We start from the raw sequence: 115217 nt of genomic DNA on the forward strand, positions 1-115217 counted from the left end.
GATGCTGTGGTGTGTGTGTGTCAGAGAAGCAGGCGGTGGAAGGCTGAATTGTTACCACAGCTCCACATGGATGAGGATTAATTCATTAGATTATTACACAATTACTTCTCAACACACACACGCCCACACACACACACAGGTCTGTTAGCTGGAAGATGCTGCATTAACTCATAACAAGCCACTGTCTCCCTAGATGACCGTGGTGAGTCAGCCATGCAGGAGATGCAGAGGGCGAGAGAGAGAGGGGGATGAAGAGAGGCTAGAGGAGAAGAGGGACAGGAACGGATTCCACAGCTGCCGCTGGTCGCGAGGAGCACCTGGTATGAGAGGGGATAGAGTGTTTCCTAGAGAGGAGGAAGGGGAGGAGGGATGGAGAGGAGGCTGTCGTGCAGTGACAGGCTCTGATGGCTCCTCGCTCCCTGGGAGAGTCAGAGACAGAAACACAGCGGCTGAGGAGGGACAGGAGGTATTTGGAAAGTGAAGTGGGATCAGAGGAGGAGGGTGTGTTTTGGTTCGGGACGAAAGGAACGGGAGTAACATGGCCGCTCAGTCTGATGGAGGGGGATGGGGAGGAACGGGGGAGGGTGTGGGGGAGGGGGTGTTTGATGGAGACACAGAGGGAGACTGTCAGCCTCTGGAATCTGCAGCCATTCACATCTGTCTCTGTTGCCAATCTGCTGTCTGCTATTGGGGCTGTCGCTCCAACTGCCTGGGAAACCTGCTGGGGGAGGACACTACTGGGTAAGTGTGTGTGTGTAGTATGATAATTGTCTCTGCTATTCTCATTTTTACCCTTTTACCATTATTATTATGATCATTCCTATTATAGAGGAATTGGAGGGACCGGAGTTGGCAGGGGTAACGATTTAAGGGAGACTCGCTGCCCGCCAGAGGAGGGCCTGTGGCTGGACTGCCTCTGGCTGATCCTGGCTCTTCTCGTCTTCTTTTGGGATGTGGGAACAGACCTACTTCTCGCTGCGGACTACTACACCAGACAGGACTATCTGTGGTTTGGTCTGACGCTTTTTCTTGTACTGGTGCCGTCGATGGTAGTTCAGATCCTGAGCTTCCGCTGGTTCATCCAGGACTACAGCGGAGAGTGTCTGACAACCTGGCTGGGGACAGTGGACTGCAGCAAGGGAGGAGAGAGAGAAAAGCTGACTAGGCGAGGTCCAGCCGAACAAAGATGGATTTATCCCGGGACAGACCGGGTCAGAGTGGCCTCAGTGTGGCTGTGGCAGATCACCATACACATTCTACAGCTGGGACAGGTCTGGAGGTAAGGACAGAGCATGTCACCCTGTTCTCTCCTCCTCTACTGTCCATACAATAGACCACATGTTCACCTCGCCTCACGCACACTTTATGTGAGTTTGCCTGCATGCATCTGTGTTTGCAGTTTACCTCCCTTAGATAATATTTTTTATTATTATTTTTTATTTTTTTTACCTTTATTTAATAACCAGGTAAGCTAGTTGAGCACAAGTTCTCATTTACAACTGCGACCTTGCCAAGATAAAGCAAAGCAGTGCGACAGAAACAACAACACAGAGTTACACATGGAATAAACAAGCGTACAGTCTATAACACAATAGAAAAAAAAGAAAGTCTATAATCAGTGTGTGCAAATGGCATGAGGTAAGGCAATAAATAGGCCTTAGTAGCAAAGTAATTACAATTTAGCAGATTAACACTAGAGTGATAGATGAGCAGATGATGACGAGCAGATGATGGTGTGTAAGTAGTGAAACTGGTGTGCAAAAGAGCAGCAAAGTAAATAAAAACAATATGGGGATGAGGTAGGTAGATTGGGTGGGCTATTTACAGATGCAGCGATCAGTTAGCTGCTCAGATAGCTGATGTTTAAAGTTAGTGAGGGAAATGTAAGTCTCCAGCTTCAGCGATTTATGCAATTCATTCCAGTCACTGGCAGCTGAGAACTGGAAGGAAAGGCGGCCAAAGGAAGTGTTGGCTTTGGGGATAACCCGTGAGATGTACCTGCTGGAGCGCGTGCTACGGGTGGGTGTTGTTATCGTGACCAGTGAGCTGAGATAAGGCAGACCTTACCTACCATAGACTTATAGATGACCTGGAGTCAGTGGGTCTGGCGAGGAATATGTAGCAAGGGCTAGCCGACTGCAGTGGTGGGTGGTAAAAGGCGCTTTGGTAACAAAACAGATGGCACTGTGATGGCATCCAATTTGCTGAGTAGAGTATTGGAAGCTATTTTGTAGATGACATCGACGAAAGTCGAGGATCGGTAGGATAGTCAGTTTTACTAGGGTAAGTTTGGCGGCGTGAATGAAGGAGGCTTTGTTGCGAAATAGATAGCCGATTCTAGATTTGATTTTGGATTGGAGATGTTTGATATGAGTCTGGAAGGAGAGTTTACAGTCTAGCCAGACACCTAAGTATTTGTAGTTGTCCACGTATTCTAGGTCAGAACCGTCCCGAGTAGTGATGCTAGTCAGGCGGGCAGGTGCGGGCAGCGAATGGTTGAAAAGCATGCATTTGGTTTTGCTAGCGTTTAAGAGCAGCTGAAGGCCACAGAAGGAGTGAAGTGTGGCATTGAATCTCGTTTGGAGGTTAGTTAACACAGTGTCCAAAGAAGGGCCAGATGTATACAGAATGGTGTCGTCTTCGTGACACTCTTGTTTGGGTCTAGCATTCCAATTTGTAGGGATCTCGGACGAAATGAAAGAGAGGTTGAACAGGCTGGTAATAGGGGTTGCAACAATGGCGGCAGAAAGAGAGGGTCCAGATTGTCTAGCCCAGCTGATTTGTACGGGTCCAGGTTTTGCAGCTCTTTCAGAACATCTGCGATCTGGATTTGGGTGAAGGAGAAGCTGGGGAGGCTCGGGCAAGTAGCTGTGAGGGGTGCAGAGCTGTTGGCCGGGGTTGGGGTAGCCAGGAGGAAAGCATTGCCAGCCGTAGAGAAATGCTTATTGAAATTTTAGATTATCATGGATTTATCGGTGGTAACCGTGTCGCCTAGCCTCAGTGTAGTGGGCTGCTGGGAGGAGGTGCTCTTGTACTCCATGGACTTTACAGTGTCTCAAGAATTTGGGGAGTTAGAGCTACAGGATGCAAATTTCTGTTTGAAAATGCTAGCCTTTGCTTTCCTGACTGACTGTGTGAATTGGTTCCTGACTTCCCTGAACAGTTGTATATTTCGCGGGGACTATTCGATGCTATTGCAGTCTGCCACAGGATGTTTTTGTGCTGGTCAAGGGCAGTCAGGTCTGGAGTGAACCAAGGTCTATATCTGTTCTTAGTTCTACATTTTTTGAAAGGGGCATGTTTTTTTAAGATGGTGAGACGTGAATAGCTTTGCTTTTGTGTGAGTGAAAGTCTAAGATCGAAATAGGGGGTGTTTATGTTTGTCCTATTTCAATGCATGTCAAAGTGGGTAACCTGTAAGTGTGAGGTACGAAATGGAAATTGGTTTTTGCATATCCCAAGTCCCCCTGAGACACCCTTGGAGAGTGAGGTCACGGCCAGGGATCAGCCATTATTGATGGCGACCTTGGAGCAATTGGGGGTTAAGTGCTTTGTTCAAGGACAACGGCAGATTTTTCACCTATTCGTCTCAGGGATTTGAACCAGCGACCTTTTTAGTAACTGGCCCAACACTCTTTACCAGTAGGCTACGTGCCACCCACGCACGACACACGCACACACGCACGCACGCACACACGCACGCACACACGCACACACACACGCACACACACACACACACACACACACACACACACACACACACACACACACACACACACACACACACACACACACACACACACACACACACACACACACACACACACACACACACACACACACACACACACACACACACACACACAGCTCTAAAAACAGGCAACACTGAATTACAGTCAGTAGCATTAGCAAGGTTACTCGAACAATCCAAATGGCCATATAAGCAACAAAGGGCACATGTGCAGAACATGGGCAGAAGCTGCATTGACCTGAATAAAGCTTATTTCCCCACTATTTGGTAAAACAGTTTTAAACTATTTGGGCTCAAACGATTTTTATCTTCTCTTGCGTTTGCGCTACACTGACTGAACACCAATAGTCAAAGCCCCCCCAACCACACACACACACACTCTCTCGCTCCCGCTCTCTTTCAGATTAATCTTTAATGGCCTAGGTGCCTGAGGGAGATGTTGAGTGGGTTTAAGAGCGGGTGTGCATGCGTGTGTGTGTGATGGGGGCTGGGAGGCAGCTCAGTGATTTGTAAATGAGAGTTGTCTGAGGAGCGTTTGGACCGTCCACGTTTGTCTAGTAATGCACAGAGCATTCAAATACATGGTGGGGTGGGGGCTCTGACTGACTGGATGACACCTGTATGACTGTTTGACACACACACCGGGCTGTGTGGTTTCTTGCATGTTTTTATAAAGGCTCGCAGTGAAAATAACAACCCTGCTCCTCCCCAGTGATGTGTGTCTGTATGTGTGCCCATGTGTAACACTTCCCCTAATTGTGTGGCCTGTCCCAAAGAGTGGTGTATGTGTGTGGAATGGTTCAGTCTGATTGAGATAGATCACTGTGAGATGGAGCGACGGAGTAGTAGGAAGAAAACACACATAACAGTAATGAAGGGGGAGGGGACTGAGGGAGAGAGCGAGAGAGTGAAAGGATGGATAACAACAAACTTTTTATGCAAATTAAACACAAATCAATAAGTTCTCTCTCTCTTCTTCCTCTGTTGTGATGTGGCATTTTTCAGGTTTCTCTGGTGAAATGTGTGTCTGCATGTGTGTGTTTCTAAGTGGCCAGTGAATTATTGATGTCATATGAAATTTGCTGATATGATGCAGCCCAGATGGTTGTATGAGCATGACTACGCACATGCATACACACAAACACACACACCCACAGCCTGGGGCACTTCGTAATTGATATTATTAATTCAAACAGGTTCTATCTCTCTCTCTCTCTCTGGGCCATGATGGCGGTATTACAGGGCCCATGATGATTGACGTCTCACCTCCAACTTCTGACCCCCAGGTATATCCGTACGTTGTACCTGGGTATCCAGTCCCACCGTATGAAGGAGCTTAAGGAGGCCCAGAGGAGGTTCTACTGGGCCATGATGTTTGAGTATGCAGACGTCAACATGCTGCGGCTACTGGAGACCTTCCTGGAGTCAGCTCCTCAACTAGTACTACAACTCTGTATTATGATACAGCAGAACCGGGCTGAGACTCTACAGTGTACGTATACACACACAGTTCACACACAGTACACATTACACACACACTCACTCTTCAACTAGCATTACCAAGATGAGAATCAATCCCTCTCTCTCTAGGTATATCTAGTCTAGGCTCTCTTCTGTCTCTATCCTGGGTGTTGGCTTCGTACCACAAGCTCCTGCGTGACTCCAGGGACGACCAGCGCAGTCTGAGTTACCGCGGTGCCCTTCTCCACCTTCTCTGGCGCCTCTTCACCATCTCCTCCCGCGTTCTCTCTCTCGCCCTCTTCGCCTCCCTCTTCCACCTGTACTTTGGCATCTTTGTGGTACTCCACTGGTGTGGCATGGCACTGTGGGTGGTGCATGGAGGAACAGACTTCTGTATGTCTCGCTGGGAGGAGGTGCTATTTAACATGGTGGTAGGGATCGTCTACATCTTCTGTTGGTTCAACGTCAAGGAGGGACACACCAGGGGACGCATGGTTGCTTACTACTCTGTGGTACTGGCTGAGAATACACTTCTCACTGGACTGTGGTATGTAGACAGACAGACACACCTATGTGTTTTATCATCTAATGGGTGTATCTATCTTAATCAGTGCAGAGACAAATGTGTGTGCGTGCATATCATAATAGTTGCATGTGTGTGTGTTACAGGTATGTGTATCGTGACCATGCAGACACAGACAACTACGCGGTGCCAGCGCTGTGTGGTGTCTACCTGTCCTTTGCGGGTGGAGTACTGGTGATGCTTCTATACTACGGCCTTCTCCACCCCTCACACACACACCCCACCCCGGCCTCAACCTGCTGTGACGAGCTGCTGTGGGGTAACCCCCTGCCCCCCTCCGCCACGCCAACCCCAGCCCATCTGGCCACCCCTTCCCACAGTGATGACGTCATAGCAGACAGCTGTCTGCCGGTGTTCCAGGTGCGTTCAGAGCCCCCCACCTCACACCATTTCGAGGGTCCTCTGATAAAGATTGACATGCCTAGGAAACGTTACCCGGCCTGGGACGCTCACTACGTGGACAGACGTCTGCGAAGAACCATCAACCTACTGCAGTACCTGACACCTACAGCCGCAGGCATTCGATACAGGGACAGATCTCTGCTCTATGAACTACTGCAGTACGAGTCTTCTCTCTGACACACATATACATATACATACAGTTGAAGTCGGAAGTTTACATATACTTAGGTTGGAGTCATTAAAACTCCTTTTTCAACCACACCACAAATTTCTTGTTAAACTATAGTTTTGGCAAGTCGGTTAGGACATCTACTTTCTGCATGACACAAGTCATTTTTCAAACAATTGTTTACAGACAGATTATTTCACTTATAATTCACTGTATCACAATTCCAGTGTGTCAGAAGTTTACATATACTAAGTTGACTGTGCCTTTAAACACCTTAGAAAATTCCAGAAAATTATGTTATGGCTTCATAAGATTCTGATAGGCTAATTGACATCATTTGAGTCAATTGGAGGTGTACCTGTGGATTTATTTCAAGGCCTACCTTCAAAATCAGTGCCTCTTTACTTGACATCATGGGAAAATCAAAAGAAATCAGCCAAGACCTCAGAAAAAAAATTGTAGACCTCCACAAGTCTGGTTCATCCTTGGGAGCAATTTCCAAACGCCTGAAGGTACCACGTTCATCTGTACAAACAATAGTACGCAAGTATAAGCACCATGGGACCACGCGCCGTCATACCGCTCAGGAAGGAGACGTGTTCTGTCTCCTAGAGATGAATGTACTTTGGTGCAAAAAGTGCAAATCAATCCCAGAACAACAGCAAATGACCTTCTGAAGATTCTGGAGGAAACAGGTGCAAAAGTATCTATATCCACAGTAAAACAAATCCTATATTAACATAACCTGAAAGGCCACTCAGCAAGGAAGAAGCCACGGCTCCAAAACCACCATAAAAAAGCCAGACTATGGTTTGCAACTGCACATGGGGACAAGGATCATACTTTTTGGAGAAATTTCCTCTGGTCTGATGAAACAAAAATAGAACTGTTTGGCCATAATGACCATCGTTATGTTTGGAGGAAAAAGGGGGAGGCTTGCAAGCCGAAGAACACCATCCCAACCGTGAAGCACGGGGGTGGCAGCATCATGTTTTTGGGGTGCTTTGATGAAGGAGGGACTGGTGCACTTCACAAAATAGAGGAGGAAATAATGTGGATATATTGAAGCAACATCTCAAGACAACAGTCAGGAAGTTAAAGCTTGGTCGCAAATGGATCTTCCAAATGGACAATGCCCCCAAGCATACTTCCAAAGTTGTGGCAAAATGGCTTAAGGACAACAAAGTCAAGGTATTGGAGTGACTCAGTTACACCAGCTCTGTCAGGAGGAAGGTGTCAACATTCACTCAACATATTGTGGGAAGCTTGTGGAAGGCTACCCAAAACTTTTGACCCAAGTTAAACAATTTAAAGGCAATGTTACCACATACTAATTGAGCGTATGTAAACTTCTGACCCATTGGGAATGTGATGAAAGAAATAAGAGCTGAAATAAATAATTCTCTCTACTATTATTCTGACATTTCACATTCTTAAAATAAAGTGGTGATCCTAACTGAACTAAAACAGGGAATTTTTACTAGGATTAAATGTTAGGAATTGTGAAAACTGAGTTTAAATGTATTTGGCTAAGGTGTTTGTAAACATTCCCGACTTCAACTCTATATACATGTGCGCACATGTAGCCGATTTGAAATGGCTAGCTAGTCAGTGGTGCGTGCTTGTAGCGTTCGGTGACATCACCTGCTCTGAGACCTAAACGGAACAGAAATATAAATGCAACATACAACAATTTCTAAGATCTTACTGAGTTACAGTACATATAAGGGAATCAGTCAACTGAAATAAATTAATTAGGCCCTAATCTATAGATTTTACATGACTGAGAATAAAGATCTGCATCTGTTGTTCACAGATACCTTTTTAAAAAAGCTAGAGGCATGGATCAGAAAACCAGTCCATATTTGGTGTGCCTACCATTTGCCTCATGCAGCGCGACACATCTCCTTCACATAAAGTTGAACGGGCTGTTGATTGTGGCCTGTGGAATGTTGTCCCACTCCTCTTCAATGGCTGTGCGATGTTGCTGGATATTGGCGGGAAATGGAACACGCAGTCGTAGACGTCGATGCAGAGCATCCCAAACATGCTTAATGGGTGACATTATCAGCTTCCAGGAATTGTGTACAGTTCCTTGTGACATTGGGCTGTGCATTATCTTACTGAAACATGAGGTGATGGATTAATGGCACGACAATGGGCCTCAGGATTTCTTTAAGATATCTCTGAGCATTCAAATTACCATCGATAAAATGCAATTGTGTTCATTGTCCATAGCTTATGCCTGCCCATACCATAACCACACCGCCACCATGGGGCACTCTGTTCATTGAAATCAGCAAACCGCTCACCCTCATGGCGCCATACTGTCTGCCATCTGCCCAGTACAGTTGAAATCAGGATTCACGCTTGAAGAGCACACTTCTCCAGCATGCCAGCGGTCATCGAAGGTGAGCATTTGCCCACTGAAGTCTGTTACAATGCCGAACTGCAGTCATGTCAAGACCCTGGTGAGGACAACGAGCACGCAGATGAGCTTCCCTGAGAGGGTTTCTGACATTCTGTGCAGAAATTCTTCGGTTGTGCAAACCCACAGTTTCATCAGCTGTCCGGGTGGCTGGTCTCAGACAATCCCGTAGGTGAAGAAGCCGGATGTGGAGGTCCTAGGCTGGCGTGGTTACACATGGTCTGTGTTGTGTGACAAAACTGCACATTTTAGAGTGGCCTTTTATTGTTCCCAGCACAAGGTGCACCTGTGTAATTATCATGCTATTTAATCAGCTTCTTGATATGCCACACCTGCCAGGTGGATGGATTATCTAACACAACGTGCCATTAGCTAACACAACATGTGATTGGAACACAGGAGTGATGGTTGCTGATAATGGGCCTCTGTACACCTATGTAGATATTCCATAAAAAATCTGCCATTTCCAGCAACAAAAGTAATTTACAACATTTAGAATGTATTTCAGATCAATTTGACGTTATTTTAATGGACAAAACAATTGCTTTTCTTTCAAAAACAAGGACATTTCTAAGTGACCCCAAAACTTTTGAACAGTAGTGTATATATAAATAGCTGATTGAAAGCGGTCTTCTAGCTGTGAGTTTATATTCCTAAAATTCCTTAAATTTAGTTGCCTCCCCTTTTGCCCTCCAAACCGCCTCAATTTGTCAGGACTTGGACTCTACAAGGTGTCAAAATGTTCCACAGGGATGCCGGCCCATGTTGACTCCAATGCTTCCCACAGTTGTGTCAAGTTGGCTGGTTGTCCTTTGGGTGGTGGATCATCCTTGATACACACATGAAACTGTTGGTTGTGAAAAACACAGCAGTGTTGCAGTTCTTGACACACTCAAACTGGTGTGCCTGGCACCTACTACCATACCCCGTTTAAAGGCACTTAAATATGTTGTCTTGCCCATTCACCCTATGAATGGCACACATACACAATCCATGTCTCAATTGACTCAAGGTTTAAAAATCCTTCTTTGACCTTTCTCCTCCTCTTCATCTACACTGATTTAAGTGGATTTAACCAGTGACATCAATAAGGGATCATAGCTTTCACCTGGTCAGTATATGTCATGGAAAGATTTTCTGTACTCAGTGTATATTTCAATATACAGAGATGTGTGTGTACTATGTGTGTTGTGACTGAGCTGTGAGTTCAGCAGTCTGTTATGTTTGCTTGTTTGTCTGCTCAGAAGGGTACAACATTACAGAACTTTAAGATAGAAATGTATTGTGTAGAACAGATATGATTGTCTGTCATGTAGTTACGGGATATGTCGTGCTCTTTCTGATAACCTCATATCTGAGGTTGTCATGGTAACAGAGACCTTTACCTAAATTCACCTGACAATCCCTCCACCAATCAACACTAAGCCTTCCACTGATCAACTTCATATGGTGCAAATAGAGAATATACATTATGTTAATATGTATGTGAAATTCATTTGTTAACTTAATTTTGGTGCAAATGTGTATGAATATGTATTAACTTATTGGTGGACAAATATATATGAATTTCATATGGTGCAAATATATATTAACTTAATTTATTAAAGCAATAATACACTTGAGGGTATGCTTTTTGAGTCACAAGTGAACTCAGCATTCTACATTTGACTTCTAACCTCTCTCTGTTTCTGTTCTGGGTCTAAGGTAACAGAAGGGTCTCATTTTGTGCCCAAATACTGAGACGCAATCAGTTCAGAGATGAGGCTGTATTGATGCAGGTTCACATCAAAATCTAGTTTATACAGTACCAGTCAAAACTTTGGACACATCTACTCATTCCAGGGTTGTTCTTTATTTTTACTATTTTCTACATTATAGAATGATAGTGAAGATATCAACATTATTAAATAATACATATGGAATCATGTAGCAAACCAAAACTGTTAAACAAATAAAAAATATATTTTATATTTGACATTTTTCAAAGTAGCCACCCTTTGTCTTGATGACAGATTTGCATACTCTTGATATTCGCTCAACCAGCTTCATGAGTTAGTCACCTGGAATGCATTTCAATTAACAGGTGTGCCTTGTTAAAATTTATTTTGTGAACTTTCTTTCCAACGACAGTCCATCAGTCAATCCGGAACATTTCAAGAACTTTTAAAATTTCTTCAGGTGCAGTCGCAAAAACCATCAAAATGAATGAAACTAGCTCTCATGAGGACCGCCACAGGAAAGGAAGACCCAGAATTACCTCTGTTGCAGAGGATAATGCCACGGATCCACCCCCTACTGCTGCTCATTCTGTTACCAGTTCCGGAGGTCAAGGTCACCGGCCTTCTAGGCTGCACTGAACTGTGTCATTACGCACACCTGGTTCCAATTCCTCACTGATTGTATTTGTATAAATTGCCCTTTGTTTGCACATTGGGCTGTTGATTATTGTTCCCATGTCCATTGGTCGTGTGAGTACCTATGCGTTGTCTCAGCTTGTGCTGCATGTTTTGTGTATTGTGTATTTCGGGTCTCCCGTATCCCGTATCGTCCTACGAGGTTTACCCTCGCTCTTTTGTTTGGGTACATCCCAGTGTTTACTATACGTGTTTGTTTTGGGTTTATTAAAAACCCAGATGATGTATTCCTTCCCTGCATGTCTCCAAATCCTTTATAACAGCGTGACAGAATAATCGACCCAACATATGGAGACAGCAGGGAAGGCCGAGCTTGCGACCATTGTAGGGACAGTACAGCACCACGAGGACTGTCTCTCCAGACTTGGGGTCGCCATGGACAGTGTGCTGGCAACCGTCCTGCTCTTGGCGCCGATCCGCAGAATACCCCTGTCCCTCCCGGAGCGCTTTGACGGTGTGCCAGCAAGATGCAAGGGGTTCCTTCTACAATACAACCTGTACCTCGCTCTCTACCCCGAGGATGTTTCCGGAAGAGACAGGGTTGCCACCGTCTTCTCGGCACTGACCGGGCGGACTCTGGACTGTGCCGCGGTCTGGGAGTCCTACGAGCGCTTCACCCTTCTCTTCCGCTCTGTGTTTGATCATCCTGTGGAGGGCCGAGTGGGAGGTGAGCGTCTACTCCGACTACGCCAGGGAGCTAGGACCGCCTCGGAGTTCGCCCTGGAGTTCCGGACCATCGCGGCTTCCACCGGATGGAATGAGTTGGCTCTGGTACCGTTTTCCGCAGCGGACTGTGGGAGGAGGTACAGCTGGAGTTAGCCTGCCGTGATGACAACCTGTCACTCGACCAGCTCATCAGCATGGTGATCCGGTTGGACAACCTCCTGTAGTCCCGAAGTAAACCTGCGAGGAATCCGGAACCCATGGCTACACCTGCTCCGTGGTGGGCTCGGCACGTGGTGGGCTCAGCTCGGCAGAGCATAGGAGAAGGAGGAATCTGGGCTTCTGCTTCTATTGTGAGGAAAGGGGTCATTTCTCCCCGAGCTGCTCTTTATTCACTAGGAGGCAAGGAGCTGACAAGCCAAGGACTTCTCCTGCGCTAACCCAGGTAGGAGGCAAGGTCTCCTCTCCTTGTCTGTCAAATCAACCAGTGTGTTTTCCTGTTAAATTCCCTGAGTACTCTCGCCCTTCACTCCCGTTAGCTCTGATTGATTCCGGAACTGCCGGGATTTTTTAAGATAGCGCACTAGCCACAGCATTACGCATCCCTTTGGTTCCCCTACAGTCACCCATTCCGGTTCGATCCCTGGATAATCGTCCAATAAGGACAGGGCTCATACATCACATTACTGTTCCTGTTTCTTTGCTGACCCAGGACACTCATTCAGAACAGATCACCTTCTTGATTATAGACGGGTTGAGTTTGCATCCAGTTATTTCCTGGTCCGATAGGAGACTGCTGGTTTGGTCGCAGGAGTGTCAGGGGAGGTGTCTTGTGGTGTCTGTCAACACCGCTACGGTGGAAAGTCCGGACTGTGTTCCTCAAGTGGATTTACCGGAGGAGTACCAGGATCTGCACCACGTTTTTTCTAAGACCCAGGCTACACGCCTGTCTCCCCATCACCCCTGGGATGGTGCCATTGACCTGTTGTCTGATGCAGCTCTCCCAAGAGGACATCCCCTCTCCTATGCGAAGTCCAAGGCCATGGAGACCTACTGTGTGTATATATATATATATATATATATATATATATATATATATATATATATATATATATATATATATATATATATATATTATATGACAAAAATATAAACGCAACATGCAACAAAAGATTTTACTGAATTACAGTTCATATAAGGAAATCAGTCAATTGAAATAAATGAAGTCGGCCCTAATCTATGGATTTCACATGACTGTGCAGGGGCGCAGCCATCGGTTGGCCTGGGAGGGCATAGTCCCACCCACTTGGGAACAAGGCCCACCCACTGGGGAGCCAGGCCCAGCCAATCAGAATGAGTTTTTCCCCACAAAAGGGTTTTAGTACAGACAGAAATACTCTTCCATTTAATCAGCTTTCCGTGTGGCTGGTCTCAGACGACCCCGCTGGTGAAGAAACTAGATGTGAAAGGTCCTGGGCTGGCGTGGTTACTCGTGGTCTGCGGTTGTGAGGCCGCTTGAACGTACTGCCAAATTCTCTAAAACGGCGTTGGAGGCAGCTTATGATAGAGAAATTAACATTCAATTCTCTGGCAACAGCTCTGGTGGACATTCCTGCAGTCAACTTGCCAATTGCACGCTCCCTCAAAACTTGAGACATCTGTAACGTTGTGTGACACAAATGCATATTTTAGTGGCCTTTTATTGTCCCCAGCACTCATGAAACATGGGACCAACATTTTACATGTTGCATTTATATTTTTGTTCAGTATTTATATTTAAAAAAATTAAAGTCAGTCAGTGAGTCATTGTAACTGGTGGTCAGGACATTAGTCTGTCAGGCTGCCCTGGAGCCAGCTCTTATAAGCACAGAGCAGGTTAAAGGTACACTCTGCTATATGACATCATCATACAGGTCAACTTCCTGCTTACAGAAATCAACCGTAAAATGTATTTCTGCAAAGACTGCCCCTATCACTCTGTCTAATGGGGACATGTCTCAAGGGAAGGTACACATTGAGAAGCAACAAGAGTGACAGATTTGGAAATCACACCTCTGTGTATGATGACGTCATATTGATGAGTCTACCTTTTACCAAACTTAACATTGTTGTATTGTACAGGGGTGACATAAAATGTATGACATGAAAAGTCATAATTTCATTTGAACTCACTGGACCCACTAGAAACGTTTTATATTTTAATCTAAAAGTATTTGTTTTGCTTGTAAATATCTTTAAGGTACTCTCGTTGCCCCTATCTCTTTTGGTTCTAACTACATACTGCTGATGTGTTTTTCCGTCATTTAGAATATCCAAACTGAATGAGAATGATGAACACAACGTTTAGTAGGACTGTGATGTTGTTGTCCTGGGTCTGCTGTATGTGGGTTTGTTCAGGAGGGTTCAAAGTTTAGCTAGCTAACTTATTGATATTGCTTGGTGGCATACCCCTCTGATGCTAATGTTGGGAGATTGTCACACTAAACTTGATGTTGTTGTGGGATGGGTTATTGCTGTTACATTACCTCCTGAAAAGACTATTAACCTGTGACAATTCTGACATACTATGATATACTAGTAGTTCCTATCTATAGTGATATTGGTAATAAGACATAAGAAAAACCATATTTTAAAACATAGTTCAATCTGAACAATACACAAATGTTACATGAGTCCATATCTACTAACATTTTGTATCTTTCATTTTAATACATTATGTTGTGAGTGAATTGAAGATTTTCCAAAATGTGTGTGGTTCTTTTAATTTGTTGGTTTCCTGGGGCCTCATTTATCTAAAGGTGCGTGTGCACAAAAAAAGACTCAACCTTGCGTGCGCCAGTTTTTCCGCAAATGTTGGCATTTATCCATTTTGAACTTGATAGGAAAATGTACATATCTCCACGCAAATCTTAGAAATGGCATATGCACAACTTCTAGTGGTTGATCAACTGTATTGAAAGCAAATATTGTTATTTTTGGGGAAATGTAGGAGTTTGACGCACAGGAATTATAATAATGGTAGGCTAATAAAATCATTAAAACGTAGGCCTAATGAAAACCAGACGCCTTTGCCGTTGGTAAGAACATCTCATAGGGCATGTTGCCTAATATATTTATTTTACTTTTATTATATAGACCTAAATCATAATCATATTGCAGAGCATTTTTCTATTTTTCTGACATAACTGGTTTATTACCTCTACACAACAGATATTAGGCCACCAGTTATCCATTGCTCATTCAATAGCAAACAAAACCATGCCGAAAGGAAAAAGACCAGTAGCCTATGACAGTAACAGCAGATGGAAACCCATTTAACTTGTATTTTTTATTAGGTGCATGGGAACTATTTGTATGTGCTCTACTTCATCACGCATATCCTTTAATCAGCAATAAGTCAGTTTGATGAAAACACATCTCTGGTGGGAAAATGTACATATTGTTTTATGCAGATTTTACAATATTTGCATGGAAACCTAGCTACACACACACCTGTCAATTATATTAATCAATTGTAATGATTAAGCATACAGTTGAAGTCAGAAGTTTACAAACACCTTAGCCAAATACATTTAAACTCCGTTTTTCACAATTCCTGACATTTAATCCGAGATAAAATTCCCCGTCTTAGGTCAGTTAGGATCACCACTTGATTTTAACAAATGTGAAATGCCAGAATAATAGTAGCGAGAATGATTTATTTCAGCTTTTATTTCTTTCATCACATTCCCAGTGGGTCAGAAGTTTACATACGCTCAATTAGTATTTGGTAGCATTGCCTTTAAATTGTTTATCTTCGTCATGATTTTCCTTCCTCGTGTTGCCATCTATTTTGTGAAGTGCACCAGTCCCTCCTGCAGCAAAGCACCCCCACAACATGATGCTGTCACCCCCGTGCTTCACGGTTGGGATGGTGTTCTTTGGCTTGCAAGCACCCCCTTTTTCCTCCAAACATAACAATGGTCATTATGGCCAAACAGTTCTATTTTTGTTTCATCAGACCAGAGGACATTTCTCCAAAAAGTATGATCTTTGTCCCCATGTGCGGTTGCAAACCATAGTCTGGCTTTTTTATGGCGGTTTTGGAGCAGTGGCTTCTTCCTTGTGGAGTGGCCTTTCAGGTTATGTTGATATAGGACTCGTTCTACTGTGGATATATACTTTTGTACCCATTTCCTCCAGCATCTTCACAAGGTCCTTCGCTGTTGCTCTGGGATTGATTTGCACTTTTCGCACCAAAGTACGTTAATCTCTAGGAGACAGAACGCTTCTCTTCCTAAGCAGTATGCCGGCTGCGTGGTCCCATGGTATTTATGCTTGCGTACTATTGTTTGTACAGATGAACGTGGTACCTTCAGGCGTTTGGAAATTGCTCCCAAGGATGAACCAGACTTGTGGAGGTCTACAATTTTTTCTTTCTGAGGTATTGGCTGATTTCTTTTGATTTTCCCATGATGTCAAGCAAAGAGGCACTGAGTTTGAAGGTAGGCCTTGAAATACATCCACAGGTACACCTCCCATTGACTCAAATGATGTCAATTAGCCTATCAGAAGCTTCTAAAGCCATCACTTCATTTTCTGGAATTTTCCAAGCTGCACAGTCTACATACACTAAGTTAACTTCTGACCCACTGGAATTGTGATACAGTGAATTAAGTGAAATAATCTCTGTTAACAATTGTTGGAAAAATTACTTGTCATGCACAAAGTAGATGGCAAGTCCTAACCGACTTGCCAAAACTATAGTTTGTTAACAAGAAATTTGTGGAGTGGTTGAAAAACAGGTTGGAGTCATTAAAACGCATGTGTATGTAAACTTCCGACTTCAGCTGTAGGTAGGGGGAAGCGATAGCGGGTGGGGGTGGAGTCCAAGCATTTTGAAAAATAATGATACAATGTGTACACTTTATACTTTTATTTGTCCTTCAATGACAATATGAGCAGAAACACAGAGGACCAATTCAGTAGCCACCTGGAGGTGGGACTTCAACTGGTTCGCATAGTAATAACACAGTAACAGCACAGTAATCATAGTACCCACAGTAACAGCAGATCTTCGACTTCTCTACACAACTACAATCATTTAATAATGGAAGATCTGAGCTTTCTGGAAACAAACCACACAAAATAAACACGTGCATAAAAAGATTTTAAAGAATAATAAAGACATTGGGACACCCTTTCTCAGCCGACACACACACACTGTAGCTTGAAGAGAATCAAACAAACACAAAACAGTAAAGTTCTTCAATGACTTATTTTTAGATAAAGGACCTGGGGCTTCATTTATAACCGCTGCGTAAATGTATAACAAAATCTGCGTGCGCTATTTCTGAAAACGAATACGAAAAAAATATTGAGATTTATAAACTTGGCGCACACCATACATACACATATGTCCAGTTATAAATCCGAACCATCCTAAAACTGTGCGTGTGTGAACGAGCATTATAACGGCACCAGTCACCATTTATGGTGACAATAACACCTTTTATTTGCTGTATAATTTGGAACTAATGGAATTAGGCCACGACAGTTTCTAAAAAATAAATAAAAAGGGTAATGGCTAATTTGATCACATTTCTGTAGAGGTGTGGGCAGAACGTTTTGATATTTTGCAGTGACTTTTTCTAAATAAACATGCTTGCTGCCTAAAGGGAGTGCTATACACTGTGCGTTCTGCAAGATTGATTGTTTATTTGAAACCATTTAGAAGTAAATGCTACAGCAAAAACTAATTGTTCAATATTTTGTTTTCAATAGACTGCATTATCTCCTGCCTTGGTAAGTATAGGCTCTGATTAATTATGCTATGATGCTGCAATACTGTAGCCTACTGTCAAAAATGTTACATAAGCTACCGGCCTATTTACAGTGTTGGCAGAATGTTTTAATAATTTGCAGTAACGTATGTTGTATTTGGCAAAGGACTGACAGTGTATGGAAAAAAGGCTAATTGTTGTGGACCTGTCAGCATAACGTTTGAATTCAACATGTTTTGCATAGACTTTTCCCTCAACCGAAATATGCTGGACTGCCAGCCAATTCTGAAACGTTGTCTAGGCTACAAAAAAATTATAATACAGTAATTTAGGCTACTGCAATCATTAATAAAATAGTAAGGAAATAGATTCCTAGGTCTAATTATTTTACATTCCAAAAATAAAACAGATTTAGGCTTTTCTCACTGACAGCAAATGGCTCCTGGCAGCCTACTTTCAGTACATGCCTGCTTGCAATAGAAAACTTTAACCACTAGATATTGAGCATATGCATGGTCTAAAGTTTGTGGGGAGTTAAGCACATTCTCAAGTCAAGTTCAGTTTATATAAATGCCAACTTTTTCATGAAAACTGGAGCATGCATGTTTTGGGGTATTCTTTGTACTTATGCAACGTTTTTAAATGCGGCCCCTGAACATGAATCTAACAGCATAACAGGTCTCCTTAACACTACAGGAGGCCATATAGTGCCAGTGCTATAGCTTAGCTCAGAAAACACACATTACTAAATAAAATCAAATTAAGTGACTAACAGAAACATAGCTTCAGTCCGGTTTTTGACTCCACTCCCTGGCTCAGTAGTATACAGAATATCTCATAAAACCCTTAATAAAACCTATATAACAACTTTACAGCATGACTGCTGTTCGATATACTACTGCAATATAGCGGTACTCTTAGGAACTATATCCTTCAATATTCAGATTTACCTCCCTTTACTAGAATCTCTTAAACATAATGATGAATAATTCTTTATGATTGTCTGCAAATCTTTCCAAATTAACTGAGATTTTTTTTTTTTTTTACATATATAATATGTTATCATTATAGGTGGCTTCTATGTATATAGACATATTCAAGTAACCCCAGTTTGTTTCTACCAACTGACTGTTCTCTTTGGTGTCTTATTTTTTATTTTTAACTATTTGTGGTTTAATATTTGTTTATTTATAGTTCATGCATTTATTTGAAAATGGCATGAGTATGGTACCACAGAGAAAGAGGAGTGTGTGAATCTGAAATCTGACAACTGCTCTGTTTAGTCTCATAACAGAGTATGGCTGTGTCTGAAATTAGACACTCTTCCCTATTTAGTGCAAAACATTTGACCAGAGTACCGATTGGTTGTTGGGAGCATGGTGGTGATGACCTGGTTGGATGTGATATGACGTTCTGATCTGTGATTGGTCAGTCTAGTCGAGCTGGGAGTTGATTACTCTAGTCCAGCAAAGGGTCATCATCATCATCGTCCTGTATAGAGAGGCGTTGGAAGGGACGAGAGGATGATTGATGCCGTGGCCTCCACAACTTGAAGAGTCCTGACAGAGAGAGAGATCAACTCAAAGTTTATTAGTCACATATAAGAGGATACAGAGGTGTAAACGGTATAGTGAAATGCTTACTTGCAAGCTCTCCTCAACAGTGCAGTACAAAATATCAATAATAAAAAGTCAAATATTAAAGTCAATGACAAAATATAAAAGTAGTATATAGAAAAAGAGAGCGAGAAAGGAAATTTAAAGGAGCACCCTTCTCTCTCTCTTGACCATTACAAAAACTACATAGTTCACTTAAAACATGATGATACTGCAACGTATATATTACAAGCAATACCGCAGACTAACCAGTGAGTGTGGTGAGAACCAGCAGTACCCCCACCACCAGTCCCACCACCAGGGGGATGTCGACACAGTCCTCCCCAGCCAGGAAGCAGCGTGCCTGGGACAGGGATCCGTTGTTTGGTGCTGGTGGAACCCCAAGCAGCTGACACATTATTGGGTAGACATCAACACTCTGTAACAGCGGGAGACGGTAACCAGGAAGGAAGCCTGGGCCCACTGCCACCAGGAAGGGGTGCATGCTGGGTAGAGTGTTGTCATAGCCGTGGTCTCCCACTAGAGTGTACACACAGAGACAGACGGTTATATATATATATATATATGCATGCATGCGTGTGTTTGGGTCATGTGTGAAAGCCTTACGACGTGGTAGCCCTCCCCTCTGTACGATAGTCCATCCCTCGTCAGCGACTAATATGATTGGTTGAATCCTGTCATTGTTCCTGTAGTGCAGCCTATCAGGAATGTCCTTCTTCAGGTACGCAGTCATGTGGGTATGGCAACCACTCAGTAGGGAAAACACAGCCTTGGGGTCTGACACACACACACACACACATTAACCAACCTCTCCTTTAACCAGTTACAAACTTTTCACTCATAGCAATTGTGTGCGTTTGTGTGTATACACCTCTGTTGGGTATGATAGCAGCGATAGGAGTTAGGTCTACTACTGAGTAGTTGTCAGGGTGCAGACAGTCATCCAGCCTGATGATGCGATCAGTGGAACACTGGGCCATTCCATGGTCACTGGTGATGATGACATTGACATGCCCCCACAACCCTGCACGCATCAGCTCTGACATCAGCAGACCCACATTGTCATCTACCTGTTAACACACAGTTCAAAATCAGTAGAACTGAGCACAATATAATGCAATGTAATATTGTGTGACACACGTACAGTACCTCTTTAAGAGCCTGTCCTATGTGGGTGGTGTTGTCTGGTCCATACATGTGACCTGTCCTGTCTGGCTCCTCCCAATACAGAGCTGCAAACGATACTGGCCCCTCCCCTTTACCCTGGCCCTGGAGAGAGGAATGGAGAACAAATGAAGATGTCTTACTCAGGCCGTTTACCATTGGGAAAAAAATGGTCACACTTCCCGTCTGCTTAAGGGGTTGCTCTCCCATAGACACCAATGCAATAGCAGTTGGGACTGGTCTTCTTAGTTCATTGACTGTATATGAACCATAAAAGATTAGGGAGTGGGATGTCTCACTTCCATCTCTGAAAGCACTACTCAGTGAAAACAATAACTGGGATTATGGGTCAGAAGTTACATACCCCAGTCAGCCAGTCAGTGACATTGGCCAGGCGTTGACTAAAGGTCACGGAGGGGTTGTAGGGCATGAAGTGAGTCGCTGTTCTGTTCCTGATCGGCAAGTCTGACCCCGGCCACATGGCCACACCCGTCTTGTACCCACAATCCAGTGCAGTGACCCAGAGGGGTTCAGCTTCATTCCACCAGAAAGGGTCGGTGTCGTTGAAGATAGTGAAGTGCTTATGAGTCAAGTCGTCATACATATTGCTAGCTATGACGCCATGAGACTCTGCATACAGACCTGTCACCTGGAGGGCATAGAGGGAAGAGGTTAGCATTTAGGGGTCATACAAACTGCTATCGAATTCCCATACTACTTATTTAGTAGGCTTTTTGGGTATTCAACTTCTGAATTGTTTGTAGTACACCATCCCCTCGATAACTCACAAGGGGTTATAGGTCTGGGGTGAAAGGTTATATATTACCAGGCTGTAGTGGTTAGGGAAGGTCTTGGTGATGAAGACATTAGTAAGTTGTTCCACCAGGACTCCCTGCGAATACAGCAGCTTTAGGTTGGGTAGAGTGAACCGTTGAAGGTAGTCAGCTCTGAAACCATCAAACGACACGAGCAGCACCGGAATGGGGGCCGCAACACCTGCGTCACATCTTTTTCCACTTCTTGTCTGCCCCACTGAAGCAGCCAATGAAGCGAACGTAAAGAGGAAGTACAGCAGGACTAACATCCTGAGAGAGAAATAGACCAAATTAGTGTGTGGAGTAGACACTTTAAAGCATAGGAGGTTGGTGGCACCTTAATTGGGGAGAACAGGCTCGTGTTAATGACTGGAGCGGATTATGTGGAATGGTATCAAACACATGGTTTCCAGGTGTTTGATGCCATTCCATTTGTGCCGTTCTGCACCATTATTATGACCCTCCTGTGCCTCCTGTGGGGGGGTGCATCTGCTTCAATCAAAAGTCTACGCAAACTTACCGAAAGACCAAATTTGGTTTGTGGCGTAGACACCAATAAAACCTTGTTATACATGTATTCCAAGCTTAAACTTTCTGTAAAAAGCTCCCTCTCTCTCTGAGGGAGACGCTTCCCATTCCAAATGTAATTTTCTAGTTTGTGTTTCCATTAGATGAAGTTAACCATCTTTCTGAGGAGAACAGAGAGGGCTCTGATCTTTTACACTTCTGTGAAATTTGACTAATATACTGAATTAACGCTGATGTGATCTGGCACAGGCTCACCCGACACACACAGGGCTCACAAGACACACACCTGTGTTGATTGTCAAACAAGTCCCAGTGAACCTCACCACCTATATGCAAAGTGTGCAGACTAGTGTTTAACATGGACATCATATGACAACCTTGGGACCAAGATAATGGACCTAGCTAGCTAGATAATCAGGAAGTCTTGTGCTGTCCCGGTATGACATGACACACTATAGTTTGCAAGCTAACTAGGTTTATTGACACCACCCCGTTCACATCACATATCCCTGACAAGACAGTTGATTAGCTCTCTTGCTGTGTAACGTTAGTTATCTAAGAGTTGACGACTTGTACTCCAAGCTAAAAGTAAGCTAGCTAACTAGCTACCTCTGCCAGGTAGCCGACATTGAATATTTACTAACGCTGTTACCCAGCCGGCTCAACGATTGCGCAAGATCGTCATACGAACCTTGTTTGTCAACAATTCTACGTACCTGACAGCTTTCTCATTAGATTGTCGTTCTATGGAGGTGCTCAGTCTACGTTCCTCCAAAAGCAAAGTTTTGGTTTTATATATACCCGCTTTCACTTCCTTAGCTAGCTGTTGTCATTTCAATTTCACAATGGGCGCATTCGATTATGCTGAACCGCGGGGCAACGGAAATATGCCCGCCATGTCATTGGGTGAAAGCGGGGAGGGGGGCACGCCCCTCTCAAAATCGAACAGTGATCTGCGCCGCTCCGTCATTTTGTCAACAAGGTAGCATGGTGCATCGTGCAGAAACATACATCTATTTTCCATAAAATAAGTGTTTGACATTTCTAACTACCTTTCATTGCGAAGGCAGATAAATCGTTTTTATCAAAAGCAATCCCTTTTGCATGGGAAAACACAGAAGCCTACTAATTACTACTACGTGCTTAATTACCTCACTCACTTAATTACCTCGTTTTGAGCCGACTTGTCCATGGGCTTTGAACCGGGAACCTGCCCGGGAGGCAGCCCAGTTCCAAATCGAATGCATCAACTTTCAGCCGATGCAAAACACGCCTACACGGGCGACTAATCATACCCCACAATGACAATAATCGTAAAATGTACTCAAATAGAGGCGTTCCGTTGACAAGCACCTCAGTCAACCAATCGTCATTTAGAAAATGTTGACAGCAGTTTCACACCCACAACAGATGCTTCCTGATTGGTCCAGTGGACAGAGGGCTGATCTACAAGTCTCTTCTCCTCTCTTCCTCTCCCCCGGAGAATGTCATTTGCATAAATCCTAAAATTCTCTCTCCTTCTTTTGAGATGGAGGCAAAGAAAGAAGGCGCGAGGAGAATTACAATTGAGTTTTCCCCACTGTCTCTTCTCTCACGTCTTCTCTCTTCCTTTCCTCCCCTTACAAAAATGTACCATGGTGATACTATGGTACTTTCATTCACACCATGCTGCTACTATGGTACTTTCACTTATACCATGGTATAGAGCTGAATCATGGAAATGTACCATGGTCTTAGCTTTGATGTATGAAGAATGATAAATGGTACCAGAAATTATCATCTTTATTAATTGTGCGTTACCATAGTATAATGGCAGTATAATGCAAGAAATAAATAACCCACCCCCAAGGTCAAAAGAGGTAGGTTGGTCTAATCTTGATTAATTTATATACCAGTATGGGCAAGTTTCGGATAAAGTCAGAGGCAGGCTACTATTGTTGGACCTAGTTTGTTTGTAACATCACAGAAAAAGGGAAATAGTTGCTGTGAAAAAGGGATAATGCTTTCTGTATGAATAGTACCGTTTTTCGCTCATGTTTGGGTTCCCTGTGTTGCCAACCTGCAATGTGGGAGAATGTAAAATATATGCAGTGGGGATTTTAGCATGTAAATCTTGGTGGGGCAGACTTAACAACAAAAATGATGCATGTCAGCAAAGTCTCTACACAACACAACACTGAACGTCACTTTTGTTTTAAGCCGACTTCGCCATGGGCTTTGATCAGGGCACCTGGCTTCATTTATAACCGCTGCGTAAATGTATAACAAAATCTGCGTGCGCTATTTCTGAAAACGAATACGAAAAAAATATTGAGATTTATAAACTTGGCGCACACCATACATACACATATGTCCAGTTATAAATCCGAACCATCCTAAAACTGTGCGTGTGTGAACGAGCATTATAACGGCACCAGTCACCATTTATGGTGACAATAACACCTTTTATTTGCTGTATAATTTGGAACTAATGGAATTAGGCCACGACAGTTTCTAAAAAATAAATAAATAAAAAGGGTAATGGCTAATTTGATCACATTTCTGTAGAGGTGTGGGCAGAACGTTTTGATATTTTGCAGTGACTTTTTCTAAATAAACATGCTTGCTGCCTAAAGGGAGTGCTATACACTGTGCGTTCTGCAAGATTGATTGTTTATTTGAAACCATTTAGAAGTAAATGCTACAGCAAAAACTAATTGTTCAATATTTTGTTTTCAATAGACTGCATTATCTCCTGCCTTGGTAAGTATAGGCTCTGATTAATTATGCTATGATGCTGCAATACTGTAGCCTACTGTCAAAAATGTTACATAAGCTACCGGCCTATTTACAGTGTTGGCAGAATGTTTTAATAATTTGCAGTAACGTATGTTGTATTTGGCAAAGGACTGACAGTGTATGGAAAAAAGGCTAATTGTTGTGGACCTGTCAGCATAACGTTTGAATTCAACATGTTTTGCATAGACTTTTCCCTCAACCGAAATATGCTGGACTGCCAGCCAATTCTGAAACGTTGTCTAGGCTACAAAAAAATTATAATACAGTAATTTAGGCTACTGCAATCATTAATAAAATAATAAGGAAATAGATTCCTAGGTCTAATTATTTTACATTCCAAAAATAAAACATAGATTTAGGCTTTTCTCACTGACAGCAAATGGCTCCTGGCAGCCTACTTTCAGTACATGCCTGCTTGCAATAGAAAACTTTAACCACTAGATATTGAGTAATTTATTATGGTGAGCCACATGGGCTACTAACAGCTTACTCCACAACATACAGGTAGTATTACTTCCTTAAGTACAGTATACATATCTCCCTGGCATATTACATCATGCAACAGCATACAATACATTTTTGGACCGTTGTGCTGTGCTCACTTGCACAGGAAGGTGGCGCGGCAGTCCTTCTTGAGGGCAAATTTTGTCATCAAAATCTGGCATTCTCTAGATTTATGTTGCTTTCAAGACAACTGTGAACTATGAAAAAAAACAAGGTTGAATCATGACATCGGTGATCTACAGGTCAGAGCCCTAGAAAGAGGCTCAAGTTCCCGACTTAGAATTCCGAGTTGGATGACCGTTCAAAACGTATTTTCCCAGTCGGAGCTCTTTTTTTGTTGTTGTTCCCAGTTGTCTTGAACTCACTGAAGTCCGAGATTTCCCGGTTCTGAGTTTCCAGTTGTTTTGAAGGCGGCAGAAGTCATGCTGGATTGACTGAGTATTGAACCTTTTCTGGCCTTTAAAAAAAAATCTTAACAGGTGGGGCTCTGCCCTGAATGATTGGTCGCCACTGGAGATATGGTAGCCTAATCTTTTGCATTTTGTAATAATGTACAGTATTTATAGTCAAGTGGGTTTTGTGCTTGTTTCAGCCCGCAGAGGAAGCCGCTCGCTCTAGTGGTTTCTTCACGCTCTATCAATTCAATTTCATTCAAAAGGTGTTATTGGCATAGGAAACATATGTTTACAATGCCAAAGCAAGTAAAATAGATCATAAACAAAAGTAAAATAAACAATAAAAAACGAACAGTATGATATTATGGGGTAACTAGTCCCCCCTTGTCTAATTGATGACACAAAAAAGCAACATTTGGAGAAAAAAAAAAATTGTTCACAAAAATAACATTTTTTAAACAAAAAAACAAAAAGCGCTTTTATTGATAAATATGATCTAGCAGAGGTAAATGGCAAATACTAAACATGTATGCTGTCTATATTGCTTGTAATTGATATAAGTCAACATCTAAGTATTAAGTATTTTTACATAAATTGTTATGGCTGTTTTTTTTAAACCCAATAATGTTGTGGTTCCATCAGTCCCGCAAACATTGGGTAAATAACAAAACACCACACAAGGGTTAAACATGACACAAAGTTCCAAAGGAATAGATACATTTCAAATGTCATATTATGGCTATATAAAGGCTTGTAACGATGTGCAAATAGTTAAACTACAAAAGGGAAAATAAATCAACATAAATATGGGTTGATTTACAAGGCTCTCGTCAGTGAGTCAGTTGAATGAGAGAGCCAAGCCAACTGAAAGCTAAAGCACCAGATAAACAAAATATTTTAAATGTTATCATCATCACGCTGAGCGAGTTATGAAGCACAGGCTATAAAACACCAAGTTAAGCAGAGTATAATTAAATAATTGTTGTTATTTTTTGATGATGTTTTGATTGTTTGATTATTTTATAAAAGTCAGTTAGCATAGAAGCTAACATTGGCTAAAGTTAGCTCCAGTCAACCTAGGCTGTCATCATGTCTATAGTACCAACAGAGTGTAAACAAAGGGAAACAATGTAACTTGCTGTTTTTAAGGATATGTTGAGAATGACATGATGAAACTGTATCTATGCGAAAAAAGATGATAATTAATACCTTTATACAAATTATTTAGTATGTTGGCTATTGTATAAGAGTAGCCAAGTCAGTTGAATGAGAGCCAACTAAAAACTGTATTGAAGAGAGAAGCACCAGATAAACTAACTATTTTAAATCTTCAAGGTTTCAGATTTTCTTCATTCTTCTCACCATACCCTATCCAGGTCCCAAGGTTCAAAACGTTTTGGGGATCGGTATCGTAGGCTAATGCGATTAGCATGAGGTTGTAAGTAACAAGAACATTTCCCAGGACATAGACATATCTGATATTGGCAGAAAGCTTAACTTCTTGTTAATCTAACTGCACTGTCCAATTTACAGTAGCTATTACAGTGAAAGAATACCATGCTATTGTTTGAGGAGAGTGCACAATTCTGAACATGAAAAGTGATTAATAAACAAATTAGGCACATTTGGGCAGTCTTGATACACCATTTTGAACAGAAATACAATGGTTCATTGGATCAGTCTAAAATTTAGCACATACACTGCTGCCATCTAGTGGCCAAAATCTAAAATGCAACTGGCCTGGAATAATACAATATGGCCTTTCTCTTGCATTTCGAAGATGATGGTACAAAAAATACAAAGGAATGGTTGTTTTTTTCTTTTTATTATCTTTTACCAGATCTATTGTTATATTCTCCTAAATTCCTTTCACATTTCCACAAACTTTAAAGTATTTCCTTTAAAATGACACCAATAGTATGCATATCCTTGATTCAGGGCCTGAGCTACAGGCAGTTAGATTTGGATATGTTATTATAGGGGAAAAGGGGCGGATCCATTAAGAGTATACAGTCGTGGCCAAAAGTTTTGAGAATGACACAAATATTAATTTCCACAAAGTTTGCTTCAGTGCTTCAGTGTCTTTAGATATTTTTGTCAGATGTTACTATGGATAACTGAAGTATAATTACAAGCATTTCATAAGTGCCAAAGGCTTTTATTGACAATTACATGAAGTTGATGCAAAGAGTCAATATTTGCAGTGTTGACCCTTCGTTTTCAAGACCTCTGCAATCCGCCCTGGCATGCTGTCAATTAACTTCTAGGCCACATCCTGACTGATGGCAGCCCATTCTTGCATAATCAATGCTTGGAGTTTGTCAGAATCTGTGGGTTTTTGTTTGTCCACCTGCCTCTTGAGGATTGACCACAAGTTCTCAATGGGATTAAGGTCTGGGGAGTTTCCTGGCCATGGACCCAAAATATCGATGTTTTGTTTCCCGAGCCACTTAGTTATCACGTTTGCCTTTTGGCAAGGTGCTCCATCATGCTGGAAAAGGCATTGTTCGTCATCAAACTGTTCCTGGATGGTTGGGAGAAGTTGCTCTCGGAGGATGTGTTGGTACCATTCTTTATTCATGGCTGTGTTCTTAGGCCAAATTGTGAGTGAGCCCACTCCCTTGGCTGAGAAGCAACCCCACACATGAATGGTCTCAGGATGCTTTACTGTTGGCATGACACTGGACTGATGGTAGCGCTCACCTTGTCTTCTCCGGACAAGCTTTTTTCCGGATGCCCCAAACAGTCGGAAGGGGATTCATCCGAGAAAATGACTTTACCCCAGTCCTCAGCAGTCCAATCCCTGTACCTTTTGCAGAATATCAGTCTGTCCCTGATGTTTTTCCTGGAAAGAAGTGGCTTCTTTGCTGCCCTTCTTGACACCAGGCCATCCTCCAAAAGTCTTCGGCTCACTGTGCGTGCAGATGCACTCACCTGCCTGCTGCCATTCCTGAGCAAGCTCTGTACTGGTGGTGCCCTGATCCTGCAGCTGAAGCAACTTTAGGAGATGGTCCTGACGCTTGCTGGACTTTCTTGGGCACCCTGAAGCCTTCTTCACAACAATTGAACCGTTCTCCTTGAAGCTCTTGATGATCCAATATATGGTTGATTTAGGTGCCTATATATGGTTGATATCATTGCCTGCGAATCCCTTCTTGTGCAAAGCAATTGCCTGTGTTTCCTTGCAGGTAACCATGGTTGACAGAGGAAGAACAATGATTCCAAGCATCACACTCATTTTGAAGCTTCCAGTCTGTTATTTGAACTCAATCAGCATGACAGAGTGATCTCCAGCTTTGACCTCGTCAAAACTCACACCAGTGTTAACGAGAGAATCACTGACATGTCAACTGGTCCTTTTGTGGCAGGGCTGAAATGCAGTGGAAATGTTTTTTGGAGATTCAGTTCATTTGCATGGCAAAGAGGGACTTTGCAATTAATTGCAATTCATCTGATCACTTTTCATAACATTGTGGAGTATATGCAAATTGTCATCTTACAAATTGAGGCAGCAGACTTTGTGAAAATGTATATTTGTGTTGTTCTCCAAACTTTTGGCCACGACTATACACTACACTACTATACTATGTGTGATGTGGTTTTTCACTATGAGCTAAAGGGGTTTAAGAGAGTACTAGGCCTAAGCTTTTCCATTGCAGAGCAAGTAGTCAATGTTGCATTATGTAAGTACCATGAATTACGTTTTTGGTCACTTTACCAAAAAAAAACAGTGGGACGCAGACCATCATAATACATTGTAAACAACTACCATGCTTTCATGTTCCACTACATGCTGCTAGTACAAAACCATGGTATTTTTTTCATTGTACTACCATGGTTAATTTTTGTAACATGTACAGCCAGTACTATGACAAAAATAAGTTTATACCATGGTATTTCCTGCCATGGTAGTGACCAAAAAACCATGATAGTACCATTGTATTTTTTTCATGATACTACCATGGTAAAAAAAATGTAAGGGTCCTCTCTCCTCTCGCCTTCACTCCTTAGGTGAACTCTTTCTCCTGGTTCAAAGTTCCCAAATAATCACAGAAATGACTGTTGTTGGGGACAGCTCTCATGTGCACACAGGGCCCCTAGGTCATTTACAATCTCATCAACCTTCCTTCCTCTTTTCCTCCCTCTCCCACTTTCTCCCTCCCTTCCTTCCTCTCCAACCTCCCGGCCCTCTCTCCACCTTGTCAGAAGCGCCTGTTGCATCGTGGCGAGAACATTAACATGGAGGAGCAGAGTAAGAACATTTATGAGATCCCCTGGACAGAGACTCAGATAGCCCAACGGAGGTTACCTACTAGAACCAGAACCAGTAGTATGAGATGCCTAGTGATGTGGTGAATGATTCTGTTTCCTAAAACTTTACTCTATCCCCAGGCAACGGAACCGGTCTAACGGTGAAGTACGAGATCAGGAAGCCTGAGAAAGGCACCTATGGTTCCTCTGCCCAGACGGGAGAGCAAGAGCAGCTCCTCCAGCTCATCAGAAGATGAGGAGAACCCTTTGAATAACCCTTTTTGGTTGCAAGTAGAACCCTTCTGGCTCCAGGTTGACACCTTTTGGGTTCCATGTAGAACTATTTCTATAGTGTGTGGAACCCAAAGTGTTCTTCCTGGAACCAAAGACTTCTACCTGAAACCAAAAATGGTTCTCCTATGAGGACATCTGAAGAACCCTTGTGGAACCCTTTTTTCTAAGAGTGCAGTGACTCAACTGACGGACATGGTAGCATGATCGTGTTACTGCTGTGTGTCTATGGTATTTACTGTATTTGAGCATACTGTATGGGTGCTTGGGGGGGGTATGACAGGTATGGTCCTCCTGGTTTCTCTCAATGTTTCTTCCTTTCAGAAAGTTTTATTGTTTAATTGATTGGGCAAGTGTGAGTGTATAGTTGAGGGCTTGACAAAGCGGAGTAGCAGATTGGTTGATGTTTTATAATCCTCCTACGATCTGATGGAGCTCTAACGTCCACTTCACACTTATCTAGAGTGGATTTAACACAACAACACATCTCATTAAATAAAAACACGGTCACTGGTATAACACACACATTCACACCAACTGTTCCCGACTTATCAAGGTGCATTTGAGTTTAATGTGAGTCCCAAATGACACCCTCTTCCCTTTGTAGGGCACCACTTTTGACCAGAGCCACATAGGGTTATACTCGGGGCAAAAGGCTCTGGCCAAAAGCAGTGCAATATAGGGATAGTGTCATTTCAGATCTAATTATTTTGATAAGGGAACATGATCCATCCTGTCCTCATTTTCACTACACTACAATCCCAAAGCACCTCTCCTTTCCACCCTCTACCGCTTTCCTCCCTCTATCCCTCCTCTCCCCCCTTCTTCCTGACACCTCAACCCCCCCGTCCCTATGGCTATTTTTGACTGACACACTCATTTTGCAGAGCACACGCACACAGAGTCACAGTCAGGACAGAAGCTGACACACACACACACACAGCACAACCAGGAGTTGCTGGGTACAAGATACGTGACTGGGGACAGACCAAAGACTGAGAACACACACAAACTATTACACACATACACAGTTCTGTACAGGAGAACGTAACGTTATGACTATAACTACTGTTCCCTGAAGGAGGTAAATGAGGTACAACATACTATGGGGAGTCACACTCTCGCAACTTCGGTTAAATGATCTACAACCACGCATGACAAGGCCAATGAAATCCGCACCTCGCTGGAAGCCCCGCCTTTCACATGTGATAAGTGTGAGGCTCAGATTCATTCGTTCAATTTAATATCGCTCTTCACTGCCCAGGAACAGGCAGTGCGGGGCAAAACAGGTGTTTTCCCTCATTCAGTCAACTTCGGTACAACATACTATGAGGAATGTGGTAGTTAGCTGGTATATGAGGTAGTTCTAGGGGTAGTTAGTTTAGTACAGAAGAGTAATATGTGGTAGTTAGCTGGTATTTGAGGTAGTTCTAGGGGTAGTTAGTTTAGTACAGTAGGGTCATTATAATATCATAGTAGTGTGTCCAGTGAGGTGTGTAATTAAATTGTTCTTCAGTATTGAAGGTGTGTAATGAAATTGTTCTATATTATTCAAGGTGTGTCTGGTGTCCCCTTACAAGATCCTCTTTCAGCTCCACACAGATACACTAGCACAGTCAAGAGTGGGAATAAGATTGTGTGCCTGTTGACGCTGATGTTCCTCAGGTATCCTAAAATGGCAACTAAGAACAGGGAGACCTCTTTGCCAAGTTCTCCCCTTACATCAAACACACCAGGGCAGAGAACAACGCAGGTACAGATACACACACCCTGCTGATCTAGGTGGGTTGCTTGGGTTTGTGTGTGTGTATTCACGGTGTGGCTCTCTAGGTCTGTCTACATTAACTTTGATTGCTCTGTGGTACATGGCCACCTGGGGAGAACTGTTGAACATGGTTATGGTCAGAGTAAAGTGTTTACCTACAGAGAAAAATATGTTAGACACACAAACTAACCCTATATACACAGAGTGAGAGAGAGAGACTGCATTACCAAAAGTATGGGGACTGCTGCTCGAAGAATATCTCATTCCAAAATCATGGGCATTAATATGGAGTTGGTCCCCTCTTTGCTGCTATACACTCTTCTGGGAAGGCTTTCCACTAGATGCTGGAACATTGCTGCGGGGACTTGCTTCCATTCAGCAACAAGAGCATTAGTGAGGTCGGGCACTGATGTTGGCCGATTAGGCCTGGCTCACAGTCAGTGTTCCAATTCATCCCAAAGGTGTTCTATGGGGTTGAGGTCAGGGCTCTGTGCAGGCCAGTCAAGTTCTTCCACACCGATCTTGACAAACCTATCTGTATGGACATACTGTATGGACATACAGATAGGGATGAATTGGAACACTGACTGTGAGCCAGGCCTAATCGGCCAACATCAGTGCCCGACCTCACTAATGCTCTTGTTGCTGAATGGAAGCAAGTCCCCGCAGCAATGTGCATAGGAACATTGTCATGCTGAAACAGGAAAGGGCCTTCCCAAAAACTGTTACCATAAAGTTGGAAGCACAGAATCATTTAGAATGTCATTGTTTGCTTTAGCACTACGATTTCTCTGCACTGGACCTAGTCCGAACCATGAAAAACAGCCCAAGACCATTATTCCTCCTCCATCAAACTTTACAGTTGGCACTATGCATTGGGCCAAGAAGTGTTCTCCTGGCATCCGCCAAACCCATATTCGTCCGTCGGACTACCAGATGATGAATCACTCCAGAGAACGCATTCCCACTACTCCAGAGTCCAATGGTGGCGAACTTTACACCACTCCACCCAAGGCGCGGCATTAGGCATGGTAATCTTAGGCTTGTGTGCAGGTGCTCGGCCATGGAAACCCATTTCATGAAACTCCAAAGTTATTGTGCTGTAGTTGCTTCCAGAGCTAGTTTGGAACTTGGTAGTGAGTGTTGCAACCGAGGACAGATGATTTTTAGGCGCTTCAACACTCAGCAGTTCCATTCTGTGGGCTTGTGTGGCTTACCACTTCACAACTGAGCCGTTGTTGCTCCTAGACGTTTCCACTTCACAATAACAGCACTTACAGTTGACCAAGGTTGCTCTAGCAGGGCAGAAATTTGGCAACCTGACTTGATGACGGTGCCAAGTTGAATGTCACCGAGCTCTTCAGTAAGGCCATTCTACTGCCTATGTATGTCTATGGAGATGGCTGTGTGCTCAATTTTATACACCGGTCAGCAACGGGTGGTTGAAATAGCCAAATCCACTAATTTGAAGGGGTGTCCACATACTTTTGTATATATAGTATATGAGTCTCTCACTAAGTGATTGTACAATGTACACACATATATTATGATTTCAGTTTGTGTGTGATATGGGGGTGATACACATGTTTATTTCAACATTATAAAGAAACCCTTTAACAATTCGTAACTGTGTCACGTTGATCTGAGCCTTGCTGTTGGAAAACCACATTAGTGTCTGACTTTCATGTACCAATTCCGACTTCACTCCTTGAATTTCGCCTACAGTTGTTTTCTTTAGCCATACCACTCAGTGCTGATTTTGGCAATGTCATCTCGCGGAATCTACCTTTAATTATAAAGTCACATTCTCCCTCCAGATTCAGAACCTTCTGATTTAAACATTTTCTAAATTTAAACCAGGAAAAAAAAAGCTAGAAAATTCCATTAAATGCAGCAGTGGTTTGTAAAGAAAACCAACGAGGGACAAAGTCTATTAAATCGTGGTAGGATTGCATTACTCTAACCATTACTCTAACACCTTCGACTAGCCAACTTTACTCTTTGCCCCTCAATCTGACTGGGTCCTGGGAGAAAGTGGCAGTTGGCTAGTTAGAGAACGAGAGCAAAAATGATTAGAAAACTCTGTGTGCGCGTGTGTTGTACATTCCCTTTCGCTGTCTGCAGCCACAAGATTGAATACTGGAACGACTGTCCCACAGGATTCACTCATGCAAACACTGAGGGGGGTTTTCTGTGTGCATCAAGAATGGTCCACCACCCAAAGGACATCCAGCCAGCTTGAGAACTGTAAGGAAGCACTGGCGTGAACATTGCAGTCCATCCCCTGAAGAATTGAGGGCAAAATGGGGTGCAACTCAATATTAGAAGTGTTCCTAATGTTTTGTACACTCTGTGTAGATCATTATTCAGATATACATTTGTCTCTTTAATTAAGCTATTTGATTAGACTGACTCCTTAGTTATTTAACACTGTCAATATGGTACCTTCAACACTTCTGTGATTGTATCAAAATGGATTATCATCCAATAGCCCCTTGACAGAGGAATGCAGATTGCTAAGAACAAGTGTCTCTAGGTATCTCATGGGTGCTGAAGTGCAACTGGGCACGAAGGTCACATCTCGTGACCTAGGGCCTAGTTTCTTTAGCACAGACAGGTACAATTACTGAGCTCTTTCAAAGCAGGAATGTAGTTATTGGAACAGTTCCTGGCGCATGTTTTCAACACTTTACAGCTAACAGTCACGGATAAGAGTGAACACGGTCAGTCAGGAATTTTAAGGTTAACATCAATCTGTCACAATGGGATAAACACCAAAAGAGAAATCAAAGTTCTATTGATCTATTTTATTCCAATGACATGAACCACTGATCACTAGTCAGAGGACAAACGGACACTAGGTAACTACTTAGCATGCTCACAGCACTGGGCCATGACATCAAAACATAGAGGCGGAGTTACAATAGGTCATTCACTTGCATGTCTTTTTAACCTTGGAAAATAAAAAGCAAATCAGCACAATATTTTTTTTTCTCACAGATTTGCTGAGGGAGACGAGGGTGGCTATGATCCTGTGCTTTAGCAGACACCTCCAGCAGTGTGTGTGCATTTACTCAATGTGTTTTCGTAGTATGTGTTGGCCTTATGTGTTTGCTGTGTCTAGTAAGCACGTATGGTGTATGCATGTTAAAATTTGGCAGACAGCAGAGCGTCTTTCTCCAGCAGCAGGTCTCCATATCTCTGTTGCAGCTCCTTCTCTCTCTCCTGCTGTCTCTCCACATCCTCCCGTAGAGCCTAGACAGAATGAGAAAATTAAGTCCATTAAGCAACTTCACATGCCTCCAGTTTGTGTCAGCTGCTGTGTGTGTGTAAGTAACCTGATGTTTGTGTGATATGGCCGGGTGTGTGCGTGAATGTATGTACCTCTTGTCTGCGGGGTATAGCTGTGTCTTCTTGTTTCTTCAGCTCAGTGAAGGTGTGGAGCTCTGTAGCTGCCTGCTCAACCTGCTCCCACAGTTCACCATGCTGCTTCAGTAGGCCTACAGCACGGGACTGGTACCCTCCTAGTAACACCTACACACACACACACACACAAAATATAACTGCTCCCACAGATCACCATTATGCTTCAGTAGGTCTAGAGCACACACATGGTGCTGTTTAGAAACACCTTTAGACACATACAGAAAGAGTATAGGTGTATATATTCACCTTGAGACGGCGCTCCAGACGAGCAGCACGACGGGCCTCACATGTCATATGGCCTCGGTTTATCTAGGAATATACAGATTCACACATCATAGACACACACACTTCATAATATAAGCCACCTATGAATCAGCGGCTTCTAGTGTATAAAGAACATGAGTGTGTGCATGGTCTCACCTCCAGTTTCTTCTCCAGGGAGTCTATTCTGTCCTTCTTGGAGGCCAGGTTGGCCCTGGTGTAGCGGCTCTGGGCGGAGAGGTACAGCACCTGGCCGTAACACTCCTCCCACACCTGGCTGTAGGCCTCCATGGACAGGTCCCCGTGACCCATACCTGCCCTCACCACCTCCATCTCCTGGCTCAGCATCTCACTGGCCTGGGGTGAGGGGAGAAGACACCTTTGATCATTTATGCATTTCAAGCAAATTTTCACATTGCGTGGATAGGGCTGTGGTGGTCATGACATTTTGTCAACCGGTTATTGTCATGCAAATAGACAGTTTCACGGTAATTGACCATTAAATCAATAAACATGTTAGGCATCTCAAGGCCTCCATGCATACAAACCACTGATGCACGCCTTTGGAATATCTACATTTAAAAAAAGTTAATTTAATATACACCATCACAATAAATCCATTATTTATTAGGCACGTCTAAAGCAACATAAGAACATGTATTTCAGAAGAACCGAATATAAGTTGGCCTACTGTTTGTTATCTGGTTATGCCATAGACAGTAGGCTTGTTCATTTAGCAGGCAAGATATACTTATAAGTCTCGTGCCATTATTTTATTTTAAGAATAATATAATTTAACTTTGAATTTAGTAAAATAGAAAGGATATTTTATCCCATTCCGGAGTGAGTGCGCCTCAGACTTCACACCCTGTTCTCTCATCAAGTGATCACATTTTCACCCATCAGGCTATTCTCTAACAATAAATGTCAAATTTGTTTCGATTTAGAAGGGCCCATTATCAAATGGGTAGGAGCAAGGGCAGGGGAAAATACATGGCATCTGTATGCACTCGAATTGCCCGGCTATTTCGGTTTTATAACTGAGGAGCTGAGAAATAAATATACAGTGAGCTCCACAAGTATTGGGACAGTGACACATTTTTTGTTGTTTGGCTCTGTACACCAGCACTTTGGTTTTGAAATTATACAATGACTGAGGTTAACGTGCAAACGGTCAGCTTTAATTGGAGTGTATTTTCATCCATACCGGGTGAACCATTTAGAAATTACAGCATTTTTGTACGTAGCCCCTCCATTTTAGGGGACCAAAAGTATTGGGACAAATTAACGTCTATTAAAGTAGCAAATAGTTATTATTTGGTCCCATATTCATAGCAATGACTAGATCACGGTCGGTAAGACATTAACAGCTTACAGACGGTAGGCAATTATGGTCACAGCTATGGAAACTGTGAACACTAAAGAGGCCTTTCTACTGTCTCTGAAAAACACCAAAAGAAAGATGCCCAGGTTCACGCAGATGAGCAGGGACCGTGCCTTAGGCATGCTGCAAGGAGACATGAGGACTGCAGATGTAGCCAGGGCAATAAATTGCCATGTCCGTACTGTAAGACACCTAAGACAGCGCTACACGAAGACAGGACGGACAGCTGATCATCCTTGCAGTGGCACGTGTAACAAAACACTTGCACGGGATCGGTACAATCAAACATCACACCTGCGGGACAGGTACAGAATGGCCACAACAACTGCCTGAGTTACACAGGAACGCACAATCCCTCCATCAGTGCTCAGACTGTCCGCAATAGGCTGAGAGAGGCTGGACTGAGGGCTTGTAGGCCTGTCGTAAGGCAGGTCCTCACCAGACATCACCAGCAACAACGTCGCATATGGGCACAAACCCACCGTAGCTGGACCAGACAGGACTGGCAAAAAGTGCTCTTCACTGACGAATCGCGGTTGTCTCACCAGTGGTGATGGTCGGATTCGCGTTTATAGTCGCAGGCAATCTCAACACTGTGTGTTACAGGGAAGACATCCTCCTCCCTCATGTGGTACCCTTCCTGCAGGCTCATCCTGACATGACCCTCCAGCATGACAATGCCACCAGCCATACTGCTCATTCTGTGCGTGATTTCCTGCAAAGACAGGAATGTCAGTGTTCTGCCATGGCCAGCGAGGAGCCCAGATCTCAAGCCCATTGAGCACGTCTGGGTCCTGTTGGATCGGAGGGTGAGGGCTAGGGCCATTCCCCCCAGAAATGTCAGAGAACTTGCAGGTGCCTTGGTGGAAGAGTTGGGTAACATCTTACAGCAAGAACTGGCAAATCTTGTGTGCAAAGCTGTCAAGGCAAAGGGTGGCTACTTTGAAGGATCTCAAATATATTTTGATTTGTTAAAAACTTTTGGTTACTACATGATTTCATGTGTGTTATTTCATAGTTTTGATGTCGCCACTATTATTTGCTGCTGCTTGACAAAAAAACTAATCGACCAGTTGACTAATTGGGGTGAACCCTACTACTACTACTAAACACATACATTGTGTTGTAGATTAGTGATGTGAAATGTAATCAAATGTTTTTAAATTGTATATAAACTGCCTTAATTTTTCTGGACCCCAGGAAGAGTCAGTGCTGATTTGGCAGCTGATAATGGGGATCCATAATAAATACATATCTAATCAGGATAGTGTTATTTTGAATGTTTAAAAAATATATATTTTTTTTGTATAAAATATTTTTGTATTTTAATCCCACTTTGTAACAATATTCCGGAAAAAGTCAAGGTGCGAATATTTTCTGAAGGCACTGTATAGCTAAAAACCTAATATGTTCTACTTTCAATTTCTTAAATGCTTTGAATTAATCATCACATTAGAAAGCACTGTCCATTTTGTTGTTTGGCTTTGAAACACCTACAACTTTTCTTCAAATTGATCATCTGAATTGGTTTAGAATTCTTTTTGTTTTTGTTTTTCATGTGAAGCACATTCCATGTCTGAAATGTGATGCATAAATAATGCTTGATTTGATACAGTGAGGTAAAAAATGTAGCCTAATGGTGAGTTTTAAAAGCATGATTCTCTTATGATATATGTTTGTGATTTTCAATTGCATTTGCATTGATGTCAGAGTGGTTAGTGGGACAATAGAGCCCTGTGTTTGAGGCCATTAGAACCTGATGATCATTAGCGAGTTGGGTACTACTAATGTCCGGAGTGTAAAGACAAGACAACCGTGACTCAATGGTCACTTGGAATTTGACTGTGGTCACCACAATAGCCCTTTGCATGGACAATGATGTCATTGTACTCTATCTAGACAGTGTCCACCTTTCTTATTTTAGGATTGAGGCATACTAGAATAGATGAAAACACAGCTGATGGAGACTAGGGGAGTGGAAACATTGCCATAATCGTAATCATATCCATAAATTGAAAGTTGATAGTCGGATCGGATATTACTCGTGATCGAAAAAAAATGGGAGTGTTTTAATATGACTAAGTACAGGGCATTAATTTCCCCCCCCACATTGTTAATTTAACAGCCTTATTAAAAAATGTATTAAATAGTCCCCCCACCTCAAACCACACACACAATATCCTATAATGACAAAGCAAAAATAGCTGGAGAAATTGTAGCTAATTTATTACAAATAAAAAACTGAAATATTACATTTATTTATTTACTACGTAAGTAAATAATTATTTACCCAAGTATTCAGACCCTTTACTCAGTACTTTGTTGAAGCACCTTTGGCAGCGATTACAGCCTGGAGTTTTCTTGGGTATGATGCTACAAGCTTGGCACGCCTGTATTTGGCGAGTTTCTACCATTCTTCTCTGCAGATCCTCTCAAGCTCTGTCAGGTTGGATGGGGAGCATCGCTGCGCAGCTATTTTCAGGTCTCTCCAGAGATGTTCGATCGGGTTCAAGTCCAGGCTCTGGCTGGGTCACTCAAGGACATTGAGACTTGGTTTCAGACAAGAGAATCTTGTTTCTCATGGTCTGACAGTCCTTAAGGTGCATTTTGCAAACTCCAAGAGCTGTCAGAGTGACCATCAGGTTCTTGGTCACCTCCCTGACCAAGGCCCTTCTCCCCTGATTGGGCCGGGCAGTCAGCTCTATGAAGAGTCTAGGTGGTTCAAAACTTCTTCCATTTAAGAATGGAGGCCACTGTGTTCTTGGGGACCTTTAATGATGCAGACATTTTTTTGTACCCTAACCCACATCTGTGCTTCGACACAATCCTGTCTCGGAGCTCTACGGACAATTCCTTCGACCTCATGGCTTGGTTTTAGCTCTGACATGCACTGTCAACTGTAGATGTGGTGTGTGCCTTTCCAAGTCATGTCCAAGCAATTGAATTTACCACAGGTGGGCTCCAATCAAGGATGATCAATGGAAACAGGATGCACCTGAGCTCAATTTCAAGTCTCATAAAAAAAGGGTCTGAATAATTGTGTAAATAAATGTATTTTTTTTTGTTTATACATTTGCAAACATTTCTAAAAACCTGTTTTTGCTTTGTCATTATGGGGTATTGTGTGAGGGACCTTTTTTATTTAATCAATTTTAGAATAAGGCTGTAATGAAGGGGGTGGAGTCTGAATACTTGCCGAATGCACTGTAGATGTTGGCAAAACACCTCTACATATTCTCATTGCAAAAAAGATGCAGATTAGGAGAAGCATGTGTGTCCTAAACTTGCAGTGGGCAGCCAAGTACACATTGGTTTAATCTTTTTTTTTTGACCGCTGTGGCGGCAGCGTAGCCTAGTGGTTAGAGCGTTGGACTAGGAACCGGAAGGTTGCGAGTTCAAATCCCGAGCTGACAAGGTACAAATCTGTTGTTCTGCCCCTGAACAGGCAGTTAACCCACTGTTCCCAGGCCGTCATTGAAAATAAGAATGTGTTCTTAACTGACTTGCCTGGTTAAATAAAGGTTTATAAAAAAATAAAAAAATTAAAAAAAAACTTCTCTTTACAGACAACCAGTTGACTACATAGAACCTCGCACATGACTGACTGACATGAGAAAGATGCGTGCTGGCACCGAAAATTACCCCCCAATAACGGATAATTACAAAAATACTCAGATAATAATAGTTTTCAGAAAATTGCCTATATCTGTTATGATACTTGTTTTGCAAGACTACTCAACACACCCCTAATGAAGACCATTGCGATTAAGTAAAAACCGGTTGGGCAACACTGGCTAATAGGTGTGTGTGTGTCTTTGTTTTACCTGTGCCAAATCCTCATTGCTGATTGGCTGGTAGGGGTGTCTGTCCAGGTGGGCGATGTGTTCTGCGTTGTTGGAGGTGGAAGAAGGCCCTCGTTGTTTGCTGCGCTGTGGTTGGATAAACAAAGAATGTCAGTTCTGCGCCAAATGCACGTGTGAGCACGTGTACACATACCTGTTGGTTGGCTGGTGGGTGGTGTAGACAGTCAAAGTGCAGCATGGTGATCATCTCCTTCTTGATCATCTCCTCAGCATGCTGCAGCTCTGACAGAGGATCTGTTCCCATTGGACGCAGGATGGACTCATTCACCTACACAATTTTGCATTAGTATTGTCGCTAATGTCAGGGCCGGGAAGGGGAGAAAGTGATGCACTGGAACTCGGTGTGTGTGAGATAGTGTGTCACTGTGTGTGTACATACCTCTGATGGCCTGGGTAAAGTCCTCTGTACAGCAGTGTGTCTCAGCTTCAGCTCTTTCTCCCTCTCTGCGTCCCGAACAGCCTGCAACACACACACACAGACATAGGTAGGATAGTCTACAGTAGAGCTTTATTAGAAGTATGCATGCGTTACAGTATACCTGTCTGCGTAGCTCTATTTCCGAGGCATCCTCTATGTATCCGGTCTCTGTCTCCATTTCCTCCAGTTGAGTCTCTGCATTTTCTGGTAGAACAATCTCAAAGTCATTCTTCGGGACTGGCAGCGACATCAGACCCAGCTTCAGCTGCTCCCTCGACTCTCGTTGCTACACACACACACTAAACAGTTACAAACACATAAAAAAACTCATACAAAACAGTAGCCAACTCAAAAGTAGTTTTTGTTACCAGATGTTTAGCGTAGGCAGGATCTGCTAGTTGTTCCTCAGTATTGATGTTGAGTTTGTCTCGTAGAGGGGTGCGTCCCGGGGTTACTCCAGGGGTAACAGTACCGGGTCCTTTAGGGGTTAAACCTCCCTGGGGGGTCATACTGCCCTCTGACCCCGGACCGGGGGTCCTACAACAAAAACAGTGTGTGTCAATAGCCTGTCAGGGTGTGTGTGTGTGTGTGTGTGTGTGTGATGGCTCGCGTGTGTACCTGAAAGGTGTGGTCAGTACAGTATTAGGTGTCTGTACTGCCTGTCTTTGGGGTGTGACTCCTGAGAAGTCACTCTGGTGAAGAGGAGTGTTCAGACCTCCTTTCAGAGGAGTGTCTACGTTAGTCAGAGCCATAAGGTTCTGGGCCTCCTAGAGAGAGAAATATATACATACAGGTAAACTGGTAAAATAAAGGAAACACTTGAATAAATGAGGGATACAAACTATTGAAAGCAGGTCATTCCACACAATTGTGGTTCCTCAGTTAATCAAGAAATTAACATTCCCCCATGCTTCGAGTCATGTATAAAAATGAACAGCTGGCCATTATTTTGGCTACAATGGCTAGAAGAGATCTGAGTGAGAGAGGGACTCAAAGGAGCATAGGGAGTTTAAAGGGTGTGTGTCTCAGTCACCAGATCTCAACTCAATTGAACACTTATGGGAGATTCTGAAGTGGCGCCTGAGACAGCATTTTCCACCACCATCAACAAAACACCAAATTATGGAATTTCTCGTGGAAGAATGTTGCCGCATCCCTCCAATGCGGCTATTCCCAAGCTGGGGTACGCGTACCCCCAGGGGTGCATGCAAATCAAATTAAACCATCTAGTGTTCAGCGAAATAACAACAAAGTCAAATACAGGTAGCCTAGTCAAATAATGAACATGCAATCACATTAACCATTACTCTCTTGCAGGAATTCCACTAATGGTCGGTATGTAGCCAAACGTAGCTGCTGCTCATTCCGTTTGCTCGAAAACAATGCCAATTTGAAAAATAAGCCACAGCAGTTTGAGCGAGAATTAAGATGACTTTTGAGTAGTAAAGACATGTATAAAAGCAACAGGTACCATTAATAAAAAAGGGGCTAGCGTATTTTATGGTGAGCTACCGAGTGGCTAGGACAGGCAAGCCCCATACTACTGTGGAGGGCTTCATTCTTCCTGCTACCGCAGATATGGCTGGGACAATGCTGGGGAAAAAGGCCAAAAAAAACTATACAGACAATGCCTTCATCAAACACTGTTTCACAACGCATCAGTGACATGGCAGGAGATGTTTTGAAACAATTACTGCTTCGCATACAAGCCAGTGAATTTTATGTGTTACAGCTGGATGAGTCAACAGATGTGGCAGGCCTGGCACAGCTCCTGGTATATGTCTGTTACGTTTATGGGGGGTCAATTAAGGAAGACATCTTCTGCAAACCAGAATAACAGGAGAGGATAAGTACTGGACAGCTTTGTGACATCAAATGGACGTGGTATCTGTACTGATGGCGCAAAAGCCATGACAGGGAGAGGGGTAACGCGTGTGCAAGTAATTGCCACTTGGGTACACTGCAGCATCCACGAGAGGCTCTTGCAGCCAAGGGAATGCCTGACAGCTTGAAAGACATTTTGGACAATAACAAAGTTAACCATTTTCACTGTAAAGCAAGGCCCCTGAACTCTCGTGTATTTTCTGCATTATGCAATGATATGGGCAGCGACCATGTACCGCTTTTACAACATACAGAAGTTCGCTGGTTTTCAAGGGGAAAAGTACTGACACGTTTTTTTTTAAATTGAGACACGAGCATAAAGTTCTTTATTGACCATCATTTTCACTTGTCTGACCGCTTTCATGATGATGAGTTTCTCACACGACTGGCCTATCTGGGTGATGCTTTTTCTCGCCTGAATTATCTGAATCTAGGATTACAGGGATCTCCGCAACTATATTCAATGTGCAGGACAGAATTGAGGCTAAGATTAAGAAGTTGGAGCTCTTCTCTGTCTGCATTAACAAGAACAACACAAAGGCCTTTCATCACGATATGATTTTTTGTGTGCAAACGAACAAGTTTACAGACAATGTCAAACGTGATACAGCGAAGCACTCGAGTCATCTGGGTGCACAATTACGCAGGTTCTTTCCTGAAATGGATGACACCAACTGGATTCATTATCCCCTTCATGCCCTGCCTCCAGGCCACTTACCGATATCTGAACAAGAGAGCCTCATCGAAATTGCAACAAGCGGTTCTGTGAAAACGTAATTTAAATCCAGATTTCTGGATAGGGTTGCACTCAGAGTATCCTGCCTTGGCAAATCGCGCTGTTAAGACACTGATGCCCTTTGCAACCACATACCTATGAGAGAGGATTCTCGGCCCTCACTAGCATGAAAACTAAATACAAGCACAGACTGTGTATGGAAAATGATTTAAGACAGACTCCAATACAACCCAACATTGCAGAGTTAAGTGCATCCTTTCAAGCACACCCTTCTCATTAACCTGTGATGAGTTATTCACAATTTTCGCTGAACAAATGTTTTTTATTTATTTATTATTAACTAGGCAAGTCAGTTAAGAACAAATTCTTATTTACAATGACGGCCTACCCCGGCCAAACCTGGACGGCGCTGGGCCAATTGTGCGCCGCCCTATGGGACTCCCAATCACAGCCGGATGTGATTCATCCTGGATTCGAACCAGGGACTGTAATGATGCCTTTTGCACTGAGATGCAGTGCCTTACACCGCTGCGCCACTCGGGTGCCCATACAAATAAGGTTTTATATGTAAGATTGCTAAATAAAGAGCAAAATTATTGCTTACAATTATTTGTGCCCTACTCCTATAAGAGCTCGTTGTCACTTCCCACGAGCCGGGTTGTGACAAAAACTCACTCATGCTTATGTTTAATAAATGTATTGTATAGTGCGTGTGGCAGGCTTAGAGTGAGCTGACCCTGGTGCTACAGGGGGTACACAGCCAGAGGTTGAATGTCTAAAGGGGTACGGGACTATAAAAAGTTTGGGAACCACTGCTCCAATAGATTTCCAGACATTTGTAGAATCTATGCCTAGGCACATTGAAGCTGTTCTGGTAGCTCGTGGTGGACGAACCCCCGATAAAGACATGTTGGGCGTTTGTTGGGTGTTCCTTTATTTTGGCAGTTACCTGTGTGATGTCAGAGATATTGTGTTGGCATTCATTTGATGTCATGACTCACATTGTATGGTGAACAGCTTGCTTCATGTTATATCCCGAGAGACAGAAAAAGGGAGAGTGAATGTGTGTACCTGTAGTATCTTGTCCTGTGCAGCAGGGGTCTTGGGGGTGCGTAGCCCAGTTGCCATAGCGCTGTTGGTGAGGCTGTATTCTGATAGGAGGGCTGAGGAGGCAGAGTTAGTGATCCCAGACTCCTCTGCGGTCTGACGAGCCACTTCACTGGCCTGACCCAGCTTCACCACCTCCTCCAGCTCCGCATCAGAGATCTACACACAGTGTCAGAAAGACACAAGTGTCAAGACACACACAACATCAGACACAGTCAAACTTCACTGGCCTGACCTAACTCCACCACTTCCTCTAGCTATTCATCAGAGATGAACACACAGCAGTGTTACCTGCGGTGCAGGCAGCACCAGTTTGCTGCGTTTCTTGGTGAACTCTGCTACTCCGCTGGTCTGCAGGATGGCTGATGGAAGATCACTCTCCTTCTTCTTCTTGATCTTCTGTCTATCCCTCTTCCTCTCCTTCTCTTCCTTTTCACTGAGGACACAAATAATGTCAGACACACACACACAGGTCTCTCCTCTTCACATTCAAATGAAAAACATAACCTATACACAGCTCAACCCACATCACACATGTAGCGTGACATGCTGACTACACCGGGCACACACGTGCATCTGCATATCGATTTTGTCCATCCATACCAAACGCAATCAGGACATTCAGGTTGAAATATCAAAACGAACTCTGAACCAACTATATTAATTTGGGGACAGGTGGAAACACATGAAACATTAATGGACATTTAGCTAGCTAGTTTGCTGTTGCTAGCTAATTTGTCCTGGGATATAAACATTGGGTTATTATTTCACCTGAAATGCACAAGATCCTTTTTTTTCCTGGATCTTTTTTGAATTTTGACCCATATTTACTCCAACAATTAATCCACAGATAAAAGGGTAAACCAGGTTAGTTTCTATTAATCTCTTCTCCTTCTTCAGTCTTCTTCAGACTTTATATGGCAGTTGGCAACCAATTTTAAAGGTGCATTACCACCACCAACTGGACTGGAGTGTGGACATCACATGCTCCTAAAAACCAATGAGGAGATGAGAAAGGCGGGAATTGCAGCATGTCAAGCTTAAAAAGCCAGGCGCTGAAATAGGTAGATGCACCTAACGCGAGCGGTGTAGACAGCATGTTAGCCCAGAAGAGTTAGTGTGTTTGTGTGACTGACTTGCGTAGCTCTCCATCCAGGTGTTGTTGTCGCAGGCGTTTGAAGTTTGGTTCCAGACCTTCATAGAGCTCCATGCTGGTGTCATAGAAACCCTGGAATCATACTGAGCATTTAGCACCCAAATAATACATCGATGTGTGTGAGATGTCTGCGTGTGTGTGGTGTGTTACCTGAGAAGGCTTCTTCTCAAAAGGGATCTCAGCATTGTAGTCCACTCCTCTCTTCTTCTTCCTCTTCTTCTGGGCATTGATGCCTGCGGCCCGCAACTCCCTGCGCTTCTGTAGAGCAGCCAGACGTCTGGGAGGGGGAAAGAGGGCGTGTGTGTTTGTCAGGGCTGTACATTTGTTTTCTTTATTTGGCACTAGCACAGAGCAAATTATGAAATGTCTGTCTGAAGGTTGTGCTGAACGTTATGCAGCAAGTGCCACAGCATAACAGTTTGCCACAATCACAAATACTGCATTTGTTGTATTCACAACACAGCTCTTATTGAAACACAGACTTGTGAAAAAGATGTACCTGGCCTCCTCCAGCTGTTTCTCTCTGGCTTTCCTCTTAGCTTTCTTCCCCTGAGTGTTGGCCAGACGAGCTCTGGCCTCAGAAAGCATCTCCAGTTCATCTACACACAGAGTCAGGTATGGCTGATTTAGTCTCATTTATTTATTTTTACCATACAAAATGACAGCACAACAATGACCCGAGAATAAGTTGCACTGTGTACCTTCATCCATGTCCACAGGGTCAGGCCTAGCGGGCTTGGTTTCAGGGTTGGGGTCGATCTCACCAGGTTTCAGTTTCCTTGGATCGTCAGCTGTATCCTCCTCATTGTCCCTCTGGGCCGCTTTGTCTCTATACACACATCAAGAAAGAGCATAAGAACACTCCAATAAGTCTTCTCTGAACAAAAAGACAAAGTGTGTGCGTGTCTTACAGCAGGAACTCGTAGTGCTCCAGACACTGGGCAGCGGTGCGTCCTATGATAGGAGCAATGGTCCTCCACTGGGTGGGCATCAGCTTGGCCAGATGGAGTAGTTTCTCCTCTTCCTCTCTGGACCACTCAGTTTTCTTAATGCTTGGATCCAACCACTCATACCTACACACAAACAACAGATTAGACACACACAGACCACTTTTCACACACACACACACACACACACACACACACACACACACACACACACACACACACACACACACACACACACACACACACACACACACACACACACACACACACACACACACACACACAGAGAAACCACTCAGTCTTCTTTGATGTTGGGGCTCAGCTTCTAATGCCACACACACACACACACACACACACACCAGCGGGCCTTGCACTGCTTGGCAGACTTGCGGTGCAGCAGGGAGGCAATACGAGACCACTGGTTCTTCCCATATTTCATCACCGCTGCCTTCAGGATCTCATCCTGGGAGAAAGAGGGGGAGGGGCATTGTTTTATTGATTAATTAATTGTTTAATGATCCCAGAGGGAAATTCACCTTCAACTGCAGACAAACAATTTTAAAAGATAGACAGTGTTACAGGGATACTTTGGGATTTTGGCAATGGGGCCCCTTATCTACTTCCCCAGAGTCAGATGAACTTGTGGATGCTAATGCTTTCGTGAGCCGATGCCTGGAAGACTATGGGTAGATATATTTCCAGTAATTGCACTAAAGCTATTGCACGCAGGTACATAAAAATGGTATCCACAAGTTCATCTGACTCTGGGGAAGTAGAGAAAGGGCCTACTAGCCAGTGTCAACTAGCTAAATTGAAGTTCAGCTAGCAAGCTACTTTTAGCAACACCAGTATATTTACACACTAGCGTGGCTCATTAATGGGTTGCAAAAAACTGAATGGTCCACGGGAAGCCAGAAGTTAAATGACATAGTCCTGTGTAAATGTGGGCTATTCTTTGCGTGCTGAAATCTGTAGTTTTTGTTATAACTTAATTTTCTGTGTAGTCATAACTCCAGTTCGTCCACACTAGTTGCCGCTCAACTCAATAGTAAATCGTTGAGTTTAGTCGGCTAGCCCTGGAGGCTGCTCCGCAGCAGTCACTAGCTGACACAGCCACAGTCATAAAATCAGATTTTAAACATAAATACAATGCTAACCCTAATACCTAACCTTAAATTAATACCATAAAGCAAAAAAAAAAGTGTTTTAATTGATTGATTTTTACGATATAGCCAATTTCGACTTTGCAGCTGACCCAACCAGCAAAACTCGCTCAGTTATGCCTCCATGGTAAGACTAATGACAATGAAGGTCAACCTGCTGCTCGAGGTGAACGACTACAGGATTTTAGGAGTTGACTCAGACTCCTGTGGTGTGAGTCGAAGTAGTCGACTCATACTCGAGTCGCAAAATAAACAAACTGTTGTGCACACACAACCTAATTATTGGAGATTGGAGTCCTACTAGGAACTAGGAAGACTAATATTGCATTTGAAGGAGGATTGGCAAGAACATGATGCTGCCCATTTGCTTAGCAACTTATAAAAGGCCTATTCAGTTTAAATATATAAGATGATGTTCAGGAACTAGAATATTTGAGTGATGTTTCTGCTCTGTGTAGCCTTAACAGATCCCATGGGATGATGTGGCACACTATGCCAAAAAGCCTACTCTTTGCCATGTTATATAGCCTAGCCCTGATTGGACGGGACTAGTATTACTAGAGACGTTGGTTATCTAAATATTATGCAAGCGTGTGTTAGTACAAGTCTCAAAGGATTTGTTTTTCCAAACGGCCCCCTGTATAATTATAATTATTTTAATTTTAAACTTCCCTCAATTGGCTTATGACGGAAGCCTGGGCCCCATTTATTAATCATGCGTAGGCACAACTCTGTGCGTAAACCACGCGTAGGGTCATTTCCATACAAAGTGTGAGATTTATCAAAATGAACATACGGTTGTGTGTGAAAACATGTTGAAAATGTGTAAAATTGTGAATGTAATAATCAAGACATTATTTGATTTCATTGTATTTCCATTGTGAATTCATGAAACATTTTGACAGGTATATAATTTGACCACATCAGTGCATTCATTATGACAATAATCCATATAAAGTACAGTCATTTTTTATTTTAGAGGCATGTGTGAAAGTGAAACCGTTGTTGAAATACTAGAAAAGATATAATGGGAAATCGAATGAGAGCCTGATGTTGCTCTGTTTAAAGAGTTAGCACACGCTGCATTTCACAGAGCGTGTTTTTAGAGGCACGTGGGTATTTTTCTACAGAAAGTACAGATTGGTTTTGGGAAAAGATATGATGAGCCAATGTTAACGTTTTAAAACCTCCTTTAAAAAAAGCCAACATGCCATTCCGGTGCACATCCAAGTGCTCTCCAGCGTCTGGTTTTTGACAATGGGCACTTTCAACGGGAGCTTGCCGACGGGCATCGCATAGCCCTTGACGAGCCAATGTTTTGGATGCAAACAGCAAAACAAACAGTAACACATACAATTTCCATAAACCATCGCACAACAGATTGACGTCAAGAGGGGTTTCTTTGCCATGATGCCATCAATGGGTTCCCAAATACAAAAGGCGCAATAGACGGCAAAACTATTTAAACTATGTGAACAGAAAAGGCTTCCACTCTTTATGTGCAGGTGATAAGTTATGTGATGTGCAAAAGACACTGCTGAAAGTGGTGGCCAGGTAGAACTCCAGACTCGTTCATTTTTCAGAACAGCTATGTTGGCCTATATGCCTACAGGGGGGAGCAGGATGGATGGCTTATTGGTGAGTGTTGCTTACTCATTTGAAGTAGGCTATATTTGTCATTGCTAAAGCAACTTGTATTGTCCCAATGGTCCTCTCTTTGTAGCTTTGTTTTTATTTTTACTGGTCAAGCCACAACTAAGCGAGCCAAATAAATCCTTTAGGTTGTACTCAATCTCTGACACTAGCACCTCTATTTCAGTCATTTTTCGTATCTTTTTTGGTTGCTCCCTTGTATTTCATGGTGTGGCGTTGAATATTCTCCACGGTTTTTAAAGGTATGATTTTGAGCATATATGATTAATCAGGGGCATTTGGAAATGCTAACAGCCAAGGTCATGCACGAGCACTGCGAACAATTAGTATTTATCAATGGTTATTTTTATTGTTATTTAACTAGGAAAGTCAGTTAAGAGCAAGGTCTTATTTACAATGACAGCCTACCCCTAACCCATATGACGGTGGGCCAGTTTGCGCCGCCCTATTGGACTCCCAATCACGGATGGATGTGATACAGCCTGGAATCAAACCAGGGTCTGTAGTGACGCCTCTAGCACTGAGACGCAGCGCCTTAGACCGCTGTGCCACTCAGGAGCCTACTGGTAGGATTGTTTGATAAATTACACTTTTTCTATGCGTAGGACCATTCTAAATCCTGTTCGTAAGTGGTATTTTAGAAGTTTCTACACAATATTTATTTGACCTTTATTTGACTAGGCAAGTCAGTAAAGAACAAATTCTTATTTATAATGACGGCCTACAACATGTTAATTTAATGCATTACAGTTTTTTCTGAATGCTTAAACACCAACTGATTCTTGAAGCACTGTCTCTGAAACCATTAACACTTGTAGCCAATGCATTTCCCAAGTGTGCCAAACTAAATGCACATTCTCTGCTTTACACCCAGTCTGTAATTTTATAACACTTTTTGCAAAACTGTAAACACGACTCACTGCTTTACACTCAGTTTGTAATTTAATAACACTTTCAGCAAAACTGTAAACTCTTGTCTCTACATTGCTACACTATTTCACCAATTGCCTTTCCACATTGACACGTGAAAACACTTTTGGTTAATGAGTTGACTTACAAATCAGAGCTTGAGCACTATAAATAGGCCACAGGTAAACATTTGGTTTACACAACAGTGGAGGCCAATATTGGACAGAGAGTAAAAGGGGTAAGAACTAGAGGAGGACGAGAAGGAGGCGGTGAAGAAGGAGAGGACGAGGAGTCAGGAACACAATAACTGATGAAATCAGAGCGAGTGTGTTTGACAATGTTGTCAACCATGGGATGAGCATGAGGGACGCTGGGCAAAGGGATTCAACCAAATCTGAGCCGCTATACTGTTGCAGTTATCATCCGGATATTTCGAAATGAGAACCGGTAAGTAACTGCAAGTGCTGTCTTACTGGTACAGTAATATGTAAGATACTTTCATAACGAGAAGGATCTACGACTAAAACCATTCAAATGTTTTTACAGACCTGCAAGAAAACCAGTATCTGGAGGAAGAGGTCGACTTTTCACCTCAGAGCAGGAGACCAACATAGTAAATATGGTCATTCCAAATAACTGTATCAGACTCAGAGAAATACAGGACCACATAACGGTAGATAACACCATATTCCAAAACATCAACAGTGAGTCTCTCTCTCTGCACTGTCTTGTCTACTGAAACACAATAGAATTAGGATAAAGCAGCTGTACAGAGTCCCTTTCAAAAGAAACTCACACCGTGTAAAACTGAGATATGAATGTGTGCCGGTAAGCTATACTATCCTATCATTGGTACTGGATGTGGAAGTGTATGGTGCTACATCATATTGACTGATCCCTGTCTATTCGTACTGTGCTACATTGTTTTGTCTTGTCTCTTTCAGAGAGTCATGGAGCTAGAAGCAGATGCAGTGCATTATGAGCTAATATATGTTGGACGAGGCAGGTTTCGACATGGCAAAAACAAGTGACGCGGCAGAAATATCATGGGACACCGTGCCATCATCAACATCCCAGGACAACGTGGTGGCAACATAACATCATGCAATCCTAGGCTAATACAACAATGCACACATTATCACATTTCTGTATACCCTCCACAACAGACTAATCCCTAATCACCAGGGGCCCAGAGCAGCCAGGTACATTATCATCTGGGACGATGTTAGTTTCCATTGGGCTGCTGTGGTCCGCAATTGGTTCACAGGTCACCCACTTTTCATCACACTCAATCTCCCCCCATACTCTCCATTCTTGAATCATATTGAATAGTTATTCTCTGCATGGTGTGGAAGGTGTCTGATCGCCAGCCCCACCAACACATACCCGTTCTACAGGCAATGGAGGAGGCTTGTGGAGACATCGATCAGAGGTCATGCCAGGCCTGGATACAGCACTCCAGGCGATACTTTCCACGCTGCCTAGCTCAAGACAACATCTCACGTGATGACCCACAAAGATGGTTGCCTATTTCTTTATAGCACAAATGTTTTCTTCTACTGCGCTTGTTGTTGTTTGAGGAGTGTTAGAACATTGAGATTTATTTTGTACTTTTTCCCCTTATACGTATTTGATAGTATGTTATGTTCGGAATACACATCCATGCTTACACATTTGGATACCTGTGTGTATGTGTGTTTACTACATGTATGACAAAACTTTATTGCAAGCTGCTATGCTCTGTACACAGAAAAAGCTACAAGTGTTTTTCATTTATACTATCAAGTGCATAGTTGGTGCTTCGTTTGCTTATTCAAATTATGGTTTGTGTGTACTGTATTGACGCAAAAATACAATTTAAGAGTTTTGCAATAATTTTTTGCTTTTGCAAGAGATGTATAATGTTTTGCTGGTTTGGTGTACGGTTCTGTGGTTAGTGTGTAGAGTTTTGCAAAATTAGCCTATAGTTTCAAAGATAGTGCCTAAGCAATCAGATTTTTTTATATATATTTTTTTATAAATGAGGCTCCTGGAGTGAAGGTTTTTATTCTAGGCGTTTAGATATTTAAACGTCAACTCTATAGATGTCCCAATAATATTTAAATTGGGGAAGTGTGATCATAATCATTATTTTAGCGCTCAATGGTAGACATGCTTACTGATCATGCCCACCATCCTGCCGATTAGAGCTGCTGAACCATATTTGCAACACTAACTCAGTGGAGAATTGGTGATCTATTGACTAGGACGGGGTTCCCCAACTGTCTGCCCATGGGCATATATATTTACTTGGCCCCCCAAGTTGAGCTAAAACAAAGTTGTTGGGGGGGTATAAAACATAAAAAGACTAAAAACAGTAGCAAATCAGCTCCAAGTGATTTTCTCTAAGGAAATCTGTTCAAAAGTATCCCCACGCATAATAGAGATATGTGAGAGTATACACATGTATGCAAGGTTTGAAATTATTATGTTTTACTCAAATATTATGTTTGGGCTTCCTGCGTTCAATTATTTGTAATTATGCTCCAGCCCCTTGACCATCCGACCCCAAGAAAAAAACGTCCTGTGGCTTAAAGAACAATAACAGCCAGAGTTTCATTAAATAAGCTATAGGCACCATACTTTATATTGCACATTTACTGCCAAATTAAAATGATGCATTTGGTGATGTGTAATATCAATAAATATTTTTTATATTCGTTTTATGTAACTAGGCAAGTCAGTTAAGAACAAATTACAATGACAGACTACACCAGCCAAACCCGGACGACGCTGGGCCAATTGTGCGCCGCCCTATGGGACGGTTGTGATACAGCCTGGAATCGAACCAGGGTGTCTGTAGAGACGCCTCAAGCACTGGGATGCAGTGCCTTAGAACGTTGCGCCAAATTAACTGGCACAATGTAGAATATGTTAGCCCTTCTCATTGATAGGCTAATCTATACTTTAATATACTTTTGGTGAGTCAAGACATTGCGAGATACAGTTTACCAAGATATAGCCTATGCACACTGTTTCAACCGTCTACCCCTAATTTCCCTCCCTCGTGGGCTCGACTGCTCTCTCTCTTTGTTAGGAAAGATGCTAGTGTGTGTTCAACTTTCGGTATGTTGCGTGTAGAATAGCCTAATCATTTATATCCCCTACTTTAGTGACTTGAGAGAAATGTCAAGCCAAGCTATTGCGAAATACAGCTTTTGATGACCAATGCATGGTTCTGACCGTCTGCCTGGTGACCGACCTGCCTGCCTGCCTACCTATGCCTCACCCCTATCCAGCTTGCTCTTTCTTTGCTATGTAAAATGTAAGAGTTTGTTCTCGGAAGTAGATTGCGGCAAAATACTCAGTCTCCACTGTTGTAAAAATACCGAATCTTATGAGTTGATTCCTAGCGGAACGGAAACTTCACACAAATAAATTGGAGTCGATTGGGAATCGATTATTTTGTTAAATCTTCATCAACCTTCCGGACCACCAGCAACATTTTATTTCACTTCTGGCACCGCGGACTCAAGTTTTTTGCAACCATATTACGAGCAACGCTTATGTGTAAATAACATTAAATACACCAGCTATAAACAGCTAACGTTACTAGCTAGCTACCTTAAACTAGTTAATGTTGTTAACTAGCTAGTTGACTAGCCAACTAAAGTGATCCAGTGAATTACACGATGTTGAGTAGCTAAATCAATACATTTACATGGTAGCTAGTTAACCTGGCGTAAGAGTTGACTTAACGTTACCTATCTAAAGCTATTTGAATATTAGTTGGAAACTAGCTAGCAGCACACCGTAGCGTTAGCCATGCCAACTTACCTCGGTATTTCGCCATACACCCCCCTTGATCATTATACGCGGCATCTTGGCTGTTGTGTGTTGCTACCCTTCAGGTAGTAATTATAAAGAAACAACTAAGATATCCCAAAATAAAACAATACGAAGAGTTGGACAAAAATTTTAACCACGATACACGAACGCGTTATGTTTTCAACATGGACAGAAATGCAATATGGCGGACACCGGAAGTGCGCAAAGTATTGGGGCTCTATAGAAATATAATTAATAGCTAGATTGCCCCTGCATAGAGTCACATATATATGTTTTTATTTTATTCAGGACCTCTACTGCTGATTTTCGACTCTTACTCTAGTCACTAGTGTATACACCCTTATCAGACATTCCTTTCACTTATGTTAAACTAGGGCAACCTGTAATCAGCGGTAGACATAACATAGTAAAGGTAAATCGGTGATCCTTTTAGTGTGATAAGTTACGTTTCGTATGATGTATTAATTTGTAGCTGTCCATCATCCATTTAGTATATTATGTTACGAATTACTATATGTATGATGTTACAAATTGCAATTTGTACAATATATTACGAATTTGCAATGCGTAGGGTATGTTACGAATTCCAATTTGTTGTGGCTAACGTTAGCTAGGTGTAACGTTAGCTAGGTGGCTAACGTTAGCTAGGTTCGGGGTTATGGCCCGCAACCTCATTTTAATATAAACATTTCTTCCTGACCCCACAATGTAAAAAAAGTTATGTAATCAACGGCCAATGTTTACTTTTTTAATTTGGGCTATGATAGTCTATTACAAATCAGTCTGACACCTTGGAGGTTCTGCAGAGGAGGAAGGAAAGAACCATCCTCCTCAGTGAATTTCATTTTTTTTTAAATATTGAAACGTTAAAAAAGAGATTAGATAAAACTCTACTAAATATATTCACGTCACCAAATCATTTATTACAACACAATGAAGGTCTACAGTAGCCTCAACAGCATTCTGTCGGGTAGCACCATGGTGTAGCCGGAAGAGAGCTAGTTTCCGTCCTCCACTTGGGTACATTTACTTCAATACAAAACCTAGGAGGCTCATAGTTCTCACCCCCTTCTGTAGACTTACACAGTAATTATGAATTGCAGAGCACATAGATGCAAAAAGGAATTATACAACAAGCAAAATGATCATGCTGTTTGTATGTGGATGCTATGAAAGTGAACTGTGTTTGTAATCAGCGCTGTATTCATTCTGCCAATTCCGTTGAAAAACGTTTCTTAAAGGAAAGCAAACAGAATGAAACAGGGATAAACATACCTGAATTTGTCCAATAGAAACTCTCAATTGCAACTGTTGGACTAATGATTTCACCCTTTTCATGTAGAGAATAAAATCTAAAATTCAATATGTTTCCATTGCATTTTCAACAGTTTTGTCACAAAAAACTGTTGCGTTAAATAGCAAATGCGCCTACTCTGGTCTTGGCACATGATTCCAGCCAACAGCTCGCAGATACACTGCGGGTAGGCTTTGCGGGTAGGCTAGTCTATGATGAGATTATTATGGATAAGAGGAAGAATGTTTTTATTTTTCAAACGGCAGTCAAGCATTGATCATCATGTCACTAAAATCAGACCCTCGATATTTATTGGAAAGGAGCATCAACTGTTTACTGTTCATCACTGTTCATCACTGTTTACTTTCACCATCCTGTGAAGTTCATCATAATTTATTTAATCTGTAGTCAAATAAACTGCATGTTTTCCAAGTTGTAGTGGAAGGACCCCGCACCATATCATTACATGACTCCAAGTTTACTTTGATATTTGTATTTATTTTTATTTCACCTCTATTTAACCAGGTAGGCCAGTTGAGAACATGTTCTCATTTACAACTGCTACCTGACCAAGATAAAGCAAAGCAGTGCGACAAAAACAACAACACAGAGTTACACATGGGATAAACAAACGTACAGTCAATAACACAATAGAAGAAAAAAAAACACAATACGAAAATCTATATACAGTGTGTGCAAATGTAGTAAGATTAGGGAGGTAAGAAAATAAATAGGCCATAGTGGCGAAATAATTACAATTTAGCATTAACACTGGAGTGACAGATGTGCAGATGATGATATGCAAGTAGAGATACTGGGGTGCAAAAAGAGCAAAAATAAATAACAATTTTGGGAATGAGGTAGTTGGGTGAGCTATTTACAGATGGGCAGTGTACAGGTGCAGTGATCAGTAAGCTGCTCCGACAGCTGATGCTTAAAGTTAGTGAGGGAGATATAAGTCTCCAGCGTCAGTGATTTTTGCAATTCGTTCCAGTCATTGGCAGCAGAGAACTAGAAGAAAAGGCGGCCAAAGGGGGAGTTGGCTTTGGGGATGACCAGTGCAATATACCTGCTGGAGCGCGTGCTACGGATGGGTGTTGCTATGGTGACCAGTGAGCTGAGATAAGGCGGGGCTTTACCTAGCAAAGACTTATAGATGATTTGATATAATGGTTATTATATAAATATTTGTGCATAAAGGTGTTCCCACCGCCATTTCTCGCATAATACAGTTTACAGACACAAAAAGACATGCCCGGTCAGCAGCTGGGGACCACGTGAACGGAACCTTGGGTGAGGTGAGTGCAGAGAGGGGGGAAGCCAGGGTGCTGTAGCCCCGGATGAAGCAGTGGTAGCAAATCCCGGGAAACATTGCAGCTGCACTCTGGATAGGGTTGAGGCCACTCCACCACCGCTCTCACCTTGTCCAGATACATTTGAATGTTCCCGGCAGCGATGACGTATCCCAAAGAGGAGATAGTGGAGCCATAAAATTCACACTTTTCTGCCTTGACAAACAATTAGTTCTCCAGGAGGCGCTGGATGACTTGTTGGACATGGAGAACATGCTCCTGAACCGAACGGGAAAAGACAAGGATGTTGTCGAGGTAGACAAACATGAACCGGTTCAACGTGTCACAGAGCACATCATTGACCAGAGCCTGGAACACTGCGGGAGCGTTAGTCAGTCCGAAAGGCATAACCAGATACTCGTAGTGCCCACTAGCTGTGTTAAAGGCTATCTTCCATTCGTCTCCTTCCCGTATCCGAACAAGATGGTAGGCGTTCCGAAGGTCCAACGTCGAGAATAGAGTCGTCCCCAGGAGAGGCTCGAAAGCCGAGGAGAGGAGTGGTAGCAGGTAACGGTTATTTTCTGTGAGATCATTAAGGCCCCGGTAGTCGATACACAGGCGCAGGGTTTTGTCCTTCTTCTCCACCAGTGGTGTAAAGTACTTAAGTAAACTTACTTTAAAGTTCTACTTAAGTAGTTTTTGGGGGGTATCTGTACTTTACATTACTATTTATATTTTTGACAAATTTTACTCTTACTTCACTACATTCCTAAAGAACATATTGTACTTTCTACTCCATACATTTCCCCTGGCAACCCAAAGTACTCGTTACATTTTGAATACATAGCAGGACAGGAAAATGGTGAAATTCACGCACTTATCAAGAGAACACATGGTCATCCCTATTGCCTCTGGTCTAGCAGACTCACTAAACACAAATGCATCTTTTGTAAATAATGTCTGAGTGTTGGAGTATGCCCCTGGCTATCCATACATTTTAAAAACAAGAAAATGCTGCCGTCTGGATTGCATAATTTGAAATTATTTATACTTTTACTTTTGATGCTTAAGTATATTTTAACAATTACATTTACTTTGATATTTAAGTGTATATATATATATTTTTTCCATTATAGATTTTCAGATGAGTATAAGAAACAGTACATCCCCAACCCCTCATTTTCCCATCCATCCCTCCCTATCATCCATCCATCCCTCCCTCCCTCTCTCCCTCCAATCCACCCACCCACCAAGGCATCATACTTGGATATGCTAAAAAAGTTAATTAAATGTGACAGAAATAAACAGTAATACAAACAAAAACAATGGGAAAAGGTATATCAAAAATTCTTATCAGCACAAATGGCCACTAGAACAGACATGACTGCTTATTGGTAGCAGTGAATGTGTTGGGGCTAACAGTTGTATGACACATTATTTGAGAATGCCTCAAAAATGGGGTCCCAGAAGCCATTCAAAGATTGGCATGATCAAAATGTGTCCCACAGTCACTGGACTTTGGTGTTATCTCAAACACTTGGGGTCAACATTTGGATATATTTTTGATAATCTGTCATTTGAGTAATGGAGAGGGTGCAAAACTTTAAACTAAATGAGCCCATGCCTTATGCAAAATGAGGTGTGGATAGGCTCAATACTTTGTTGCCATATCATCAGGTAGCTCGCTACCAGTGTCTTGCTCCAATGCAGATTTTGTACTTGCCAAGGAAGGCGGATTAATGTTCTGTATTATGTCGCATAATCTGGAGATTGTGCCCTTCAGATACGGATTAAGATCTAAGCACCTCGCGACTGGACACTTAAAGGGCTCGAGTGGAAATGAGGGAATGTTTTTGGCAAAACTGAGAGTTTGCAGATATCTAAAAAAAAAAAGTGGGTATTGGGAATATTATGGTCAACCTTCAGAGTACCAAATGAGATGAATGTGTTATCAACAAGTAGGTCACAAAAAAAACACCAGACCATTCCTATACCAGAACTGGAATGCTGTGTCAATCTGATGCTGGTAAGAGATGATTAGATGTTAATGGAGAAAAGTAGCTTGCTTGTTTAAGGCTAAAGTGATTTCGGAATTGGGACCAGATTTTAAGGGAGTTCCTGACAATGGAATTCAAAACATGGGTACCAAGGTACATGGGTACCAAGGTTCATGGGCATTGGGGAGCACAGGAGTGAGACAGTCAAGCCTGCCAACTTCTCCTAACACCATGATGGCCCCAGTGGGACCATCCTTATTTTAAAATGTAGAAACTCAAAACACATTTAGAGCTATTTGCTGACCAGTAGTAGTGTAAAAATTTTTTTTTTAAATGGCCTGCGGGCTTAGGTCTCTCCAAATATACCTTTCTCATTCGTGGATTTGACTTATTCCAAATGAAGTTGGAAATGTAGCTGTCCAGTTGTTTGAACATAGACTTTGGCAGAAAAATGGGAATCATTTGGAATAAGTACAAAAACCTAGATAGTACAGTCATCTTAACAGAATTAATGCGACCTGCTAATGAAATGGGAAGACACAACCGCCTTGTGAAATCCTAGTTAGTGCACTCCAGGAGCGTTTTGAAGTTGTCACGGACGTCGTCGTGGAAATGACCGGACCAAGGTGCAGCGTGGTGAGCGTACATTTTCCTTTATTTATGTAAATGTCACCAACGCCACGACCGTGACGCTTACTAGGGCTATAGTGCCCCTAACAAAGATAACAACCCACAAAATACAAAGGAAAAAAGGCTGCCTAAGTATGATTCCCAATCAGAGACAACGATAGACAGCTGTCCCTGATTGAGAACCATACCCAGCCAAAACATAGAAACAGAAAACATAGAAATAAAGAAACTAGAATGCCCACCCTAGTCACACGCTGGCCTACCCAAAATAGAGAATAAAAGCCTCTCTATGGCCAGGGCGTGACAGAAGTTATGTCTAAACAGAGCCTTAAATGAGCATGTGACCTTTATCCCCAAATAAGTAAAAACCTGATGCTCCACCTTACATTGAGCATAACTTAAGGTGATTAATGGGGAGGAGCACAGTTTTTGTTAGGTTTAACTTATAAACAGAGAATGTCCCAAAACCTTGTAGCATGTCCAAGAGATAGGGTATATACTCCACGGGGTTATACATGTATATAAGAAGATCATCTGCATACAAGAACACCTTGTGAGATAGTATTCCCTTAATCCTCTCCTCCGTGCGCAGGGCGATAGCAAGAGGCTCAATAGCTATATCAAATAGGAAAGGGGATAAACAGCAACCCTGCCTGGCCCCCCTGTGGAGAGGGAAGTAGCTGGAGGTAACATTGTTGGTGAAAACAGAAGCCACTGGGGACAAGTACAAAATCTTAATTCAGGAAAGGAAGGACGGGCCAAACCCCAATCTTTAGTACTGTAAATTGATATTCCCACTCAACCCGGTCAAAAGCCTTCTCAGCATCAAGAGAGATGACAATCTCTGGCTGTTGAGTTGAGTGGGCAGAATAAAGAACATTAAATAGCCGGCACATATTATAGAATGATTGCCTACCTGAGATAAATCCGGGTTGGTCAGAGTTAATTATATTAGGTGTTACTGTCTCTAAATGGTGTGAGAGGACCTTAGTGAGAATTTTATAGTTGCAGCACAAAAGACACAAAAGGCGGTATGAGCCACAGTCTAGGGGATTCTTGTCCTTTTTAAGCAAAACTGAAATAGTTGCCTGGTCAAGTGTCTGGGGCAGTTTCTGACTAGAAAGGATTTCATTGTACATTGAGCTGAGGATAGGGGATAGAGGAGAATGCTTTATAAAATTAAATAGGGAAGCCATCAGGCCCAGGAGCTTTGCCGTTCTGCATGGACTGAATTGCAAGAGTAGCTTCGAACATCACTTATTGAGGCATCCATGCTGGTTTGATAATCTGAATTGAGACAGGTGTTGCCAGATTGTCTAGAAATGCATGCATACAAGATATCAGCAAAAGCCTCAGACGAATAAAGAGCAGAGTATAATTGCTTAAATTAATTGTTGATTTCTTTGGGATTGATAGAAGTGTCACGCCCTGATCTGTTTCAACTGACCTTGTGATTGTCTCCACCCACTCCATGTGTCGCTTATTTTCCCTGGTGTATTTATCCCTGTGTTTCCTGTCTCTCTGTGCCAGTTTGTCTTGTATGTTCAAGTCAACCAGTGTGGTTTTCCCATATGCCTGCTTTTCTTATCTCTTTTACTAGTCCTCCCGGTTTTGGCCTTTGCTTGTTTTCCTGGACTCCATTCCCGCCTGCCTGACCATTCTGCCTGCCCTAACCTCAAGCCTGCCTGCCATTCTGAAACTCTGAACTGGTTTTGACCTTTTGCCTGTCCACGACCATTCACTTGCCTACCCCTTTTGGATTGTTAATAAACATCTTGGACTCTAACCATCTGCCCCCTGTGTCTGCATCTGGTTCTCGCCTTGTGCCCTTATAAGAAGTTAAATCAGCTGCAACACAGATTTTTAGGTTTGGTGCAGCTAGCAGTGGATTGTTGAAGCTGGTGAGGTAACAACTTGCCAGCTTTCTCTCCGTGTTCATAAAATGTTTGCCTTGACTTAAACAGAAGCTGTTCCGTTTGTTTAGTGGAAAGATTACAAAGAGAGACTGCTACACCAATCGGAATTTGACAGAGTTCAGGAGTTGGAGAAGAGGCCTGTTGTCCACAGCTAGAATGAGATAGCTCCGATAAGCGTTTAGAGCACTGTTGTCATACGTTGTGTATGAAATAATTTGGCCCCTTAGATATGCTTTTAACGACTCCTCTATTTTTTTAAGGCATTAAATATTAACTCATGTTGATGTCTTTTCACAGATCAACTGCAGTAGTAGGTCAAGTTGTGACGCAGTACTGCCCGGAAAGGGGATATCTAACTGGACAGGGCTATAGTCTAAGATAAAGATGCAGTGATATTGGCTATTAGTTACAAAAGGAAGAATTCTACTGTCCAGCAGGAAAAAGTCAATCCTAGAGTATGAGTGATGGACTGGAAGAAAAAAAGGAGTACTGTTTAGCAGTGCGATTGCTCCTCCATGGATCAGACAAATGATGGGATTCTAGAAATGAGTTGATTACTGCGCCTGACAATTACGTTGTTGAGCTTCGGTCTGGATCTGTCTAGACTTGGATGCAATACACAATTGATATCTCCGCCCAGTAACAAATGATGAGAGTTAAGGTCGGGAAGTGTTGCAATGAGGTCAGAAAGAAATTGAGCGTCACCCCAATAGGACCATAGAGGTTAGCCAGTATAACATGTGTGCTAAACAATTTCCCCATCACTATAATATATCTGACATTATCTGGAATTACTTTGGAGACAAACGGGGTGCTCAATGTATTCTTTGGCCCTGGTTAGGTCCACAAATGTTTTCTGCTCGCCGGAGGGAGTAGTGAACTTCAGCACAGCTGGGTAGAGAGTGCTGTACTTGGTGTCCAGACAGCGATGTAGGAACCCCCTCACCTCGTTGAAGGCTTACCTCTTCTTCATGACTGCAGCCTTACCTTCTCCTGAAGGTAATGGAATTTGACTATGATGTGTCTGGGCGGCTCCCCATTCTTCGGTGTGTAAGCCTCTGTGCGCAAGGTCAAGGGTGGGGGTGTAATCGAGGCCTAGAATTTCCTGTAGCAGTTTAGCTATAGATAGGGTAAGCTGCAATCCGCCTACGGTCTCGAGTCCCTCTGTCACGCTGAAAATGTGACCGTTCCCCCGGCGCTGTCTGTTCTCAAGGTCCTCGACCTTGGAAGTAAGTTTGACGACATCTGATAGTAGGGTGACTTGCTCTTCCAGTGTCACCACTTTGTCGGCGTAAGTATTTGTGCCGCCTTCCAGGCTATTCAGACGGGTGTCCTTCCTTCTTCTTTAATGGAGTCGATCTTTGTTGTGACCTTGGTGGCGAGAGTGGCTATTTGTGCAGATAGGTCAGTGGATAGTGACTCCACCTTAGCCAGCACAGTCTGTTCAGGCTTCATGATAGCCACCATTACCTTGGGGGCATCAGAATCAGTATGGTGAGCCCAGGGCTTTAGTAGAGGCCTGCTCTTTTGTGATTCGTGGCCATTGTTGTTTCAACATTTTAAGATGAAAAGGACAAAAAATGTCAGAAAAAGTTGCCAAATTAGTAAATTGCGTTTGATTCCTAATTAAATATTACTAAATGAACACAGCAGGGGAGGGGTTGGTCAAATATTTATAGTAAATTGTACGCCCTGGATAGGAGCACAGAGAGAACGCGTCACCAGTGTACCCTTCTAAACCAAATACTTTTATACTTTTACTCAAGTAGTGTTTTACTGGGTGACTTTAACTTGAGTAACTTTCTATTAAGGTATCTATACTTTTACTCAAGTATGACAATTGGGTACTGTTGAGGTTTGTTTCCTTGTTCCTTGTCAATCATTGACTCATTGGTGAAATTAGCATTATGACAATATCTTTAATTAAATCTTTCAAAAACCTTTATTAATGCAATTGCAGACAGAAGTTGACAATCAGGAACATGGCACGCATGTTTCCGAGTAAGTTCTTCATCAAAGAAAAGGTCCCATGTTATTTTATTAAACCCAAAGTCCAGCCCTAGTGATGTCACTGCCTACATCATTACCTTTTACTCATGAGACCAAAACCATGCCTACACAGCTATATAAACAAGGCTTTTAGTGTTATCTAACAGTTTAGCAGTAAATGTCCAAGTTGATTTATAGTGGAATGTCTGACTAGTCTTATCTCCTACACTCCCCTGCAGAGTTCTGTCTCAGTCACACATTTCTCAGAAGGTTATCTTTATAAGAGGCAGAGAGAGAGAACTAGAAAAGAACTGTGGAACAATATTAAACCTCATAATGTAAATATATTGTTAATCTGTAGTCTAGGACCCTATAAATGTAAGGAGGGAGGGGTCTTATAACCCCTCCCCTTCTATTAATACAACATAAGCATAATCAATTATTCTAATACATCAATCATTTGGTACAGCCCCAATCATGAACCCTAGGTGAACCTCTGACAGTACTTTTTCCACCACTGTGGAAAGGAAGAAGGTTCCAACACTCGCAGGTTGATAAGAATCGTACTGTGAGTAACCCTGCCAATAGAGCGTCCGTCAAATGCTCTGGCGTCCATGGGAATGGAGAGGAGTTGTGTGGAGATACCCAGCTCCGACACCAGGCTAGTGTCCATAAAGCTCTCGTCGGCCCCAGAGTCCACTAGCAACTGGAGAGATTTTAACCGGTCACCCCACAACAGGATAGCATGGAGAGGAGTGCGAGTAATGGGAGATGGGAGACTCCCTATATGGCCTACCATTGCACCTATACCTACTGATGAGCCTGGGCTTTTTACTGGACAGGTGGATATGTAAGTTCCACAATACAGACAGCTTTTAGAGCTCAGTCTGAGTAAACGTTCCTCAGGGGACAATCTAGTCCTGCCGAGTTGCATGGGCACCGGAGGAGGCTTGTCGACAGTCCTCAAGCATTTGAGGGAACTCGGGTGACTTCGGATTCTCTCAGGAATGCTGGCTTTAGTGATTCCCAGGGTTCTTCAGAGGCGAGGGGAAACCGTGGATGGGCATGTGTGCCTGGGAACAGACCTCCTCTCCCTACTGCGTTCCAGTAGTCACCCATTGATCCTTTATGGTCAAGGCTATGAGAGAGTCAAGGTTCAAGGGCAGCTCCCGGGCTGCGAGCTTGTCCTTAATTCCCTTTGAAATTCCATGAACGAATGTGTAGAACATGGATTCCGGGTTCCAGGCACTCTCGGCGTTAAAGTGCACTGCGTAGTCTGCCACACTACGGGAGTCTTGATGCAGTTGAAGTAGCTTCCGAGCGGCCTCTCTCTCAGATAATGGAGAATCAAACAACTTCCGCCACGAAATCCTCCAGACTACGACAAACAGTGGATTGTTGCTCTCACACCGCCGTAGCCCAGGTGAGTGCCCTCCCGGACATCAGCGTTATAAGATACGCCATCTTTGAATGGTCCGATGGAAACGAAGGGGGCTGTAGCTAGAAAATGATGGAGCACTGGGAGAGAAACGCCCGGTTCCTGGTAAGTCGGTAGACGGCAGGCAGGCTCAGGGTCAGGACAGGCAAAACAGGTCGCAACCGGGGAGACTGACAGTGAGAATAAAGTGAGACACGTGCCCAGTGAGACACGGGTGCTGTCCCGCGTAGATGGAAACAGAAAAGTCAGAACCTCTTGCTTAAAACACCAGGGTAAATCCTCATTGAAAATGTGAGGTAAGTAATGTAGTCAAACCTTAAGAAAAATGTTCAGCTTTATATTTATATCATTCCCATGTGGCTCATGGAATAGAAGGCATTTTTATAATGTCAATTAAGTTGATTGCAACAAATGGATAGGAAAGATTAAAATGGTAAAGCACGGAAACTCAAGCGCTGTAGGCTACTGTTGACGTTCATTTCAAGAGCCACTGACTAAGTGCCTTTACCCAGTATATTCCAAACTCTTTGATTCAACTATAGGGTGAAAGTTAATCTACAATATATAAAACTATAATAATAGTGTTATTAATAATAGCATAAAAGAAAAAGAAGAATGCAAATCTATACAAATGTCATCCTTTATTGGTGTTGCTTTATATATATATATATATTGTGTGTGTGTATGTGTCAGGTAGGTACAGTCTGATCTGGTGTATGTGCCTGTGTGTATGCCTGTGCATGTGTGGACATCCAGGGGTGTGTGAGAAGCTCGGAGGCAGAGAGGCGGAGGTTGGGGTTAGAATGCAGGGCTGAGCGTATCAGACAGCGAGCCTGCGAGGTTAGTAAGGCCCCCTCTTGGGTTAGTCCAGCCCCAACAGGGTAACAGCCCAATAGCAACGTGTGGAGCATCACTCCCAGAGACCAGACATCTGTAGCTGGAGCACAGACCCACAAACTGCCAGAGATGTCCCCATGTCCTGGGCTGTAATAGGGGGAGGTGTTTCCTTCCTGCATTATGACTGCATCATCCAAGCTTTCCAGCATCAACAGGGTCCTGACACACACACACACACACACACAAATGGGGCCCGACCAAAAATAATTAAACTCTGTCGGGATCTCAACTAGAATACACAAGATGTAGAATACACAAGATGCAATTTCGAAATCGAGCAAAATTGGTTGTGCATCAGCAGTTTTTCTGTTGTTACAGTATGTCAGTCACTGACAGTAACTCAATTAGCCATGTCAGCTAACAATTCTTACATTGGTAAATTAGTCTAGCCAGCTATCTAAATGTGTATTAATCATGGCTGAATACAGGCACGCAGGGCATGTGCCCAGGTTCCCTGACCTCCAGGGGGACCCCATTGATTTAGTAAGTCACTCAGATATCAATAACATGGCATAAGTCATGGCAGAATGTGTAGAATTGCTGCCCAATGGCAGAATGTGTAGAATTGCAGGAAATTAACTTTAAAGGCCCAGTGCAGTCAAAAATGTGATATACCTATATTTATATATATTTCCACACTATGAGGTTGGAATAATATTGTGACAATTATGACAATGCCCTTTTAGCGCCTGACATTTCAGCTTTTTTTTGTGGGATGGAGTTTTGGCCTGCCTGGTGACATCAACAGGCGGTAAATTAGTTAATAGACCAATAAGAAAGAGAGTTCCAAACCTCTTTGCCAATAACAGCTAGTTTTCAGTTTTCCGCTCCTACTCAGACCACTCCCAAATAGTCATAGCAAAATTTTTGCTTGAGAAATTGTTCTTTGCTAAGAAGCTATTTGTCACGTATGCTCCCTCTCCGGCCTCTAGGTCACCAGGCTGCTCTGCACACACACCTCTCCTTGTTCTTGAAGACAAACTTGTTCAGCTTGAGGTCTCTGAGCACTAGTCCATTGTTATGGCAATGTGCCACAGCCGACACCAGCTGGCGGAACAGGTATCTGGCTGTGTCCTCTGGTAGCCGCCGGGCCTGGAGCATCACCCCTAGGTTCCCGTAGGAACGTGGGAAGAACAAGTAGGCATGGGCGTCCCCGACAACCACATCACGCATCTCAATTATGTTGGGGTGGGGGGGCAGGCAGTAGTACGAACACAGAACCTCCCGGTACCGAGAGACAGGAATCACCTAGAACACAGGAACACTGTTGAGAAGTCATAAAGATTCTACAATAGCCAATATTATAGATGGAACAACTGGAATTCAGAAATACTTTTGAGGCCCTAAGAAACCAATAAGACAAGATCTGCATTATGGTGTAACTGTGTTTGCACAGCCTACATAAGAACACATGCCTACTGTACATGAGGGTCCTGTTTCTGTTGAGCATGTTGGCACTGCATGAATAAGAGGAGATAATGTGGAAAGGCTGGAGTAAGGAGACAAAGAGAGAAGAGACTAGAAGACGGCGCCAACGATTGAGATGGAAAAGGGATAAGAGTAGGTGATTGAGCACCATGTTTTCAAAAATAAATATTTGTATATATTTGTTTTCATCCACAGACCTTGCACACCAACTCCTCGCCGCTGTGAGCATTCGCAGCTCGGAGTACGTTTTCCTGCAGCGGATCATACAACAGGTAGTTCCCCACGTTGCGGGACGGGAGGGGAGGTCGGGACACACCCACCGGTTGGTTGCGTGATACAAAAGGACCGCTCGAGAGACTGTAAGACAGAGAGTTATAGCGATCTGGTGACTTACGGATGCTCTCAGGTGATCCTGACACTTCCTGAATGTCCATGTGATAAAAATATCTAAAAGTAACCTATATGAAATATATAAAGTTAAATATCTTCCGTGATTAATAGACAGGGTAGACAAAATAACAAACAACCAGAAACGAACTGCCAATAGAACGTTGCTGATAACAAATAACGCGTTTTTCTAAAAACAACATCGGAATGTTTTGTTTGTAGTCCTACAGTCTGACAAACGTGCAAACAATTAGGAAAATCAGTGTTAGATATAATTGTTATTTGATTTCACGAAAATTCCCATCATTTTAAATATATTACTTTTTTACATTGATTTTGATTACAGAAAGATACAATATTCCCCCCTCTCGCTTTCTTTCACACAAGCACACACAAACACACCGCAGCAAATGCAAGTTTGTTGGAAGTTTTATTTTTAGTAAATATTTTGCACAAACGTGTGGTAATTCATGAACATAGAGATATGTGTGATAACATGTAGTTTGACTGCACACAACACTGAACACACATCATTACCATGGCAACATGCTGAGAGGAATACACACACCACAGCAACACACACTACATTACAGATACTTCCCATCTCTGGCCTTAACCCTGTAACCTCTGACCCTTAACACATGTGTAGATCTGAGAGGATTGGATATGTGTGTGCTTATACCTATCCAATCCTTTCAGATCATAAGTGTCTAGCGGGTTAGGGGAAGTGTCTAGGGGTGGAAAATATATCTAAGGGGACCATAGAAATAGAATGAATAGAACGGGGTGTCCCTTTGGTTGTTTCTCTCTCTCACACACACACACACACACACACACATATACACAACAACAACAACAACAACAGCAACCAGCACTGGCACAGATATATTGGCTTCAATGTGATACATTGTGTGCGTGCCACACACACACACACTCCACCTTTTCATACACTATCTGTACAGCCCTACACTTTAAAACATGAACATACAGGGCCCAAACAAGGGAAGACATTCAGTGGAGAGGTTAGGAAGGTTAAGTGTGACATGCACTGTAAAAGGCTTTCAACTTAAAAACATGAGTGTAAGTGTACCCCACTGACCTAAAAAATAAAGTTGTATGAACTTGTATACTATAATGTATCTAATCATTTGTTCCCTGGTTTTGTCAACTCAACTTGATAAGTTGATGTAACTTTACATCAGCTGGGTAACTCCTATTTTAAGTTGAAACAGCTAACGTTTTTGACAGGAGTGTGAGGAAAGGTATGGTAAGACACGATAGACTACAGGAGCCATGGACTTATTTACACTGAACACATCAAACGCATAGAGAACTGTCTCCCTTCACACCACTGCCCTAACCCTATATCTCTCCCTCCATCCCTTTCTCCCTCATCTCTCCTTCTCTCACTGTCCATCCTCTCTCTCCATCATCTCTCTACCTAGCCATCTTTTTCTCTATCCCTCCCTCTTGTATCCTCCCCCAACCCACCCCCCTATCTCTCTTTATTTGAGATCTCCAGCATCTCCCTGGATGGTCTTCTTGATACGGAGCAGCATGGTGGTGAGCCATTGGTCCAGACGAGAGATGGAGTCAAACTCTTTAACAGCTTCAGTAAACGCCTCACAGTTCTGCTCCTCATGGGCATCCAGCAACTTCTACAGAGAGACAGACAGGGGGAGATGGGTGTGGGCTCGTGAAGAAGGAAGCTATGCTGTTAAATGAGCAGAGTGAAGTCTTTTACACACACGCACACACAAAGGCGCTCATCTTGTCTACCTTCAGCAGCTTGCACTCTCTGGAGTCTGCGAAAGCAGGAAACATCTCCTCATACTTCTCTATGGCCAGCTATAAAAAACACAAAACACACACAATCACTAATAACTGACAGGTACTCCCTCGGTTCAGTTGGAATAATATGAAGAATGTGTCTACTCCGTGTGTCTTGCTTCAAAACAAGAGAACAATTACCACTAATAATAATGATGATAATAATAATACCTTTGCGTTGAGTTCATCCACTATGAAGTGACAGAGGGAGGCTTTAAAGAAGTACTCTTTGGCATTATACTTCAGCAGGGGGTTGTCCATGGTATTGGTGGCCACCTGACACACACACCATTACATCACTGTGACATCCCTCAGAGAGAACCGATCATCACATTTCAGGGTTTTAAAATGCAGGCAAAACATACCTGCTCGTAGATCTCAATGGCTTTCGGATACTGCTCCAGCTGAGCACTGTAGTGGCCCACCTTCAGCAGACACTTGTTAGCAGAACTGAGAGAGAGGAGAGAGACAGCGAGAGACAGAAGGAACAGCACAGGTCCCAGCATAGAGACCTGGGGAACCCCTCATGACAACTCCCTCTCCCTAATCTCTATGATAGAAAGTACTTGAGTAGTATAATACAATAGCATTCGAGTAATAGTACAGGGTAGCATAACTGAATGGTATAGTATTCATTTATACTAAACATCACAGGAGACTCACCTGTTGGACTCCTCCCCTTTATAATAATCGGCTGCCTGCTCATAGTGGGCGATCGCCTGGGCAACAGGAGATACACATAAAGTATTGTTCATATGGAGTTCTATGTGTGTGTGCATGTGCGTGTGCACGTTTTGTGTGTGTTTCGTACCTTCTCTATGTCCACCAGCTCAGACTCATACACCTCTGCGATGGTGATGTGATGTTTGGCTGCAATAGTAAACCTACCCTGTAATACACATGTCGATCATTAGGACAGAGATGGAGAATAACATGTCGATTGCACCAACGCTGATACAGAATCACTAGAATATACAGTACATACTGTATCAGCCTTCATATCGGCGGTCTCAGCCGATGATGGCTAGAAAACATAGCCCCCTTCACACGCAGTACATGCACAATTGCACATAGAAACGGGTGAAGCAGGTTCAAGATGAAAGTGGTATGGTTAGAGGTCACAGGTTAGGGATTGGAGGTCAGGGCTCAAGGGTTGTACTAGGCTTACCATGTCAGTGTAAATATCAATGGCTGCATTTAGACAGTTGATAGCCTCTACAAGAAAGAGGAGGAAAGGGAGGAGTGAAAGAGGGGAGAGAGAAAGAGAAAAGGGGGCAGGGAGATATATGAAGGGAGCAGAGAGTAAGAGAGGTTAGGTTTTCCCACCAGAGAGGGTCAGAGAGAGACCAAAGACAAAAGCATACTTTACCTACTATTAGGGACTAATATCAAAAGGGAGGGTCCCAGATGTCAGGGAGGCTTTGCCCTCTAGTCTAGTATGTTTTGGAGTGAGTGGGTGTGGATACGTGTTCCTACCCTGAGGATCAGCCTTCTTGTAAGCGTTCCCTGCGTCGACGAAGCTAGTGGCTGAGTCCAGTTTGTTCTGCAGCTGCATGTGGAGCCGGGCCCCCTGGCAGAACGCATTACCAGCAGCTACACACACACACACACAAACATAATTATCATGTCTATGGAACATCGATAGTATTTCAGTAGTGTGTGTGTGTGTGTGTGTGTGTGTGTGTGTGTGTGTGAGGCCCACCAGTCCAGTTCTTGGCCATCTTGAACATGTTGGCTGCTCTGGCGTACATCTCACATGCATCTTCTACTTTGTGGTGACTCCCCCTGAAATACACACACACACACACACACACACACATGGTTAAAAACTGGCAGGTATATGAGCTATAGACCTGGACATCGTCAGAAAATGTGTGTTTGTGTTTACTGGGTCTCATTCAGGAGGATACAAACTGAACGTTGTCTACTAAAGAAAATCTCATTAATAGAGCTGGCCTACTCTACATGTCAGAGAGCCATGTCTGTTCTACGGAATAGGCCAATATGGAAGTCCAGAGAGGACATACTGTATGAATAAAAAAAGTATTATCTAGTTATCTAAAGATCACGACTTATTTATCTCATGATCATTACAGTACATAACAAACAGTGTTTTGTCAAGATCAAAAGATAATTTTCTCGTGATCATGACATAACAAAAGGTGTTTTGTAGAAATCACGAGATAATCAAAAGTACCATTGATCATCCATTTATTTGTTCAGCTGCATTGATCTCAGTGCTCTCGTGAGGCATTAAAGCTCTGAACGATGCCTGACAGGTAGTCTACCAGGCTGCATGCCGCACCCAATCGCATGCGTTTGGCTAGTCTTGTGAGCTAGCTAGCTAGATAACAAGCTAGCTTGCTATCTATGCTGTTTGTTAGCTTCCATAACTGGTATTTAATTATATGAGACACTTCATGTTTTGTGGATAATATTTAAATTTACAGTGTGTAAGCTCCATTCCTGACAGGCTGATCAGATACAATTTCAGCCTAAGAGGTTGATAAGTCAGGATGTTGCCTTGTAGGCTGTTTCATAGGTACGGCTCATTTAAAAAAAATATATATTTATTGTGTGTGAGTGTGAGCAGTGTGAGCAGACGAGCTTTATAGGCTGATGAATATAATCTAGAGTGGGTGTGCTCTATTCCTGGCAGGCTGATTAGATTCAATAGCAGCTTCATATTTAAAGTTAATTTTATTAGCCTCTGAGGATGCTATTGAATCTGATCAGCCTGCCAGGAATAGAGTGCAACCACCCTTGATAATATACAAAATGCACTGAATGCTGATCTGCTTGCAAGGAGCTTTACCTGGGAAAGCCTAGAAGGCAGAATCCTGATTTATCAGCCTCTGAAGCTGCTATTGAATCTGATCAAGTTCTGTAAATTGAAATATTATCCATAAAAACATTGTGTCCCTTACAATTATATGCATATCAGTTATGCAAGCTGATATGCACAGATAACAAGCTAGCTAGCAAGCTAGGTAAACAAGACTACCTAGCTAGCTCACTCACAAGACTAGCCAAGTTGGCTGCGTTATTACTTGCATGCATTGACTGCGGTCCTGGGGGTGGAACACAGCCTTGGAGACAGTGCTGCTGTCAGACATCATTCAGGGCTTAAATGCCCCATGTGCTTGTAGGCAAGGAACATTTAGCTTGCTAACATTCTAACTTAGTGTAGCAATCAATAAACAAATATATGCTCTGATCCACTTAATGTTTTCCACCTCAGCCATACTGTCAATCCATCATCGATACGTTCACACTCCTATTTGTAGAGTGTATCTTGTGATTTCGACAAAACAACTTTTGTTATGTCGTGATCATGAAATACACTACATGACCAGAGGTATGTGGACACCTGCTCGTCGAACATCTCATTCCAAAATCATGGGCATTAATATGGAGTTGGTCCCACCTTAGCTGCTACAATAGCCTCCGCTCCTCTGGGAAGGTTTTCCACTAGATGTTGGAATATTGCTGCGGGGACTTGCTTCCATTAAGCCACAAGAGTATTAGTGAGGTCAGCACTGATGTTGGGCGATTAGGCCTGGCTCACAGTTGGCGTTCCAATTAATTCCAAAGGTGTTCGATAGGGTTGAGCTCAGGGCTCTCTGCAGACCAGTCAAGTTCTTCCACACCGATCTTGACAAACCATTTCTGTATGGTTTATCAGACGGCCAGATGGTGAAGCGTGATTAATCAATCTAGAGAATGTGTTTCCACTGCTCCAAAGTCCAATGGCAGTGAGCTTTACACCACTCCAGCAGACTCTTGGCATTGTGCATGGTGATCTTAGGCTTGTTTGCGGCTGCTTGGCCATTGAAACCCATTTCATGAAGCTCCAGACGAACAGTTCTTGTGCTGACGTTGCTTCCAGAAGCTGGTTGGAACTCGGTAGTGAGTGTTGAAACCGAGAACAGACGATTTTGACATGCTATGCGCTTCAGCACTTGGAGGTCCTGTTCTGTGAGCTTGTGTGGCCTACCACTTTGCGGCTGAGCTGTTGTTGCTCCTAGACGTTTCCGCTTCAGAATAACAGCACTTACAGTTGACCAGGGAAGATATTTGACAACTGTCTTGTTGAAAAGGTGGTATCCTATGACGGTGCCATGTTGAAAGTCACTGAGCCCTTCAGTACGGGCCATTCTACTGACAATGTTTGTCTATGGAGATTGCAAGGCTGTGTTCTCGATTTTATACACCTGTCAGAAACGGGTGTGGCTGAAATAGCCGAATCCACTCATTTGAAGGGTTGTTCACATACTTTTGGTGATGTAGTGTAAATAAGTTGTGATCTCGATATAATGAAGGAATTTATTTATTTATTTATTTATTCATACAGTATGTCATTTCTGGACTTCTGTACCTACACTGCTCAAAAAAATAAAGGGAACACTAAAATAACACATCCTAGATCTGAATGAATTAAATATTCTAATTAAATACTTTTTTCTTTACATAGTTGAATATGCTGACAACAAAATCACACAAAAATTATCAATGGAAATCAAATTTATCAACCTATGGAGGTCTGGATTTGGAGTCACACTCAAAATTAAAGTGGAAAACCACACTACAGGCTGATCCAACTTTGATGTAATGTCCTTAAAACAAGTCAAAATGAGGCTCAGTAGTGTGTGTGGCCTCCACGTGCCTGTATGACCTCCCTACAACGCCTGGGCATGCTCCTGATGAGGTGGCAGATGGTCTCCTGGGGGATCTCCTCCCAGACCTAGACTAAAGCATCCTCCAACTCCTGGACAGTCTGCGGTGCAACGTGGCGTTGGTGGATGGAGCGAGACATGATGTCCCAGATGTGCTCAATTGGATTCAGGTCTGGGGAACGGTCGGGCCAGTCCATAGCATCAATGCCTTCCTCTTGCAGGAACTGCTGACACACTCCAGCCACATGAGGTCTAGCATTGTCTTGCATTAGGAGGAACCCAGGGCCAACCGCACCAGCATATGGTCTCACAAGGGGTCTGAGGATCTCATCTCGGTACCTAATGTCAGTCAGGCTACCTCTGGCGAGCACATGGAGGGCTGTGCGGCCCCCCAAAGAAATGCCACCCCACACCATGACTGACCCACCACCAAACCGGTCATGCTGGAGGATGTTGCAGGCAACAGAACGTTCTCCACGGCATCTCCAGACTGTCACGTCTGTCACATGTGCTCAGTGTGAACCTGCTTTCATCTGTGAAGAGCACAGGGCGCCAGTGGCGAATTTGCCAATCTTGGTGTTCTCTGGCAAATGAAAAACGTCCTGCACGGTGTTGGGCTGTAAGCACAGCCCCCACCTGTGGACGTCGGGCCCTCATACTACCCTCATGGAGTCTGTTTCTGACCGTTTGAGCAGACACATGCACATTTGTGGCCTGCTGGAGGTCATTTTGCAGGGCTCTGGCAGTGCTCCTCCTGCTCCTCCTTGCACAAAGGCGGAGGTAGCGGTCCTGCTGCTGGGTTGTTGCCCTCCTACGGCCTCCTCCACGTCTCCTGATGTACTGGCCTGTCTCCTGGTAGCGCCTCCATGCTCTGGACACTACGCTGACAGACACAGCAAACCTTCTTGCCACAGCTAGCATTGATGTGCCATCCTGGATGAGCTGCACTACCTGAGCCACATGTGTGGGTTGTAGACTCCGTCTCATGCTACCACTAGAGTGAAAGCACCGCCAGCATTCAAAAGTGACCAAAACATCAGCCAGGAAGCATAGGAACTGAGAAGTGGTCTGTGGTCCCCACCTGCAGAACCACTCCTTATTGGGGGTGTCTTGCTTATTGCCTATAATTTCCACCTGTTGTCTATTCTATTTGCACAACAGCATGTGAAATTTATTGTCAATCAGTGTTGCTTCTTAAGTGGACAGTTTGATTTCACAGAAGTGTGATTGACTTGGAGTTACATTGTGTTGTTTAAGTGTTCCCTTTATTTTTTTGAGCAGTGTATGTAATAGGCCATTACCCTTTCATATGTAATGAGCAACGATATCCTGGTGGTTAAACAGTAAATGTTGACAATTTGCAGTCAGATGACCAGAACACTGCAGAACTCCCCAAGGCAGAGGCCTGACTGTCTGCGACAAACAGGCCCGACATTCTCCCCCTCACTACTGCATATTGATACTTTTAAAACATTTACATTATTGTAGGCCTAATCATCATACAGCTACATCACCAATACACTCGTGATTTTTTTGTCCAATGTCATGCAACGCATCGACCCTTCCCCCCTCCGTGATGAATTACTGAATCAGCGCTCGTGTACTGACACTGACTTGAACAAGGAAACCAGTGCATCTCATCTCACCCGAACATCCCCCCCAGGAATGAGCCGGAGGATTTGACCTTCTTGTCGGCTTCAGCCATCAGCTGCATCGCCTCCTTCTCTTTCCCGGAGGTATCCATCGCTGTTTGGGCTGTGTGTGTGTCGTCGACAAGGTAAAAACAAATATTCCGGAGAATCCGTTTAGCTGGGAATGGATGCTGAGACGTGGTGCTGATGAGAGAGAATCTTCCTCGGTTGTGTGACTATTTATTCTGATTTCCTCAAAGTCTTGGTGCATCACCACCACCTAGCGGGCTGGAGAAAATTGCACGTTTTAATCCAGTACGCTTTTTTTTCGTACGAATCATACTGCATTTATATTTTCTGCTAGCTCCTATAACAAGTATGTTAGAAAGGTATTCATACAAGACTTAAAACAAAACTATGATTAGTATTTGTTTATACTGTTGGTATGGTCTTCCGCTGCAAAGAAGCGGAAGTTGCCTCGAAATTGCGCCAAAGCTAAAAAATAAAATAAACAGAACCATCATCAACTGAATACAGAAGCTGTCGTTTTGTTAACTAGCTAACTGTTAGCCAAATATATGGAATATATTTATATATCTGCTTTAACGTTAGCTAGTTAAGAATATCATTTCACATTTAGCTTATGAAAGAAGTGTAACCAAAGAGTATCTATTATCCTGTAAAGTTTGTCTTTAGAAGTGACGTTTCTTTCCCAGTTACGCAACTCGGGTAAGTAGAAACATTTGTCTCCACGATTGTAGCTAACTCATTTAGCTATTATAGTAGCAGGTGAGGTAGCTGAAGATAGTTAAGCTAGGTGGTAACTTTTCACCATACACTGTGAGTTAGCCAGCTCAGGTGACCTAAGTTAGCTGTCGTTCACACCCAACATAACAGCTAACGTTAGCTATTGAATTGACTGTTAATTGCGTCATATTCCTCTATTAAACGAGTTATGTTAGCGAGGTTAGTTTTATCTTCTTCTCTTCTCCTGAATTATGGCGGTCCGCGGTGCATCCATTGCCTTTTCTTCCTAATTTGAATATTTTCCTTCGGCTATTTGCACTGCCTCTGCATAGGAGACCGGGTGGACAGCTCGGATTCTTGTTACTTCGACCTTCTTCACCCTTACAGCGAACACAGGAACGTGATTCCACTGACTCTTCCACAACATACCGTATTTATTCCTTCTGCACACGCTTGCCAGTGGCCAAACATAACATTTTACATTAGACACTGCAACGGTCTGTTCACATAAGCTCTCACTACTTATCTCATATACCCCAGCTTTACATGTCAGAAGAGATTCTTCATCAAATAACAATAGCACTGATAGGCTTTCCTCTGTCCTTCCATTCACCATACGGTTCATTCGACTTGCCCCCACTACTCCTGGTCACATTCTGCTTTTAGTTTTTCATCCTCAATTTCCAAAGCTATGCCAGAGATGACTCCTTTTACCGGTGCCCAGATCAGAAAATTGAAACGTTCTACTAAATACTCTGATAATTCCCCAAGACACAATGCACTTTCATTTTGTTCTTCTAACAACACAATACCACTCCTGGTCACTTTGACTCCACCTTTCCCAGTGTGTCCTCCACCATCTTGTTGACCGCAAATGGATCTACCAAAAACACATCCTTCTCCATGAAACACTCCAACAAGGAATGAGGCATTATTAGAGCGAGGACTATCTTCATTAGCAACTTCAGCCTGTTTTGCACCATTCTCCAATGTTTTTACAAATGTTTAGGATGTTAGGATGGCTTCAGAATGAGCTATCCCTATTCATCCCCAAACACCTGAACCTCTCTTTCTCTACATATTTCTCTATTGTATCCCTCTCTCATTTCCAGGTGTAAGATGAGTGGAGAGGGTTCTGCTCACAGCTCCTGCAGAGGAGGGCAGAGGGGAGGGGGATGGAGGGGAGGAGGAGGAGGGGGATGGAGGGGAAGACCGTGGAGAGGAAACTCACGCCCCCCCAGTGCTCAAAGAGGTATGGGTCAGACACATACACCACACAGTTAGCCTGGTTAGAGATAAGGGACAGTTAGAGGTAAGACCAGCCCCTTACAAGCCTCTAAATATGCCTTAACCCCCTCAATGATTTCCAACCCTTGGTTTTGGGACAACACTGACTCCATTGTGGAGGCTTCAGTATCTCTTTCTCTTGCCGTCTCTTTCTAGGGTCCTCTCAGTCCCATGTGTCTCAGACCACCCTGGACAGACTCTCTCCCTATACAGGCTGGGCCCTCTACTTCACTGAAGGTAGGTGTGTATCAGTGGAGGCTACCGAGGGGAGAACAGCTCATAATAATGGAGTAAATGGAATTGCATCAAACACATGGAAGTGATGTGTTTGATGAATTTGATACCGCTCCACCTATTCTGCCCCAGCCATTACCACGAGCCTGGCCTCCTCAATTAAGGTGCCACAGACCTCCTGTTGTGTGTTTGTATTTTAATGTGTGTGTGTATTGTCTATATTCCTATTTTTTTTGTGATCTATTTGTGTGTGTGTGTTTCCTGTATGAAGGTTTCATAGATAGTTCTCCGTATGTGGAGAAGATCAAAGTGTTTGAACAGTACTTCACCTCACAGATACACCTCTATGACAAAGTAAGATGACAAAAATGAGATTTCTGCACATTGTTTTAACCTCTAAAAAATAGTAGCCTTTGGTGAGGGGGCAAGCTTAATTTGTGTGTGTGTGTGTGTAGGATGAGATTGAGCGTCAGGGCAGTGTGTTGGTGGACTATAAGGCTCTTGTTGAGGATAAGGAGGTGTGTATGGCTCTTCCGGACCTGTCCAATCAGCTGAGAGAACAACCAGAGACCACCCTCAACTGTCTGGGCCTCGCCATACACCAGGTACATATACACATACACTTCACTGAAGGTAGTTGTGTCTATGTATTTTAATGTGTGTGTGTGTGTGTGTGTGTGTGTGTGTGTGTCAGGTTTTGACAATGGACTTGGAGAGACACGCTGCAGAGTTACAGGGGGAAGGGCTTTCTGGGGGAGCCACACCCATCATTAACATACCCCACATCAGCGCCAGGTAAAACACGCACACACTCTCACGGTCTCTCTCTGACTCAGTTTCAGGTTGTATAACTGTTTGTTTCAGGTTGTATAACTATGAGCCATTGACAGCCCTGAGGACGCTGCGTGCCAGTGTGTTTGGTCGGTTGGTGTGTGTGAGGGGGACCGTGGTACGTGTCAGCAACATCAGACCACTCTGCACACGCTTGGCTTTCACCTGCTCCGGCTGCTCACACACACACACACTCACCCTGCCACACGGCAAGTTCACCACGCCCACCAAGGTACAACACATACACTCACCTTGCCACAGAGCACTTTCATTACAACCTACATTGGATTGAACCACAGGCTGTGTGTTTGCTGATTGTGCGTGTGTTTCTTCAGTGTGTGCAGCCACAGTGTCGCAGTCGTTCTTTCATTCCCAACAGGAGCTCCCCTCTCACCCTCACTGTTGACTGGCAGAATATCAAGTAATTACACTGTTATTTATAATGCTTATACATACCTATCCAATCTTCTTAGATCTCCATACGTTTCTAGGGTGTATGGGCTAGGGGTCTTTGGCTAGGGGAAAATATTTTGGGACTGAAGCTGTGTATGCGAACTATTTCCCATGGTGCCCCAGGGTCCAGGAGCTGATTGGAGGAGAGCAGAGGGAGGCAGGGCGGATCCCTCGGACGGTGGAATGTCACCTGACCTCTGACCTCTGTGACAGTGCGGTCCCTGGAGACACCGTTACTATTACTGGAACAGTCAGAGTCAGCCAAGACGACGGTATTCTCTCACACACACACACACACACGCAGTTGTTAACATCACTGGCACTGTCTGAGTAATTGATGAGGTGTGTGTTTTGTGTGGTGTGTGTAGGCGGCAGCAGGGGGAAGAAGGATAAGTGTATGTTCCTGCTCTACATTGAGGCCAACTCCGTCAGCAACTCTAAAGGTAGCTGTAGGTCTGTTATTGTGTAGTTGTTACTCATGTTATTGGGAGGACAAACAATGAATTGTTTTCAAATTGTGTGGACAATCAAGTTTCTTCTTAATTAAGGTCAGAAAGTGAAGGAGGCTGGAGGTCAGGGGTCATCTGGAGGTGAAAGGTCATCGGGGATAGAGTTCTCTTTGAAGGAGCTGTACGCCATCCAGGAAATACACAGCCAACCTGATCTACTGAAGCTCATCGTACAGTAAGACACGCACACACAGAATACTACTGTGACGCTACTGTACTAATATAGTGCTTTTGTTATATATTGTGCGTGACTGATGTGATTTGTATTCCAGCTCCTTGTGTCCAGCCATCTATGGCCACCTGGTGAGTAAGCCTAGTTTCCATTGGTCATGTTGTTTCAGGTAAGCTGTGGTCATGTTTCAAAAAAAGTGTTTGTTTAAAAAGAAATGTGTGTTTTGTTTGTGTGTAGCTAGTAAAAGCAGGCCTGTCCTTAGCGTTGTTTGGAGGCAGTCAGAAGCATGCTGATGATAAGAACAGGATTCCCATCAGAGGAGACCCTCATATACTGGTGGTGGGAGACCCTGGCCTGGGAAAGAGTCAGATGCTACAGGTAACATGCACACACTTAAAAACACGCCAACCTCAAACTAGCTGTTGTAACTGTGTGTGTGTGTGTGTGTGTGTGTGTGTGTGTGTGTAGGCGGTGTGTAATGTGGCTCCCAGGGGGATCTATGTGTGTGGTAACACTACCAGTACGTCAGGGCTGACCGTTACTCTGTCCAGAGACGCCGGCTCTGGAGACTACGCACTCGAGGCTGGAGCTCTGGTACTAGGAGACCAAGGTAGGGGTGTGTGCGCTTACATCCCAACTGTCATCATCCAACCTGTCATCATCCAACCTATCTGTGCCATTTGTGTGTTTGTGTCAGGGCTGTGCTGTATAGATGAGTTTGATAAGCTGGGCCATCAGCAACAAGCGTTACTAGAGGCCATGGAGCAGCAGACCATCAGTCTGGCTAAGGCTGGTCTGGTGTGTTCCCTACCTGCTAGGACCTCTGTTATCGCTGCTGCTAACCCTGCTGGAGGACACTACAACAGGGCCAAGACGGTCTCCGAAAACCTCAAGTAGACTTACACACATTTTCACCTTTCATTTTTAGCTTATGCTACACTGTCGGTACAAGTTGACTTATTTTGTGTATGTGTGTGTAGGATGGGCAGTGCCCTCCTTTCGAGGTTTGACGTGGTCTTCCTGCTATTGGATGTTCCTGATGAGTCGCATGACCGCCGGCTGTCGGAACATGTCATGGCCGTCAGGTCAGGGAAGGGAGGGGCTTCAGGTGCCGTGGTTACACGAGGAGACTACCATCAATCACAGAGCTCGCTGCTGGAGCCCTCCGACACACCTCTTTCTGACCGGCTGCAGGTACCCACACACAAATACCAAAGTACTTTATCAAAATATATGGAATTTCTGACATTGAGTCTGTCTCTGTTAGGCGTGTCCAGGGGAGTGTGTAGACCCCATCCCCCACTCCCTGCTGAGAAAATATGTTGGTTATGCCCGTCGCTACGTTCATCCCTCGCTCTCTACTGCCGCTGCCCAGACGCTCCAGGACTTCTACCTCTCCCTACGCTCACACACACACCCCGTCGACAGCACACCCATCACCACACGCCAGCTGGAGTCCCTCATCCGCCTCACAGAGGTAGGCAAACACACTCACTCAAATACACACATGGAATTTGATCATAACACATCCTAAAGTCTCTAACATGTCACACAGACCTGAGCCTGTGCCCTGACTATGTGACTGTGTGTGTAGGCACGGGCGAAGCTGGAGCTCAGAGAGACAGCTACCAAGAGTGACGCTGAAGACGTAGTGGAGATCATGAAACACAGGTAACACATTATCCCACATACATTCCCCTACGTATTTATTTGGACAGTGAAGCTAAAACATTTAATTTGCCTCTACTCAAGCAGTTTGGATTTTAAATCAAATGTTTTAAGGGGTGATTACAGAATTTATTTTTATTTGAGGGTATTTCCATAAATATCTGTTTTACAGTTTAGAAATGAATGTACTATATGTATCAAGTCCATTTTGAAAGTGTTGGGTGTATTTGGACAAATTCACTTTTGGGGTCCACAATGTACTGTCACTTATTGTAAATAAGAACAGAATGTTTCTAAACGCATCTACATGAATATGGATGCTACCATGATCACAGATAGTATTGAAAGAATCATGAATAATGATGGGTGAGTTCGTTACAGATGCACAGAGATCATGCCCCCAAAACATGTTAGCATTTTTTGGGAGGTATGATATTTATACCTCGAAAGATTTCTCATTATTATTCATGATTCATTCATGACTATCTGTAATCCATGGTAGCATCTACATTAATGTAGAAGTGTTCAGAAACATTATATTCTTATTTACAATAAAAGTGACTCCACAATGACACAATCCATTATTTACCATTAATTTATATTGGGCACAACATAATCTGAAATGCAAGCAGAACAAACTGCAAATGCATTCAACAAGTTTGTAGTCATTGCATGCTAGGAATATGGGAACAAATACAAAACATTTGACTAAATTGACTACACTATAAGTGAATTTGTTCAAATACTTATGATACTTTCAAATGGGGGAGGACTAGATAAAGTGCTTTCATTTCTGAACGATAAAACAGATTTATAAAATGACCCTCAAATAAAAGGGACAATTCTGTGGGGGACATTCTGGTGTGTGTGTCAGTCTGGCAGATACCTTCTCTGATGGTAGTGGAGGTCTGGACTTTGAGCGTTCAGTACTGGGTGTTGGGATGAGTCAGCGTTCGGCTGCCAAGAGATTTATCACTGCGCTCAACACACACGCTCAGCGCACACACACCATGTTGTACGACCTCACACAGCTACGCAGCCTGGCCAAGGACCTCAACATACAGGTAACAACCACACACACCCCTGTCTGTTGCTTTCGGTCTTAAGACAGCTGTTATGTTGCAGGTCGTGGAATTCAAAAGGTTTTGTGTGTGTGTGTGTGTGTTGATTCAGGTTGCAGACTTTGAAGGTTTCATCAGTTCTCTGAATGAACAAGGCTACCTGCTGAAGAAAGGACACAGACAGTACCAGCTACAGACTATATAACACACAAACATCATTTAAAGACCTGCTGTTACATAATGCAATACACATGTTTTGTAAAGAATTGGTTGTTTTATTAGTGAATTCTTCCAATACGGAGATGTATATCTGTACAGTACCAGTCAAAAGTTTGGACACCTACTCATTCCAGGGTCTTTATTTTTTACTATTTTCTACATTGTAGAATAATAGTGAAGACGATATCAAAACTATGAAATAACAAATATGGAACCCTGTAGTAACCAATAAAGTGTTAAATCACAATATATTTAAGATTCTTTAGTAGCCACCATTTGCCTTGACAGCTTTGCACACTCTTGGCATTCTCACCAGCTTTACCTGGAATACTTTTACAACAGTCTTGAAGAAGTTTCCACATATGCTGAGCACTTCTTCACTCTGCTGTCCAACTCATCCCAAACCATCTCAATTGGGTTGAGGTCAGGTGATTGTGGAGGCCAGGTCAACTGATGCAGCACTCCATCACTCTCTTTCTTGGTCAAATAGCCCTTACACAGCCTGGAGGTATGTTGGGTCATTGTCCTGTTGAAAAACAAATGATAGTCCCACTAAGCGCAAACCAGATGGGTTGGCGTATCAGTGCAGAGTGCTGTGGTAGCCATGCTGGTTAAGTGTGCCTTGAATTCTAAATAAATCAGACTGTTTAACCAGCAAAGCACCCCCAGACCATCACACCTCCTTTTCCATGCTAATCGGTGGAAACCACACATGCGAAGATCATGCTTTCACCTACTTTGCGTCTCACAAAGACACGGCGGTTAGATCCAAAAATATCCCATTTGGAATCCAGACCAAAGAACAGATTTACACTGGTCTAATGTCCATTGCTCGTGTTTCTTGGCCCAAGCAAGTCTCTTTTTATTGATGTCCTTTAGTAGTGGTTTCTTTGCAGCAATTTGACCATGAAGGTCTGATTCACAGTCTCTGAACAGTTGATGTGTCTGTTACTTGAACTCTGTGAAGCATTTATTTGGGCTGCAATTTCTGAGGCTGGTAACTCCAATGAACTTATCCCCTGCAGGTAACTAGGTCTTACTTTCCTGTGGCGGTCCTCATGAGAGCCAGTTTCATCATAGCGCTTGATGGGTTTCTTGCGACTGCACTTGAAACTTTCGAAGTTCTTGAAATATTCCAGATTGACTGATTTTCACCTTGAGTAGGTGTGTCCAAACTTTTGACTGGTACTGTATATTAATATATAACGGTTTAATACATTAATAATGAATCTGTTTGAATATGAATTCCTGACCGATGTTAATGTATTTTGACTATATTATGCAAATCTTATAATTTAACTGCTCTGGGGACGAATGTGATAAAATAAATAAGCTAGAAATATTATGAACATTTTGATCAAATAAAGTAAATGTTGAAAATAATAGGAACAACAAGGTTTTGCAGACTCCTTTGTAGCTGCGTATATAGTCCACTGCTAGGCGCTGTTCAGCTGTGGCGCAAGTGACTGGTTCAAGGATTTGTCTGAGTGCGCAGGCGTGAAATAAATAACCTTTACATTTGAGAGAAAATGAGGCAGGTAGTGGTAAGATGATGCACTCTAAACGACCAAAATGGTGACACATCCTGCATTATCGGATTATAATTACCCAAATGATCAAAATTAGTTAACTTTTCAAATCAGGGTTTTGGAAAATGTGTTAAGTGGCATCAGAGATGCTTGTATCTATCTCTGGTGATATCCACCAATACCACGACGTCGTAAAACTGTCGCGGAATACGGCAGCAAACATGGAACACGTTGGCTTGATCGGCTAGAGCTGCTGGTTGATACTAAGGAAACAGGACAAATATGAACCAGCGGGGAGATGTAAAAACAGTTGTGTGTGTAAAGCGTTGTAAATGAGGTTAGTTTGTAAGTCGCGTCTTGTTCGCGATGTTCTTGTCGGTTTCTAAAAATAACTTGGCGGTGTGTGCGAGAAGTGTGTGTTGGGCAATTCCTGCGTCATGGCGGCAGCAGCAGCAGCAGACAGGTGTGTGTGTGAGGGTAGAACTGAAGTTGCTGCAGAGACTTAAAAACAGAGTGTCCTCTGTCGCCCAGTGGTCCAGCTACACACAATATCACACACACACCCCGCAAGACACGCACATCCCCAGCCCAACGACCCCTGAGGTTAGCGGCCAAGAGCTAAAGGGTTCCACGGAAAGCGTCTCCAGATCTTGTCGCCGCAGAGGTCACGAGAGGACGCAGGGTAACGACGACCGCTTTAGGTTTTACCCTACGGATCACTCGTCTAACTCTCATGTTCTCCTGGGGTTGAGGTTGTTCCCAGTGAGTTCTGGTGTGTTTCCAGGCTGGAGAGGTCTCTGTAGTGGAAAACCCCGTGAGACCCCAGCCGACTGCCCACCTGGAGTTGACCTGAGGGAAACCACCCAGCCAGCTGATAGACCATCTGATCTTGGTCAAGGACTGTTCAAATTTAAAGAACTGGTAGGTGGTGTAGGTCGGTGTGTGTGGTAAGACAAGTGGTAGTCTTGGCTGATTCATTGTTGTTGATGTCTGTGTGCAGGAAGTTGCCCCATTCTAGGTTAAATTATGCCATAATGCTGAGTCTACTTTTAGGGCTGGTTTCCGTTGCTGTCAGGGCATGTTTTAAATACAAAGAACCACACACTCTCTAGTCATATGAACAATGCACAGTCCTGCACTAAATATTGCTCAACCAGTGTTTAAAAAAAAAAAAAAAACTTTCTATGTGTGTTTCAGTATGAGAACCCATGGACTATCCCCAACCTGCTGTGTGTGTGTCGCATCGCACTGGCTCCAGTCCTGGGAATCCTGATAACTGAGCAACATTTTCACCTCTCCCTTGGGCTGTTTGCTTTGGCTGGATTTACTGACGTGGTACACACACCTGCCTACACACACCGCTTGAAATACACTCGATCACCAAAAATATGTGGACATTACTCGTGGAACATCTAATTCCAAAATCATGGGCATCAATATGAAGTTGGTCCCCCTTTGTTGCAATAAGGCATTTCACTAGATGTTGGAATATTGCTGCGGGGTCTTGCTTCCATTCAGCCACAAGTGCATTAGTGAGGTCAGGCACTGATGTTGGGCGATTAGGCCTGGCTCGCAGTCAGCGTTCCAATTCATCCTGAAGGTGTTCAATGGGGTTGAGCTCAGGGCTCTTTGCAGGCCAGTCAAGTTCTTCCACACTGATCTCGACAAACCATTTCTGTATGGATCTCACTTTGTGCATGAGGGCATTGTCATGCTGAAACAGGAAAACTTGCCACAAAGTTGGAAGCACAGAGTCGTCCAGAATGTCATTGTATGCTGTAGTGTTAAGATTTCCCTTCACTAGAATAAAGGGCGTAGCACGAACCATGAAAAACAGACCCAGACCATTATTCCTCCTCCACCAAACTTTACAGTTGGCACTATGCATTGAGGCAGGTAGCCTTTTCTTGGCATCTGCCGAACCCAGATTTGTCCGTCGGACTGCAAGATGATTCATCACTCCTGAGAACGCATTTCCACTGCTCCAATGGCGGCGAGCTTTACACCACTCCAGCCGACTCTTGGTATTGGCATGGTGATCTTAGGCTTGTGTGCGGAAGTATTCGGCCCCCTTGAACTTTGCAACCTTTTGCCACATTTCAGGCTTCAAACATAAAGATAGTATTTTTGTGAAGAATCAACAACAAGTGGGACACAATCATGAAGTGGAACGACATTTATTGGATATTTCAAACTTTTTAACAAATCAAAAACTGAAAAATTGGGCGTGCAAAATTATTCAGCCCCTTTACTTTCAGTGCAGCAAACTCTCTCCAGAAGTTCAGTGAGGATCTCTGAATGATCCAATGTTGACCTAAATGACTAATGATGATAAATACAATCCACCTGTGTGTAATCAAGTCTCCGTATAAATGCACCTGCACTGTGATAGTCTCAGAGGTCCGTTAAAAGCGCAGAGAGCATCATGAAGAACAAGGAACACACCAGGCAGGTCCGAGATACTGTTGTGAAGAAGTTTAAAGCCGGATTTGGATACAAAAGATTTCCCAAGCTTTAAACATCCCAAGGAGCACTGTGCAAGCGATAATATTGAAATGGAAGGAGTATCAGACCACTGCAAATCTACCAAGACCTGGCCGTCCCTCTAAACTTTCAGCTCATACAAGGAAAAGACTGATCAGAGATGCAGCCAAGAGGCCCATGATCACTCTGGATGAACTGCAGAGATCTACAGCTGAGGTGGGAGACTCTGTCCATAGGACAACAATCAGTTGTATATTGCACAAATCTGGCCTTTATGGAAGAGTGGCAAGAAGAAAGCCATTTCTTAAAGATATCCATAAAAAGTGTAGTTTAAAGTTTGCCACAAGCCACCTGGGAGACACACCAAACATGTGGAAGAAGGTGCTCTGGTCAGATGAAACCAAAATTGAACTTTTTGGCAACAATGCAAAACGTTATGTTTGGCATAAAAGCAACACAGCTCATCACCCTGAACACACCATCCCCACTGTCAAACATGGTGGTGGCAGCATCATGGTTTGGGCCTGCTTTTCTTCAGCAGGGACAGGGAAGATGGTTAAAATTGATGGGAAGATGGATGGAGCCAAATACAGGACCATTCTGGAAGAAAACCTGATGGAGTCTGCAAAAGACCTGAGACTGGGATGGAGATTTGTCTTCCAACAAGACAATGATCAAAACAAAACAAAATCTACAATGGAATGGTTCAAAAATAAACATATCCAGGTGTTAGAATGGCCAAGTCAAAGTCCAGACCTGAATCCAATCGAGAATCTGTGGAAAGAACTGAAAACTGCTGTTCATAAATGCTCTCCATCCAACCTCACTGAGCTTGAGCTGTTTTGCAAGGAGGAATGGGAAAAATTTCAGTCTCTCGATGTGCAAAACTGATAGAGACATACCCCAAGCGACTTACAGCTGTAATCGCAGCAAAAGGTGGCGCTACAAAGTATTAACTTAAGGGGGCTGAATAATTTTGCACGCCCAATTTTTCAGTTTTTGATTTGTTAAAAAAGTTTGAAATATCCAATAAATGTCATTCCACTTCATGATTGTGTCCCACTTGTTGATTCTTCACAAAAAAATACAGTTTTATATCTTTATGTTTGAAGCCTGAAATGTGGCCGAATACTTTCGCAAGGCACTGTACACTGTTAACCCTGTGTGTTGTCTTTGTAGCTGGATGGTTATATAGCCCGTAACTGGCCCAGTCAGAAGTCTGCGCTGGGCAGCGCACTCGACCCATTGGCTGATAAAATCCTCATCAGCGTTCTCTACATCAGTCTCACCTACGCACAGCTCATCCCAGGTGTGTGTTGAAATGCAGTCCTTCCTTGCTGCGAAATTCAATTAAATCTTTCTGTTTACAGTGCTAATAATCCCAAACAATGTCAACACAATCCTCATAGATGTAGAAGACACATTTGAAAGAAAAAATGAATTAGTTGTTTAATTTGTGGTCTTCCAGCACCTCTGACCATGTGTCTTTTCTTAGCTCCCCTGACAGCGTTGGTGATAGCCAGAGACGTTGGTCTGATAGCGGCTGTTTTCTACGTCAGATACAAGACTGTCCCACCACCTGTAAGTCTCACACACACACAGCGGGCTGGTTCAGGGCTGTCACGGACACTTGCCCATCAGTAGGATACAGGAATGAGGAGATGAATGGCAGTGGATCCAGAACTTTGTTGCGTCTAGATCTTTGGCGTTGCTCTTTTTAGACTACATAATAATTATCTTCCGCTTGCTCTCTTCTCTCTCGTTCCAGGTGACTCTCAGTAAGTTTTTTAACCCCTGCTACACAACAGCGCAGCTCAAACCCACCACCCTCAGCAAGGTATGTTTCTGTACCTTAAATATATATATATATATATACACAAACACACGCATATATCTAAATATCCATGCAAAAAAAGTCATAACAGTCCTCAGTCGTTTGTCTAGTTGGTTAATCATGTGTGGGTTGTATGCTTGCGTGCAGGTGAACACAGCGATCCAGCTCTTCCTAGTAGCAGCATCGTTGGCCTCACCTGTCTTTCACTACACAGACAGTCCGCTCCTGCAAGCCCTATGGTAAGACACACACCACAGGCAGTCTGTTTTGGCACACTGCACTCTGAAACTCTAAATGGTTCATTGTTTTTGTTCTGCATGTGTTGGTAATACTGTGTTTATGTGCAGGTATATCACAGCGGTAACGACGACTGTGTCAGGCTACAGCTACTATCACTATGGCATGAAGACTGTCGCTGTGCTCAACAGCACCAAGTAACCATGGCAACTCAGCAAGCGCCAAGTAACGGTTGCAACTTAATACACTCCACAACCATTGTTGCGCCTGAGTACTCAAGTTGAACACACCCACGTGTGTTTGGAAAGACTCCAAAATGAACTCTGAGTGTGTATTTTTAATCTCAGTATTGCCATGGGAACGTTTTGTATCTGATGAATGTGATTAAACGATAAACCTGCTCTACTGCCGTATTTATCAACTCCTTGTTTAGATTGCTAGTATGGTCTGTAAAGAAGGTCAGGATTCTGCAAGCGTGTGTGTGGCGGGAATTTTAAACGTGTATGCGATGGGGACGTTTTCAACATTGCCACCAATTGTACCAAGAAGGTTTAGTGTGTCAAAGCTGTGTGTTAGTGACATCTGCTGGTCTACTGAAGTCACCAGCTGTTGATTATAAGATTGACTATTGATATTTGTATTGCCATTCGTTTTTTTAAATGTAATTTAACTAGGCAAGTCAGTTATGAACACATTCTTATTTACAATGACGGCCTACCCATGCTGCGCCACTCGGGAGTTCTGTCTCCTAGCTTAGTGATTTCTCCAATACAGCAGGTTTAGTCAAACCCTAAGAAGCTCATGGTTCAGTGAGACAAGATTGGGAAGGATGGCTGTGCAAGGCTAGTCAAACTGCAACATCAGTAATATTGGAAAGAAACGTGATTTTAATGAGGCTTCAAATGATCAGTGGTACTTAAGTAAAAACACTCCCAAAAACTTTAAATCGGACAACTCCACTTACATTCCTAAAGAAAATGTACTTTTTACTCTATATTTTCCCTGAAACCAAAGTACTCATTACATTTTGAATGCTTAGCAGGACTGAAAAATGGTCTAATTCACGTACTTAAAGAGAATCCCTGGTCATCCCTACTGCATCTGACCTGGCAGACTCACTAAACACACGCTTTGTTTGTAAATTTGAGTTGGAATATGCCCCTGCCTACCTGTAAATAAAAAAACAAGAAAATCATGCAGTCTGGTTAGATTATAAGGAATTTGAAATTATTTATACTTTTGATACTTATTTAAAGCCAAATACTTTACTTCAGTCTTTTTCTATTAAATGTATATTTACTTTCACTCAAGTATGAAAATTGGGTACTTTTCCCACCACTGCAAATTATACCAGGTGATGAGGGTTATTTCATCAGTACATTACATCAGATTTGTAGTGTTTTGGAAACTTGAAAAGCAGCGAGGATCACTACAATTGACTAATTTATTAAATCATTAATTTATCCAGGTGTTACATGGCTGGTGCCTTGAAATCCAATTTGTGTGTGAGAGAATTCAGCTTCTTCACTTAAGATCCCAGAGGTCAATTCAGGTCTTCTGACAAGGGATCTTTTAACCTTTGCCAGAGAACAACATCCTGCAGACAAAATACACAGTTCAACCCTCACCTCTGAACTCAGGTCAGTGCAGATACATGCAGTCATGGGTAACTGCATATGTGGAGTGTGTCTGAAAGTTGACAAGGCGAAAGAACAGGGTGGATGAACAGAAGTTGGTGTCTGTAAAGCGAATTAGCTAATTGGGCAGATTTGTTTCCACTCGACTGTTTCAGGTGGCTGCAATTTTAACATTAAGCTGACCCATTGCACCGGGATATGGCCTGTCTAACCAATAACGGAGTGCTGATGTTACACACGTCACTGTTGATCCACCCACTTTTGCAACACCCACTTTCAGACATTCCAAGTATGCAGTACACATGCTTGGATAAATGAAAGGATTGGAGTTGAGGGCTAGAATTAAGAGACGAGGAGGTAAGGGCCAGAGTAGCTTAATTAGCTATGGATAGAGTGGTTACCTGCCAGGGCCATCACCAGATGTAGCTCATCTCTCATGAGCTCCAGAACATAACTGACACCCTGCTCTCCCTACAAACACCCACACACATTTTACATTTCATTTATTTAGCAGACACTCAACTACAGTAGGTAACAACCACATATGATCAATGTAATTGGCATCATCTGCCCACACACACAGTTGTACCTGGCAGGCGAGCCCCCAGAGTATAGGTCATCCAAAGAAGACAGAGGTATCCCACAGAGCTAAGGTCTTCAGGACGTCAGTCCCTCTCCTCACCCCTCTGTCCACGTACACCTCACCAAATTAAATTGTTACCATTTAAAAAAAAAAAAATATTTCACTTTTATTTAACCAGGTAGGCTAGTTGAGAACAAGTTCTCATTTGCAACTGCGACCTGTCCAAGATAAAGCATAGCAGTGTGAACAGACAACACAGAGTTACACATGGAGTAAACAATTAACAAGTCAATAACACAGTAGAAAAAAATAGAGTCTATATACATTGTGTGCCAAAGGCATGAGGAGGTAGGCAAATGATTACAATTTTGCAGATTAACACTGGAGTGATAAATGATCAGATGGTCATGTACAGGTAGAGATATTGGTGTGCAAAAGAGCAGAAAAGTAAATAAATATAAACAGTATGGGGATGAGGTAGGTAAAATTGGGTGGGCTATTTACCGATAGCCTATGTACAGCTGCAGCGATCGGTTAGCTGCTCAGATAGCAGATGTTTGAAGTTGGTGAGGGAGATAAAAGTCTCCAACTTCAGCGATTTTTGCAATTCGTTCCAGTCACAGGCAGCAGAGAACTGGAACGAAAGGCGGCCAAATGAGGTGTTGGCTTTAGGGATGATCAGTGAGATACACCTGCTGGAGCGCGTGCTACGGGTGGGTGTTGCCATCGTGACCAGTGAACTAAGATAAGGCGGAGCTTTACCTAACATGGACTTGTAGATGACCTGGAGCCAAAGGGTCTGGCGACGAATATGTAGCGAGGGCCAGCCGACTAGAGCATACAGGTCGCAGTGGTGGGTGGTATAAGGTGCTTTAGTGACAAAACGGATGGCACTGTGATAAACTGCATCCAGTTTGCTGAGTAGAGTGTTGAAGCTATTTTGTAGATGACATCGCCAAAGTCGAGGATCGGTAGGATAGTCAGTTTTACTAGGGTAAGTTTGGCGGCGTGAGTGAAGGAGGCTTTGTTGCGGAATAGAAAGCCGACTCTAGATTTGATTTTCGATTGGAGATGTTTGAAATGAGTCTAGAAGGAGAGTTTACAGTCTAGCCAGAAACCTAGGTACTTATAGATGTCCACATATTCAAGGTCGGAACCATCCAGGGTGGTGATGCTAGTCAGGCGTGCGGGTGCAGGCAGCGAACGGTTGAAAAGCATGCATTTGGTTTTACTAGTGTTTAAGAGCAGTTGGAGGCCACGGAAGGAGTGTTGTATGGCATTGAAGCTCGTTTGGAGGTTAGATAGCACAGTGTCCAAGGACGGGCCGGAAGTATATAGAATGGTGTCGTCTGCGTAGAGGTGGATCAGGGAATCGCCCGCAGCAAGAGCAACATCATTGATATATACAGAGAAAAGAGTCGGCCCGAGAATTGAACCCTGTGGCACCCCCATAGAGACTGCCAGAGGACCGGACAGCATGCCCTCCGATTTGACACACTGAACTCTGTCTGCAAAGTAGTTGGTGAACCAGGCACGGCAGTCATCAGAAAAACCAAGGCTACTGAGTCTGCCGATAAGAATATGGTGATTGACAGAGTCGAAAGCCTTGGCAAGGTCAATGAAGACGGCTGCACAGTACTGTCTTTTATCGATGGCGGTTATGATATCGTTTAGTACCTTGAGCGTGGCTGAGGTGCACCCGTGACCGGCTCGGAAACCAGATTGCACAGTGGAGAAGGTACGGTGGGATTCGAGATGGTCAGTGACCTGTTTGTTGACTTGGCTTTCGAAGAACTTAGATAGGCAGGGCAGGATGGGTATAGGTCTGTAACAGTTTGGGTCCAGGGTGTCTCCCCCTTTGAAGAGGGGGATGACTGCGGCAGCTTTCCAATCCTTGCGGATCTCAGACGATATGAAAGAGAGGTTGAACAGGCTGGTATTAGGGGTTGCGACAATGGCGGCGGATAGTTTCAGAAATAGAGGGTCCAGATTGTCAAGCCCAGCTGATTTGTACGGGTCCAGGTTTTGCAGCTCTTTCAGAACATCTGCTATCTGGATTTGGGTAAAGGATAACCTGGAGAGGCTTGGGCGAGTAGCTGCGGGGGGGGTGGAGCTGTTGGCCGAGGTTGGAGTAGCCAGGCGGAAGGCATGGCCAGCCGTTGAGAAATGCTTGTTGAAGTTTTCGATAATCATGGATTTATCGGTGGTGACCGTGTTACCTAGCCTCAGTGCAGTGGGCAGCTGGGAGGTGCTCTTGTTCTCCATGGACTTCACAGTGTCCCAGAACTTTTTGGAGTTGGAGCTACAGGATTCAAATTTCTGCCTGAAGAAGCTGGTCTTAGCTTTCCTGACTGACTGCGTGTATTGGTTCCTGACTTCCCTGAACAGTTGCATATCGCGGGGACTATTCGATGCTATTGCAGTCCGCCACAGGATGTTTTTGTGCTGGTCGAGGGCAGTCAGGTCTGGAGTGAACCAAGGGCTATATCTGTTCTTAGTTCTGCATTTTTTGAACGGAGCATGCTTATCTAAAATGGTGAGGAAGTTACTTTTAAAGAATGACCAGGCATCCTCAACTGATGGGATGAGGTCAATGTCCTTCCAGGATACCCGGGCCAGGTCGATTAGAAAGGCCTGCTCACAGAAGTGTTTTAGGGAGCGTTTGACAGTGATGAGGGGTGGTCGTTTGACTGCGGCTCTGTAGTGGATACAGGCAATGAGGCAGTGATCACTGAGATCCTGGTTGAAGACAGCGGAGGTGTATTTGGAGGGCCAGTTGGTCAGAATGACGTCTATGAGGGTGCCCTTGTTTACAGATTTAGGGTTGTACCTGGTGGGTTCCTTGATGATTTGTGTGAGATTGAGGGCATCTAGCTTAGATTGTAGGACTGCCGGGGTGTTAAGCATATCCCAGTTTAGGTCACCTAACAGAACAAACTCTGAAGCTAGATGGGGGGCGATCAATTCACAAATGGTGTCCAGGGCACAGCTGGGAGCTGAGGGGGGTCGGTAGCAGGCGGCAACAGTGAGAGACTTATTTCTGGAGAGAGTCATTTTTTAAATTAGTAGTTCGAACTTTTTGGGTATGGACCTGGAAAGTATGACATTACTTTGCAGGCTATCTCTGCAGTAGACTGCAACTCCTCCCCCTTTGGCAGTTCTATCTTGATGGAAAAGGAATAGATGCAATGGCAAAGGAATAGATGCAATGTAGATATAAAATAACACACCCTCTAACACGTGATAAATGAACATACATTTTCATAAATCAACATTTTGACCCGTGCCGTCTACTTTATTCTCTCTGCTGTCGGTGATCAGGCTGTTGTGTCGTCAGCAAACTTAATGATGGTGTTGGAGTCATGTTTGGCTATGCAGTCATGGGTGAACAGGGAGTACAGGTGGGGACTAAGCACGCACCCCTGAGGGGCCACAGTGTTGAGGATCAGCAAACGTGTTGTTGCCTACCCTTACCACCTGGGGGCGGCCATTCAGGAAGTCCAGGATCCAGTTGCACAGGGAGGTGTTTAGCTTGGTGATGAGCTTTGTTGGCACTATTGTGCCCACCAACACCACCTCGGACACCACATCCAGCTACAGACAGACACATATAACACATGTCACAGGCTATAAAATTAAACATTTTTGAAGAGTGTGTGTGTGTGTTGGGTTCCCTCATCATAGCTGGGACCCCGTCTAGCTGCCTATCTTTGCTTTAAATCAGTGTACACACGAGCACACTCTCGCAGAATTTTTCTCTCTCCATCAACTCCATTCAAATTGCATCCAAAATAGATAATCCTGTTCTATATTGATATATAGCCCTATATACAGTATATACAGTGGGGAGAACAAGTATTTGATACACTGCCGATTTTGCAGATTTTCCTACTTACAAAGCATGTAGAGGTCTGTAATTTTTAGCATAGGTACACTTCAACTGTGAGAGACGGAATCTAAAACAAAAATCCTGAAAATCACATTGTATGATTTTTAAGTAATTAATTTGCATTTTATTGCATGACATAAGTATTTGATCACCTACCAACCAGTAAGAATTCCGGCTCTCACAGACCTGTTAGTTTTTCTTTAAGAAGCCCTCCTGTTCTCCACTCATTACCTCTATTAACTGCACCTGTTTCAACTCGTTACCTGTATAAAAGACACCTGTCCACACACTCAATCAAACAGACTCCAACCTCTCCACAATGGCCAAGACCAGGGAGCTGTGTAAGGACATCAGGGATAAAATTGTAAATGAATTACTTAAAAATTTGTTTTAGATTCCGTCTCTCACAGTTGAAGTGTACCTATGATAAAAGTTACAGACCTCTACATGCTTTGTAAGTAGGAAAACCTGCAAAATCGGCAGTGTATCAAATACTTGTTCTCCCCACTGTATATTTCCATATATAGACACACCCTACATGTTTGAATAAAATCAACTAGGCTATATGTACTGAGATTGTCTGATGCTTTGAGCACGCTGTTACATTAAATAATTAAGACACACAAATTACTCAAGAGGGAGCCAGAGATAAAGATAACCTGTCCTTGACCCTCCTCCCGCTGCTGATGGCCTTAGAATATTCTGCCTTTATGCATCTGAAGTTGCCGGTAATAGGCTATACCAGCGGTCGGCAACCTTTTCCATTTGGAGTGCCAATTTATGTTACCATTTCTACCAATCTGCGTGCTAGTTATGATTTTCATAAGCACAATTTCGTAGAACAGTTTAATTTCATTAAAATAGTCTTTGTATCTCAAAATCATTGTCCGTGGTTAATCTACAGTCTAGATTTAAATGAAAATTATACAAATCTAAAAGTAACTTTTATTGCCATTGCCAACTATGTAAAAATAGCCTACATAAAAACATTGCAGCCTGCATGTAAAAAATATCCTGATAAAAATAAATATCCTATAAATCACATTGGCTATGCGGGACAGACACAGCTGTAGGCTATTTGTGCAATGGATAAGAAGTAATCAAATCAAATTGTATTTGTCACATGCTCTGAATACAACAGGAGTAGAACTTACCGTGAAATGCTTACTTACAAGCCCTTAACCAACAGTGCAGTTCAAGAAAAAGAGTTAACAAAATATTGACTAAATAAACTAAAGTAAAATCAAACAAAACCGGGAGAAGGGTGAATCTGTAGACATGCTGAGATAAAATGACATACTCAGCCTCAGGACATACTCAGGATTCAGCCAGCCTTCAAATCAAATCAAATCAAACGTATTGGTCATGTACATGTGTTTAGCAGATGTTATTGCAGGTGTAGCAAAATGCTTGTGCTTCTAGCTCCGAGAGTGCAGTAATATCTAACAAGTAATATCTAACAGTTTCACAACCCAAAATACACGTAAAATGAATTAAAGAATGGATTAAGAATATATATATATATAAACTCAGCAAAAAAATAAACGTCCCTTTTTCAGGACCCTGTCTTTCAAAGATAAATAGTAAAAATCTAAATAACTTCACAGATCTTCATTGTAAAGGGTTTAAATATTGTTTCAAATGCTTGTTCAATGAACCATAAACAATTAATGAGCATGCACCTGTGGAACGGTCATTAAGATACTAACAGTTTACATACGGTAGGCAATTAAGGTCACAGTTATGAAAACTTAGGACACTAAAGAGGCCTTTCTACTGACTCTGAAAAACACCAAAAGAAAGATGCCCAGGGACCCTGCTCATCTGCGTGAACGTGCCTTAGGCATGCTGCAAGAAGACATGAAGACTGCAGACGTGGCCAGGGCAATAAATTGTAATGTCCATACTGTGAGACGCCTAAGACAGCGCTACAGGGAGACAGGATGGACAGCTGATCATCCTCGCAGTGGCATACCATGTGTAACAACACCTGCACAGGATCGGTACATCCGAACATCACACCTGCGGGACAGGTACAGGATAGCAACAACAACTTCCTGAGTTACACCTGACATGACCCTCTAGCATGACAATGCCACCAGCCATACTGCTCATTCTGTGCGTGATTTCCTGCAAGACAGTAATGTCAGTGTTCTGCCATGGCCAGCGAAGAGCCCGAATCTCAATCCCATTGAGCACGTCTGTGACCTGTTGGATCGGAGGGTGAGGGCTAGGGCCATTCCCCCCAGAAATGTCCGGGAACTTGCAGGTACCTTGGTGGAAGAGTGGGGTAACATGTCACAGCAAGAACTGGCAAATCTGGTACAGTCCATGAGGAGGAGATGCACTGCAGTACTTAATGCAGCTGGTGGCCACACCAGATACTGACTGTTACTTTTGAGCCCCCCCCCCCCTTTGTTCAGGGACACATTATCCCATTTCTGTTAGTCACGTGTGTGGAACTTGTTCAGTTTATGTCTCAGTTGTTGAATCTTGTTATGTTCATACAAATATTTACACATGTCACGTTTGCTGAAAATAAACACAGTTGACAATGAGATGACGTTTCTTTTTTTGCTGAGTTTACATGTCAGAGCGGCATTGGACTAAGATACAGTGGCATAGTATAGAATATGATATATACATATGAGATGGGTGACACAATATTTACACACAATTAAAGTGCCCAAAATACCATAGAATAGTATAGAGTACTGTTTACACATATGAGATGAGTAATGCAAGATTACAGAGAAATTATTAAGTGGCTAGTGTTTCATTTTCCTTAAAGTGGCCAGTGATTCCTAATCTATGTCTATAGGCAGCAGCCTCTGATATGCTGGAGATGGCTGTTCAACAGTCAGTGGTGTAGTATAGAATACAATATATACATATGAGATGGGTGATGCAAGATGTAAACACAATTAAAAGTGACAAAAATACCGTAGAATAGTGTGGAGTGCAGTTTATACATAGGAGTTGGGTAATGCTAGAAATAGAAACATTATTAAAGTGGCTAGTGATCCATTTCTAAAAACACCAGTTTCAACGTCAACAGTGAAGTGGTGTCTCCGGGATGCTGGCCTTCTATGCAGAGTTGCAAAGAAAAAGCCATATCTCAGAATGGCCAATAAAAATAAAATATTAAAATGGGCAAAAGAACACAGACACTGGACAGAGGAACTCGGCCTAGAAGGCCAGCATCCTGGAGTCGCCTCTTCATTGTTGACGTTGAGACTGGTGTTTTGCGGGTACTATTTAATGAAGCTGCCAGTTGAGGACTTGTGAGGCGCCACAACAGCCCTCAAAGAACTTCAGTGGACTTTATGCAAACTGGAAACCACATATATCCTGAGGCTGCATTTATTGTAGCTGAATGTTCTGGTGAGTTACCGTTGCTCTAATGTACAATAGTTCTTCCCGGCTGTATGTAATGACACAAAACAATTCCTGAGCTAATAACGTAAAAAATAGTACATAAACAAAATACTGCAGAGTTTCCTAAGAGCTAGTTGTGATGCTGCCATCTCCGTCAGCACCATCATGTCAGATGATGCCAGAGGTTTCAAAGATTGAAACTATTTTAAGGCAGTCTGACAAACCTCAAGGTGATTTCAAACTGTATCAAAGGTGTACATGGTGTACATTTATACATTATATTATCCAAGAATAGAATCAATGGTTCAATCATTTAAATGACCATTATTCCCAGATCCCAGACTGTAGGTCTACCCATCAACTCAGATGGAATTTTGTATCTGTTCACCGATTGTTATAATATACTGCGAAATTCACCTGAGCTCCGTAGACTGGTCTTCCCTGGCTGTCTGATGAGTATAGTATTGTGTACTGACTGTGCACCTGACAGTATAGCTTGTAGAGCTGTTCATGCCATGTCATTGTGAAAAGTAGGCAATTAGCTAGGGAAACTGACAGATCAATAGCGTTACATTGCTATACTCATATTGCTCTGTCAAAAAAATATATATATTGGTCTTTGATTGTTTGGCCGCTGGTTTCATCGTTTGATTCAGGTCTACTGTAATTGAGGCACAAATAATAGCTAAAGTTAGTGAGTTAGCGAATGTTAGCCAACTTTTGGCTAGCTCTAATAGTAAGGTTACATCAACTGAAGAAAACTAGCCAAGTTAATTTACTTCTGTTGAAACAGGACAAAAAGGCTACAAAACATTTCACACACACAACAGCTTTTAGATACAGTTAACCTGACAGATGGCTAGTGACTAGAGCTGAACTGGCTGCGGTAGCTACTAGCTAGTTCATTCTCTTCAGACAGAACTTCAGTTGAGAGGGAATTAAATATTACTGTAGCTAACATTACATGTCAGTTACACTGATAGCTCAGCACTGGGAATATTTATATTTTGCCAGCTACATCATTCAAATAAAGAGTAGCCAGTTTCTGTTCTCCTTGCTTTTATGACTTGGAGAAAAAGTGTAACACACACAGAGACAGCAGCACCATGCCTTTCAGAAGCTTTGCCTTCACACAGCCTGTCCGCATGCTCTGTGGTGTCTGCTTGGTCCTAAATCCAGCCATCTGAAACCGGACAAAAAGCCTACCCAACCACTCTGAGGCACCCGCATGATCCTAAAGTACACCGATGCCGCTTTTAGTAACACAGTGCAATAATAAAACAGGGGGGCAAAAATTATATTTTAGAATGCAACTGGCGCCCCGGTTTTCGGGTGCCAGCAAGCATCTTTTTCATGTCAGCAGTCACAGAGTTTCTAAACCATACTGTATTGTCTTTGAGTCAGTCATGTTTGGTCTAGATAACTAGTTTGCCTGTCTGTAAAGAGAAGGACGGGCTGTACGTTGATCCTGCTGCTCTGATTGGAGAGAGTGAAGCTGTATTTCTTTGTCTACTTGCTTCATAATTTCACCCGATCACTTTTCCTTGCATCGGTCTGATAATTTAGATTGCTGCTGCCTGCTACTATGATAAATCAAATGGCGAGGAGGTTTGCTATCACACTATCAATATGCATAATATCTAACAAGTGGGGCAAGGGTAGAGAAAAAAGATGAAACTAATATACATTTTGACAGCAAATTTGGCTGCCTGCTACAAGTTGAGCACACAAACACACCCACCCCACCCCTCCACACTACTCCTAATCCTGATCCTTTGATTGGGTGGATAACATGTACAGTACCAGTCAAATGTTTGGACACCCCTACTCATTCCAGGGTTTTTCTTTATTTTTGTATTTTCTAGATTGTAGAGTAATCGGGAAGACATCAACACTATGAAATAACACATATGGTAACCAAAAAAGTGTCAAACAAATCAAAATATATTCTATATTTGAGATTCTTCCAAGTAGTCACCCTTGAAGTCATCTTGGCATTCTCTCAACCAGCTTCATGAGGTAGTCTCCTGGAATGCATTTCAATTAACAGGTGAGCCTTGTTAAAAGTTCATTTGTGGAATTTCTTTCCTTCTTAATGCGTTTGAGGCAATCAGTTGTGCTGTGACAAGGTTGGGGTGGTATACAGAAGATAGCCCTATTTGGTAAAAGACCAAGTCCATATTATAGCAAGAACGGCTCAAATAAGTAAAGTAAAACAACAGTCCATCATTAATTTAAGACATGAAGGTCAGTCCATCCGGATAATTTCAAGAACTTTGAAAGTTTCTTCAAGTGCAGTTGCAAAAACCATCAAGCACAATGATGAAACTGGCTCTCAAGAAGATCGGAAGGAAAACCCAGAGTTACCTCTACTGCAGAGGATAAATTCATTTGAGTTAACTGCACATCAGATAGCAGCCCAAATAAATGCTTCACAGAGTTCAATTAACAGACACATCTCAACATCAACTGTTCAGAGGAGACTGCGTGAATCAGGCCTTCATGGTTGAATTGCTGCAAAGAAAATACTACTAAAGGACACTAATAAGAAGAAAAGACTTGCTTGGGCCAAGAAACCCGAGCAATGGACATTAGACCAGTGGAAATCTGTCCTTTGGTCTGTTGAGTCCAAATTTGATATTTTGGGTTCCAACCGCCAAGTTTTTGTGAGACACAGAGGTGGTGAATGGATGATCTCTGTATGTGTGGCACTCACTATGAAGCATGGAGGAGGAGGTGTGATGGTGTGGCGGTGCTTTGCTGGTGACACTGTCAGGGATTTATTTAGAATTCAAGGCACACTTAACCAGCATGGCTACCACAGCATTTTGCAGCGATACCCCATCCCACCTGGTTTATGCTTAGTGGGACTAACATTTGTTTTTTAACAGGACAATGACCAAAAACAAACCTCCAGGCTGTATAAGGGCTATTTTACCAAGCAAAGTGATGGAGTGCTGCATCAGATGACCTGGCCTCCACAATCACCTGACCTCAACCCAATTGAGATGGTTTGGGATTAGTTGGACCGCTGAGTCAAGAAAAAGCAGCCAACAAGTGGTCAGCATATGTGGGAACTCCTACAAGACTGTTGGAAAAGCATTTTCCTCATGAAGCTGGTTCAGAGAATGCCAAGAGTGTGCAAAGCTGTCATCAAGACAAAGGGTGGCTACTTTGAAGAATCTCAAATATAAAATATATTTTGATTTGTTTAACGCTTTTTTTGGTAACTACAATAGTAAAACTAGTACAAATAAAGAAAAACCCTGTAATGTGTAGGTGTGTCCAAACTTTTGACAGGTACTGTATGTCTCTGGGCTTAGCTATACCACAGCCTCTGCCATAGAAGCAAACAGAGCATGGCTTTGTTTCCGTGGTTGCACCTTTGCAATGCAGAAAACCGCTCGTCAGTAGCTCAAACACTGGAGACCTATTTTACCAGAGCTAAAAAAATATATATACACAAATTAACCATCAAGAGCAAGGAACTATCAAAACAATTTCAAATAAATCCTATTTAATCCCTAATTTTTGAAAACTCAAAATGTGCAGTATGGATCAGATGAGATAGGAGTCATTACCACTAAATAAATTCTGTTAATTTTATATCCTATCAAGGTGTGCCACAGCTCAAAAAAGTTTAGAATTAAGATAGTTAAGAGGGCAAAGTTAATGTCAGTGTGGGCAGGAGTTGAATTCCAAACTTTTATTCGCTAGAAGACAGCTGGTTACACAAGAGAAGCTGAGTGCAGCCCACACACACACACACACACACACACACACACACACACACACACACACACACACACACACACACACACACACACACACACACACACACACACACACACACACACACACACACACACACACACACACACACACACACACACATCTGTCCTCCTGATGCCTCTCCAGTCTCCTCTGCCCAGTCCCGAAATAGCAGCCATCCTCCTACTCCCACTCTTACATAAGATCACATTTCACTGCAGAGAAACTCATCGAAGTGTGTGTTTGTGTGTCTACATACTCTAGTAGGTTGTAAGGGAGAGGTGATTTGGCATCTTTCTACGAATGATGACATTGTCAACATGTTCAGTACCCTTCAAAAGCACATTTTGTTACGTTACAGCCTTATTCTAAAATGGATTAAATTGTTTTGGGCTGTTGGGTGTTTAGTAATAGTAAAGTAGTAATACCATAACATAGTGAAAGTATTATTCGTGTGTAAATAACCGGTCTCATGAGCAGCCCAGTGACAAGTGTTGCCATGGCAAAGGAGAGGTAGGAGCCCCACGAAAGCACGCCCAAATCCCACCTTGGATACCCATGAGTCCGCTGCACACGCACACACGTATGATTCTGTGTGTGGATCCTTTACACCATTCAGTGTGTGTGTGTGTGTGTGTATGTGTGTGTGAGAGATTGGGTCTCACCCTGATCCACAGAGAAAGCCTGAAAAGTCCGGCCATGCAGCTCATCCTAGAGGGAGGAGATCCACAAGGTCAATGGTAAAGTCAGATATTAGGTTACTGCCAGGTAACTGCCAAAATAATAGCACCTGCTTTCAATATACTTTGGATCCCTCATTTACTCAAGTGTTTCCATTATTTTGGCAGTTACCTGTGTTTACAGAAGAGAAAATGAATATTTCCATGTTTATGTGTAATATACTGTATATGGTGTGTATATTTACAGAGGAGAAAGAAGGAGACTTTCACGAAGGCAGTCCTCCCACCTAATGTTAGAGAAATACGCATGGAACTCCAACGCCTCACGGACAGACACGTACCTCCTCACGCTACCCTCCTTTACACTGTAAAATATACACACACACAGATAAATACTGTACACTTACATAGAAAGGTTAGAGGTTTACTGAGATACTAACTGGAAAATGGTTGGCTGTAGAGAGAGAGAGAGAGAGAGAGAGAGAGAGAGAGAGAGAGAGAGTTGTTTGTTTCCAGTTGTTGAATGCCATTCCATTTTCTCCGTTCCGGAGATTTCAGCCAGTGTATGGTTGTGGATTGACTGCGTTGGTTGAATCGAATGTTGGCATATTGGCAGTTCATTTGAAAAATGTATGGAATCATTCCTCTAAAACTGTCTGGCTCGTTAGCTAACAAAGATACAGTGCGGATAAATTCTTCAAATTCATCATTTTATAATTACTATGAGGCAACAGTTACACTGTATGTCTGTCTGTCTGTCTGTCTGTCTGTCCCTATATGGAACATTTACATTGCTTTCAGAAAGTATTCACACCCCCTTGACTTTTTCCACATTTTGTTGTGTTACAACCTAAATTGAAAATTGATCAAGTTTGTCACTGGCCTACAGACAATACACCATAATGTCAAAGTGGAATTATGTTTTTTTTTTTTATGTTTACTAATTAATGAAAAATGAAAAGCTGAAATGTCTTGAATCAGTAAGTATTCAATTCCTTTGTTATGGCAAGTCTAAATAAGTTCAGGAGTAACAAGTCATGCATTACAAGTCACCTAATAATTTGCATGGACTCACTCGGTGTGTAATAATAGTGTTTTATATGATTTTTGAATAACTACCTCATCTCTGTACCCAACACATATAATTATCTGCCTCGCAAAGGGCACATATTGGTAGATGGGTAAAAAAAAACAGACATTGAATACACCTTTGGGCATGGTGAAGTCATTAATTACACTTTGGAAGGTGCAGCAATACACACATTCACGACAAAGATACAGGCATCCTTCCTAACTCAGTTGTCGAAGAGGAAGAAAACCTCTCAGGGATTTTAACACGAGGCCAATGGTGACTTTAAAACAGTTACAGAGTTTAATGGCTGTGGTAGGAGAAAATGATGGACATTGTAGTTACTCCACAATACTAACCTAATTGACAGAGTGAAAAAAAGAAAGTCTGAACGGAATAAAAATATTCCGAAGCATGCATCCTGTTTGCAACAAGGCACTAAAGGAATATGTGTCCTGAATACAAAGCGTTGTGTTTGGGGCAAATCCAATATAACACATTACTGAGTACCTGTCATGTTCTGACCTTAGTTCCTTTGTTTTGTCTTAGTTTTAGTATGGTCAGGGCGTGAGTTGGGGTGGGCAGTCTATGTTCCTTTTTCTATGATTTGGGATTTCTGTGTTTGGCCTGGTATGGTTCTCAATCAGAGGCAGCTGTCAATCATTGTCCCTGATTGAGAACCATACTTAGGTAGCGTGTTTTCACCCTTGAGTTGTGCTTGATTATTCTCTGTTCTGTGTTTTGCTGCACCGTTCAGGACTGTTCGTTTTTGTCGTTTTATTGTTTTTGTTCAAGTGTTCACTATTCGTATTAAATACAATATGGACACCTACCACGCTGTGCATTGGTCTGACACTTCTTGTCTAACAATGATCAAGAACCAATTTGACAGAGCTTGAAGAATTTTTATAACGGACAAATTATATAAATCCAGGTGTGGAAAGCTTACCCAGAAAGACTCACAGCTGTAATCACTGCCAAAGGTGCTTCTACAAAGTATTGATTTAGTGGTGTGAATACTTATGTAAATGAGAAACATTTTCAGTTAATTTGCAAACATTTCTAAAAACATGTTTTCACTTTGTCATTATGGGGTATTATGTGTAGATGCGTGAGAAAAAAACATATATGTAATTCATTTTGAATTCAGACTGTAACTCAACAAAATGTGGAATAAGTCAAGGGGTATGAATACATTCTGAAGGCACTCTCCATCCATAGTGACCATCCAGTTAGTGTCAGTTATTGTCAGGACGCCTGTCTCTGTTTCTGCTACAGCAGAATCCACAATGGTGCTGAGTAATATTATTAATAAGGACAGGAGTGGTTGGACAAGTTGACTACATGATCATTTACATGAAGGTGAATGAATAATACCTGACAGTTTACAGGAACATTTTGGTTTCAACTGTGCCATGTTGCTGTTCCCGAAACTGCCTGAACTTTTAAACACGGAGGGTAACAAAAAGTGATTATTTTAAGGTGGACCAGCTCATCTGGAGGCCCAGTGTTTGTCACGTGTTTGTTTGTGCGTGTGTGTGTGTGTGTGTTTGTAGTCTGATACGTCAGACCCAGATCTTAACATTTAAAATATATTTTTGAAAGATATGTTTAACATACACTCATCTGTGCAATATACAGTTGAAGTCGGAAGTTTACATACACCTTAGCCAAATACATTTAAACTCAGTTTTTCACAATTCCTGACATTTAGTCTGAGTAAAAATTCCCTGTTTTAGGTCAGTTAGGATCATCACTTTATTTTAAGAATGTTAAATGTCAGAATAATAGTAAAGAGAATTATTTATTTCAGCTTTTATTTCTTTCATCACATTCCCAATGGGTCAGAAGTTTACATACACTCAATTAGTATTTGGTAGCATTGCCTTTAAATTGTTTAACTTGGGTCAAATGTTTCGGGTAGCCTTCCACAAGCTTCCCACAATAAGTTTGGTGAATTTTGGCCCATTCCTCCTGCCATAGCTGGTGTATCTGAGTCAGGTTTATAGGCCTCCTTGCTTGCATACACTTTTTCAGTTCAGCCCACACATTTTCTATAGGATTGAGGTCAGGGCTATGTGATGGCCACTGTAATACATTGACTTTGTTGTCCTTAAGCCATTTTGCCACAACTTTGGAAGTATGCTTGGGGTCATTTGGGGTCATTTGGGGTCATTTGAAAGACCCATTTGCGACCAAGCTTTAACTTCCTGACTGATGTCTTGAGATGTTGCTTCAATATATCCACACAATTTTCCTACCTCATGATGCCATCTATTTTGTGAAGTGAACCCCCACAACATGATGCTGCCACCCCCATGCTTCATGGTTGGGATGGTGTTCTTCGGCTTGCAAGCCTCCCCCTTTTTCCTCCAAACAAAACAATGGTCATTATGGCCAACAGTTCTATTTTTGTTTCATCAGGCCAGAGGACATTTCTCTAAAAAGTACGATCATTGTCCCCATGTGCTGTTGCAAACCGTAGTCTGGCTTTTTTATGGCGGTTTTTGAGCAGTGGCCTCTTACTTGCTGAGCGGCCTTTCAAGTTATGTCGATATAGGACTCGTTTTACTGTGGATATAGATCATTTGTACCTGTTTCCTCCAGCATCTTCACAAGTTCCTTTGGTGTTGCTCTGGGATTGATTTGCACGTTTCGCACCAAAGTACGTTCATCTCTAGTAGACAGAATGTGTCTCCTTCCTGAGTGGTATGACCGCTGCGTGGTCCCATGGTGTTTATACTTGCTTACTATTGTTTGAACAGATGAGCGTGGTACCTTCAGGTGTTTGGAAATTGCTCCCAAGGATGAACCAGACTTGTGGAGGTCTACAATATTATTATTTTTAAGTCTTGGCTGATTTCTTTTGATTTTCCCATGATGTCAAGCGAAGAGGCACTGAGTTTGAATGTAGGCCTTGAAATACATCCACAGGTACACCTCCAATTGGCTCAAATGATGTCAATTAGCCTATCAGAAGCTTCTAAATCCATTACGTAATTTTCTGGTATTTTCCAAGCTGTTTAAAGTCACTGTCAACTTAGTGTATGTAAACTTCAGACCAACTGGAATTGTGATACAGTGAATTATAAGTGAAACAATCTGTCTGTAAACAATTGTTGGAAAAATGACTTATGTCATGCACAAAGTAGATGTCCTGACCGACTTGCCAAAACTATAGTTTGATAACAAGAAATTTGTGGAGTGGTTGAAAAACGAGTTTTAATGACGAGTTTTAATGACCTAAGTGTCTGTAAACTTCTGACTCAACTGTTTAACATGCGCAGGTAGACTAGTGGTTAGAGTGTTGGGCTAGAAAACAGAAGGTTACAAGATTGAATCCCCGAGCTGACAAGGTAAAAATCTGTCGTTCTGCCTCTGAACAAGGCAGTTAACCCACTGTTCTAAGGTCGTCATTGAAAATAAGAATTTGTTCTTAACTGACTTAAAATCAAAATTTAAAAATAAAATAGCACAATTAATGGGCTTGTAAATTATGATAGAACACATATCTAAGCAATGTGAACATGACAGAGAGAGGGATAGGCTTGAGTCTTTTATTCAGCTATCACCAAATTATTATCTTTCCAAATATATATATGGGCAAATGGCCTGTGGCACAAAAGGAAACTGTTACGGTTTTCTAGGTGTGAAGGATAGTCGGACCAAAATGCAGCGTGTAGATTGCGATCCATGTTTAATGAACAACGTGAAACACGAATAAACACAAAACACTACAAAACAAAGAACGTAACGAAAACCGAAACAGCCTATACTTGTGTAAATAAATAAAGAGATTTTTTTTTTTTGAAAAAATAATTTATTACCATCTATACCATTCATACTTTACAAAATCATAATTCTCATTCATTCTTAATTAATTCTATTTACAAAAACATCAAACAAAAACAAACCTCAGGGGAGCATCGTCCCTCCCCGTCATACCTAAACCAATACCTAACCCTTTCCCTATCTCCCCTTCCCTAATCTATCCCCTTACAAATCTCACTCTAACACTCCCATCCCTAATCCCCCCTTCCACCTCTCCCGTGCCGCATGCTGCCCCCACTTCCTCTCCTCCCTCTTCATCCTCCCCCTCAAATTACCTTCCACCCTCCTCACTATCCCTTCCACCCCCCAATCTCTCCCTGTCTTGACTAAATTCTGCCTGGCTTCCCACAGTCCCCTTTTAAAGAGACTCATGAGAAGCCAGAGCAGAAACCTGTCCCTATCCGTTCCCCTCACTCTCCCTACGCCTCTCTCTAGCCTAGCCCATGTCAACACAAAGTCACTCCTAACCACACCTAGCAACACCCGTGCCCAAGCCCATACTAGTCCGGCAAAGGCACAGTCCCAGAAGGCATGGCGCACAGTCTCCTCCCTGCCACAAGCAGATCTTGGACAGGTGGGGGATCGCGACAAACTATGCCGGTACATGATGGAACATACCGGCAAGCACTTGTGGAGGCTCAACCAATTCAGGTCCTTGAGCCTGTTGTCCAGGCCCCGCGCCTGCACTCCCTCCCAGACCACTGACGAGATGCCCGCTACAGGCGCAGGACTCCCTGCCTGCCTGACCTCCTCGTACAGGTGCCTGTGGTCTAAACCTACTCGGGCAACTTCAACCTCGGGGTGCGCATGCAGCCACTTGGTCGCATGGCCAAAGTGTCACGGCAGCTGTTCCGCCGAGGACCCACGTTAGACCACACCATTACGCTTCTCGCCTGATACGAGAAGAACACCTGCAGGAAGTAACCGGACGGGTGTATAACCGGATGAGCAAGCTCCGTCAACAAGAAAGAAACAAAAATCGAGTCCAGCTTGAGGGGGAGATGTGGTACCCCCCTACCTCCCTCCCCGATGGGACAGAGCATGCGCGCCCTGGCGACCCACTCGTAGCTGCCACATGAACTGAAACACAAGCCTCACTAGAGACCTTCTCAGACAAGTCGGCAATGGGTAGATGTATGCCAAATACAAAAGAGATGGCAATACATCCACCTTTAGTACCAGGACCTTGCCCATAAAAGACAAATACCTAGCCTTCCACATTGCTAGCTTCTTCTGTACCACTGCGATACCCATGTTCCAGTTCAGCGTCGCTGAGCCAGAGGTCTCAAAATGGACCCCGAGAATCCTCAGGGCCCCCTCACAGAGAGATAACTCCCCGGGCACATCCGTCCTACCGCGCCATCTTCCGAAATACTTAATGGAAGACTTTGCATGATTCAGAACCGCCCCCGACGCTTGGGTGAAATCCCCAATGACGGCAAGAGACCTTGTCAGGCACGAGTCCTTGCACAACAGCAAGGAAGTGTCGTCGGCGTACTGCGTCATCTTAACACGCAGCCCACTGCTCCCAGGGATCAACAAGCCCTCCACCCCTGTGTCTGCCCTAATGGCAGCCCCCAGAGGCTCCATGTACAGAACGAAGAGGAGAGCCGAGAGTGGGCATCCCTGCCTGACCCCAGACGAGAGGTCAAAACGTCACCTAAGTGACTATTTACACTAACTCGACACCCCGCTCCCACATATAATGTACGAATCCATCCTATAAACTTCTCCCCAAATCCTAATCTACCTAACACCCTGAATAGAAAAGATCTATTCACGCGATCAAAAGCTTTCGCCTGATCTAGCGCTGCTACCATTAAAGGCAGCCCTCTATCTTCAACCCAAGCGATGGAATCCCTGATCAACTGTAGGTTCCATCTTATAGAGCGGCCCTCTACCCCGCACGTCTGATCCTCGTGGATGACGTAGGGAAGGGCTGTGCGCAACCGGTCTGCTAAAACCTTTGCAAGAATCTTGAAAAAGAATCTTCTAGAAGAAGAATCTTCTAAAAACACGTTTCCCTGCTCTACATCTATTTCCCTTTCCTTAAATAAACCTTGGAAATGATCAGTTGTCACCCTGACCATTTCCTCTGGTTTACTTACTATACTACCATTTTCTTCCCTAACTCCATGCATTACCTTCCTACTCTGCCTGGCCCTAACCGGCTTAAAGAACATAGCAGAACAAGTCTCATTATGTTCTAGAAAGCCACTATGCGCACGCTCCAGGAAAGCTCGAGCCTTCTGCTCCTGCAGCTCCCTGAGCTGCGCCTTTAGGGCTGCGAATCTCTCCCAGTCAATCGACCCGCCGAGGTTGCCTGCCTCGTACTCAAGTTCAATTAACCTTTGGATACGATCCACCTCCCTCCTTTCCTCCCTTTTTTTCCTTCTACAATATCCTATTATAAAAGCCCTAATCCTCACCTTAACTAAATCCCACCACTCTAACACCCCCTCGCACATGGACCGGAGGCCGTCAAGCCTCCGAAAGAAACAAAAAAATGCGTCAGCGAAAGCCTGCTCCTCCAGTATATCCCGATCTAACTTCCAGTACTCCCTACCGAAGAGGCAGACTGGCGACCCTACCTGCAGGAGCACCCCGTCGTGATCCGAAAAGAAAACAGGCAACAGCCGCCCAGACAACTTACCCAAAGACCTGGGTACAAAAATATAGTCGAGCCTCCGCTCAACCCCCCTGGAGTTGCGCCATGTAGGACCGACCATTGCCGGAGTAGTGTGCAGGCCACCATCAACCAGACCATGGCAAGCCATTAGCCCAGTGATGGCGCCTGCACTGCTATCACCACCTACCCCTAAATCTATATTAAAATCCCCTCCTATCACCAAGTGCCTGTTTGTAACACACGGGGGCGCCAGACAGTCCACCATCTCCCTCCTGTCTGCCGCCACCTGTGGCCCATACACCCCAATTAACCTATATCTAGCTTCTCTATACTTTACATCTATCCCCAATACTCTACCCTGCATTATAACAAAAGTGCTCTCTACCTTAACCTCTCTATTCCCACACAGAATCCCTACTCCTGTTGAGTGCACCCCTCCTATGCCCCAAAAAGATTCCCCCTTATCCCACTCCCTCCTAAATCTACACACATCCCCACCATCCCTCAGGTGAACCTCCTGTAAAAAACAGAAATCAAACCCCACACCCTCTAAATAACGAAAAACCGCCCTCCTTTTAACATTATCCCTTAACCCCCTAACATTTAGACTAAAAAAAGAAACAGAAATATTCATTTAATTATTTACAACAAATAAACCCCAAAAACCAAAGAAAAACCAGGAGACTCACCCGATGCTCCCCTGGTCCATCTCCACCGGCGGGGACGTCCTCTCCACTCCTGACGCCCCCCCGTCCTCCTCCATCTCTCCAACCCAGGATGCAGGCAGTGTGTTAGGCAGGGTGCCCTGCACCCTGGGTTCTCACCACCACCCACCCCTCCCCCCTCCCTGTTTGCCTTGGGGCCGTATGTAGGGGACCCCAACTCCTCACACAGGAGTTGGGATCCCTCTAGCACACCGCCCACAGACCCCTCACTGGAGTCATCCCCCCACTAGGATGTAAGGGGCTGAGGCAAACAGGGAGGCCAATGTACCCCCCTCCCCCCGCCGATCTCTTAGCCCCCCCCCCCCCCCTCCACACCCCCTCCCTCTCACTACCTGCCAAACTTCCCCTCTTCTTCCCCTTCTTCTTTGGTGAAGGAGGTAGCGGGGAGACACAACGTCCCATCCCCGCTAACCCCTCCACCAATTCCCTTGTCTCGTCCTCAAAGAAACTTGGCAGGCTGTCCCCCACTCCTTTCCCCCCATCTCCCCCTCCCACCCCCTCCCCCCTCCCATCTCCACACCTCCCTCCGTTCCCGTCACTGTCCCCGTTCCCTCTTCCACTCCTTCTCGCACCACTGTCCCACTCTCCCTCTTCTCCGCTCCTTCCCGTTCTTCCACCTTCTTTTTCTTCTCTCCTTCTTTTTCCTTCTTTCCATCTTCACTCCTCTTTCTTCTCGCCTCTTCCTTCTTCCCATCCTCTTCTCTTGCCGTCTTTTCCCCTGTGCCATCCGTACAATCCGCACGCGTCCTTTCTTTCCTCCCCCCATCCCCCGCTCCCCCCCCAGCTGCAGACGCGTATGACCTGTGACGAGCCGGGCAATCACGCCACAGGTGTGCTCTCGAGCCACACCCGTGGCAAGCCTTGGGCTCGTCACATTCCTTGGCCTCGTGCTCTTCCGACCCACAAAAACGACATTTCTTGGAGCTGCACGAGGCCAGGATATGGCCGTAGGCCATACAACGCCTGCAGAACGGGGGCTGACGGGCATAATACAGCGTCCCCCTGTCAGCCCCCAGGGAGAACATCGCCGGAGGATGGAGGTAGCCATCCACACTCTTCGGGGACTCCTGAGTAACGCCTGGAAACCTCTTCTCCCGTTCCAGAAACCCAGGGAGTCCCTGAGGTACCTCGCTGAGGAGACATTGTCCATGTACCTCCCCAGAAAGGCCCTCACTTCTTCATCCTTCACGTGCGGATTGTACATGGTTACGGTGACCACCCTGAAGCTGTTCCTTGCCAGGCTGGTCACCGTGTAATGGCACAGGGTTTCGCTCTTTTTCCTTCTCTCACCTTTTTCATAACTTCGTCGTGTTTTTCTTCCACTTGTAACGTCACATCATATCCTTTCTCGATGGGATTCCCTTGAAGGCATAGTACATCTTTTACTTCCAGCTGTAGGCATCCCATCAGAACATTTCTCCCGAAGGTCTCTCTCCCCCAGGGCTCCTTCTCCTTATCTGTCCAAGAGAACCTCACGGTATTAACCAGACCAATCCCAGGTACCCCTATGTGGGGATTTTTCTGTGCCATCTTCACAAAAAAAGCTCTCTTTTACACAGAAGCCAATAGAAACAAAAAATGAAAAATCTGATAAAAATCAGATTTTTAGAATGGAAAAACTCTCCCTCCTATCCTACCTTCGACCTGAAATGAATACATCTTCTTTAATAAGACGAAGAACATATACTAGAACAATACTTATGTAAATAAATAAAGAGATAGGAACAACGACACTAAGGACAATCACCCACGACAAACTCAAAGAATATGGCTGCCTAAATATGGTTCCCAATCAGAGACAACGATAAACACCTGCCTCTGATTGAGAACCACTCCAGACAGCCATAGACTTTGCTAGATAACCCCACTAGCTACAATCCCAATACATACACACCAAAACCCCAAGACAAAACACACCACAATACAAAACCCCATGCCACACCCTGGCCTGACCTAATACATGAAGAAAAACACAAAATACTTAGACCAGGGCGAGACAGAAACATAGTTTACATCACTGCTACTTTAGCCATGTGTCATATTAAGTAAAAACACAGCTAATGAAATGTACCATTAAGGTAAGACTTTACTTGACACCCAGTATCATAACACGTTATGACACTGTCATAACCATGACATATGTTATAACAGCTGATATAACTTGTCATAACCTGTTATAATATGGTCATAACACTGTCATGACACATATTTAGACCTGTTGTGACACATATTGCGTTATTTTATGGCTGGTTATGACACCTACTTAAAAGTGTCAAAACCCACAAAACATTCCATAGCCTATAGCCTGTAATTGTAATTGTGCACACGTTGATGTCAGACATGCACCTTCCCAAAATGCTCTGTTGCTGATGACTGGGATGAATGCAGGAGCAGATTTCAGGAGCAGGACAAGACACCTTATTTTTGACTGATGACTGATATAAGGGCATGTACTGTACATGATAGGCCTATCTGGCTGATATGATTATGATGGTCATAATGCTTCTCGACAGTGTCATAAAGTATATTTTCTTAGTCCAAGTAAAGTGACACAGGATGTTCATAACGCTTCTTGACAGTGTCATAAAGTGTATTATCTTAGTCCAAGTAAAGTGACACAGTATGGTCATAACGCTTCATGACAGTGTCATAAAGTGTATTATCTTAGTCCAAGTAAAGTGACACAGGATGTTCATAACGCTTCTTGACAGTGTCATAAAGTGTATTATCTTAGTCCAAGTAAAGTGACACAGGATGGTCATAACGCTTCATGACAGTGTCATAAAGTGTATTATCTTAGTCCAAGTAAAGTGACACAGGATGGTCATAACGCTTCTTGACAGTGTCATAAAGTGTATTATCTTAGTCCAAGTAAAGTGACATAGGATGGTCATAACGCTTCTTGACAGTGTCATAAAGTGTATTATCTTAGTCCAAGTAAAGTGACACAGGATGGTCATAACGCTTCTTGACAGTGTCATAAAGTGTATTATCTTAGTCCAAGTAAAGTGACACAGGATGGTCATAACGCTTCATGACAGTGTCATAAAGTGTATTATCTTAGTCCAAGTAAAGTGACACAGGATGGTCATAACGCTTCTTGATAGTGTCATAAAGTGTATTATCTTAGTCCAAGTAAAGTGACACAGGATGGTCATAACGCTTCATGACAGTGTCATAAAATGTTATTTAAAATATTATGAAAAAACATGACTGTAAAGAATTCATTACAACAACAACTAAGGATTTAAGAAATAAACTTTCAACAATAGGAAACTTCTTGGCAGGGAAAAAACTGATTTGAATAAATGTGGGCACTTTTGACACTCTTATGCAGGTGTCATAACCAGCCATAAAATAAGGAAATATATGTCACAACAGGTGTAAATATATGGGTCATGACAGTGTTATAACCATATTATGACAGGTTATGACAAGTTACGTCAGCTTTTCTGACATTTTATGCCATGGTTATGACCATGTCATAATGTGTTATGACACTGGGTGTCAAGTAAAGTGTTACCGAAGTTAATATATTTTTGGAAGGATTGTACAGAATCATACAGCAGGGTAGAGTGCCAACACAATCAAATGGCATAGACATTAGCGCCACGGGGTCAGAGATGTGCGGGAGGGAGCTGGCCAGGGAGTGGCCTCAGCATCTGGCTTGGAGCCTTTGTGGTGGTCGCATCAGTTGCATTGTAGAGTTTCTGCCCCATATACCTGCTGTTAGTTGGAAGAATTTTAGCAGGATGATTGGTGGGCAGTATTCTAAAGCATGGGGGGAGGTGGTGGTACGAGAGTGTTCTCCACATACCCAGGATACATCCCCAACAGGGAGGAGGTGGTACATGCTTCTTCTGTAAACACATTTCCAAAA

The 115217-nt window shown here is 43.2% G+C and overlaps 7 protein-coding genes across 10 annotated transcripts; 3 read left to right on the top strand and 4 right to left on the bottom strand.

Annotated features, from left to right (window-relative positions):
* The first annotated feature begins 538 nt into the window (after nucleotides 1–538).
* LOC112262453 (XK-related protein 6-like) lies at nucleotides 539–6430 on the top strand. Its single transcript, XM_042330612.1, has 5 exons — nucleotides 539–741; nucleotides 830–1279; nucleotides 5038–5243; nucleotides 5342–5759; nucleotides 5882–6430. Exons 1-5 carry the CDS (start codon nucleotides 539–541, stop codon nucleotides 6372–6374), a joined length of 1770 nt encoding a protein of 589 aa, XP_042186546.1. The 3' UTR covers nucleotides 6375–6430.
* Nucleotides 6431–16771: 10341 nt separating this feature from the next.
* On the bottom strand, nucleotides 16772–23065 carry enpp4 (ectonucleotide pyrophosphatase/phosphodiesterase 4). Of its 2 annotated transcripts, none has more exons than XM_024437181.1 (8): nucleotides 22925–23065; nucleotides 21240–21498; nucleotides 20778–21062; nucleotides 20399–20518; nucleotides 20121–20319; nucleotides 19856–20026; nucleotides 19499–19768; nucleotides 16772–19192 (listed from the first exon to the last, which is right to left on the bottom strand). In XM_024437181.1, the coding sequence occupies exons 1-8, from the start codon at nucleotides 23047–23049 to the stop codon at nucleotides 19092–19094; spliced, it is 1530 nt and encodes a 509-aa protein (XP_024292949.1). In that variant the 5' UTR covers nucleotides 23050–23065; the 3' UTR covers nucleotides 16772–19091. The 2 variants fall into 2 exon arrangements, with proteins under 2 accessions (XP_024292949.1, XP_024292950.1); XM_024437182.2 differs by lacking the exon at nucleotides 22925–23065 and adding an exon at nucleotides 22473–22628.
* An 11467-nt stretch (nucleotides 23066–34532) lies between these two features.
* LOC112261671 (CDC5 cell division cycle 5-like (S. pombe)) lies at nucleotides 34533–54666 on the bottom strand. Its single transcript, XM_024437184.2, has 19 exons — nucleotides 54464–54666; nucleotides 47282–47385; nucleotides 46887–47048; nucleotides 46677–46804; nucleotides 46475–46574; nucleotides 46126–46252; nucleotides 45956–46047; nucleotides 45111–45255; nucleotides 44784–44978; nucleotides 41711–41859; nucleotides 41461–41629; nucleotides 41214–41378; nucleotides 41054–41134; nucleotides 40808–40942; nucleotides 40636–40740; nucleotides 35587–35784; nucleotides 35413–35475; nucleotides 35125–35274; nucleotides 34533–34995 (listed from the first exon to the last, which is right to left on the bottom strand). Exons 1-19 carry the CDS (start codon nucleotides 54506–54508, stop codon nucleotides 34888–34890), a joined length of 2421 nt encoding a protein of 806 aa, XP_024292952.1. The 5' UTR covers nucleotides 54509–54666; the 3' UTR covers nucleotides 34533–34887.
* A 10991-nt stretch (nucleotides 54667–65657) lies between these two features.
* Nucleotides 65658–68079, bottom strand: LOC112261674 (tribbles homolog 2-like). The gene is made up of 3 exons (XM_042329990.1): nucleotides 67554–68079; nucleotides 66887–67176; nucleotides 65658–66087 (listed from the first exon to the last, which is right to left on the bottom strand). The coding sequence occupies exons 1-3, from the start codon at nucleotides 67788–67790 to the stop codon at nucleotides 65721–65723; spliced, it is 894 nt and encodes a 297-aa protein (XP_042185924.1). The 5' UTR covers nucleotides 67791–68079; the 3' UTR covers nucleotides 65658–65720.
* A 77-nt stretch (nucleotides 68080–68156) lies between these two features.
* On the bottom strand, nucleotides 68157–76126 carry LOC112261673 (N-ethylmaleimide-sensitive factor attachment protein, beta a). 2 transcript variants are annotated; one of them, XM_024437189.2, is made up of 10 exons: nucleotides 75896–76126; nucleotides 71276–71358; nucleotides 71050–71166; nucleotides 70742–70788; nucleotides 70385–70462; nucleotides 70237–70292; nucleotides 69939–70023; nucleotides 69745–69849; nucleotides 69523–69591; nucleotides 68157–69401 (listed from the first exon to the last, which is right to left on the bottom strand). In XM_024437189.2, exons 1-10 carry the CDS (start codon nucleotides 75991–75993, stop codon nucleotides 69249–69251), a joined length of 891 nt encoding a protein of 296 aa, XP_024292957.1. In that variant the 5' UTR covers nucleotides 75994–76126; the 3' UTR covers nucleotides 68157–69248. The 2 variants fall into 2 exon arrangements, with proteins under 2 accessions (XP_024292957.1, XP_024292958.1); XM_024437190.2 differs by lacking the exons at nucleotides 70742–70788; nucleotides 71276–71358; nucleotides 75896–76126 and having other exon boundaries at nucleotides 71050–71157.
* A 232-nt stretch (nucleotides 76127–76358) lies between these two features.
* mcm8 (minichromosome maintenance 8 homologous recombination repair factor) lies at nucleotides 76359–83251 on the top strand. 2 transcript variants are annotated; one of them, XM_024437187.2, is made up of 20 exons: nucleotides 76359–76609; nucleotides 77740–77879; nucleotides 78071–78151; nucleotides 78420–78502; nucleotides 78604–78753; nucleotides 78843–78943; nucleotides 79013–79211; nucleotides 79315–79400; nucleotides 79556–79704; nucleotides 79801–79875; nucleotides 79981–80116; nucleotides 80214–80244; nucleotides 80351–80491; nucleotides 80582–80723; nucleotides 80811–81006; nucleotides 81094–81307; nucleotides 81381–81590; nucleotides 81708–81784; nucleotides 82656–82845; nucleotides 82955–83250. In XM_024437187.2, exons 2-20 carry the CDS (start codon nucleotides 77747–77749, stop codon nucleotides 83045–83047), a joined length of 2487 nt encoding a protein of 828 aa, XP_024292955.1. In that variant the 5' UTR covers nucleotides 76359–76609; nucleotides 77740–77746; the 3' UTR covers nucleotides 83048–83250. The 2 variants fall into 2 exon arrangements, with proteins under 2 accessions (XP_024292955.1, XP_024292954.1); XM_024437186.2 differs by having other exon boundaries at nucleotides 80582–81006; nucleotides 82955–83251.
* A 1349-nt stretch (nucleotides 83252–84600) lies between these two features.
* On the top strand, nucleotides 84601–89546 carry crls1 (cardiolipin synthase 1). The gene is made up of 7 exons (XM_024437192.2): nucleotides 84601–85511; nucleotides 85788–85925; nucleotides 88254–88383; nucleotides 88570–88655; nucleotides 88843–88911; nucleotides 89056–89147; nucleotides 89256–89546. Exons 1-7 carry the CDS (start codon nucleotides 84957–84959, stop codon nucleotides 89344–89346), a joined length of 1161 nt encoding a protein of 386 aa, XP_024292960.1. The 5' UTR covers nucleotides 84601–84956; the 3' UTR covers nucleotides 89347–89546.
* Nucleotides 89547–115217: the final 25671 nt, after the last annotated feature.

This window comes from Oncorhynchus tshawytscha, linkage group LG11 (genome assembly GCF_018296145.1).
Source record: "Oncorhynchus tshawytscha isolate Ot180627B linkage group LG11, Otsh_v2.0, whole genome shotgun sequence".
Lineage (NCBI taxonomy): Eukaryota > Metazoa > Chordata > Actinopteri > Salmoniformes > Salmonidae > Oncorhynchus > Oncorhynchus tshawytscha.

Coding starts and splice junctions, on each gene's coding strand:
- LOC112262453 (XM_042330612.1), top strand. CDS start 539: ATGGCCGCTCAGTCTGATGGAGGGGGATGGGGAGGAACGGGGGAGGGT. Junction 742..829: donor CTGGGGGAGGACACTACTGG/GTAAGTGTGTGT, acceptor TTCCTATTATAG/AGGAATTGGAGGGACCGGAG. Junction 5,244..5,341: donor CCGGGCTGAGACTCTACAGT/GTACGTATACAC, acceptor CTCTCTCTCTAG/GTATATCTAGTCTAGGCTCT.
- enpp4 (XM_024437181.1), bottom strand. CDS start 23,049: ATGATTAGTCGCCCGTGTAGGCGTGTTTTGCATCGGCTGAAAGTTGAT. Junction 21,063..21,239: donor TCCCTAACCACTACAGCCTG/GTAATATATAAC, acceptor TATGCCCTCCAG/GTGACAGGTCTGTATGCAGA. Junction 19,769..19,855: donor GAGGGGAGGGCTACCACGTC/GTAAGGCTTTCA, acceptor TGTACACTCTAG/TGGGAGACCACGGCTATGAC.
- LOC112261671 (XM_024437184.2), bottom strand. CDS start 54,508: ATGCCGCGTATAATGATCAAGGGGGGTGTATGGCGAAATACCGAG. Junction 46,805..46,886: donor GAGCACTACGAGTTCCTGCT/GTAAGACACGCA, acceptor ATGTGTGTATAG/AGACAAAGCGGCCCAGAGGG. Junction 34,996..35,124: donor CTATACCCCGCAGACAAGAG/GTACATACATTC, acceptor CATTCTGTCTAG/GCTCTACGGGAGGATGTGGA.
- LOC112261674 (XM_042329990.1), bottom strand. CDS start 67,790: ATGGACATTCAGGAAGTGTCAGGATCACCTGAGAGCATCCGTAAGTCA. Junction 67,177..67,553: donor GCGAGGAGTTGGTGTGCAAG/GTCTGTGGATGA, acceptor CCTGTGTTCTAG/GTGATTCCTGTCTCTCGGTA. Junction 66,088..66,886: donor GTCTTCAAGAACAAGGAGAG/GTGTGTGTGCAG, acceptor TGTGTGTGTCAG/GACCCTGTTGATGCTGGAAA.
- LOC112261673 (XM_024437189.2), bottom strand. CDS start 75,993: ATGGATACCTCCGGGAAAGAGAAGGAGGCGATGCAGCTGATGGCTGAA. Junction 71,359..75,895: donor TTCCTGGGGGGGATGTTCGG/GTGAGATGAGAT, acceptor TGTGTATTTCAG/GGGGAGTCACCACAAAGTAG. Junction 69,850..69,938: donor CCATTGAGATCTACGAGCAG/GTATGTTTTGCC, acceptor TGTGTGTGTCAG/GTGGCCACCAATACCATGGA.
- mcm8 (XM_024437186.2), top strand. CDS start 77,747: ATGAGTGGAGAGGGTTCTGCTCACAGCTCCTGCAGAGGAGGGCAGAGG. Junction 78,754..78,842: donor TGGGCCTCGCCATACACCAG/GTACATATACAC, acceptor TGTGTGTGTCAG/GTTTTGACAATGGACTTGGA. Junction 81,785..82,655: donor GTGGAGATCATGAAACACAG/GTAACACATTAT, acceptor TGTGTGTGTCAG/TCTGGCAGATACCTTCTCTG.
- crls1 (XM_024437192.2), top strand. CDS start 84,957: ATGTTCTTGTCGGTTTCTAAAAATAACTTGGCGGTGTGTGCGAGAAGT. Junction 85,512..85,787: donor TGTTCAAATTTAAAGAACTG/GTAGGTGGTGTA, acceptor TGTGTGTTTCAG/TATGAGAACCCATGGACTAT. Junction 88,384..88,569: donor CTACGCACAGCTCATCCCAG/GTGTGTGTTGAA, acceptor GTCTTTTCTTAG/CTCCCCTGACAGCGTTGGTG.